General features: G+C 36.3%; 3 protein-coding genes across 3 annotated transcripts; 2 read left to right on the forward strand and 1 right to left on the reverse strand.

Annotated features, from left to right (window-relative positions):
* Positions 1–1,891: 1,891 nt before the first annotated feature.
* Positions 1,892–84,999, forward strand: LOC123678531 (acetylcholinesterase-like). The gene is made up of 5 exons (XM_045615605.1): positions 1,892–2,078; positions 47,865–48,019; positions 72,811–74,418; positions 79,289–79,517; positions 82,065–84,999. Exons 3-5 carry the CDS (start codon positions 72,826–72,828, stop codon positions 82,178–82,180), a joined length of 1,938 nt encoding a protein of 645 aa, XP_045471561.1. The 5' UTR covers positions 1,892–2,078; positions 47,865–48,019; positions 72,811–72,825; the 3' UTR covers positions 82,181–84,999.
* Positions 85,000–90,261: 5,262 nt separating this feature from the next.
* On the reverse strand, positions 90,262–91,902 carry LOC123678724 (jerky protein homolog-like). Its single transcript, XM_045615879.1, has one exon. The coding sequence runs from the start codon at positions 91,900–91,902 to the stop codon at positions 90,262–90,264; it is 1,641 nt and encodes a 546-aa protein (XP_045471835.1).
* Positions 91,903–92,469: 567 nt separating this feature from the next.
* LOC123678533 lies at positions 92,470–104,991 on the forward strand. Its single transcript, XM_045615606.1, has 9 exons — positions 92,470–92,634; positions 92,700–92,873; positions 92,944–93,186; positions 94,909–94,987; positions 95,198–95,562; positions 97,236–97,631; positions 100,530–100,914; positions 101,758–102,213; positions 104,846–104,991. Exons 1-9 carry the CDS (start codon positions 92,477–92,479, stop codon positions 104,936–104,938), a joined length of 2,349 nt encoding a protein of 782 aa, XP_045471562.1. The 5' UTR covers positions 92,470–92,476; the 3' UTR covers positions 104,939–104,991.
* The last annotated feature ends 15,009 nt before the right edge of the window (positions 104,992–120,000 follow it).

A 120,000-nucleotide genomic window follows, 5' to 3' on the forward strand; every position in this document is an offset into this window, starting at 1 on the left:
GCAAATTTCACACTATCGTTCAATATTTCCTCGAGAAATATCTCAAAACATTGGAAAGAGCGCTTAGTACAATGAATAAAAATGGACTGGACTTGAATCCAGGTCTTCCGATTGGTGTTTTCCTCAGGCAACAAGTTGAATTATAAAAAATAAAAGACAGATTCATAGGATGAATTCAATTACGAGTGATATTTTGTTAGGTTTTTTCACTAGAAACTCTCGCGAAAGGTCAATGATATTTTGTGATATTACATTGAGCCATATTAATGAAAAGAAGGATTTGCCTAAAGGGTAAGAGAAAAGCATTTGCTTCTGGTTAAAGGTAGAAATGAAATCCGTATCAATAATGATTACCTATCTTTTACTTGCGAGCAAATACTTCTAGTCAGACGTAAATTGATCCATACGGAAAATATATGTTGAAATGTGGAAATCAGCTGTTCTGATTGTTGAGAGTATTTTTCAGCAGAAATACAGTTCCACTCCTGTCAAAAAATTTCGGTAAGTGTTTAATTTTCCAAGTAATCTATCTTTCCGTGTATTAGTAGAAGTTTGAAAATGAGTTCAAATGAAATTGAATACGAGAAGAACTGTACCGGGTTTTTCACCATAATTTGACCCCCCCTTTAACTATGTTACGGAAAGCGGTACAAAAAAATGTTTTCTACAAAAGTTTTACCAAATCGACTAGTGTTTTTCAAAAAATTTCACAAAATGAAATATATACACAGTGGGCAACATATTGATTACAACTTCATTTTTTCAAATGGAACATCCTGTATAATTTTCTATATTTGACTAGATCTTTTTCCCCTGATTTCGAATATATAACATATGTTTGGTCTATCTCTCTTATTCTGAATACCACAGAGTTTCAAATTTTAAGAACCACCTGGCATGCTCGGTAATCAGTTTTCAAGTGGTAGGCTGCGAGATAATTCAAAAAAGGGCATTTTGACTTATCGCAGCCTACCACTTTATATCGAAATCAGGGGAAAAAGAGCTAGTCAAACATAGAAAAATATACAGGGTGTTCCATTTGAAAAAATGAAGTTGCAATCAATATGTGAATATATGAAAACCAGTCAAATTTGAAAAAAAAACTTTCCTCGATAACTTTCCAGGCCTTGATCCGATAGTTTTTCGAATATTTCCCTCCTGTCAAAAATTCTATGTATATGGAGAACAATTATCGAAAATTACAGCGATAATTGCATTGTAGGAAGCGAAACAGCACTGCGATAATTGTTCTGTTCATAGATGCATAGTTTCTATGCATCTTATACAGTTCGAATCTATAGCAATTCCATTCTAAATCAGTTTGACAAGTAATGTAACAGTTTATTCGGGAAATATTCCCCCGAATTACACTCGTGCATCAAAATGACCGGATAATTTCGCATTCCAGCGTGTTTTCTTTGAAAAACTGCATTCGGTCATTTTCATTTTTGGAGAAAGAGCCCTCCACCTTCGGTGTCGGGCTCTTTGTCCAAAAATGAAAATGAACTCATGCAGTTTTTATGACAACATGCTGTCATGCAAAATTATCGGTAATTTTGATGCACTTGTGCAATTACTTACGATAACATATTTGGATAGCCCGTGAGAAATACTATCAGTGTGATGGGTCACTTTTCAGTATCGCTCAAAGGATAAGCCACAAAATCCTGTGACCCGCTTACGTGATTTTTTTTTTTGCTTAGGCTAAACACAGAAGCGATAAAAATTCAGAAACACAGCACTATATATGCATCTCTTCCATCTTCCTCCGAAATCCATCTGGATCCAATCCTGGAGGATAGCGTCGTATCCAGAAGGAGTGACGTAGAGCCACGGCACGGCGCCGGGACGTTAGCGACGCTTCGAAACACGTATAGTGTTAGTGCAGTGGTAGATTTTGCGGACGAGAGTCTGTGACAATACTCCAACGACAGGCTCTCTCCTGTCTGAGTACCTTTCTCTAATTTACAGTTCATCTGCATTTTGTGTGGTGGGACTCCCAAACTCCCTGCCGCCCAGTTATGACGTAGTGCTTGTGACCGTGGTATCCTACAGGAGGGCGCATCCTTCTTACACTGGTATGTTATGTTTTTTTTTTCTGTGCTGGACGAACCGAAAACAATCGACCTGAAAGTTTTATGGAATTCGGTCAGTTTTCAATCAGATGAAAAGGGGTTGAGTGGTATTGAAGAAAAGATGAGATTGATCGGTCGGTTTCGTTATTTTGGACCTGAACCGAATCAATGTTATTATTCCTTCTCTTTCTCCTCGTTCCGGTATAGAGGCTCCTATTTTTTCATCGATAAGTCCGGATTGATATTTTGGGCTTGCAGTGTGTTGATCGGAAATGGGTCTCTTCCTGTTTTAGTTTATTATTTACACTGAAGGTAAAGTAATTTTAAGCTTCAACTAGTTTTGTTTTCGATAATTCAGTTCAATTATCTTCAGGAATAACCCTTTGGGAAGTGAATATAAAAACCATCAATACTCAATAATAAATTCCCCGTTCTGAGTCAAAGTTTTTAAACTATGGAGCTAAGAAAAGTGTTCTATTCAGTATGATCCCTACTCAACCTTGATATTCACTTAAAATTTAGAAACTTTGAAGTATTGAAATATTGAGTTTGGATGCAGAACATTTACCGATTCTGTACCACACTTCATGCATTCTTTTTACTCATTGCTTGTGAGAGAAGATCTGTACGGTGAACATCTTTCTTAGAGTTTTATATACGGGGTGATTTACGAAGACCATTGGTCTTAAAATATTTCAAAGAAAGTCTCGAAATTTTACAGCTAAGCTTTGTTGGAACAGAGCAGTAGTACACTATTTTTTCGACATAGATTCCATCTGACCAATGAAAAAGCGAGGTCTCATTTGAAAAATGAATTTTGAGGTATTTTTTTCATGTTTGACTTTGACATTGAAATCGTTACACCTTATAGGTTCAATTGAATTTTTGATTAACGTGGGGAAGCATTGGTATATATTCTGATAGAACCTGGAAATTTTGAAATGTTCATGCAAAAATCTAAAAGTAATTGATATTGCAATGAAGCCCTACTTGAGATTATTCAAAGATTTTTTTCAGATTTCAGATAAATATGTGAATGATAAATTGAAGCAATGTAGAATTCAATGAGTAATCTGATTATGAATGAAAAAAGTGGGTGCAATACAAAAAACGAAGTTTTTTGGTATCATTTCCGGTGAAACCGGAAGTCGGAGGAGTCTGAAGTTTTTCCAAGAATTCATCTCCCAACAAAGCTTAACTAAAGGGTGTTTTTTTTAGAGCTATAGAACTTCAAATTGCAATAAAACAACGATGGATTATTCGATTGACATGAATTTTATTTATCCGAAAGTTAATCTTGTGGCATTAGATTTTAAATATGATTTCTGGCATATGACGGCTGGCTCGGATGTAGTCCAATCTGGACGTCCAATTTTCGATGACTTTTTCCAACATTTGTGGCCGTATATCGGCAATAACACGGCGAATGTTGTCTTTCAAATGGTCAAGGGTTTGTGGCTTATCAGCATAGACCAATGTCTTCACATAGCCCCACAGAAAGTAGTCTAGTGGTGTTAAATCACAAGATATTGGAGGCCAATTCACAGGTCCAAAACGTGAAATTTGGCGGTCACCAAACGTGTCTTCCAATAAATCGATTGTGGCACGAGCTGTGTGACATGTTGCGCCGTCTTGTTGGAACCACAGCTCCTGGACATCATGGTTGTTCAATTCAGGAATGAAAAAGTTAGTAATCATGGCTCTATCATCATTGACTGTAACGTTCTGGCCATCATCGTTTTTGAAGAAGTACGGACCAATGATTCCACCAGCCCATAAAGCGCACCAAACAGTCAGTTTTTCTGGATGTAACGGTGTTTCGACATACACTTGAGGATTAGCTTCACTCCAAATGCGGCAGTTTTGTTTGTTGACGTAGCCATTCAACCAGAAGTGCGCTTCATCGCTAAACAAAATAAAATGCACGTAGTGCGCGATACGTATTCCGCACAGAACCATTATTTTCGAAATGAAATTGCACTATTTGCAAGCGTTGTTCAGGCTTGAGTATATTCATGATGAATTGCCAAACCAAACTGAGAATAAATCACTGGACAGCTGTTAAATCGGTCTCCATCTCGAACAGTAATGCCAACTTAAAGTTATATACCTCGAAAAAAAACACCCGTTATAAAGTTTCAAATGTTTTTCTTGAAATATTCCAACCAACGTTCTTCGTGAATCACCCTGTATATATGCACATTGTATTCTATAGAATGATTGTTGAAAATATTAAAAAAAGAATTTGAAAGTAGCTTCAACCATTTTAGGAATCATCCAACTGAAATTGTTTTTGATGAATATTGAATCCATTTTTTCATGAATGTTTTCGAATTAGTATCATAGTTAGTTCAAGAAAGAAACAGATATTATATTGATTTGAAAGCGTTGTTCAATGCACCACTGCATATAATACAGGTTAGATTTCGAATTTGTAAAAGTCAGTTAATTATTCTATCCACTCATAATCGATATATTGTGATCAATAAAGTTTTCCACAAAACCCGGCGCATTCACCATTTAGCACCTCATCAGAGGTAGAATACCTGCAGAATGGTTTCCCATTTTCAGTTTTGAGGAGAAATAATCGGGAAAACGATTGAAAACAATCCGCTTTACTGTTACCCAGATTGTTTATCATTGATGAGAGAGAAATTTTTCAATAGAAAATAAAAGGATTGAAGATGAAGTCTTAGGCTTAAATTAAGAAGAAGAAAAATCGTGAAGACCATACCAAGTTTCTGAAATGTATTATAACACGGTTCCAATTCTTCACATCTCTTACTTGTCCCAACAGTTCAATTTTTTCCCCCAGATTCATTGCCGGCAAAGAAGGTGCTTCACGACGATCCAAAAATGCTTTAGTTCTTTTACTCCAAAATTTTCACTAATTTTCTAATGAAAAACTTCATTGCCTTGCTGAAGCGTGTAAGTATCGTTGAAATGGAGTATTTTTTCACTTGTCAAATGTCAAAAGATGACAGCTTAAATAATGAGAGCTGCCTAGATAGAGGGGTATTCAATATAAAACCTCTTATTGGGCAACCCTTCGTAATGACATATATCAAAAGGGAAAAATTCAAACAGTCCAAGCATGCATTTATTTCTATTTATCAAGAAAATTGTTTCAAAGAAATAATAATTGTTTTTTGTTGAAAGTGTCACATGATACTTTGTGACCGAATTAAGAATATTCAAATGAATTTTTTCGTATGAAGTCAAATAGGATCTTCTCTCCCAAATTATTTCATGTTCCAGAGTTTATTCTGAATCAGCTTCTATTTAGAATATTTCTGTGCGAGTATTTTATTTATTTTCTCATTTTAACATTAATAACAATATAAATCTAACTTTCTGCAATTTCACAAGTGTTTGCAAACAAGTTTTCAAGAAACTTGAACTACTCACAATTCCATCTATTTTAATACTTGAGGATTCATTGTATATTTATGGTAGTGATAAAAATTATCATTTGCAATCTGACATATATGATTATAACACTAGAGATAAATACCAAATCAGGAAAAATTTTATGAGATTGAAAAAAATCTCAAAAGAGTCCAGAGTACTGTGCGATATGGCTATATAATAGATTACCCCTTAGACTTAGCCGAAATCCAAATTTCAAAAACAAATGAAGGACATATTAGTCAGCAATATATTTTATTCTGTAGAGGAGTTCGTTTCGTTTTGGAAAACATAACTTTTTATCTGTCCTTTTTGAGTATACATTTTATTTTTACACTTTGGTATTCTACTATTTATTTATTAGTATAATCTAACTGTTTACTATTCATACAATGCGACTACATTTGCAAACAATTTCTTTTTATTGTTTGTAAATTTCAACACATAAATACTAGTTTATCCTTATACACTCAGTTTATTGTTTTGTCAATGCCTACACTTGATTTGTTGTTTTATCTATACACTTAATTCTTTATTTTATCTATACACTTAATTTATTGTATTATCTATACACTTAATTGTTTTATCTATACACCTATTTCATTACACTTAATTTATTTTTTAATTTTTTTTTTAATTTCATATACACTTAATTTATTGTTTTATCTATATACTTAATTTATCATTTTATATTCATTGTCGATTCATTATTTTATTTCATCCATAAACCTAATTCATAATGTTATCTATACTTTAGATCCATTGATTACGCATTTCACTTACACTGCTTTTGCAACAATACTCCCTATCTAATTCTGTTTTAGTGTTGTATTGAGTTTTTGTACCTTTGTATCTTTCATTTTAGTTATGACCTGTGTAAACAATTCATGAAATTGTAAGAACACCAATAAACTCTCTCATAGTTCCAAAATGATTTCAGTCAACTCAAAATCACTCAATATTTTCAAAATTCCTTTTGGCGAATCTCTTTGCAATTTTTGTTGATTTTTCGTTTTTTTCATAGTTTGTATTTACAGACCTATTATATCAATAACTCTCAATCTATTGATCAAGTACTTAATGAATTTGATGAGTCTACTCAAGCTAACCTCACCTAATATTTATTGTTTGTTTTGGCTTCCACTTGACTTCTGAAGTTATGAATAAAAACAATGAAATATTGTTTTTATCCATGATTTTTAACTTTACCTGATACACTATTGTGCTCTCTAATACGGGCATGATATAATGCCACCCAAACATTCTACTACCAAGAAATATCTTCTGTGATATGATAAAGAAAAAACATAAGTGTAAAAATAATAACCCTTTGTGTAAATTTCGATTGGTACATGGCAATGTAGAAACTCCAACAAAACAATTAATTTGATCATTGCAATCGATTAAACGAAAGAATGAGAGCTGTCCCATCTTACATTATCGGATCCGATAAGTATGGAAGAAATGTTACGTCCAATCCAGTTCAGAATTTCATATTTCTTGACGACATCTCCAACTGAAATTGGGGAAGTTACAGTGATATCAAATCCCGATCAGACCTTTCATACATTTCTTAAAGTGAGTGTAGCAGGCAGGCAATTATCTTGGATCGGCTCAGTGTTTTTGCCGGGTTTCTGTATCTGACAGATCGGGAATACTCGAAAAAACTGTACCTCAAGAAATGGAATTGGACGATGTTGATGATTTCGTCCTTGATGGAAAGCATTATTTTAATCTCCTAGATATCGAATTGAATGGAAATGATTGCTGAAAAAATGAGAAAAGTACTGATGTGAAATCAGGGGCATTTGAGCGCTTGTTCGAATTTCGCATGTAGGTTTCTGCTTTTTAGGATTCATTTGAAGTGAAACTTCCTGGTCTGTGACAATCGATGATAACATCCAGAATTCTGCTGGAAAGCTCTCGAAGCTTATTTTTTTTGTTGTAATGGAATCTTAAATAGTTATTTAATATGACATGAGTATGATTCTGTCAAAAAGTTATGTGGATTTCCGTAAATTAATGGATAAATCTTGATTTCAATTGCTAGCAAAACGAGAACTTCGACTTTGGACACCTGCTGTGAAAAAAAAATCCTTGAAACAAAACGAGCAAGTAACATCAAAAAATTGGGCATTTTAGACAGATTTAGAAATGGTACAATACACGAATCTTATGCCCATAAAACTAGGTATTTTCATCATTTTACCGATGCCCTACTTAACTAAGTTGAAACTAGGAACCCCGCTATCAGGTAATTTTGCCGCTTGCTATGACATTACATTTGATACCGGGCTTTGTAATAACAAAGCCCGTTGTGACTTTAACAAATAATAATTTGTTAAAGTCACAATAGGGAAAAAGTTGGATTAGGGGAAGCGAAAAAGGAATATTATTGAAAAAAAAGGTAAATTAATTAAAAACAGACTTAACTTTCGATTATTTATTTAATTCTTGAATCTAACTTACAGTAAATGTAAACAATGTATTCAAACTGTTTCCCTCGGACTCTAATGCATAAATGACACCGTTTTATAAAATTACGATTCAATTTTCTTAAACTAATTTCCGATATGGTCCGGGCTGCGTCGAATACCCGTTCACGCAATTCTTCCTCGCTTCTTATTGGTTTTGCATACACTTTAGTTTAAGAAAATTGAATCGTAATTTTATAAAACGGTGTCATTTATGCATTAGAGTCCGAGGGAAACAGTTTGAACATTTACTGTAAGTTAGATTTAAGAATTAAAGAAATAATCGAAAGTTAAGTCTGTTTTTAATTAATTTACCTTTTTTTTCCATAATATTCCTTTTTCGCTTCCCCTAATTCATCTTTTTCCCTATTGTGACTTTAACAAATAATAACAAAGCCCGGTATCAAATGTAATGTCATAGCAAGCGGCAAAATTACCTGATAGCGGGGTTCCTAGTTTCAACTTAGTTAAGTAGGGCATCGGTAAAATGATGAAAATACCTAGTTTTATTGGCATAAGATTCGTATATTGTACCATTTCTAAATCTGTCTAAAATGCCCAATTTTTTGATGTTACTTGCTCGTTTTGTTTCAAGGATTTTTTTTTCACAGCAGGTGTCCAAAGTCGAAGTTCTTGTTTTGCTAGCAATTGAAATCAAGATTTATCCATTAATTTACGGAAATCCACATAACTTTTTGACAGAATCATACTCATGTCATCTTAAATAACTATTTAAGATTCCATTACAACAAAAAAAATAAGCTTCGAGAGCTTTCCAGCAGAATTCTGACCCTGACAATGTTAAAAAAGGTGAAAATTCACTAAAAAAACGTAATTTGGTAATAACTCGAAAACCATGCAACTTTTACTGGGGTCATGTTAGGCTGGTCTGGTCCCTCTTTAGCTGACCTACCTCCGGTGTCACTGTGACGTGCCACTTATGGGACACCCTGTAGAATGAAGTGATACTTTATTACTTTACTTTCTTGGAACAATTTTTTTTTGGGAATAAAAGGCATATAGAAATAAAAAATTCATACTTGAAAGGTTTGACTATCACTCTTTTGATATATGCCATTATAAATTATATCGGCACCAAATCAAGAAAGAAGGACAACTGAAAGAGAAATACTTTAGCGGAATCTTTCAAGGTTGGATTACTTCAAAAAGTTTCTTTGAAATATTGATATTGCGAAAAAAGTATCTGGATCTTAGCAAGAATATGCTTCACTTCCTCACTGGATTCCTTACAGGGCATTGTCGCCTCAGGAAACACCTCATGAGAATTGGTCTAACAGAAAACGACGAGTGGAGATTGTGTGGGGAAAAAGAAGAAACTCTGGATCACCTGGTGACGGAATGCCTCGCCATCGCTAGCCAATGCAAAAAATGCTTTGGACAAGATACTTGAAAAATTGAGGAAGTTACCTTCTTGAAGCCATCGCAAGTACTTGAGTTCATTAGTACTCTAGAACTGGAGGGCGAGCTGTAGATAACGAAGACTAATGGCGAGAACAGCTCTGGTACAAAAAATCAAAAGATCGCAATATAATGGAACCCTTCCTAAATCTACTAGATCCTTGGAGGCCACATAATTCATAGAGAAGAGAAATTTCTTTCTTTACCAAGAAACCGCCAACTTCTGACTGTTTGTTGTTGCTGGAGTTCACAATGGAAGCTCTGCTTTCCTGGAGAGACCATAATGAGTCACTATGTAGAAGACTTTTGAAAAGCTATTTTCATGGTGCGTAGAATGAACCAGATAGTTGGACAGCAGGGGGCTATACTCACATACCACGCACAATTTCACTCTATCACGATATATGGCATTATTATATGCGGAAATTCAGGTGATGCCCATAAAGTCTTCCTACAGCAGAAGGCGATGATAGCCATACCTGGGGTACCTCCTGGCACAAGCTATAGGAATCTATTCAAACAATAAGAACATACTTGAGCTTTTGAGAGAAGTAAGTGATGTGAAGAATCAAAACCATGTGTATCGCTCAAGAACAACAGAGAATATTGCTGCTGTAGCCCGTAGTGTTGATGAAAATCTAGGTTTATCGATTCCTCGTCGATTTTGGGAATTAGGCTATGATTCAAAATTTTTATAGCCGGAATTGAAGATATCGATCTGGACGACGTCTATTTTAAAACAATGTCAAATAAGCAACGAAACAATTTTAAAAGAAACATTTTCTGGCCGTTTTATTTCTCGAAGAGGTGATCGCAATTTACCACAGAGAGATCTTGTGATTCAACACCTTTAGACTGTTTTCCTTAGGGCCACATGAAAGATAAGCTCTATGCCAATGCTTAGCAATTGGTTCAAGATCTTAACGAAGTAATTCCTGAAGTTAAATGTATGAATTGATCATGGAAAATTTCATTGAAAGCATATGGTGCTGCAACCGTAGCCTTGGCGGCCATTTGAGCAATATCGTTTTCCATCGATAATGGCGTACCTTCCTCTCTAAAATGAAATGTACATCAACAACAATGAATGAAACATCCATTGATTTCTCTCAAAATATCCTCGTTTTTTTTAATTTCAAAATGAGATTTCTTTTTGGAGAACCATTTACTTCTAATGTTACTGCATTCTAATGTTACAAGTAAAGTAGTAGATTGACTGCCGCTGGCGCCGTTCAACATCTCTCGACTTCAACTAGTACGGCACCCAATTTCCTTGTTTCTGAATCATTCCTATGACTTTCAGGCGTTTTGAAATGGCTTGTTGGGTCACTGCCAATTATCCTGCCGATTATTTTGCGTTTGACAGAAGTCTTGATCGAGTAATGCTTCGAATCGTACATCTTCAAAAACATTCTCTCTTCCATCGCCATGATGGACTTCGACGCCAAAATCACCGTTCTTGAAGCGTCGAAACCATTCCCGGCACGTTCTTCCACTAATAGCGACCTCTTCATAGCTATTTGATAGCATTCGATGAGCCTCAGCCGCAGATTTCTTTATATTGAAACAGAAAATTAAAACCTCCCGCAAAGACAAAAATTCGGCTCGCAAGCTGACATGTTTAATCGGGAATATCTTTATGATGTAGGCACAAATCGACTAATATTTCGATGGCCTTATGTTTACAAATACCTAAGCTTATTGCATCACATCTACGATCGTTTTATGTTGACTACCACTTACCGCTACAGCCATTTATTGCAAAACGGGGGAAGTAAAGTTTTACACCAAATAGTTTAATGGAAATTACTTTGTTTTATTTTATTTACAATACTAAAAGTTGAAATTATCCGGTAACCATTCTTCATACAGTCAGTTGCCTAGTCCTTTCAAATTTCGTTGTTTTTCTCGAAATTGATGATAGCATCTCACAGACAAACGAATCCGTGAAAATGTCTGCAGTTTTGATACAATATAGTACTATCCGTGTAGAATATAATAATAATTTATTAATCCTCTGAGACAAATAAATGTATAGGATAAGTCATACAGATAAAAAGAAAAATTATTCAACTAATCACTATTACATCATTGAGGTAATCATTTACAGTATAATAACATCTATTCACTAATAACTTTTTTACAATTTTCTTGAACTTACTAAAAACAAGAGATCTAATATTGTGAGGCAAATGGTTGTATAGTTTAACACATTGATAAATAGGAGACTTTTCTAACTTTGTTGTTCTGTGCTTGGGAACATACAATGTTCTCTCACTTCTGGTTCCGTAGTTATGAAAACTAGACAATTGTATGAATTTTCCCTCATTCTCCTTCACATATAGTAGACATTTCAAAATGAAAATTGACGATAAGGTCATAATATTGTTTTCTATAAATATGGGTCTACACGACGAACGTGGAGGTATGCTGAATATCAAACGTAAAATACGTTTTTGTATTATGAAAGCCCTTCCAACATCCGAAGAGTTTCCCCACAGTAGAATATTATACGACAGGTGGCTATAGACCATGCTATAATATATATTTATTATCGATTCTAAAGGAAGTAGGGTTTTCACCCTATTTATGGCAAAATAAGAACTGTTCAGTTTTTTGCATACAGAATCAATGTGCATACCCCATTTTAAATTATTATCGAGGTGAATGCCAAGAAATTTAGTACCACTCTTAGATAGAATAGCACTATCCAAATGACGAATCACCAGTTCACGATCACTATGGATAATTGTGAAATGGATACATTCGGTTTTATCGATATTGATCATTAAATTATTCTTATGACACCATTTCACAAAGCTCTGTAGTAGAAGCTCACAGAGAGCCTGAAGTTCCTCGAATGTTGGGGCCGAAACTACTACCGAAGCATCATCAGCGAAGAGACTCAACTTTTGTTGAGTCCCTCCTATCGAAGACGAAAAGCGTCTACACGTTAGCAAATCCAAGAAAATTACTCTTAAATTTACAGGGAGATCATTGATGAAGAGCAAAAATAAAAGAGGCCCAAGGACGGATCCTTGTGGCACTCCTAGATTAAGATCGTGCTCGTCTGATAGACAGCCTTCAACTTTTACAGATATGGATCTACCCTCGAGATAGAAGTTCAAGTTTTGGAAGCTAACTATGAATGGAACTTCCGATATTAACCCACGTATTCTTGAAAATACAATTTTTTTTTATGAACTTTTCGAACTTCCCACATACGAATGAATACTATCTAATAATATGAATGTTACTCTCATTATTATATTGTTTTTGATTGATCTACTCATTCATTTTGCCATCGATCATATAATTAGATAGTATTCATTTGTATGTGTGAAGTTCAAAAAGTTCATTGAAAAAAAATTGTATTTTCAAGAATTCGTGGGTTAAAATCGGAAGTTCCATTCGTAGGTAGCTTCCAACACTTAGACTTCTATATTCTACCCGGATAGTACTATATTGTATCAAAACTGCAGACATTTTCACGGATTCGTTTGTCTGTGAGATGCTATCATCAATTTCGAGATATTCTTAGGAAAATGTCTTGGCACCCCATTGTCAGATTATCGAGATTTGTGAGATACAAATCATCATATGTAAATGACATCAATAGTGATCACAATTGTTATCCCTGAGGATATATGATTTTGATTTTCCCATTTTCCCTCATTACAGCTCGCGGTGCCTGGTTAGGAACATTCTGGCTAACATATTTGATATTATTGGACATCAGATATATGAGGATTCAGTTATTATGGTCTCTCTCAAAAAAAATCTCACAATATGTCGTTTCTCGGTCATGTGAATTATTCTGGCGTCATCTTGTGGGATGAAAAGATGTATGGAGGATCTTGGATTTTGTATCTCATTTCATAGCCAATGTGGAGCAGTGTATAAAAAATTATCGATGGCGGTGCCTAATATACCCAAGGAAGATCATTTCTCAGTCGGGTTCTGGCCGTCGAACATCCAAATTCCATCCCAACCAGAAATGAGAGCTCCCCGATTGATGAGCAAAAACCCCGAAAATTGCAAAAAATCCATTTTCAAAGCTCCATATCTCGAAAACTGTCCATTTTTGAGCTTTGTGGCTATGGATACTTCTGATCAGTTTATCAAGAACTACAACATATCAAAAATTCAGCCAAATTCACGGAAAGCCATTTCCCATATAAAACGTGCGGAGTCCTTTAAAAAAAAATTAAATTTGACATCATTCACGGTTCTGAATTTGAAAATTACAGACATTGTGACTAAATGATATATCGACCTGATCGGAGAATAAGCAATCAATAAAATCAGTACAGGCGGAATTTTTCGAATCAGTTCCAGTCCCGCAAACTCGCAATTTCCATCGTACGGCACTGTAACTACTGCATAGCATCCACCCAACTTTCCGATTTACTAATTGCTTGGGGAGCAATTATGGCCGCATCCCCTTATGATAACGCAGCGGCAATTATCCGATATTTTCCGAAATCTGGTCATTACCGCCCTTGGTTAGTTGAAGTTTAAATCATTTGTGAACATTTCCCGATTAAGGATGACGGTTAATAGGTGGAAAATTTTTTTTTGGTGCCATTCATCGTCGTACAATCTCGTTTGAATATGAAAAGAAGCGACGAACTCGATTGAATTTCTATTTTGGTGGTTCGAAAATTGCATCTGCCATAACAACAGTTTCATAATTTTTTCTCCGATTGACAGCAAATATTAATTTTGCAGCATATTTCTAATTATTGCGATAATAATCTCCTTTTGGTACTATATACTGACTTGGTTAATCATTTTCAAGTATTATAAGCTGAAAATTGAATTGAACTGCAATAAAAGATATAAGAAGTTATTTCGACATCTAAAAAAATCCATTTCGTCCATATACTAAGGACAAAATGACACACTAGTAATAGACATAGTGACATACATAATATTTGAATGCAAAGTTCGCAAATAAACGTTTTGATTATTTTCGAGACAGTAGCAAACGATGTATGAGCCCAGTGAAAACACTGAATGCAACGTAGCAACTGTTCACCAGGTTTGGAACGAAAAGAGCGTCACTGCAATTAATGCAGGGGCAGTCATCGTCATTTAATTTCGTATTTAATTGTTAGCAACAATTGTTTTGCCATACTATGGCTTCATCAGGTTACATTTTTGACTGATAAGAGTACAGGACTTGTAGGACAAAAAACTAGACGTTTACAGCAAAATATTCGATGCGACATCAAAAAAACTATCTGAAGAGATTCAATAATGAGGATGAGTTTTCATCTGTTTGTTTTGGGAATTATACCTAGGGACTCTAAGAGTATTAGTCTTATGCTCTTATTTTTTATATGGAGAATTTCAAATTTGTTGTTAAAGGCCTGGTCTCATTCTTTCAAATTATCGGCATATGTTGAAAACGAACTATTAGATATAACGGGTGTTTTTTTTCGAGGTATATAACTTCAAGTTGGCATTACTGTTCAAGATGGCGACCGATTTAACAGCTGTCGAGTGATTTATTTTCAGTTCGGTTTGGCAATTCATTATGAATAGACTCACACCTGAACAACGCTTGCAAATAGTGCAATTTTATTTCGAAAATAATGGTTCTGTGCGGAATACGTATCGCACACTACGTCCATTTTATTTTGTTTAGCGATGAAGCGCACTTCTGGTTGAATGGCTACGTCAACAAACAAAACTGCCACATTTGGAGTGAAGCTTATCCTCAAGTGTATGTCGAAACACCGTTACTTCTAGAAAAACTGACTGTTTGGTGCGCTTTATGGGCTGGTGGAATCATTGGTCCGTATTTCTTCAAAAACGATGATGGCCAGAACGTTACAGTCAATAGTGATCGGTATAGAGCCATGATTACTAACTTTTTCATTCCTGATTTGAACAACCATGATGTCCAGGAGTTGTGGTTCCAACAAGACGGCGCAACATGTCACACAGCTCGTGCCACAATCGATTTATTGAAAGACACGTTCGGTGACCGCCTAATTTCTCGTTTTGGACCTGTGAATTGGCCTCCAAGATCTTGTGATTTAACACCGCTAGACTTCTTTCTGTGGGGCTATGTAAAGTCATTGGTCTATGCGGATAAGCCACAAACCCTAGACCATTTGGAAGACAACATTCGCCGTGTTATTGCCGATATACGGCCACAAATGTTGGAAAAAGTCATCGAAAATTGGACGTCCAGATTGGACTACATCCAAGTCAGCCGTGGCGGTCATATGCCAGAAATCATATTTAAAATGTAATGCCACAAGATTATCTTGCGGATAAATAAAATTCATGTCAATCGAATAATCCATCGTTGTTTTATTGCATTTTAAAGTTCTATAGCTCTAAAAAAAGCACACTTTATTTGTGAAACAGCTAAGCAGTTACGTTTTCGCCTAGTCTGTAACTCATTAGTAAAAACAATTAATATCCCTAAAAAATTAAAAAACCTAAAAGATCAATGAAGAATAGGCTTTTTAGCTGTGAAATAGCGAAAAACTATTCAAATATGTACCTTGGTTCAAAAGTTATGATCATATTACATTTGAAGCTTTTAGATATCGCTGTTTACTTCGAACACCCTCTGACTCTTGGAACCAGCGTTGACCATCTTTGATTATCAAAAGCACAAATGTCTATAAAAAACATATCGAACGGTAACAATTTTCTCATATATTCAAGTCATTCATTTCAAATATCAGTGTTGTGCAATAAATCACAATAATCTAATCTACTACAAGAAATACGAGGATAATTCGAGTGATAATTTTTTTCGAGTTAAATTAAAAGTTTTGTTTCTCAGTTCCAAAACACTATTACATTAAACATGAAATATGCTGTAATCAATTTAAAAAACAAAGCGCACAAACTCAAATCGCTCATGAACAACTCTAGGGACCTCACGCAAGCCAAATGAATATGTTATTTTTACAATAAATGTTTCGTGTAACCATTCCATAGTTCCGTTTAGATTATGCAGCTAATTTGCTTAAAATCGCAGTTGATGAGGAGTGTTTTTTGTCAGGATGTCAACACATGTCAAATCGTGAATGGTGATGATGAATTGAGATAGAGTTTGGGGACATTTTATGAATAAATCTGCAGAGGAACAGTCTTAACAAAATTTTACATTTCAGAACACCTTGTTATCACGTCGGAGGAAAATCAATTGAATTGTGCAAATTTGATAGTTTCATAGGACCTTGCGAATTTTGTTCAGCATTTTAATACTATGTATATGATATAATATTACCACTTGTTAATGTTAAAAATTATTTGAATACACTGCTCAACAAATGATAGGGATCACTTACTTGTTCTGAATTTATTTCTGAAATATTCGCTCCAAGATTATAAATTTAGTCAGATATCAGAGTATTTTCAGTTGATAAAATGGTTCACTTGAGAAAAGAATGAAAAATGGAAAGTTGGAGAGAAAAAAAGACTTTATTAGGAACACTCAAAATTCTGTGTTTGAATAACATAAAAATTTTATGATGAAACCACAAGAAGGCTGAAGTTTCGGTTAAGCTAGTACCTAGTTGGTCCCCCACGAGCTGGTCTCAAGCATTCTACCCTACGAGGCATACTTTCGATCAAACGATTTATAAAATTTTGGGGAAAATTCGTCCAAATATCCCGTAAAGCGTTAGAAAGGTCCTCCAGGTTATTGATCGGTTGTTCCAAGGTTGAAAATTGTCTAGACATCTCAGACCAGACATGTTCGATGCAATTCATGTCTGGAGAGCGAGCTGGCCAGTCCATCCTATCAATAGCATGAGTTTCTAGCGCTTCATTAACCAGACGACTACAGTGTGGACGGGCATTATCGTCAATTAAAATGAAATTCTCGCCTATGGCAGCCGCAAACGGAACAATTCTGGGTTCAATAATCATATCGTGATATCTCTGGCTGGTCATGGTGGTGTTCTGCAGAACAACCAACTCTGTGCGTTGGTTCAAACAAATGCCTCCCCATACACATATAGAACCTCCGCCAAAAGCTGTTGTGGGTACCATAAACTGTTCCGCATACCTTCGACCTCTTTCCCTCCAAGCAAGAATACGTCCATCGGAGTTGACCAAACGAAATATAGACTCATCCGTAAATGAACATCGGCTCCAATCTTCAAGTGTCCAATTGCGGTGCTCCTCAGCCCATTGCCGTCGATGAACCCGGTGTTCCCTATTCAAACGGGGATGTTGTACCCTCCTACGTGCTCTCAAACCACGAACATGTAGTCGTCGTCTTACAGTCTGGTTCGAAATTAGAACTCCTGTTCCAACTCTCAGTGATCTATTGAGCCGCGACGCCGGGTAAGTGGGATTTCTCCTAGCATTGAGGATCAAAAGACGATCTTGGGCAGCTGTTGTACTGCGCTGCCGACCTCCCCCATGAACATAAGCTACTGAGTCGTTTTGGATGAACCTATTCCAAGCCCGACTCACGACACTTTGCGAGACATTAAACCGCCGGGACACTTCTCGCTGGGACAAACCTTCCTGTATCCACTGTATGATTTGGTCCAGTTACACAGGAGCCAAACATCTTCTCGGCATGACTGATAAGCTGATATTGTTCTCATTTCTTCAATTATTGTCACCTTATGTGTTTGAACGAGAGAAAAAAACAGATTTAATAACAAATACCACATTGCTTTTCACTCCACCTGTAACAGCCTACAGAAAATAATCGATTTTGTGAACAAGAGCCGATGAAGTGAGGAAGACTTTGATATAATCAACTCAAAACATCTTACTTTTTCCTTAGAGAACATATCATATAATGTACAGATATTCACGAGATAACTTGAAAAAAAATACAAATGAAGAGAAGTTCATAGGTGATCCCTAGCAATTGTTGATCAGTGTAGTTTCCGAGAAATTTGAACTCTACTCATTCCGAAACGTGAACTGTCCAAAGCTGACCGCTTCTGGTCGAATGCTTCCTTCAGACTTCCTGGCCGTCAATCCTAGCTTGGCCACCGTTTCCGCCAGCTCACCAAGTTTCTACCACGACCGTTTTCGCTTGACGTTGTCGTAAGTGATCCACTTTTCATCACCAGTCACCAACTGCTTCAAAAATGGGTCGATTTTGTTGAGATTCGGCAGCGATTAGCAAGCATAATTAGAAATTATGAAGTCTGTAATGATTCTCTTCTCGAATGCTTTGAAGGTTAGAAACCCATAGAGTACATACCGATTGTAAGTAACTAACCTTATTTTCAATTTACCCCAGGGCCCAGATGCTTAAGAGATTAGGCCTGCTGAATTTGCAGTGTATAATTCCCTAACATTTTCTAAGGTCCTTTTTACGAAGTTTTTTCACCGTCTAATGAAATGATGTCGTTGAAATCCTGACAAATATAAAATCGTGCCAAAATCCATTAAACGATTACTGATAAGAAGAAGTTGTGCTCTTCCTTGATTAATTACCGTTCCCATTATCTTGATTAACAACAAGCGGGGACCTTGGACTAAATTGGATTTTTCCTGCATCGATTTAGCAGACCGGCTATTTCGTCGCTATCTCTCTGAGGAAAAATCTCCATGAGATTTGAAATGGTATAAGCGATTACTCGTATTGAAGAAATTCGAGGCTGTGAAAATACACCACCGAATATTATCAAATATTTATTGATAATAAAACACACAGCAAAAATTTCAATAATTTTGCTTCATAGAATGGGATGATGATAGACTTCGGAAGTGAAGTATTTTCCTATTAAAAGTTTCATTTTGAATAGCCCTCTATGCAGTCAGCTGTCATCTTTTGACATTTAACAAGTAAAACTACGCCATTGCTAAAAATGGAATGATACACGTTTCAACATCGTATTGAAATTGTTAAAATTCACTACAAAATTTTGCTGCCACAGTTCGAAAAACTAAAGCACGTCGTGAGGCAACTGTGAAACTGGTGGAAGAGTTTGAGCTGTTGGGAGAAGTTAATGATGTGGAGAATCAAAACCGTGTGCGTCGCTCAAGAACAACTGAGAATATGGCTGCTGAAGCCCTTAGTGTTGACCAAAGTCGATCTTGGGAATTAGACATACCACAATTGACACCGTATTTTGCATAAAAACTTAGGTCTCAAGGTTCTTGAAATTCTCAAGAAGACTGCGATACGTATTACACAAGTAACGAATCAATCGTAATTTTGCAAGAAATGTTTCCTGGTTCTGTTATTTCTCCTAGATATAATCACAAGATCTTGTGTGATTTAACACTTTCAAACGGTTTTTTTGGGTCACGTGAAACATAAAGTCTATGCCAAAATTTTGAAAGATTATTCTGAAACATAAGAGTGCATTTGATATGCTTCATACAGAGTGGACAACATATAGATTGCAACTTCATTTTTCAAATGGAACACCCTGAATATTTTCCTATATTTGACTAGCTCTTTTTCCCCTGACTTCGAATATATAACATATATTTGACCTATCTCTCTTATTGTGAGTACCACAGAGTTTAAAATTTTAAGAACCACCTGGTATGCTCAGTAATCAGTTTTCAAGTGGAAAGTTGCGATAACTCAAAATGCCCTTTTTTGAGTTATCCCGTTGTCAACGATATATTACATACGTTTGTCATTGATTGAAAATATTCATCGAATATGCACTACACAGAAGCGGAAAAATTTGAAATATTTTCACTATAATAATAATAATAATTTATTGCCATCAATTTTACATGGTTCGTCAATACAGCAATATTAAAATTGAAAACTGAAAAATTCCTCCACTGAATAAAATTCATTTGCAATCAAGAGCCGATTGATAACCTTCCTGAAAGCTCGCTCTGGTAAATTCTTCATATCGTTGGGTATCTTGTTGTATCTTGTTTATATGTGAAGAACAATAAAAATAAAAAGCTACAAGGAGAGAATATATGGAGTTGCATCCAAATCATCGAATTCCAATTTATAGTGAAAAACTTATGTCATATCGTTGCCAATGAGATAACTCAAAAAAGGGCATTTTGAGTTATCGCAGCCTACCACTTGAAAACTGATTACTGAGCATGCTAGGTGGTTCTTAAAATTTGAAACTCTGTGGTACTCATAATAAGAGAGATAGACCAAATATATGTTATATATTCGAAGTCAGGGGCAAAAGATCTAGTCAAAAATAAAAAAATATACAGGTTGTTCTATTTGAAAAAATGAAGTTGTAATCAATATGTTGCCCACTCTGTATATATTTCGTTTTGTGAAATCATTTTAAAAAGCATTACTCGATTTCGTGAAACTTTTGTAAAACACATTTTTTTATACCTCTTTTAGTAACAAAGTTAAAGGGGGATCAAATTATGGTGAAAAACCTGGTGCATGAATATTTTATACTTTGTTAATTTATTATTTTTGTCTTTGTTCACTATAATTTCCATAAAATTACCTATTGCCAAATGTAGATATCTGGGTGAAGCTACACAAAACAAGCTTTAGGTTATGTGTCTTACCCAGACCACTGTGTATTGAGCTGTTACCTGAATAAATTTGATTTGATTTGAATGCTCCACGATCGATTCAAGACCTTAAAGATGGAATTAGTGAAGTTATCAAGGACATACAGCCTCAAATGTGCGTATTGGTCATGAGAAATTTCATGAAAAGGCTATGGTGCTGCAACCATAGCCATGGCGGCCATTTGGCTGATATCATTTACCAGCGTTAATGGCATACCTTCCTCTTGACAATGAAATAAACATCTATTAATTCTTTCTAGAATATATTCATTTTTCTCAATATTAAAGTGAAACCTTTTATTGGACAACTCCCATATATGAAATATATTCTTGAGGTTGAGAAAAACTATTTATAGGTACATTATATCATATTAAGTATGATTGTCGATCTTTTATAGAGATAATAGAAATTTCCATGGAGATAAAAATAAAGAGTATTATGTTGAATGCGAGGTTGAATGTTAAATGGAGATAATGCGATGAAAGGAAATTAACAATTGATATCCAGTTTAGACTGAATTCACATCAGAAGCTTCAATCAGAAATAATTAGAGTATTATCTAGTTATGAGAATTGTGTAGTTAAGAGTTTACTAGTCTCAAGGTCACGATGACGTGCTTTTTCTACCTACGTTTTTAAGTATGTAGGTATACACAATAAGAATATATAGGTACCTGCATGGAGCTAGATTCAAGAAGGTATGTATTTTAGGAAGTAAAGGAAATTGAAGTGAACAAAACTTGCTTATTTTCGATGAAGAAAATTGCATATCAAATTGTGTCTGATCATTCCTTATAATTCCATCATAGTTCAAGATTTTTTTAATATGATTTACATGTTGAAAGGTGGCAAGATAGAAAGTACACTTGAAGGCATTGCTAATTTTTTTTTGCCTCTAAGTTAGCACAATTATTGGGATCTATAACTACTTCGAACTTTATCTCATATTAAGTTTGTATATCGTCTTATATCTGATTAGCTCATCTCTATCCTTTTTTGGGATTGAAGAAAATATCTGTCATTTTCCTATTCCAAATGGAATTCTGAGACCTTATAATTTAGGTATAGAAACATGTTATATCGTTTGAAAGTAAGTTTCATTTTCTTTCAATACTTTTCATGATATGCAGATCTCACCATTTTAATTTGTCTCGTTGAAGCCTGTGATGTCGACCAACCCTATATGATTAGGGAAGTATTTTATTACACGTAAATGATATATGCGATATTGCTTGAGAAAGGAATAAGAAAGTTGATACATAAATAACCGAGAGGTTTCGACAAGCCGAAAAAAGTAATAATATACAGGGTGTTCTATTTGAAATATCGAAGTATGTTAAGTACTTTTCGATAGAATCGGCAACATTGGAGCATTGAAAACATTTTAGATCGATAGAGCAGTGTTTTCTATCAAAGAAACCAAATTTTTAATGAAATCGGAAATGGATAGCACCATGTTCATAAATTTTTGTATTTAATGATATAGTGATATGGCCGATATTATTTTTTTATTTTATTTTATTAGAAAGAAGAACACAAACAGGTATTCCAACCCAATACAGTATTCACAATTCAAAAAAACAAAAAACTTTATCATCATACAATCTCAGCATTATATAAACCTAACCCATTGTACATATACTTATTTTAATACTTAACCTAGAAACGCGAAAAGAAAACAAAACAGTTCCCCTGCACTCCAGAGAGAAAAAAAAAAAAATGCAGAGAAACACAATATAATAATAAACTAATAGATACACATCATGAACTTATTCTTCAAACAATTTTTCAGTTGAACAAGAGAAATATTGAAAATATCGACATCAAGAGACAATGAATTGAAAGTTGACATAAATCTACATAGTGGCGAATTCTGTGTAACATTTAATCTACGAAAAGGTATAGCAAACAATTCTTTAGATCTTAACTTCTTCTCAGGAACCCGAAATGTTACCTGCTGAAGGAGGCTCGGGACAGAGAGGACACCATTCGATATTTTGTACAACAAACATAAATCATTTAATTTCCTACGATCCTCCAAGCTGATCAAATTAAACCTCTGTTGAGCTTCTGCATAATCATGGTTATCAATTTGAAAGTAATTACGGAAAGCAAGGTGTTTCAAAAATTTATGCTGCACGCTTTCTAATCTCTTTATATAATATTTGTAATGAGGGTTCCAGATTGGAGATGCGAAATTGAGCTTACTCACCACAAAGGCATGATATAAGGTTAAAACTGATCTATTTCTCCTAAATGATCTACCGTGTCGAAGGACAAATCCCAGCATTCTATTCGATGACGAGATGATGTTTTCTATGTGCTCAATAAAATTTAATTTGCTATCCAGCGTTACCCCCAAATCTCGGATACTACTAACTTGCTGCAGCTGATTTTGATCGATAGAATAAAAGAAATTTATGATGTTTCTATTCCGTGTGAAAGTTATTTTGAAACATTTATCTAAATTTAAAAAGAGAAAATTTTTCTTACAAAATTCGCACAGTCTATCCAGATCCTCCTGAAACCGAATACAGTCCTCAACACTATTAATTCTCAGAAATATTTTCAAATCATCTGCATATACTAAAAATTGAGTGTAACGAAAACAGGATGACATATTGTTTAGATATATAATGAAAAAGAGGGGCCCAAGGTGAGAACCTTGGGGCACACCAGATGTACTAAAAAATTGTCTAGATTTTTGACCATTTATGCACACAAATTGGGATCTTTTTAATATGTAGGATTTCGCCCATCTGAACAAGCTACCGCATACACCTACCTCAGCCAGGCGACGCAACAATACTGAATGATTCACCTTGTCAAACGCCTTTTTGAAATCAGTATATACTACGTCGATTTGACTTCGGCATTCAATCCCCTCATAGAGGTCATCAAGAAAGCTTATAAGATTGGTCTCCAGACTACGACCTTTAATAAAGCCATGTTGATTCTCTATTATCAAGTTTTTAACATGATAAGCGATGAATTTATAAACTAAAGACTCAAACATTTTAGGAATTGTCGATAAAATAGTTATGGGTCGGTAATTCTGAACAAAATCCTTTTGGCCACCTTTGTGTATCGGAATAGTCTTTGAGAGTTTCCAACGAGTAGGAAAAACACCACTTCTGAGCGAATTATTGAAAACAAGAGTCAACGGCAACGAAATAGACTCACGGCACCGATTCAGAAACACAGGCGGAATACCATCAGGGCCCGGACCTTTACTACAATTTAAAGACTTCAGGGCTTCTTCTATATTCGCTTTAGAGAGTGAAACACTCGACAAATAATTATTAGTGCAGACGCCCCCCTCAACATCCAGGTTTCCATCACTGTCTGAAAATGGTTCAAAAACGGAACTAAAAAAATCCGCAAATAGATCTGAAATATCCTGTGATGATGAGGCTTCAACGTCACCATATTTCATAACTGAGGGAAGATTACTATGACGTTTTTTATGCGAAATAAATTTGAAAAATTCTTTTGAGTTATTTGAAAGTTCTTGTTCAACAGTGTCTAAATACCGATAAAAATCCCTTGAAATAAGTTTTTTTGAAAGAGTTCTAAAATGCTTGAAACGGTCGTAATCATATTTATCATTATAAATTTTGTATTTTTTATGAACTTTATTTTTTCGATTAATAACTTTTATTGTCTCTTTCGAATAAAATGAAGGAAATTTTTTATTTATTTTTGTTTTGGGTACATACTCAACAATTAATCTATCCAGGATATCGTAAAGAACATGTACACTGGTATCAACATCAGAACCCCCCAAAACCACTTCCCAATTTATTCTTGACAGCTCTAAGTTTATGGCATCATAATTGCCCATTCTAAAATTAAAATGATACCTTGGATGATCCTTTAAATACTCATAATTATTAACATCAAATAAAAACTCAACAGCTGGATGGTGGTCATCCTCATTCACTAGTGGAGTATCACAACGACTTATGTTATTCACTCTATTTTTACTACATAAAATTAAGTCCAATATTCTGTTGTTTTTATTCAAAATATTATTAAACTGCTTAAACTCTAGAAAATTGAAGGTATCGACAATACTTGCAAATTTATTTTCCACTTCAGTAGGATTAAGCACGATTGAAAATGATTGATTTACCCATTTTACAGATGGGCAGTTGAAATCACCACAGATCAGAATTAAATCCTGTACTCCCATTTTGTTCCTATTTGATTCCAGTTTCCTCGCAAACGACAAATAAGCCATATCGTTACCAGGTGCAATATATACACAACAAATATATATTCTACGTTTGTTAACTTTAATCACTATCCAAATATCCTCTGCCTCACTATTGAAATCCGGAACTATACTTGCATTTAGTTCATTGCGCACAATCACAAGCACTCCACCACCGTCTTTTTTTGAAGAATTAGTCAGATCTCTATCTCTCCTAAAAACGTTGTAATTATTGTCCACCAATTCACGATCACATATATCCTTGTTCAGCCACGATTCTGTTACCATAATCAAATCAAAAGCACCACATAAAAAATTGATTTTAAAATTTGACAGTTTGGTGCGCAGTCCACGCACATTCTGATATAGAACGTGTAAAGCCATTTTTGAGATATAAACCATTTATGCTCATTATGTTGTGATAAAGGGATACGGTGACTAGGACAATTTTGCCAAATCAGCCTCGCTCTGAATATGTAGGATTCTAGATGTATCATTCTTCCTCAATAAAACATTACCGTTCTGAGTCCAAACGAATTTGAATCCTTTCTCTCTAGCCATTACCCGAGCTGCCCTGAAAACAATTTTGCTCCTGATAGTGAGGTGTTCATTAACATAAAACTTATTCGATAGTCCATCTAATCTGAAACCATCTTTTCTTTCCAATTGATTGCGCTTTACTTTAACTGCTGACAACATTTCATCGCGTTTTGCTTTAGAAATGAACGTCGCCACAATATTTTTAGGCTTGTTTACAAGTTTTGTCGGAACTCGTGAAACAGATGATATAGCAGAGGGTTCAACCACTACTCCCACAAATTCGCCAACCTTCCTAATAATTTCAATTAAATTTTCATTTTTCTTTTCTGGTATATCTGTGATCTCAACATTATTCAACCTCAGATTCTGCTCAACGTTATCCAATCTATACTGCAAGCTGTTCACTTCCTTCTTTAAAATGTCATTTTCCATTTTAACTTGATTTGCGAGTTTAACGACCTCATGTAGCTTACTTATCCTCTGTTCAAAATCAGTGATTTTACCAGAACAGAATGTTACCGAATTTCGCAATTCTTTGATGTCATCTCTCATAGCTGCAACCTCATTTTTCACAGAAAATAGGAGTCGCGAAGCGCTAAGATCCTCCGGGGCGACGATAACACCGTCATCAGTGTCGTCCCCCACTGATAATCGGGGGTCAGGCGGGGGAGATGCACGAATCGCTGACGAGGAGGCGGTACCATCCTGAGGACGACAATTAACGCACTCCCATCGACCTCCTGGCATATTTGTTATTGTTGATGCAAGGGTTTTTGTCAGGTCCGAACATCTGCCATTCGCATGAAGAAATATGCGACATTTATTACACTGTAAACCCGGAGACTTCTTGTTTAAGGAATTCGTACAAATTACGCAATTGGGCATTTTGAACACTCAAAACACAAGCGACACTAGTAAGTACAGAGTTAGAGCTTCGGAATGATACAAATTTGTGAATAAACACTTATGATTGTATGATAAATTCAACGAAACAACGAGAGCAACAAAAACACGTCTAGCTACCAACGATATTTCACATATGGTTGCATTAACATTGTAACATTGTTTTCAGATTTTTCTTTTTTCCGGAATAATTTTGAATATTTTTACTTCAATGAAGCGCCCTGTATATTTTTTATTTTTATCGTTTGAGGCCATTCCCGTCTGAAAATTCAATAAGGATAAGTTGACGAAATGATAGAAAAATCCTTTCGCAGATGAGAGATCAATAAAACCATTTTTGTAAAAACAGTTTGAAAAATCCTATGCAACAAGACAACCAACGTATTCTCAAAATAAAGCTTCGGCAGACATTTCGGAGAACTCAATCTGGGAAAATAAAAATTATTCGTCTGAAACGACACCGAAGCTTCAATCGAGAATCACACGAAAAACTCATGAAAGTTGAATAAAACTTGTCCTTTATTCATGGAGTGAAACTCGTGGGAAGGCTGTAGGAGATTCGAGTATTGATTATATTTGTATCTATGCCTTAATTACCAGCACTTCCATTAGTGGTCCTATCACAGCCATAAGTTACGTTTAGAGGTTGTAAATGAGATGTTCTGAACAGTAGCGCATCCTATTTTCATGGAAGTGAATAGATTTTACAACATGAACTTTCCGCAGTTACAGACCCATAAAATTCTTCTGAGATGGCAAGGCTTGGTTGCTGTTCTGAAAGATAGAGCCAGACGTTTGAGTTATTATTTGATTCTGGTTGCCAAACCCATTTTGTTTATTTTGCCGGTTCGAACATTAGTGGGTACTGGAAATGATTCATTTTAATTTTCATATGAATCGATGAAACTCGAGATTTTCTTGAAACAATATTTAGTAGTTTCTTCTGATGAAAGGGTGTTCTTTTTAGAGCTATAGAACTTTAAATTGAAATAAAACAACGATGGATTATTCGATTGAGATGAATTTTATTTATCCGCAAGATAATTTTGTGGCATTACATTTAAAATATGATTTCTGGCATATGACCGCCACGGCTGGCTCGGATGTAGTCCAATTTGGACGTCCAATTTTCGATGATTTTTTCCAACATTTGTGGCCGTATATGGGCGAATGTTGTCTTCCAAATGGTCAAGGGTTTGTGACTTATCCGCATAGACCAATGGCTTTACATAGCTGCTCAGAAAGTAGTCTAGCGGTGTTAAATCACAAGATCTTGGAGACCAATTCACAGGTCCAAAACGTGAAATTAAGCGGTCACCAAACGTGTCTTTCAATAAATCAATTGTGGCACGAGGTGTGTGACACGTTGCGCCGTCTTGTTGGAACCACAGCTCCTGGACATCATGTCCAGGTTGTTCAATTCAGGAATGAAAAAGTTAGTAATCATGGCTCTATACCGATCACCATTGACTGTAACGTTCTGGCCATCATCGTTTTTGAAGAAGTACGGACCAATGATTCCACCAGCCCTTAAAGCGCACCAAACAGTCAGTTTTTCTGGATGTAACGGTGTTTCGACATACACTTGAGGATTAGCTTCACTCCAAATGCGGCAGTTTTGTTTGTTGACGTAGCCATTCAACCAGAAGTGCGCTTCATCGCTAAACAAAATAAAATGGACGTAGTGCGCGATACGTATTCCGCACAGAACCATTATTTTCGAAATGAAATTGCACTATTTGCAAGCGTTGTTCAGGCGTGAGTCTATTCATGATGAATTGCCAAACCAAACTGAGAATAAATCATTTGACAGCTGTAAAATCGGTCGCCATCTTGAACAGAAATGCCAACTTAAAGTTATATACCTCGAAAAAAAATACCCTATATATTACTTGTATACATAGACCGGGTGATTTTTCATATTGAATCAGTTAATAATCTCGAGAAGGAAACACCTTACCGAATAATGTTTCAATTGAAAGGTTAACGAACCTATAGGGGTTCCCATTTGGAATTCTAGACAGAGTTGACCCCTTAAGGGCGAATTAAATGGAAGAGGTTTTGGCATAAGTGGACTTCCCATTTAAAAATCAAAACCACTACCCTTTTATTCGAAACATTTTTCCGTGAGAAGTTTCTCTTTTTGTGTGAATCGATGAAAAATCCGTGATTGTGTTCTCCGAAAATCATTTTCTACGAATTATTTAATACTTCATTGCAGGGCCCCCGCAAGGGACATCAACGCCCGCGTGCGGAACATATTTTGGCGCCCCTTAAAGGGGGGAGGTGGAGAAAAGCACTGCTTGATAATCTAAATTTTTTTTGTTTTGTTAAGAATTTAGTGTAGAATGGTTGAAAATCTATCAGCAACCTTCATTGCCTTAAGAACTTTATGGTGTTAGTTGTAACATAATACATTTTAAATGTGATTCGAAACTTAAGCTGTATTCTTCTATAAATTATTCATAAAGGCATAAACATTTAATTAGGATCAATGCAGAAATTGAATGGATGTTTTTCTATATTTGGCTGTTGCAAAATTTTGTATATAATCAATCAATCAATTTTATCGAGTATCTCTTGCTCTATATCTAAGATTGCCAATCCAGAAAATCTTTCTTATGACATGGTAGACTTAAAAAAGTTTTCAATTATTTTTAATTTAGTGAATGATCTCTTACCAGAAGCAACAGACACAGGTAAAGTGAGAAGGATTCTTGAGGCAATACTAAGATTCGGTAGAGAAGAAGTAAGATTATTTTCGAAAATATATTGTAGAATTTCAAGAGGATTTTCGCTTCAGATAATGAAAACAATCTTAGGGCTTTTATCTCGTTGAATAAATCATTTTCTTTCACGTCAGCCTCTTTTTTTCCTGATCAGTTAGCTTTTGTTGAAGAGCATGACAGCATTTTAATAGATATTTATCATTTAATTTAAGAATATCACAAATAAAACAAAAAACGTTATCGTAAACCTACTATTTAAGGAACTTAGTGTTTGATCAATTATTTTCAAAAAGGAATTTATTTTAAAAGCGATTTTTTGATCTTGAGGTGCCTCATCCGTCTGTTCATAATCGAACAATTTTGGTTTATACTTTCGTCTCACAGTATATAATAGAGAAAAACCTTGATCTATCTCAAGAGCAGCCGCTAGTTTTCCAGCTTCCGCAAGTTTTTACTCGAGAAAATTATCATCCCTATAATTTTTGAAATGATCAACTAAATTCTTCAAATAGTTTTGGCACACTTTAATGTCAATCGCTACACTTTGCATCATTTTGCTTACAATATTAATCTGGAATGAAACATCATAAGAAATTATTATACTTCAAATAAATTTAAAAGAATGAATATTTAATAAAAGAGAAATGTCTATGTCTAGTTTCCATGTTAAAAGTATCATTTTCTGCTATTTCTAAAAGGCTATAACATATTTGAATAAAATAAAACATTAGCATCAATTCTACTTGACCATCTAGTATCACTTAGGGGTTTTAGATGTAACTGAGGATCATGCTTTTTTATAACATTCCAATCTTCTTGTGGATGAAGAGAAATATATATAAAGGACTTATACAATATCAAAAGAGTCCACTGTTTCATTTGAAACCTTAGCAGCATCATTTTCAGTTAAATTTAAGCTGTGTGCAGCACAGGGCGCAAAAAATGCCCTAGGATTAGCATCGAGTATGCGTTTTTTTAAACCAATATCTGGCTATTTCATGCCAATTGCGACGTTCGGAAACTTGTATAAATTGCAAAAAAGAAGTTTGGAAAAAAAAATTGTTAAAAAAATTTGAAAGAATCTTTTTCGAAAACCTTTGGTCCCTCGGTTTTTCATGCGGTCTATAAGAGGTTTTGGCGCCCTTTTAGAGTGGCGCCCGCGTGCGGTGCACGCGTTGCACGCGCGGTTGCGGGGGCCCTGCTTCAGCGAAATATCGAACAAATCTCAATATCTTAGTCATTGAAAAACACACGTAAAGGACGAGCTGACAAAATGTGTGAATATGGAAGTTGCGCCAACTTGAGATGGAATTTATGATGTTATGTATGAAATCTCGATTTCCTTCAATCATCCATCTCTTTACATCCTTACTGAATTTAAACTCATTTTTGATTTTGTTAATATCTTCCGGTATAACGGCGTATAATCTTGAAGCTAAATATGAACTACACCTCTGTCCAATTTTTTTTTCTGTTCTATGTGTTTCTTAGTTATTTTCACCTGTTCTAGTTGGATATTTATGTTCTCTTTTTGTGATGGAAATTTTGTTTTGGTGAATAAGAATAAGAATTCTTTGAGCAAAGATTAATCTTAAGTCATGTAGAGTGTTTTTTTTAGAGCTATAGTACTTTGAATTGCAATAAAACAACGATGGATTTTTCGATTGACATGAATTTTATTTATCCGCAAGATAATTTTGTGGCATTACATTTTAAATATGATTTCTGGCATATGACCGCCACGGCTGGCTCGGATGTAGTCCAATCTGGACGTCCACTTTTCGATGACTTTTTCCAACATTTGTGGCCGTATATCGGCAATAACACGGCGAATGTTGTCTTCCAAATGGTCAAAGGTTTGTGGCTTATCCGCATAGACCAATGACTTTACATAGCCCCACATAAAGTAGTCTAACGGTGTTAAATCACAAGATCTTGGAGGCCAATTCACAGGTCCAAAACGTGAAATTAGGCGGTCACCAAACGTGTCTTTCAATAAATCGATTGTGGCACGAGCTGTGTGACATGTTGCGCCGTCTTGTTGGAACCACAGCTCCTGGACATCATGGTTGTTCAATTCAGGAATGAAAAAGTTAGTAATCATGCCTCTATACCGATCACCGTTGACTGTAACGTTCTGGCCATGATCGTTTTTGAAGAAGTACGGACCAATGATTCCACCAGCCCTTAAAGCGCACCAAACAGTCAGTTTTTCTGGATGTAACGGTGTTTCGACATACACTTGAGGATTAGCTGCACTCCAAATGCGGCAGTTTTGTTTGTTGACGTAGCCATTCAACCAGAAGTGCGCTTCATCGCTAAACAAAATAAAATGGACGTAGTGCGCACAGAACCATTATTTTTGAAATGAAATTGCACTATTTACAATCGTTGATCAGGCGTGAGTCTATCCATGATGAATTGCCAAACTAAACTGACGATAAATCATTTGACAGCTGTTGAATCGGTTGCCATCTTGACTAGTAATGCCAACTTAAACTTATATACCTCGAAAAAAAACACCCCATATTTTAGATATCTGGAATATTTTCTCGCTAGAGAATGTGATTCTTTTTCCATACATAACTTTGAGTATACATTTTTGTAGCGTATCAATACTTCTTTTGTGCCGGTCTAGAACACCCCCCTCCTATTATAACATATAAAAAAAATATAAGATATATAAAAAATAATATATTTAATTTTGATTTCGGGAAATGGTGCCGAAAATTTTCGACCTGAACATTTAATCATGCTTCACAAGTGTTAGCGAGCTTGCTCTGACCTACATATATCATGATAGGTACAAATTGTAGCTGTTAACTATTTTTTCATGTACGAATTTATCTCGATCCGATCGAAATGCTACTTTTCACATTATGATATTTCTCCCACAAAGCGCATTACAATAACTGAAATTATGAAGGTACAATATATATTTTCGTATATTGAAAGCGATTATTACGGATGAAATAAACTGCCCTCCTGATAATTTTCGTGCATTTATATGATACAACATTCGCTTTTGTTCCATGCTAAAAGTTAATGCTGGTTGGAGAATTATACGAATGTATTTCAGGGCTTTTGTGTTTCGACCCCATGAAACAGTTCTGTTTAAATTGTAATGGGTGTGACCTCATAATTTTCAGCGGTCGTTCCCCGAACAGCGTGTTATTTTGTCGCGTTGCCTGTAATTTTCGAATTTTGAGTCGGGAATGGTCTCAAACGATAAGGTTCAATTTACTTTGAATTTATTAATGACGAATCCATCCTCAAATTCGATTCTGTCCGTCCGGCCGTTATAAGATAGCCGTTGATAGCTTTTGAACGGAAAGATCAAGAAAACAAGGAATTTTTTGGTAGTTTTGGTAGGTATGAAGAAAAAACATTTTAAAATTATAATCAAATAATTATATATCACTATTATAATTAGGAACTAATTGAGATTAAAAACATGTGTTCCTCTGAAAACATTTGGCATTCAACATTAACAAGTTTCGAATAAAAATCATATGTTGAATGTGTAAACATCGGCTTCCAAATAATTCGAAAGCGAAGGTGTGTTGTTTTTCGTCTTTCTGAAGTACCTAATAATTTTATCCCTATTTCAATGAGAATAATAAATAATATTGTTTATATTGGTTGGGCTTTTCTGTGTAATTTATTATGAAGTCGGCTTATTGGAGGGGATTTGAAGATATTAATTGTAGGTAATTTTGACAAATACAGCGGAGCGGAACAACCTCATTTGCTTTTGAAAATCAAGGATGAAATAAAAGGTGTTTTTTTTTAGAGCTATAGAACTTTAAATTGCAATGAAACAACGACGGATTATTCGATTGAAATGAAATTTTATTTATCCGCAAGATAATTTTGTGGCATTACATTTTAAATATAATTTCTGGCATATGACAGCCACGGCTGGCTCGGATGTAGTCCAATCTGGACGTCCAATTTTCGATGACTTTTTCCAACATTTGTGGCCGTATATCGGCAATAACACGGTGAATGTTGTCTTCCAAATAGTCAAGGTTTTGTGGCTAATTCGCATAGACCAATGACTTCACATAGCCCCACAGAAAGTAGTCTAGCGGTGTTAAATCACAAGATCTTGGAGGCCAATTCTCAGGTCCAAAACATGAAATTAGGCGGTCACCAAACGTGTCATTCAATAAATCGATTGTGGCACGAGCTGTGTGACATGTTGCGCCGTCTTGTTGGAACCACAGCTCCTGGACATCATGGTTGTTCAATTCAGGAATGAAAAAGTTAGTGATCCTGGCTCTATACCGATCACCATTGACTGTAACGTTCTGGCCATCATCGTTTTTGAAGAAGTACGGACCAATGATTCCACCAGCCCATAAAGCGCACCAAACAGTCAGTTCTTCTGGATGTAACGGTGTTTCGACATACACTTGAGGATTAGCTTCACTCCAAATGCGGTAGTTTTGTTTGTTGACGTAGCTATTCAACTGCTCTGATGGACGATGGTCGACGATAAAATGGACGTAGTGCGCGATACGTATTCCGCACAGAACCATTATTTTCGAAATAAAATAGCACCATTTGCAAGCGTTGTTCAGGCGTGAGTCTATTCATGATGAATTGCCAAACCAAACTGAGAATAAATCACTTGACAGCTGTTAAATCGGTCGCCATCTTGAACAATAATGCCCACTTAAAGTTATACACCTCGAAAAAAAACACCCTATACAACATAAAAAATTCGAGCAAATTCACCGGAAACCAATTTCCCTTCGTTGCGGTACGTGGTTCTTTGAAAACGACTTCTTATCCAATAATTTCATTTCATTTCACCCTGAACTTCTAGCAATCCCTTTCCCATAATATACTAAAGTATTTTAGGTAGCATACGCAAGAAGTCCATAATTCATTTCACTAGGTGGTCTGAATAATACAGCCATGGATGGATATTAGAGTAGGGGGGATACAGTTCGATAAGACTATAATTCCAAGTATAACTGGATATTTTTGGGGAAGAAGTAGCACACAAACCTACCAATGGAGACACGTTTCCCTTACGAAAATAAATCAAAACTGATCCCCCCCTCTGTCTGTGACCATGATTAGGGATTAAAAATTGAACAGGGAAGAAGCTCAGAAGTCTCACCCATTTCCCAACATTCCGAGCGAGTAAAGATCACGTGAAATGTTCAGGCCACAGTTCCGCCTTCTCTGACAATTAACTGAGAAATCCACTTTTTATCACGCGATAGTGATAATTTATTTTCTAGCGAAGTGTGCGCCACTGCCATAAGCCCATAAATTACCTCTTTGACGTGACTAAATTCCATATTTGATTCTTATGGAAATTTGTGCTTCTACCCTCCCTCCCCTGCCTTCCTCGGTACACAGATGTTAATTGTTGACTTGACCCCGCAGAAGATTAAAGAAGAAAACTTGGAGGCATGTTCTAAAAATGATAACACTAGGCTTTCCAACGTGAGAAATGTTCATTCCGTGCTGGATGAGTTGTGTTCTTGCCTGAGACTTTCGTGTACATTTCTAGAGCAAGTCAGAACTACCTTAATTCATCATTCTGAATTATTTTAAGAAATACGTTCTTGGTTTTTCATTTCCTATTATGAAACTTATAAAGAAAAATACTGTAAGTTAGATTTTTTCGATAGTATCGTCAAGACATTTTTCAACATACTTGAAAGAGGTCCAAAAAAATTAACCTCGAAGCTTGAAATTCTTCACTCACTGACGCTTATTGCAGCCTTGAAGACACATATATCTCTATACAGGGTATTTCAAATTAAGTCGGCATCATTGCTAACTCCGTTATTATTGATGCTACGATGTCGGTTGAATGGGCAAACTAGTAGCATTTTAGTGGTCTTCTCGGTGCCGAGAACAACAAAAAAATTGACAGTCGCGTTGTCAAAATATTCCATAAAATGATATTTTTTTCAATGGAACACCCTATATTTTTATGCATTTCGATTCGTAATAACATTCTCAACAACAAAGCTCCGAAATTTTGGCATTTAGGTAAAGGAAACTAACATGCAAAATATTCAGTATTTCTTAAGGATTTCAAAAGATAAAAATGTACAGGGTGATCAATTTGAAATAAAACAATTCATAATTATTCCAGAAAAAAAGAAGATCTGACAACAATATAAATAGAAATACCACCATAATATAGAACATATCAAAATACCCTTGTACCCTAAGATCACAAAAAATCATGCGATTCATTTCCGAGATAACTGAGACGTTCCATACTCAACTCTGTATACAGGGTCATTTAAAAAAAGTCTAATAAACATGGGCCCGCGAACGCTATTTTTCGAGATACAGGGTGTTTAAGTTTGATATTTTCATGCTTTTGAACACAAAACAAAAAATATTCAACTTAAATTTGGCATATATTCCAAAGTTTTCATCATGTGATTTGCTAATTCCGAATGGAACAGGGTGAAATTTTTTTCGGAACGGTGTCTGCATTTTTCTTCAGAAATTTTTTTTTGTGGACCACTGGTAGTTCTGAAAAATGTAAAAAAAACTTTGGCTCAGTACTACTTCTACTACAGCAGAACTCCAAATTATTATAAATTAGTAAGCTATGATGAGTAAATTAATTATAAGTTTTGATACCTCTTTAACTAATCTGTAGCGAAGCTTAATAAAGATTGGATAAATTTGGGTAATCATCTCAAAAAAGTAGGGCTACAAGAAAATACCCTGTATCTCGAAAACAAATCGTTTGCGGGCCCAAATTCATAGGATTTTTTCCTCCAATTTAGAAACACACTGTGAAAAATCTTACTTCCATCGAATCTGTTATCACAGAAATATTGGGTATTTTTTTATATTCTTTTCTCAAATTCTGTTGTTATTCCGTTCATTATTCCACATCTTGTAGAACAAAATCGTGCGAGAATATATCAGAAATGCACAGTTTTCATGGTTATATTTTATTATTATATGTTGGTACTCCGAACTTTCCGCCACGGCTTTATCTGTCAATTCATCAATTTGCCTTAAAGAAATCAGTTCTGCCAACCAACATTTTTCAATGCAAAAATCATTAAATGTTATTTATGGAAATATTTCATTAATTTCAATAAAAATGCAATGAATTAGAGAAAATAATGTATAATACTCGTACAGAAGGCTCATTCTACCACTCGTTCATTCAAAAACTCGCCACTTCGTTGCTCGTTATTGAATTTTGAACTCGTGGAAGAATATCAATGCCTTCTGCACTTGTATTATAAATAACTATTTTAGTTTCCTTGGTTTAAAATTAATTTAAAACGTCAAACGGTGCTCGAAACTGTCATTTTACATTTGAATGCAATATTTCATTCTGACCATGTGTAGTTTTGAAATTATGAGAAAAACAACTTGACCTGAACTTTTCAAGTTTTTAGGTCTAATTTGAGGACAGATTCGTCTAAGTAGTTGAACCTTATCGTTGAGACTGTTGCTGGCTCAAAATTGGAAAATTACAGAAATCTGACGGAATTATATGTTCAGGGAAATACCGCTCGAAAAGTAGAAATATAACCGGAAGCACAAATAAATTTTTGTAGAGAATGCCATTATTTCAGTCACCATCAACGTCGTTTGATGTGACCCTTGAACCCTGAAAACTCAGCAGACCGAGAGTGATTGCTCCTATTTGGTAAAAAGGTGAAATAAACCTCATTTGTACGGAGGTTCATCGATCGGTTTGTTCTGTGTTCCCTTCTTTGGCATGCCAACGCTATTCCGGCTTTCCGTTGGCCGCCCTCTGTATCTGCTGCATGAAAATGCAAACAATATTTCTCTCAGGGGTGGCAGAAGGCTCCAAACTAATATTGTGCTATTCTTCACAGGGATGGGGAAATATTGAATTTTATTATTTTCATAGAAGGTTGCGCGATATGTTTACTACCACAATGTCGTACTTCAATGTTGGTTTATTATTTTATATGAAATTTGGTCAAACAATGAATTACAAAGAACGCCACACTTGAAATCATAAAATATGGAATACACATGTGAAAGAACATTTCAGTTCCTATTAAAACGATATTTAACTAAGTTATAAAAATTATATTAAACTAACCTATAACGAAGATATTATTGGTATTTCACAAAAAACTAGACGATTATGTTTTTTTAAAATGATAAGAAATAATTTCTCTCATATTCTGTCTGCTAGACCACAAGTACCGAACATGTTTGGAAACAGCTCATTTTTATTAATCTAAAAATGTAACAAACTACAGGGTGTTACATTCAAACCAATTGCCGCTAGACAATAAGTATTTCTGATAATATTGTTAATTTAACTAATAAAGAATGTTACGCGTTACTTTATGAGCACATGTCCACCCTGTACCAAATGGAATCAACATGTGATACATTTTTGGAATCAACTCAGCTAGAGTAATCGGAAAATTGAGACAAAATGGGGGTGTTCCATTTAAAAAAAAGGACGGTGACGTCATTACTCGAAAGTAATTCACCCTGTATATTATAGATTATTATTATAAAATATGGCAAATTAAAATAAAAAATCGACGTGTTTCAGGATTATTTCTTAAAAAGTTCTGTTTAGCTAAAAATGAATTTGTTCCATACTTTACGGACACAGTAAACATCAAATGTTTATTTCAAATTTTACGATTTCAATTGTGACGTTTCTTGTATTTTATTATTTTATAAAATTCATGATACATTTACTCCAATACCAATTTTTGTTTCAAATCATATTTTCTTCCATTTTCGAGCAGAAAATTGAGCTGAACTTGTTTTTTTCATAGGATATTGTGAAAATGAAAAACGATTCACTCAAACGTTTTTCAGTTTGTGAGTGAACTATTGATTTGTGATTACATTATCGAAAAATATTTAAGAATCACACAATTTTTTTAAGAGATTCGTTGTTGTGTTTTTGTTTGTTTATTTCTTCTTAATTCTGTAACAATCTAATTTTCACAAAAATTAAATGTTTATCTAATTCACGGAGCTTTTTCATTAGACGGAATTTCAAAAAATTTTTTAAATTTGGGTTCTCAAGCTTTTGCTATGTTGCCGATGTTCTTATTCTTATTATGCCTATTCATTTCCTTCGTTATAAGGATTGGTTTTGATAGTTTTCGATTTAATGTTTATCTGATACTCGTTGTTTGTCACAATGAAAATTTCAATGAATCACAATTAAGAATCTCAAAATTTGTTTCATTATACGTGAAATTATATTGGCCGTCTACCAATGACATTTTTCACCGACTTCGGATGTCATGCCATTGCTAAAATAAATGAACTACCTATATTAGCAGAATTTACTTCTAATATCCTTGAATCCTCTCAACAAATAATATTAGTCTAATGTGAACCTTTTCAATCTGAAAATTCCCATTGGGAGTCGAACAATAATTTGAGCGATATTAATTGCGAAAATAACGAATATATTATATTAGAAAGGACAATGAGACCGTCCGGACTTAGCACTTTCGCCATTTTGCAACAGAATTTTATGTTAAGTTTCAAGATTTCATTTATGAGGGTGATTGATGAAGAATTGATTGTGCACTTTCAATTGAAATGTTTTTTCTTGAATAATCTCAATAGTCTCAAGGATTTATCATCAGGAAAATTGCATATAATTCAACAGAATTTCTTTCGGTTCAAAAATACCAACCCAGAATGAATTATTTCTATGGACAATCGTGCTGAAAGTAAAGTATGAATTTTTTGAAAAAAAATTTCTCGTCATTTTTTTTCTCAGAATATTATTATATATTATTTTTTATAACTGGTACAAAAACCAGAATATTTCAGATAAGATATTGAAAATGATTACCAAAATCACAAGTTGTGAATATTATGTTGAATATTTTTTCATGACATAGATTTGAGGAAAAATATTCCTTATAATCACCCAATGATGCATACTCTTAAGTATCATTATCTTATTCTGATAAAAACTTGAATCGAATTCGTTCAATCAGAAAGAGCATTCAAAAAAAACTTGTGAAAGCAGTGGGCTGTGAACAGAAATCTTCTAAATAATATCAATTCCAGATTTCATAAAAAAAAGTAGAAACCAAGAAATACATATTTTCTCATGATTGAAAAAATCTACGTTACGAATGAACTTACTACCTACTTACTACTTACTACTTATAATTGTTTTGAGTACTCACGTATGGGTTTATTCCTTCATGTGAAAGAGCTTTTTGTCATTATAAATTTCGATTCATTTCGATTGATTATTTTCCTAGAACTTTTCATTTTCATTATCACTGTTAACTGTAAATCTATAACAGAACATAATATTAAGGATCATCATTACCTTTTGATAAAATGAATCAAGATATTAAATCTATCTCCTATGAAAAATGTGTATAAAATACCTTAAAAATAACTATCTTTAGAAAATTGATTGATTTACGTGAATCGCATATTTCTTCACGTTAGTCTCATAGACTTAATAATAATTCAGTTCAACAATCATCGATTGGTAGGTGGGGTTTGGAATCTATGATCAAGAGTAACTGAAATAGTGAAAATTCAAAACCGTGGAAAATATCAAAAACTGTGGTTGAATTTTAGTGTTATGTCAAAGAATGACGTAATTATATCAAATCGAAATATAAAATCATGTTTGCAGTAATAGAATTGCCAAATCGCAATAGATTCGAATAAAATGTCTTGAATTGTTGCTGTGTCCAAGCCCTCTTGAAAAAGATTAAGATCTGACTGGGTCTTTCTCGGATTTTCTATTTCGATGAAAATTCTCATCTATCTCGAAAATAACCCCTGAATCCGCCACTGTTGACACTCTCCACTCCATCCACACCCTACCCAGATATTGAAATAACATTAAGAAGACAAATATTTACTTACCAAACTTTAGACGCCTCTTCTATAACTTTGTTGGAGAGGAGGAAAAGAGAAATTGTTATTCGAGATATTTTTCCAATACCTACCAAGTTTTTTTCGTGCTTTCACATTGACGTTTTTCGATGAATGATTATGATTTTATATGGAATAAACACATTTCGGACCACAGTTATCTATCATTGCTGAAGTTTGGAATCAAGCTACAATTTTCTAAGACAATGACCTACGGGCTCGATAATCGTTATTATATTCTAATGTTTCCTGAAATTAAACTTTTGGAAACGAGGTTATGTTAGGTTAGGATTCAATGAACAAGTTTACGATAAACGTTCCTACTATGATCGAGGATCTAAAAATTATATAACTCTTCATTGATGGTGATGGTGACAGAAATTTTTAGATTTTCCATTTCAGAGTCGAAGAATCTTTTCGTTTTTGACCTCAACTGTTTCAACACACAGTTTTACATTTTTACTGTTTTGACATAACTGTATGATGCAGACACAAATCGAGTAATATTTCGATGGCGTTATGTTCACAAATACCGAAGCTTACTGTATGACATCTACGATCTATTTATTTCGATTACCACTTACCGCTAGAGCCATCCATTGCAGAACGGCGAAGGCAAATTTTTACACCTAATATTTCTTCAATTTACGTTCATTTTGGAATCCGCCACTACTTCAAAACCAAAGTTTTGTGCTACCTACTATTAAACTTCGAAAGACCTATGCTAAAACTCTTTGAATGGCCAGAATATCTCTCCCATAGCTACCTTCATATCGAAGAGATGAAGAAACAACAGACCAAAACGCTACCTGCTATTAAACTTTGAAAGAACATAGCTAAAAATTTTTAAATGACCAGAATATTTCCCCCATAGCTACTTTTATACGAAGAGATGATGAAACAACAGGCAAAAAGGAGAGACCTGAAAATTATTGAGTGATCCCGGGGATCACGGGAAGTTCATGGGAACCGTTGCGAACGCCATGTGATACTCTAAACAGAAATATCACTTACCGCTGCAGCCATCTATTGCAAAACGGCTAGAGCAAAGTTTTATAACTAACATTCATCATCAAAACCGAAGTTTTGTGCTACCTGCTATTAAACTTCGAAAGACCATTGCAAAAACTTTTCAAATAGCCAGAATATTTTCCCCATTGCTACCTTCATATCGAAGAGATGATGAAACAACAGACCAAAACGAGAGACCTGAAAATTATTCAGTGATGCCGGGGATCACGGGAAGTTCATGTGAACCGTTGTGAACGTCACGTTATACTCTAAACAGAAATATCACTTACCGCTACAGCCCTCTATTGCAAAACAGCGAAAGCAAAGTTGTACACCTAATATTTCTTCAATTTCCGTTCATTTTGAGATCTGCCATAACGTCAAAACCGAAGTTTCATGCTACCTGTTATTGCACTTCGAAAGAACATTGCTAAAACTCTTCAAATGACCAGAATATTTTCCCCTTTGCTACCTTCATATCGAAGAGACGATGAAACAACAGGCCAAAAGGAGAGACCTGAAAATTATTCAGTGATCCCGGGGATCACGGGAAGTCAATTGAAACCGTTGCGAACGCTATGTGATACAGAAATATCACTTACTGCTATAGCCATCTATTGCAAAATGGCGAAAGAAAAGTTGTACACCAAATAATTCTTCAATTTCCGTCCATTTTGAGATTCGCCATAACGTCAAAACCGAAGTTTTGTGCTACCTGTTATTAACTTCGAAAGACCATTGCTAAAACTCTTCAAATGTCATGAATATTTTCCCCATAGCTAACTTCATATCGAGCAGATGATGAAACAACAGGCCAAAACGAGAGACCTGAAAATTATTCAGTGATCCCGGGGATCACGGGAAGTTCATGGGAACCGTTGCGAACGCCATGTGATACTCTGAACAGAAATATCACTTATACAACAGCCATCTATTGTAAAACGGCTGAACCAAAGTTGTACACCTAATATTCCTTCAATTTCCGTCGTTTTGGAATCCGCCATATCGTCAAAACCAAAATCTTGTGCTACCTCCCATCAAACTTCGAAAGACCATTGCTAAAACTCTTCAAATGGCCAGAATATTTCCCCTATAGCTACTTTCATATAGAAGAGATGATGAAACAACAGGCCAAAATGAGAGACCTGAAATTTATTTAGTGATCCCCAATAATGGGAACAATTGCGAACGCCATGTGATACTCTAAACAGAAATATCAACTACCTCTACAGCCATCATTCATTTTGGGATGCTCCATAATATCAAAACCGAAGTTTTGTGCTACCTGCTATTGAACTTCGAAAGACCATTACTGAAACTCTTCAAATGGCCAGAATATTTCCTCTATAGCTACTTTCATATAGAAGAGATGATGAAACAACAGGCCAAAACGAGAGAACTGAAAATTATTTAGTGATCCCGGGCATCACGGGAAGTTCATTGAAACCGTTGCGAATGCCTCTAAACAGAAATATCACTTACTGCTATAGCCATCTATTGCAAAATGGCGGAAGAAAAGTTGTACACCAAATATTTCTTGAATTTCCGTTCATTTTGAGATCCGCCATAACGTCAAAACCGAAGATTTGTGCTACCTCTTATTAACTTCGAAAGATCATTGCTAAAACTCTTCAAATGTCATGAATATTTCCCCCATATTAACTTCATATCGAACAGATGATGAAACAACAGGCCAAAACGAGAGACCTGAAAATTATTCAGCGATCCCGGGGATCACAGGAAGTTCATTGAAACAGTTGCGAACGCCATGTGATACTGTGAACAGAAATATCACTTACTGCTATAGCCATCTATTGCAAAATAGCGAAAGAAAAGTTGTACACCAAATATTTCTTCAATTTCCGTTCATTTTGAGATCCGCCATAACGTCAAAACCGAAGTTTTGTGCTACCTCCTAATAAACTTCGGAAGACCATTGCTAAAACTCTTTAAATGGCAAGAATATTTCCCCCATAGCTACCTTCATATCGAAGAGATGATGAAACAACAGGTCAAAATGAGAGACCTGAAAATTATTCGGTGATCCCGGGGATCACGGGAAGTTCATGGGAACCGTTGCGAACGCTATGTGATACTCTGAACAGAAGTATTACTTACCGCTACAGCTGTCTTTTGCAAAACGGCGAAGGACCATTGCTAAAACTCTTTAAATGCCCAAAATATTTCCCCCATAGCTACCTTCATATCGAAGAGATGATGAAACAACAGGTCAAAATGAGAGACCTGAAAATTATTCGGTGATCCCGGGGATCACGGGAAGTTCATGGGAACCGTTGCGAACGCTATGTGATACTCTGAACAGAAGTATTACTTACCGCTACAGCTGTCTTTTGCAAAACGGCGAAGGACCATTGCTAAAACTCTTTAAATGCCCAAAATATTTCCCCCATAGCTACCTTCATATCGTAGAGATGATGAAACAACAGGCCAAAACGAGAGAGCTGAAAATTATTCAGTGATCCCAGGGATCACGGGAAGTTCATGGGAACCGTTGCGAACCCCATGTGATACTCTGAACAGAAATATCACTTACCACTACAGCCCTATATTGCAAAACGGCGAAAGTAAAGTTGTACACCTATTATTTCTTCAATTTCCGTTCAGTTTGGCATCCGCCTCAACGTAAAAATGAAAGTTTTGTGATACCTGCTATTAAAATTCGAAGGACCATTGCTAAAACTCTTTAAATGGCCAAAATATTCCCCCCATAACTACCTTCATATCGAAGAGATGATGAAACAACAGGCCAAAACGAGAGACCTGAAAATTATTCAGTGATCCCGGGGATCACGGGAAGTTCATGGGAACCGTTGCGAACGGCATGTGATACTCTAAAGTAAACAGAAATATCACTTACCACTACAGCCCTATATTGCAAAACGGCGAAAGTAAAGTTGTACACCTATTATTTCTTCAATTTCCGTTCAGTTTGGCATCCGCCTCAACGTAAAAATGGAAATTTTGTGATACCTGCTATTAAAATTCGAAAGACCATTGCTAAAACTCTTTAAATGCCCAAAATATTTCCCTTATAGCTAACTTCATATCGAAGAGATGATGAAACAACAAGGCAAAACGAGAGACCTGAAAATTATTCAGTGATCCCGGGGATCACGGGAAGTTCATGGGAACCGTTGCGAACGCCATGTGATACTCTAAACAGAAATATCAATATACCACCTGCATCAAATTTATGGCTCTGGCGAGTAGAATAAAGGTGATTTCGTGCCGTAATGGCTCATAATACCCTTCTGTGGCGGGGTTTTGTGTTGGGCTGCAGCGGGGGATTAATGTTTAATTAGATTCCGCATATTGTTACCAGTTGACGTTATGAATTGCGCCTCGTTCACAGGGATGATTCGAATTGCTATCCGCAAAATGGTGGAAATTATCGCTTCTCTCATTACGTACTAGTAATTTCGCTGCATTGGAAACTATAACAGAGGGGGAGACTCAGATATATAGGGTTTTCACGATGGGAGCTACCAGAGTGCCATTGGATATTATTATCAATTCATATCGAAAACACTCACGCAACAGTAAGTGATTCAATATGTGAATCTGTTTCGAATAAAGGCTAGCAGATACTCTGAACAAACTCAATTTCAGTTCTATTTATTGATTGAATTTTCAGTTTTGTCTGTTAAGTTTTAGTTGTGATTCCACGTAAGAAACCGTTCTGTTGCCGCCAGTGACACTTTTGAATTCTAATCTTTATTTTACTTATTAGGAGTACAGATTTGCTTCCGCAAAATAAAAGGCTGTAGCGGTAAGTGGTAGTCGAAATATATGTAGGCTTGGTTAATCGATCGTCTAGAGGTATGATTCGATTACCTGGCCTTTCGTCTTCTTTCCGTGACTTTGTTGGATTTGTAATAATTAAACTCTTTTGAATTATTTACATACACCGAAAGGTATCAAATGGGATACAGATTATATATATATATATATATTTGAATTATTTACATCTATTTACAAAGCCACAATTATACAGTACAAACTCAGTATTGAGAAGATCCTAATAACGTCCTAATTACAAGTTTCTCACTACGGTACTGAATTTCGTCTTTAACTCTAGTTTTCAGTACTCGAAACGTCTTCGATTATCACGTCTTTGTCGTACTTCAAGTTTTCGGTCGTCTCGTCTTTGATTCGTTCGCAACTCGTCTTAATCTGGTCCGCGAACCGTCTTTACGTCGTACGTCTTAAGTTCACCGACCGAACTTTACTCGTCTTCGACTTAAGTTCACCGACTGAACTTTACTCGTCTTCGACTTAACTTGAACCCCACCCGTCTTTGACTTAACTTGAACTTTACCCGTCTTCGGCTTAATTTGAACTGTACTCTCTACCCATTTGAAACTTACCCTGTCTCGAATATCGACCTCCCTTCTTTCGGCTTGACCACACCCTTAGGGAAAGTAACATCCCCTATTATTATTATTATTTGAACTGGGGTCGTTTTGCTTCGGTGAGCCTTCCGGGAACTGCGACCATGCAGATCTTTTGTTCACTACCCTACTCATTCATAGAAACCCAGGGAGGTCGTCAACGACGTTAATAAAATTGACAACCTCCCTAGGGGCCTTGGCCATTACCTCTCTGGTATCCAGGACCGGCTTGCCCATGTGAATGGTTCTTAGGCCAGCCAGCTCTGGACACTTGCATATCAAGTGTTCAGAAGTTTCTACTTCCGATCCACAGAGCCTGCAAATCTCGTCTGCTGACTTACCCATACGGTACAAATGATGTTTGTACCGACAGTGCCCCGTCAGCAGACCCACCATCACCCGAAGCTCCGCTCGTGACAGCTTCAGGAGTTTTCTGGTGTAAGTAGGTGAAATCTTCACGAATTTCTTTGCCTGAGCAAGTCTAGGAGTGTTAGTCCAGTGGATTGTCCTACTGTTCAACTCCCATAGCTGGACCGCAGCTTTGTATTGGTCTTTTCCTATCCCACAGAAAGGCTCAGGTCCAGCAGGTCTTAACCTAGATGCACTTTTTGCAAGCTCGTCCGCTCTCTCATTTCCTTCAACCCCACAGTGCCCTGGTACCCATAGTAGATTCACCTTATTTCCTCTGGCCAGTTGCTTTATGGTGTTACGGCACTCCCAAGTCAGCAGAGACCCCTGACAGCACGATTCCAGGGATCTCAGCGTGGCTTGGCTGTCCGTGGTGATGTAGATATGCGCCCCTTTGAGGTTCATTTTAAGACACTCCTGGGCGCATATATAAACAGCCATTATCTCGGCTTGTAGAATCGAGGGCTCACTTCCCAGGGCTTTAGAGATCCTCAGTCTAGGTCCATATATAACATCTCCTAGTCCAAAAAGAATTTTGCCGTACCGCCCATAAGATCTTCGCGGATTCCTGGAAATCGAATATTCTCGAAGGACTAGAACACAGATGTGACACATCTGGTACGACCGTATTGTCTTCGAACTTTCTCAACCCCCCAATAAATCTCTTCAAGATTTTCAACTCCATGACATATCTTCGACACCTCGAAGAATTACACATCCTTTTTACATTATATGTACAATAACAATTCGTTCCCTGTAAATTCATTGAAACTGTCATGCCCTCGACACTAGAAGAAACTAATAGGTCTCCAAGCATCCGGTTGACCATCGCAATTATTTACAGGGAACAGTAACTGGATCCTACATATATAGATAGTAAATATTATACATCAATAAGCTTAGGTATTTGTAAACATAACGCCATCGAAATATTAGTCGATTTGTGTGTGCATCATAAAGTTATTCTCGATTAAACATGTCAGATTGCAAGCCAAATTACCGTCATTTGCGGGAGGTTTTGATTGTCTGCTTTCGAATGCTCTCAAATACCTATGGTGAGGCCACTATTAGTGAAAGAACGTGCCGAAAGTTGTTTCAACGATTCAAGGACGGTGATTTTGACGTCGAAGACCAGCTTGGCGGTGAAAGAGAGAAGGTTTTCGAAGATGCTGAATTGGAGGCATTACTTGATCAAGCCTCGTGTCAAACGCAACAAGAATTGACAGGATCATTTAGAGTGAAGCAACAAACCATTTCAAACGTGAACACCTGCTTGCAAGACAAAGGCGGAAGGGATTTCTGCATCGCATTATGACTGGAGACGAAAAATGGATCCATTACGATAATCCCAAGCGCAGAAAATCATGGGAATATCCGTGCCATGCTTCCACATCGACGGCCGAACCGAATATTCACGATTCCAAAGTCATGCTCAGTATTTGGTGGGACCAGCTCGGCGCAGTGTATTATGAATTGTTGAAACGGACTGAAACAATCACAGGTGATCGCAATTAATGCGTTTGAGCCGAGCATTCGACGACAAACGGTCGCAATACATGATAAAGTGATTTTTCAGCATGACAATGCTCAACCCCATTTTGCGAATATGGTCAATACATACATAAAAACATTGAAAAGCTTTACCCCACTCGCCGTATTCTCCCTCGGACTATCACTTGTTTCGATCAATGGCAAACGGCCTAAACGGTATAAAATCTTGATGTCTACATCTGTATTGGGCTGAATTGCGTATAAGAGTCATTTTATTGAATTCAAATTTATTCCCACACCTACAACGTCTTCATGAAAATAATTTTAAGTTTTTATAAATTTCAGGAGAAATTTTAAATTGTTTACCTTGCAATTTCCAAATAACTCCAAACTGAAGTATATTTTTCTTTCAGGTTTATATTTAATGCACACTTTTTCATGATGTCTTGAGACAGCAGACCGAAATTGTTCCAAAATAACTGGCTCATTCCACACAATGGATATTTGAAGGGACATCTTACTGCATTGTTCCCATGGATATGTCTTCAAAAATTGACCAATTCAAAAGGTGAGTAATTGATACATTGATATAACGGAAGTTTTACATTCACGCATACTCAAAACTCACCTTCTACTTACGGACAAAACTGATTGTCCATGATACCAAATTTCATTAAAATCGGATGATTGTTGTACATTTTAAGACTGTTACAAACTCGGTTTGGAAGGTTCGAACTTTTTGAATGCTGCGTCTTCTTGCCATTAATACGAGGCGTCTATTTAAAATAAGGTCTCCATTTATTTTTTTCACATTAAATGACATTTATTTACTAAGTTTTGTACATTGCTGTAAAGCTTGAAATCTAAGCTATTTTCCTACGTAATCGCCATTCACTTCGATGAGCTTCCTCATTCGTATGACAAACTCTTGTATCCCCTCCTCGAACCACTATCCCGCCGCCTCGCGCAAGAACGAAATGACCACTTCATGAACTTCTTCATCGTTCGCAAAATTCATTCCTCCTAGATGTTTTTTAAGAGCAGGAAACATGTGGAAGTCACTAGGGGCAAAATTCTTCCCCTTTCTCTTCAATATGGCGAGAAAGTCTTGGGCACATTGGACACGTTTGACTTTGTGCTCCGGGGTAAGCATTTTCGGGACCCACCTGGCTGACAATTTTCGGTATTGCAGGTTATTCACCAAAATTGAATGAATATAGTCTCCAGTGCACACATCTTGGAGTTTTGCGGCCAACTCGTTGAGAGTCAACCTGCGATCTTTCAGCACAAGCGCCTCAACTTTCCGCACTGTTTCGTCCGAGTGTGACAGCCTGCCGCTGCGCTCCTCGTCGTGAACGTTTAGTCGGCCAGCAAAAAATTCTCTACACCATTTTCGAACGTTTTTTACGTCCATACATTTCTCAACATACACTTCTTCCAATTGACGATGAATTTCTATAGGTGGAGTTTTTTTTAGTGCAAAAACTTAATGACTGAACGTAACTCGCACCTGGCGAGAGCGACAACCGGCACTTCCATTACAAATGGCTGCTAAGTCAAGTCTGAGCGTCCTAATGAGCTCCACCAGGTGTTGATTGGTGGAGGGGGGTCTAACGTATAAAACAGTGTTGCTGGATTTCATCTAGCGCTACTTGCGGCGATACAATGGCCTTGGAGACCTTAATTTAAAAACACGCCTTGTATCTCAGGAAAAGTCCGTTCTATTTTATTGCATCTTAGAATTTTTTACTTTTGTTACTCACATCTCTTGGATGATTTCAAAGTTTGAAAATACTACTTGAATATAGGGTTTCCAATGAGATGTTTCATTTTGGATAGCTCGCTATCTAGCCAGCTGTTCAGCATAAAAACTCAAGCCAGTCGATCACCAGCAACGTCGTATCTTCGCTTATTGGGTCCTTGAAATGCATCGAAATGATACGGATTTTAATCGAAAAAGCATGTTCACTGTTGAGGCCTATTTTCACTCCGGAGTCTACGTTAATAAGCAGAATTGTCGCATTTGAGTCTAGGAAAATACAAAAATGATTGTGGAAAAGTCTTTCTATCCTCTTATCATTTGAAAAGGAAGCTGATGCAACTGTAACGGTGAATGCATTGCGTTGAAGAGCTAGGACTAATGATTTTTTATGGCTGAAATTGGAAGATATTGACATGGAAGACTTTTAGTTTCAACAATACGGCGCTACATGCCACACAAGCAACGAAGCGATTGCAATTTTGCAAGGAAAGTTTTCTGGCCGTGTAATTTCTCGGAGAGGTGATAACAATTGGCCACCCTGATCTTGTTATTTAACTACTTCAAACTTTTTTCTTTATGGCATAGTGAAAATAAGGTCTATTCCAATACTCCATCGATTCAAGACCTTAAAGATGGAATTCGTAAGTTATCGTGGACATATGGTCGTAAATGTGTGAATTGATCATAGAAAATTCTATGAAAAGGATATGGTGCTGCAACCGTGGCTGTGGCTGCCATTTGGCTGATATAGTTTTCCATTTTTTATGGCATACCTTTTCTTTACAATGATATAAATATTTATTGATCTCTCCTCAAAATATACTCTTTTTTCTTATTATCAAAATGAAACCATTTATTGAAAAACCCTTTATAATAATATTTATATTATAATAGTATTTCTCGAGCCAAGTTACGAGGTGCGCCCTCTCCCAGAGGTTTGGTGTTTCGTCTCGAGATCGCTGGTGGACTCTTCAGTTGGGCTATCCAGCGATCTCTGCCCAAGACACACCTCGTGAGAGGTGACCCTGTTGCAACGCAACGGCCCTTCAAATACGCCGAAGTAGTCTGGCGCGAAAACCCATAGCGCTATCTGTGAGCAGACAGAGTCATTACGAGGCGTGTATTTAAAGTAAGGTCTCCATTTATTTTTTTCACATTAAATAACATTTATTTACTAAGTTTTGTACATTGCTGTAAAGCTTGAAATCTAAGCTATTTTTCTACGTAATCGCCATTCACTTCGATGAGCTTCCTCATTCGTACGACAAACTTGTGTATCCCCTCCTCGAACCACGATCCCGCCTCGCGCAAGAACGAAATGACCGCTTCATGAACTTCTTCATCGTTCGCAAATTTCATTCCTCCTAGATGAATGAATAAAGTCTCTACTGCAGACACCTTGGAGTTTTTCGGCCAACTCATTGAGAGTCAACCTGCAATCTTTCAGCACAAGCGCCTCAACTTTCCGCACTGTTTCGTCCGAGTGTGACGGCCTGCCGCAGCGCTCCTCGTCGTGAACGTTCAGACGGCCAGCAGAAAATTCTCTACACCACTTTCGAACGTTTTCACGTCCATACATTTCTCACCATACACTTCTTCCAATTGACGATGAATTTCTATAGGTGGAGTTTTTTTTTAGTGCAAAAACTTAATGACGGAACGTAACTCGCACCTGGCGGGAGCGACAACCGGCACTTCCATTGCAAATGGCTGCTACGTCAAGATTGAGCGTCCTAATGAGCTGCACCAGGTGTCGATTGGTCGAGGGGGGCCTAACGTATTCATCAGTGTTGCCGGATTTCATCTTGCGCTACTTGCGGCGATACAATGGCCTTGGAGACCTTACTTTAAATACACACCTCGTAGAATATAAAAGATAACACGATATGACGATAAACAGAATTACAATGCTAAAAGTCCTGCAACACTATAAATTCCACCACTGCAAAGAATCGAATAAATCCCAGTTCCCACGTACCGTTAAAAATCTTCAACAACGATCGACTGATCGAGAGTTACTTTGCGTGTGCAATGTTACAATCGGGAAGTCGATAATTCCTCGTGCCCCGGAAGGAGTGACATTTCATTTATATTCATGCCGATATGGGCGTCCGTTCGTCCACGTCTGTCGTCGATCTATGCAGATGACTCTGGCGACAACAATAGGGGGACTCCGAGTGACACTTGAATGTAACACAGGAGAATAGGGATAACAGCGTAAATTGATTTCGACCATCGTCGAACATTTCGAGGTTTGTTACGTAGTGAGGATTTTTCAGCAGTTGATAATTGGATGGGCTGGCGAGAGCGTCGATTGTACGGGGTGTGTAAGGTAAGTAAAGGGGCTGTTATTAAGATGTCTAAAACACTGGTGTGTTCACTTATTCTTGAGAAACCTTGAGAGGGATTTCCACCACGTGGTTTTTCGCGTATCAAATTTTGGTACCCATTCTGGCGCTCCTGCGTTGACCAAACTTTGTACGGTGTACGAAGCTCACGTGGCTCCTAAGGCAAAAGTCTAAAGGTTTTGAATCACAAGATCTTTGTCCTGCAAAATTTGCTATTGTATCGTTGCTTGTGTGGCAAGTAGTGCCGTCTTGTTGAAAATAAATGTCGTCGACATCAATATCTTTCGATGGCTCGGAAACGCAATCCATTCAGCATCACAGTTGCATCAGCCTCATTTTCGAATAAGTAAAGTGACACATTGAGGAGAGGCTTTTCAAAAATCATTCTTAGATTTTCCCAGCCCCAAATGCGACAATTCTGCTTATTAACGTCTCCTTGGTGAAAATGGCCTCTCACTGAAGATGATTTTTAAATGAAAATCCGGATCATTTTGAAGCATCTCAAGCAAAGATACGACATTGCTGGGGATTGACCAGCTAGAGTTTTTATGATAATTGAACTTTAAAAGCCCAAGTATTTATGCAAAATACGGTGTAATGTAGTTTCTGCAATGATTAATTCCCTATGAGGATTCGAGAAACCTTGGTTTTTGTCAACGTTACGAGCTACAGCAGCAATATTTTCAGTCGTTCCTCAGCGACGCACATGATTCCGATTCTTCACACCATTAACTGGTCCCAACAGCTCAAATTTTCCATCAGTTGCAGTACAGTCGTCTGAGAAGATGTTTTGTGAACTGTGACTGCAAAATTTCTACCATTTTTGTAGGGAATTTCAACAATTTCAATACTTTCTTGAAGCGTGAGTATCTTTCCATTTCAAGTAATGACCTAGTTTTCACTTGTCAAATGTCCAAATATATTCTGGTCATGGAAATGATAGGTAATGTTTTTCGATATTTGTCTTGAATTTTATCTTAACTTGTTTATTACTGATGTTATAAACATGAAACACAAACATTCTAGGGGCCCTTTTTCAGTAGAATCCATTGGTGTAATCATTTGTGTTTTGATGCAATCAGTTTGATGTTTTAATTTCAGAGCTCTATCATCTTATTAACGGAGATATAAATTTTTTTCGATAACGCCATTTTTCCAATTTTCGCTTATAACTCGAAAACAAAAGAAGGTGGCCAAAAATGAATACTACTCTTGTCAGTTTCTCAGAAAAAGAGAACGGGTATGGAGTATCAGATTTTGTCTATATCGTCTGGTTCAAAAGTTGTAGTGCTAAAAAATCGAAATTTGCCCACTCTGTACAGTAGCGTACGTCGCAAATACCCCAGGGAAAACTTCCCTCACTTTTATCGATGCGTCCGCCTTATTGCGGTTTTCGCAAAATTGAGTCTCTCAAAATAGAGCCCGAAAATATGCCATCCATATTTTTGTAGCTCAAAGAAATTCATAGATCCCCTCACTAGACAACAAATTTGGGACTCCTGATACATTCAAAAAGCACAATTTGTATTGTAACTGCAAAACTAATTGAAATAGGAAACAAATGATTACACCAATGGATTTCATTGAAAAAAGTGCATAAAGAATGTTTTTTCAATGTTTATAGCATCAATAATAAAGGAATTATGAGAACTGTTCATTCCATGCCATTTTCCAATTTTCTCGTATAGCTCGAAAACACTTAAACTTATAAAGTTGCGGTTTTCGCCAAATTGAGTCTCTCAAAATAGAGCCCGAAAATATGCCATCCATATTTTTCCAGTTCAAAGAAATTCCGAGATCCCCTCACTAGACAAACGAGTTTGGGACACCCGATACAGTAGCGTACGTCGCAAATACCCCTCGGAAAACTCCCCTTACTTTTATCGATGCGTCCGCCTTATTAGGATCGAAAAATCTTCTGTCTCTCACAACACGCCCTAATTGGAAAACTTCCCGGAATACGGGAACGCGGAAAATTCGAACCTTGGCCATGGAAAGGTCAAATGAGAATAATTCTGCGGCACACCAATGCCGCCTTGTCATCGCGGCACAACCTGCTGTCGCAACTCGGGTAAGAAACTTAAAAATACGATAAAGATAACGGCTCTGGCGATATCTCACAAGCACAGGACAGTTGAAATACCTAACAGCCACATAGCGTGCTTGACTCGTCCTTGCCGCAGTCGGTTACTAAGGGATGCTACCCCCATTTCACTTTGCCCTTTCGCAGAGACGGATCTTATTGTTTGGATGAGGGGTAGAATTCGACCTGACAGGGCATCTTTCCTTATTAATTATTACTAACAACGCGTGCTTACGATACGGAAATATTGTAGAAGTGATCCTTAAAACCGTACCTATAGATGTGAGTAGATATTATATTTTTTCTTTTAAAAATATATTTCTCTAATTCTGTGGTTATTCCGTTCATTCTTCCACATCTTGTAGAACAAAATCGTGCGAGAATATATCAGAAACGCACAGTTTTCATGGTTATATTTTATTATTCTATGTTGGCACTCCGAACTCTCCGCTACGGCTTTATCGTCAAATTGCCTTGAAGAAATTAGTTCTGCCAACCAACATTTTTCAATGCAAAAATCACTAAATTATATTTATGGAAATATTTCATTAATTTCAATGAAAATGCAATGAATTAGAGAAAATAATGTATAATACACGTACAGAAGGCTCATTCTACCACTCGTTCATTCCAAAACTCGCCACTTCGTGGCTCGTTTTTGAATTTTGAACTCGTGGAAGAATATCAATGCCTTCTGCACTTGTATTATAAATAACTATTCTATAATTATGTGGCAAATCCGTTTATTCTTCCATACCTTGAAGAATAATATCGTGTGGGAATATCTCGGTTTCACACGCATTAAATGGTTATAGTTCATTCTTATACAGGGTGATTCACCGCAATGGCCTATTTTGCGCTAAAAATTTGCATGTTTTCAGATCTCTACAACTTACGGTTATACCGGAAACATACTACTACTTGCTCATTTCAAATGGCACTCCCAGTATATTATTGCATCCTTAAATAGCTTTTTTGATAACAATTTCAGCTATATGCCATATCTTGGGTAAAAACTCAACGGTTCATGAGTTAATGGGATTCTTATGAAAACAATTATGGCGACGAGGACTCACATTTTTCTGAATATTTTTGCAGAAATAGTTTTTTTCGAAAAAACCTTTATCATTTTCGATTCTGCAAATACGTAGTGTTATAAACCTGTTCGCGGTTTGGATGAGAAATGTACAGGGTGTTTATCAGAAGAACTTGAACAACCCAATTTCATCAAAACTCAAGATTTCCAAATTAGATCCTATATTTTTTATTATTTCAGTCGATTCTATGTATAAAAAGAGTAGGGGTTACTTAAGTAAACCTTATACCTTAAATGAATACTTTAAGAGTTATCGAGGAAGAACGTCAAATCAGGAAAACCCCAATTTCCAACTATGTGGAGTAGTCTGTAGTTTCCGGAAAACACAGAAAGAAACTAAAATTAAATGTTTCGATAACTAAATTTGACATTTCAAGAATTGTAATGAATTATTCGTGATGGAAATTTTATTGGTTTCTCAACATTCCTAACGAAAAATTAGACATAATTCATGAAATGTAAAATTTATTCATTTTAACTTCGAATTTTATATTCTTTCTTTGTTTTCTGGGAATCACAGACTAGTCCACACTATTAGGAATTGCGGTTTTTCCTCATTTAAAGTTCTTCCATCATAACTCTTGAAGTATCTATTTTAGGTATAGGGTTTACTTAAGTAACCCCCACTCTTTTGTACGTAGAATCGACTGAAATAATAAAAAATATGGGTTCTAGTTTGAAAATCTTGAGTTTTAATAAATTTGAGTTGTCCAAATTCATGATCTTCTCATAAACACCCTGTATTATTCGTCCAAACAACGAACAGGTTTATAATACTAAGTATTTGCAGATTCGAAAACATTAAAGATTTTTCCGAAGAAAACTTTATCTGCAGAAATATGCAATAAAATTTAAGTCCTTGTCCCCACTATTATTTTTTCATTCCATTAACTCATGAACCGATGAGTTTTTACCAAGGTATCATATATTGCTGAGATTCTCATAAAAAAAACTATCTGATGATGTAAGTTGTAGAGATCTGAAAATAACAAAAAATTATAATTAGTTTTCATCAAACGTCTAATATGCCATCGCGGTGAATCACCCTGTATATTGTTTGGGACTCGGAATTCTCCTCTTTTATAGATTTATCTATTATCTGTCATAGGACCAGGCAGCAACCTAATGGAAAAAATGTCACCGGTTAATTTTTCTGAATTTTTCGTATGTTGTAGAATATGACTTTCCGAACAAGAAAGTCCATGGGTCCAACTCAATCATATGACGAGATACAGAGTGTCGAAGTTGGAAATTGGTATTTCTTTAAAGTTAAATTTCTCGTAGGAAATTTTGAATGAAACACTTTCTCTCGACAAATATTGCTTACCCATACGGTCATAATTTTATTAGACTGGTTTTTAATAAAAATTATTGTTAGATACGTTGTGGGTCGAACATTATTCAAAATGAAATTAGTTTTATTCATAATTCATCTTGTAATTGAAAATGTTGTCCGGGGAATTTTCAAATTTTTGTCATTACTCTTAGTTCGAGTACACTATTATGATGTCAAACAGTTTTGGTATTGCTATAACCAGTTTTTGTTTATTAAAAACCAATCTCAAAGTATTACCTTATAGGTAAGCAATATTTGTCGAGCAAAAGTGTGTCATTCAAGATGTTTTCCTACAAGAAATGTAACTTTAAAGAAATAGTATTTTCCAACTTCGAAATGTTACTTTAAAGAAATACCATTTTCCAACTTCGACACTCTGTATCTCGGAAACTAGTCATAGGATTGGGTAGAACCCATAGACTTTCTTGTTCAGAATGTCATATTCTACAACATACGTAAAATTCAGTAAAATTAACCGGTTACAATTTCTCTATTTGGCTGCTGCATGGTTCTTTGGTACAGTTATTGAAGACAAAATCCTAATTCAGTCCTAACTAGATTATAATTAAGTCGACAATATGGAGAAAAGTGTACGCCACTGACTTTTTTGTATTTTTAAATTCTTTCAATTTGAGCAACTGAAAATTTATGTTTTTATTTTTCTGTATTTTGTTTATATCAAGCTTCGTTTCAGAGAAACAATTCTCTTTAATTCATAATTAATCTGAAGGTTTTTTTTAAATCATCATATTAAAAACAGTAGTTGGATTTCCGGTACCGAATTGTTTATTTTATTGTGTTGGCCAGTTTAATTAATCTTCAGTATACAATGAAACGTTTGGAAAAGAATCTCAAAATTCATTCTCTAAGCATTTTTCTTCGATCGCTGAACTCATGTCATTGCTGAAATAAATAAAGTATACAATTTCTGTCCTGAATATTTTGATAGGAAAAAATTAACGCAAAATAAATAAATTTGCGTGCCGTCCCTGGACGTTACCCAATATCCTCGGCGTCTCTAGTCACGAAAAGGAAATTCCTGAGGAAAACGGACTCTGTTAGAGGTAACGTATGATACACTCAAATAAATAATTCATTTATAAATAATCCTCAACATCAGGCTTTCCGGACTGCCAGAACACAAGGAAGCATTCTCATTTCACAATGAATCAACTTTTAATTCTACCTAACTTCAGTGAGAAAGTTGAATTGATGGTCTAATTGATGCATGTGGAAGCGACTTTGAGTAGCTTTTGTCAGATTGCTTCTTAAAAAAAAAATTGTTGCTGCGTCTCTTTCAATTTCAAAGAGATTCTTCATTTCAAATGTATTGAAAGTTTAATGAAGAAAACGAAAACACTCAATTCTGGGATTAGTAGTTCCTCATTGCGGAAAATCTTCAGTTACCTCGATGGCTTAATGGTTTGAGCGTCGGACTAGTTATTCGGAGGCTGCGGGTTCGAGTCCCGTTCGAGGAGGTACTTTTTCCAGAATTGAAAAATTGACTGAATGCCGTGAAATTGATTTCATTTACACAGCAAAACCTTCCTGGCCGTCAATCCTAGCTTGAACACCGTTTCCGCTGGCTCAACGTGTTTCGACCACGACCGTTTTCACTTGTCACCAGTCACCAACCTCTTAAAAAATGTCATCAAATTATCACCGTGGGGTAGAGGCTGTTGTTTTATAATTCGGAGATGCAACTGAAGATCGAAGTGAATACAGAAGATAATAAAAGTGAGTGTTCTAATATGACCAAAGCATCGGCAAGAAAACTGCAGAAAACGCAGCGCAGGATGGAACGATCGATGCTGGGAATAAGTCTAAGAGACAGAATTCGAAACGAGGAGATTCGCAGAAGGACGGGTGTGGATGATGTTTTGGAGAGAGTGACGAGAGCTAAATGGAGGTGGGCAGGACATGTTGCAAGATCTAACGACGGAAGATGGACGAGGAAAATTCTCGAATGGCGACCAAGAGCAGACAAGCGAAGCCGAGGCCGACCTCCAACGAGATGGACCGATGACTTGAAAAGAATCCACACCAACTGGATGGAAGCCGCACAGAATAGAGAAAGATGGAAATGCCTTGGGGAGGCCTATGTCCAGCAGTGGACGGTTTAGGGCTGAATGATGATGATGATGATGTTCTAACATGGGCAGCAAAGAACTGGAGTTTCTGAAGGAAAATAAGAGGATATGGTGCTGTCCAGCCTGCTCCAACCAAACCAACCCTAGTAATTACTCTTTAGAGTCTCATGGGCAATTGTAACGTTACACATTTTGGCGCCCAACGTGGGGCCAGAAAATTTTGGCAACTGCTCCTCTCATTTCGACCTTTTCAGTTCTAAAATAATAATTTATCTTTGTTTAACTTTTTCTATTTCTTTTGTAACATTTTATAACAAAATGTGTAACGTTAGAATTGCCCATGAGACTCTAAAGACTAATTTCTAGGGGTGGTTTGGCTTATTTGGCAACAAAACTCCTACCCAGGTTTTTACAAATTTAATAAAATTGAAATATACAATGATTGCTCCTTTCCACTCTAAACAAATAATGAAATAAAAACTCAACTTAAATCGGTTTTAAATGAGTAACTCTGCTATTAGGATGGAACCTCTTCTGTAAATTATTTTCAGCCTTCTGAACACTAGATCTTATCAGGAAGCTATAGTTCAATCATGAAATAATATTCTCTGAACTCAAAATCATCTTTTCAATATTGAAGGATTTATAATGAACAACGTCTACATCTGGAATGTCAGTGACAATACTTGCAACCTCAAAATTTGACAAGTGGCAACACAACCAAGATGGCCGATCCAGAATGTCAAAGTTCAAGCGTTTCTATTGGGAACCGGTTATATAAACCTCTCATGTTCATCCTGGGGTCTCCCCGTTCAATTGGACGGTGTAAACATGCCCTAAACCATCGTTCTTTCGAATCGATCCTGAAGAAATGAAACATAAAGACGTCGGGGAATATGACCCCATTAACCTCGGAATTGGGCCAGATGAGGTAGTAAGAGGGGGATCGTAATATTTGATAGGGCGAAATGAGCAATCAACGTCTTCGATCCCGTAAGTCACAAAAATGAAATATGACCTTTTTCGAGGTATGGTGAAGTGGTAATTACAAGATAAAATCTCCGCGGCCCTTTCTTCTGAATATGATCAGAATTCGAATATTCGATCTATGGATTACGGGTGGAATATTCATTACCGAGAATATTTATTAGCCCTCTCTCAATAATAAGAGCACTGCCAATATTATGTCATGATTTATTATTCATGGGCGGGTGACCTATCGATATTGATTAAATTGATTGAATCTATCATTTAGTTATAATATCTGTAATTACCCGCTTCAGAATTCGGAAATTATAGATATTTTGACGAAATGATAGAGCGAAAAGTTTGGAGAACGAGTTCTGAAAAAAAACTCGACATACTCACAGACCCGTCGTTAGCCAAACTGCCGCCCTAGACAGAGACCCAATTCACTGCCCTAACAGAAGTCAACTCTGCAAAATGCTTCTTCTTCTTCTTCTTCCTTATTCTTAAGACCATGTCTTGTCATCTTCTGTTCATCCAGCCGATTGCGATGTTGACGTCCAACTCTCTGCAAAATGCGAAAATAAATATTGGGTAATTGGGAGATAATTTTTGATTGTCTCCTACATTTCTTTCCATTCTCTCTCCAAACTCCCCTCAACTAATCATTTTCTCTTCCCTTACAGCCCTCTTCACAAGTTCTCTTTTTTCTTTATACCTCTTGTAGTTATTGGGTGTTCTATTCTGTAGGTATTTATGGCAACTCTCTTTTTTCTCTCTTATTAGTTTCTCCACGTTTGTGTTCCACCATGATGTACATTTTTTGCTCCTAGTAACTTTTACGCTACCACATACCTCCTTGGATGACTCTTGTAGGGCTGTTTTGAAATTGCCCCATAACTCTTCAACACTCATTTCCATGCCTAACTCTATTTCATTTAGTTTTTGGGTCACTATATCCTTATACTTTTTTGCCACGTTCTCATCCCTCAGTTTGTAACTTCTTATTTTCCAGGTTGTTATCTTCTTCATTGCCTTTTATGTTAGCTATCAACAAAAAGTGATCACTTCCAATATCCGCTCCTCTATATACTCTCACATATTTAATCTCCCTTCTGTTTTTTTTTTACCCAAACACCGAAAGGTATCATTGGGTATCAATTGAATACCTTCCAATTCATTCTCAATCTTCTCGCGAGAAATCACTATTGTTGGATTTGTCATTTGTTGCGTTGAAACAAATTACAGAATCAAACTTTATTTTGATATCATTACGATATAAGTTTTGCAAGGCTTGGTATTCAAATTTAAAATCATTGTATTCGCGTCTCTTGACTATTTTATTAACAGCAGTTTTTGATAATTTGCATTCACTACAGATCCGACCCAAAGAAATTTGGATAAGGGTCAAAATCACCTGAATATCAAGTTTGAATGACATTGTATGATATATCGTTGGATTTAGCGTTAAAAGTCATTTTGAAAAGTGTCATAAAATATGCAGGTCCGTATTGAAAAAAATGAGGTTGAGGGTGGTCTAGAGAGTACGAAACGTTGGATACGAAATCTGATTACGTAAAATTGAGGATATTTTACTGTCGAATAAAAAATTCCTGTAACATTATTTGATAATATTTGAAATAAAGTGGGAAAAAAAGAAAAATCAAAATGACAGAATTTACTTTTCTTATGATATCTCGATAACCGGCCTTGATAATCTCGATTTGTTTGAACTGCTCGATAATGCTTCTATGAATGCAACTTTTTCTCCATTTGACCGACCTTCTAACTCTTATGGTTTAAAAGTGACCAATATAATTCTGTATATAATAATTGGGAGATATGAAAAAATTTAAGGTATTCCTCTCAAAATTTTTGATATAAACATAAGGGAAATATTCTTAAAAAAACACAATTTCAAACCTGAACAAAAAATTTAATTCATTTTAGGATTGATAAGAAAAGATTAACCTTGACCTTTCCCATCATATTAATCGCATTAACGTATCCTCTCATATTCTTGAGTGGTACAAACATTTTTCTAGTTCACTGACTATAACTTTTTCATAATCACCTTTCACCTAAAGGAACGAATCCTTAAGAATACCTAGTGATTCTTATGATTCCTTTTTCATTATTGACAAACGGACTTGTGGAACACTTTGGTATATTTGTTTATAAATGCCATCTCTTCTAACGGGTGTTTTTTTTTTCGAGTTATATAACTTTAAGTTGGCATTACTGTTCGAGATGGCGACCGATTTAACAGCTGTTAAGTGATTTATTCTCAGTGGTTTGGCAATTCATCATGAATAGACTCACACCTGCACAACGCTTGCAAATAGTGCAATTTAATTTCGAAAATAATGGTTCTGTGCGGAATACGTATCGCGCACAACGTCCATTTTATTTTGTTTAGCGATGAAGCGCACTTCTGGTTGAATGGCTACGTCAACAAACAAAACTGCCGCATTTGGAGTGAAGCTAATCCTCAAGTGTATGTCGAAACACCGTTACATCCAGAAAAACTGACTGTTTGGTGCGCTTTATGGGCTGGTGGAATCATTGGTCCGTACTTCTTCAAAAACGATGATGGCCAGAACGTTACAATCAATGGTGATCGGTATATAGCCATGATTACTAACTTTGTTATTCCTGAATTGAACAACCATAATGTCCAGGAGCTGTGGTTCCAACAAGACGGCGCAACATGTCACACAGCTCGTGCCACAATCGATTTATTGAAAGACACGTTTTGACCGCCTAATTTCACGTTTTGCACCTGTGAATTGGCCTCCAAGATCTTGTGATTCAACACCGCTAGACTACTTTCTGTGGGGCTATGTAAAGTCATTAGTCTATGCGGATAAGCCACAAACCCTTGACCATTTGGAAGACAACATTCGCCGTGTTATTGCCGATATACGGTCACAAATGTTGGAAAAAGTAATCGAAGATTGGACTACATCCGAGCCAGCCATGGCGGTCATATGCCAGAAGTCATATTTAAAATGTAATGCCACAAGATTATCTTGCGGATAAATGATATTCATGTCAATCGAATAATCCATCGTTGTTTTATTGCACTTTAAAGTTCTATAGCTCTAAAAAAACACCTTTTACATCTAAAATTTGTTTTTCTAATAAAAGGTTCCAAAGATCAAATATGTCAGCTATCTACGTCTATAACATTGTATTATTCATTCAAATTTTCAACGATCGAAACATCCAATCAAAATCACTTGTCCCACCATCATCCTTGGGCGCTGCAGGACCATCAGAACGGTTATTCCTGCGGGATACATAACGACCGTTGTATGGATTAAAGGTACTCCCCGGGCTTCCGAAATTGCACGATGTGAGATTATTCAAGAGAATCTAACAAGGTTGTTAGCTCAGGCCTCACATCAGCAAAATTAAACTCCATTGCGGTATTTAGTATTTTAATTAGGGGCAATTATACGGACTCCATATTAACCGGTGAAGCGCGAAAGTGCTCCAGTTTCAAATAATAAAGCCTGAAGATTGCATTTGGTGCGGTAGATAAGGCACACGGCCGAAGAGCAGAAGCGTGCCCTTGCCTAATTGCCCCGCCCTATGCTTAACTCTATCAGGATGATCGTATCGGCCACAGAAAAAAATTCGGACGGAATTTTTTGCGTCCACAGAATGAATGTCTTTCTCCAATGAAAAGGTTTTTCAAATCAGCGATTTGATCTTTGGATATTATAATTTTAGGATTTCTTACTTACTGTCCTTGTTGAGGATTGGTGTCCAAACAATGGCGCAGCCAGGATTTTTTTTTTGGGGGGGGGGGGGTGTGTACTGAACCAGTGCTGCCACTCCAACTTGATTATGATCGGTAAATTTCATCCATAGAGTAATAAACATAGATAGAGGAAATATACGCAATTTTCACTTGTCCCCAACATGGTTAGATTACGTTGTCGGATTGTGATATAATTTCAAATTCACAATTTTACTATATCGTTATGAATGTATATTATATTAAATGAATAGTATATTCTTCAACGAGCGGTAATGGAGGTCATAACTCACGCAGATGAAGTTTGCAGCTCGAGCCGCAGGCGAGTTCTGTAATGTATCAAGTGAGTTATGACCATTTCCGCGAGTTGAATACTATACTCTATCTACGACTACAACAATAAATACTAAAATACAAGAATAGGGAATGAACTTTATTGACAAACCTCGAAAGTTACCTATAAACGTCAAAATTATCGAAGTGACATTCCTCCCCTAAATAACAATAATGGAATGTTCCCTTTCAGCCAACCGAATAGAAGCACAGAGCCATCTTTTCCGATTTATTATAGTGAATTATAGAAGTGAGTTATTATAACTCACGATGTTTGTTTATGGATACTATTAATTGCTCAAAAGCAGTTGAATAAGGAATATATAATTCAATAGGAGTATATAAACTCCTTTATATGTTTTTCGGGCAAGTAATTATGTATGGTAACATTAGCTGTTTCTCTTTTGGAAGTGTATATACATATAATATTTCATCTTCACTATCTGAAATAATCGTTTTCAGCAAAATATTCACAATAATTAGATATCAACTTAATTTGAAAACGTCAAAATTATTAAAGTGACATTCCCCCGGACATTCCTCCCCTCAATAACAATAATGGAATGTTCCTTTTCGGCCAATCGAATAGAAGCAGAGAAGTGTAGAAGCACAGATCCATCTTTCCTGATTGATTATATTGAGTTATTATAACTCACGCTGTTTGTTAATAGATACTATTAATTGCTCGAAAGCGGTTGAATAATGAATACATAAATCAATAGGAGTAGAAAAAATATTTACAAAAATTTTCAAGATAGGTGTAGCAGTAAGAAAATCAAGTCATCGTTTACAGGGAATGTTTTTTGGTATATTTTAGTGAACTTAGCACTAAATATAGAGCATAGTCTCTATGGACTTTCCACTCCATGCTAAGAAGCACACTCAACATGAATAATGGAATCAATATAGAGAATTTAAAATTAACGTAATTTCTTAAACGTCAATCACAAAAACTAAAAATGCAAAAATTTTATCTTCTCCTATTGAATTATATATTCATTATTCAACTGATTTTGAGACATTAATAGTATCTATTAACAATATTAACTATATAACAGCGTGAGTTATAATAACTCACAACTATAACTCACTATAATCAATCAGAAAAGATGGATCTTTGCTTCTATATTTCTGTGCTCCTATTCGGTTGGCCGAAAGGGAACATTTCGTTATTGTTATTGAGGGGAGAAATGTCACTTTGATAATTTTGAGGTTTATAGGTATATTTTAGTATTTATTGTTATAGTCGAAGATGAAGTATAGTATTCAACTTGCGGTAATGGTCATAAGTCACTTGATGAATTACAGCACTCGCCTGCGGTTCGTGCAGCAAACTTCATCTGCGTGAGTTATGACCTACATTACCGTTCGTTGAATAATATACTATTACTAGTTGGTAAAAATTCAGACTTCATTTTGTCAATAAACAAAATGACTAATTACAATCTAAAATTTGTATGGCATTGTTATAGGCAACTATTGAGGTTTTTCAATAAAGTTCTATCTCTGTACTCTGTACTGGATTCGGGCTAGCCAAAGCTAGTTCGATTGTGATTGGCGACACTAAGTTTTCATCTCTCTTGTACTCGGGATCGAGCACAGATTATTACTCTCCGTTCCTTCTATCTATATTCTGAGTCTGTATTTGTATTTATTGATAATGTCGTAGATGAAGTATAGTATTCAACTTGCGGTAATGGTCATAAGTCACTTGATGAATTACAGCAAACTTCATCTGCGTGAGTTATGACCTTTATTACCGCTCGTTGAATAATATATTATTTCATATTCCCGATTGAATATGCAAATTTGAATATTTGGAATTCGATATTCTTCCTAATTGTCGAATTTATAGTAAGCAGAATATTTATTATTTTCTGTATCTACCTGCTGAAATCCAAGATTTGGCAGCTTTTGCTCTCCTAGTGTCATCTGTTGTTTCACGTCATTTGGCGATCAATCAAATACAGGTTGATGTTTCAGAAATCTGTTACTAAATCGGAAATTTCGAAGCCAGATGTTTCTATTGCTTCGGAAACTTTTTCGAATAGCATAATTGCGTATTTTTTAGTCCGAGCAATCCCAGCATCCGTTGGCAACTTCGTCTTTTTTTGAGGACTTATTTTTGTTTGACGTGTTCAACAATGATACTCAATACAAAGAAATAATAATTATTTGGTCCTTTGTATCATGGTTATCATTATCATCATTATCTTGGAGGAGCAACCCCCAAGAAATTCTTTCTATATTGGAGTTGCCGATCGAAGCAATAAATAATGCTGGCTTATAAATAATGAACGAATATCCATTAGAGACATAATGTTTTATCTTTCTCATAACTTTATCTGAATTGTTGATATCTTTGGGAGGCGGGGGCTACAGCCCTAAAGTTTAATGTGAATCATTGAGTTGATTGCTTTCTCAGAATCATATAAAATTCAAGGAAACTATTGGAAAAGAAATACTAACATTCCCATGATAACAAATCAGATAGAGTTCTCATTCTGCGTATATTAAAGAAAAAACCATCTGAAGCTTCAATTTTGTAATGATGGCTTCATCAGAACCATAGGAATTTCAAGCAGAATTACGTCAAAAATGAGTTAGGAGCTTTTGAGCACTCGTTCATTTCTACCTCAATTTTTCCCTTGAACACCACATATATCTAATTTCTGTTCTGGATTCTCCGTCACTAGGGAATCAAAGGAAATAAAGAAGCCAACACCAGAAAAGGAGTACAAACTCCGAGACAAATTCCTTTCATGAGACTAGAATCTTTCTGTTGTATATGTGAATGTATACACAAGAAAGAGCTTCACCAAAAGAGAAACACACCGGTGGAATCTTCCTGGGTTGAATCATATGAAAAAATTTCTTCGAAACTTCGATACTGCAAGATCTAAGGAGTATCTCGATCTTAGTAAGAATATGATGCACCTCCTCAGTGAATTTGTTACAAGGCAATTCCACCTCAGGAAGCACCTCATGATAATGAGTCTAGCAGAAAACGACGAGTGCAGATTCTGTGGGAAGGAAGAAGTAACTCCTGATAATCAGGCGAAGGAATGCCTCGTCATCATTAGCCAACGTAAAAAATGCTTTGGACAAGAGACTTGTAGAAGTGAGGAAATAACCTCCTTGAAGCCATAGCAGATAGTTCATTAGAAGTCGCAATAAAATCGACCCATTTTTTAAGCGGGCTGTTGACTGGTGATGAAAAATGGATCACTTACGACAACGTCAAGCGAAAACGGTCGTGGTGGAAACTCGATGAGCCGGCGGAAACGGTAGTTACCCTAGGATTGACGATCAGGAAGGTTTGCTGTGTATTTGGTGGGATGAGCAGGAAATGATCTACTATAAGCTGCTCTCCTACGGCACAACTGTTAACTTGGAACTGTACTGTCAACAATTGGACTCTCTGAAGGAAGCAATCGCTCAGAAGCGGCCAATAGCAGAGTAATTGTGTTCCATCAGGACAACGCCAGGCCACACACATCGATATCGACTCGCCAGAAGCTCCTGGAGCTTCGTTGGAAAGTTCTTATGCATCCACCTCATAGTCCGGACCTGGCACCAAGTGATTATCATCTGTTACTGCCCATGGCGAACAATTTTGCTGGTGAAAAATTCTCTTCAACAGAGGCTTGTGAAAAGCGACTGTCTCAATTTTTGCCAATAAGTACGAGGTCGTCTATGAGAGAGCCATAATGATATTACCTTCAAAATAGCAATATTCGACCTAAATCGGATCATTCTAACTATGGTAATTAAAGTCTTGTTTTTCATGCAAAAATAATGGATTGCTTTGTACATCAGCTTATATTTTGAATATGTTCATAAATTTTCGATTTAACACAATCTAATTTGATCTTTATACAGTTCTGTAGTCTGAAGAAGATGCAATTGGCCCATGAACAATTGCTCGCAAGCTCCTAACTCCAAGTTAGTGCATTTCTCTTTTTTTTCGATATTCTTCTTTCCTCATTTTTCAGTCAATTATTCTCCCCGCTATCAGATCGGATATAAAAGAACAAAAATTATACGGGGTAGATTCCCGAACCGATAAAATCTCTATATTATGTAAAACTGGGCGCATTTCACACACACATAGCGGTGCGGTTCCCCCTTCGCACGTCAACTCGTTAGAATCGGCATCGAAACTTTTTCTCTCGGCCTTTAAGCTTTTGTCTTGCAAAGATCAAAAGCCATCATGCCGCCCCTCTGTGCGAATAATATCGATAGACGTCCCGGAAAATCCGGCGGTTGGAGAGGGTGGTAGTTCACGTCGATTTCGAAAAGTCGAAGCGCTTTTGCTTTTTTGCCGTCAATTATGACGTCGGGCCCGTCATATACGGGAGAGAGAGGAAGGCAGCTAGAGCGGGAATCTCATTAAGTTAAAATCGTTGCAGGGCGCACATAAGCTCTGTTCCTATAGATGGAAGATTGCCGTTATGCGGCGAGGAAGGCCACTGTTTCCAGAGATGAATTCGTTTTTAGAGCTTAACGTGAATCTCGAATCCGAGCTCTGACGGCAATATAGCTTTTTTTTCCAATTCCGCGAAAACGATAATGATGATAAATTTCATTTTCGTATCGTACACACAAAAGCATATTTTATTATGGGGGGAATTTGAGAATTTTAATCTAGGGCCGGAAAAGACTTGATGGATACTGGAGTTAATAAAACGTTGTGAAAGATATTGAGAATAAGTCAATAACAGAGTAATATACATAGGTGTACAACTTTGCTTCCGCCGGTTTTTTTTTCCAAAATTCGAGACTTTATTGTAAAAAACTGGTTATTCATTAATGGTTCAAAGTATTGTCCATCGCTGGCCACTTCTTTCTCACATCTTTCGGGCGGCGTACACTTTGGTTCGACAGTTTTTTTTTCCAAAATCGAGGCTTCATTGAAAAAACCAGGAAAACATTCATGATTCAAAGTATTGTCCATCCCTGGCCACTACTTTCTCCCATCTTTCGGGCAGCGTACACATACCGCGGTGACAAAACTGGTCATTTTTTGAAGCGATCCACGAATCAATCCAATTCTTTACTTTGTTATAAGACCGGAAGTGCTGGTCAGTCAGGCCGTATGCCATTGATCGAAACAAGTGATGGTTTGAGGTAGTAACGTCTGGAGAATACGGCGGGTGGGGTATTACTTCCCATTTCAACGTTTCCAAGTATGTCTTAATCACTTTCGCAACATGGGGTCGAGCATTGTCATGCTGTAAACTCACTTCATCATGTTTCTCGTTGTATTGCGGCCGTTTGTCTTTCAATGCTCGGCTCAAACTCATTAATTACGTTCGATAACAATCACCTGTGATTGTTTCAGTTGGTTTCAACAACTCATAATACACTACGCCGAGCTGGTCCCACCAAATACTGAGCGTGACCTTGAAACCGTGAATATTCGGTTTGGCTGTCGACGTGGAAGCATGGCCGAGATATCCCCATGATTTTCTGCGCTTGAAATTTTTATAATGAACCCATTTTTCGTCTCTAGTCACAATGCAATTCAGAATTCCCTTCTGTCTTTGTCTTTCAAGCAGCTGTTCACAAACTTACAAACGCCGTCCAACATCCTTGGCTTATTGTATGACATCCACTATCTATGTATTTCGATCTATTGCAAAATGGCGGAAGAAAAGTTGTACACCTACTAAAATGGTACAAATTTTCGGGAATTGGACTAGTGACTGTCTGGAATATGAATACCTACCGGGATTCAGTTAATACCAAGCTTTCCAAAGGTTCAATTTTAAATAACCCGGTATCTGAGCAGCTTACACTTATGACTCTGTCATATTTAACATTTTACAAGTAAATCTACGCCATTACTAGAAATTTGAAGCTACACGCTTTAACAGTGTATTGAAATTGTTGAACTTCACTAAAAAATAGTGAGAATTTTGAAGTTAAAATCGTTGCAGGACGCACATAAGCTCTGTTCCTATAGATGGAAGATTGCCGTTATGCGGCGAGGAAGGCCACTGTTTCCAGAGATGAATTCGTTTTTAGAGCTTAACGTGAATCTCGAATCCGAGCTCTGACGGCAATAAAGCTTTTTTTTACAATTCCGCGAAAACGATAATGATGATAAATTTCATTTTCGTATCGTACACACAAAAGCATATTTTTATTATGGGGAGGAGAAGCTGAGAATTTTAATCTAAGTCTTGTTGGGTACTGAAGTTAATAAAACGTTGTGAAAGATATTGAAAACAAGGCTTTATAATCAATAACAGAGTAATATACTGTACTAAACCGGAAATTTGGAAACTATTGAAATTTGTAAATTATTGAAATGAATATTTAGAATGGAGATACTTTAAATTCAGAAGAGTGGGTGAGACTTGTACAATTCGATTTTATCTTGGAAGCAGGATATATTCTTTATCGATTATTGCTTTTCTCAGTTATCGTCTCAAGACGTCTCGGCACCACGTTGGTTAATTCGATGTATTTTTCACGGATAAGAAAAACTAAATTAAATCTTGGCTTATCTAAGTTCATTAAATGCGTTTTGGTCACATATGACACAGCAGAAAATCCGTTAGGCTATAGGCAAAATCGAAGTTGATGGTTCTAGTTGAGACAGCAGAAAAATCTAGCTTGAGCTGAGGTTGAAAGTGGGGTCTGTTGACGAAAAATGAAGAAGGAATGATGAGGCTTAAGTAGGAAGATCAGGATTGTATCACTTAGAGTCTCTTATTGAGAAGGGTTTAGAAAGGTTGAGTTAGGTCAGAAATAGAAAAACAGGGATTTTTTGGAATACAGTATTAAAATTTGTTTTGGTATGATTTAGATTAGCTCGGAAAGCGCGAAACAGGAGGGGAGTTATTAAAAAGGAATTACACGTTCCGAGTGAAAAGTAAAAAAAAAAAATTTTTTTCGATGAAGATAAGTTTATTTGAGTAGTCCCGATTCTCCCAAGTCAAAGTTGGTTATTTTGTTTCTTTTGTTTGAATAATAGATTATTTGAGACATTTTTATTTTAATCATAAAGTTTTGGCTGTTGAGTCAAATATATAAAAATTTCGTGGATATTGTAATTTTGGATATTTTTTTTTCTCTTTATTATATTTAATTTAAATTTCAATCGACTTTTATTAGCCCAGAAAACTAATCCTGTCCTTAGGGAAAGAAAGTCAACTAAAAAGACCTGTCCATAGAAGCGACGGGCAGAACTCACACATAACATCTTTGTGAATTTACAAAGTTATTCATTCTCCGAGACCTCTGGAAAGCCGCTCTTCCAGGGGTTGAAAGAACATCTCAACCGGAGATAAGTGAACATTGGTCAACATTCCCTGAACAACCCGTTCATGAAAATACATGGGCGTACAACTTTGCTTCCGCCGTTTTTTTTCAAAATACGAGGTTTTATTGTAAAAAACTGGTTTAACATTCATGATTCAAAGTATTGTCCATCTGGTCACTACTTACTTCCATCTTTCGGGCAGCGTACCATTTCCGCCTTGATATTGGTCATCTTTTAAAGCGATTCACGAAACGATCCAATTTTTCACTTCTTCATAAGACCGTAAGTGCTGGTCAGCTAGGACATGTGCTATTGATCGAAACATGGTAATTTCTCATATAGTATACTCAGCATTCAACGGGGAATTTTGTCTATTTCATCTGAAATTCAATTGGATATCCTCGTGCTTTCGCCATTTTGTAACATTTAAGTTTGATGGTTTATATCTTGAGTTTTTTTCATCATAAGACTGATGTCATATATGATAGTTCCGCAATTAATCAATTCACAAACAACAATCCCTCCTTCTAAAATTTCAACTGATGGATTACGGATTTCAAATTTCTGAAAGTGTGATTTGCTTATGGTCCCTTTTTTTTAGATGAGTCAATTTCTAGGACACCACCTACAAAATGAGGTCAACTTGCTTATTTGACATAGAATACACTGCATTTTTTGAAAATTCATATGTATTTTTTGATTTACATCAATTTTATATACTTTTCCTATTCATAATTTCTATGATAGAAATGAATAATTGTTGAAGGCCTATTGGAAACTATTTATTTTTTCGAGAGCGCAACGTATAATATTAGATATATTTTATGAAATAGGGTGTCAAGAAAATATTTAATATTTTTTGTAGATGACATAAGGTTCCGCTATACAGTGCATTTAAACAAGACTGTTAAAATTTGATTTATTAAATTGACAAATGACTAACTTAAAAGAGAGTAGATCATAATATGTAAAGACAATGTGAAAAATTCGAAATCCGTAAACCAAAAGATAACATTATAAAGGCCGGGGAGACTTTATGGACGCACGGTAAAGTCTGTTAATTGAAGATCCCACATTATACGTCTGCTCACGATTAATACTATTATTATAAACAAATTGGAGCTGAGGCTAGGCCTATAAGCAGCTCTAAATATGCAAAATTATATCAAAATAAGTTGACAGTGCACCCAGTACAGAAATTATCACATATCACAAATTCTCCGGCACACAGGTTCATCTCAGATTTGGAACGACTGTTCAGGGAATAAATTTTCTTACTAATTTCATTTTTGGGGAAACTCCGATATGTTTTAATAATCAGTGGGAACTTTACTGAGTGTTCGAAATAGGAAATTTTATTGATGACCTGTTCACACGTTAATATCAGGCTGATTCCAAATGGCACACCCTGCATTGAATTTTTTTATTAGGAAACAAATTATATTATCTTCGAAAAATTCTCTACCAAATGAGAAAATTAAGTAACAGTTGTAACTTTCGTAATAAACCAATATGGATATGATATATTTGAATATGTCATAAATGCATAGTCTCATTTTAAACACCTAGCTGAGGCCTCAATGATTTTTCAAAAGGCAGTAGGTAGGTACTTACTTCCGTTCTTAAATTGTTAAAATCTCATTCAAATAAATTTATTCATTTCGCAGTTATGTAGTTCTTCCAAAAATCCTCCAATTCATGAAAAATCAAAATATCTCAAAAAAGTTTCAAGCTTATGAAATTTTTAAAAAACTTGGGTTCATCAATCCATGCTATCTGAAAACATATGTTTGGTCATTAAGACTTTTTGGTACACCCTGTTTGTTTCCAATTAATTTGAGAATGTAGCACTAATGGAGCCTAATGATACTTTGTCGAAAAAGAAAATACATAAGTTCAGCTCCTAACCGTAATAGAGGGTCGTGGACCACCCTGTATATGTGAACCAGTAATCAAACAATTCATGAAAAGTTTGTTTGTTACATTGTTTTTATGTAGGTACTCACTATTAATATATATCTTTAAATTGGCCCACAACTCAAGATATCTAGTATCGATACATTCTATACCTCCATAGTCTAAACACATTTTACTCAATTGGATTTTCGCTCTCATAATCATGACGTAATTTGGTCCCCATTTTATATTACTTCATCATTCGCTATCTGCCAAAAACTAAATCTGAGGCGGCCATTGACCCCATGGGACAGTGCTTACAGAAACTTCATACTTTGACCTTAGTATGCTGTTAGCAAGCTCATTTTTATAACTCCTCAGGCAAAATCTCATATCCTTATTGTTTTCAGATCTCAAATAAAACGATGACGCCACCGTGGGTCGCCTGCTTCTTGGTAATCTTCGCACTTCCCCCGTGCACTCCTCAGCCTCACAGAAACCGTCACCATCTTCCAGAGCCACATGCCGAAGCCTATCACATGGCACGTGACCCCTTCGACCCTCACAGGGACTCGGAGGAGTTTAGAAGAGATGCTCCAGACGACAAAAGAGACTTTTCCCACAAGGACAGCAAGGGAGAAGAGTCGCTCGTGATACAGACCAAAAAGGGCAAGGTGCGAGGCATCACCATGACGGCCGCCACTGGGAAAAAGGTGGACGCTTGGATGGGCATACCCTACGCGCAGAAGCCCATCGGAAACCTTAGGTTTAGACATCCCAGACCGGTGGAGGCTTGGGAAGGTATTTTAAACACGACCAGACAACCAAACTCCTGCGTTCAGATCATCGATACCGTCTTTGGTGACTTTCCAGGTGCTACTATGTGGAACCCTAACACGCCTTTGAGCGAGGATTGCCTGTATATTAATGTGGTAGTGCCTAAACCTCGCCCCACCAAGGCTGCAGTTCTGGTTTGGATATTCGGTGGTGGGTTCTACTCGGGAACAAACACTCTAGACGTGTATGATCATAATATCTTAGTGTCCGAAGAGAACCTTATCCTAGTGTCGATGCAGTATCGCGTGGCTTCTCTAGGTTTCATTTATTTCGGCACTCCTGACGTGCCAGGGAACGCTGGTATGTTCGACCAAATGATGGCGTTGCAATGGGTGAGAGACAATATAGCAGCGTTCGGAGGCAACCCTAATAACATCACCTTATTCGGGGAATCCGCAGGGGCCGTGTCGGTGTCCCTTCATCTTCTATCGCCGTTGTCCAGAAACTTATTTTCACAGGCCATAATGGAATCGGGTAGCGCTACAGCCCCCTGGGCTATAATATCACGAGAAGAGAGCATACTTAGAGGTTTGCGATTGGCTGAAGCTGTTAAGTGCCCTAACGATAGAAACCAGCTAAGCGCTGTGATAGAATGCCTGAAAAAGAGGGACCCTATAGAACTGGTGAACAATGAATGGGGAACTTTAGGAATATGTGAGTTTCCCTTCGTTCCTGTTATAGATGGCGCTTTCCTCGACGAGCATCCCGTTCGAGCCATGAGCAATAAGAACTTTAAAAAGACCAACATCCTGATGGGTTCGAACACAGAGGAAGGTTACTATTTCATTATATATTACCTGACCGAGTTGTTCAGGAAGGAGGAGAATGTCTACGTCAACAGGCAGGAATTCCTTCGAGCTATCACAGAGTTGAATCCATACGTCAATGCGGTCGCGCGTCAGGCTATAGTGTTCGAGTATACGGATTGGTTGAATCCGGACGATCCGGTGAGTAACAGAGACGCATTGGATAAGATGGTGGGAGACTATCACTTCACTTGTAACGTGAACGAGTTCGCACATCGTTATGCCGAGACTGGGAACAACGTCTACATGTATTATTACAAGCACAGGACCATCGCGAATCCTTGGCCCTCGTGGACTGGAGTGATGCATGCCGATGAAATCAACTACGTCTTTGGAGAGCCTTTGAACCCAACGAAGAGTTACACTAATCAAGAGGTAAGATTGCTAATATAGAGTTATATATCGATATCTTATACACAATGAGTTGTACGAATGAAAACGAAGAAAATGCTAATGCTACACATTTACGGATTTAGTTCGGAGTGATTACCTATCACAAAGCATCTAGCATCTATTTGGTTCCGGTTGTAGTTACTGAACGTTGAAGTATGTTCTACTTTACTGCTTATATAGGGTGTTTTTTTTCGAGGTATATAACTTTAAGTTGGCATTTCTGTTAAAGATGGAGACCTATTTAACAGCTGTCAAATGATTTTTTTTCAATTTGGTTTGGCAATTCATCATGAATAGACTCATGCCTGAACAACGCTTGCAAATAGTGTAATTTCATTTCGAAAATAATTGTTCTGTGCGGAATACGTATCGCGAACTACGTCCATTAGAGATGGAGCGCACAAACAAAACTGCCGCATTTGGAGTGAAGCTAATCCTCAAGTGTATGTCGAAACACCGTTACATCCAGAAAAACTGACTGTTAGGTGCGCTTTATGGGCTGGTGGAATGATTGGTCCGTACTTCTTCAAAAACGATGATGGCCAGAACGTTACAGTCAATGGTGATCGGTATAGAGCCATGATTACTAACTTTTTCATTCCTGAATTGAACAACCATGATGTCCAGAAGCTGTGGTTCCAACAAGACGGCGCAACATGTCACACAGCTCGTGCCACAATCGATTTATTGAAAGACACGTTTGGTGACCGCCCAATTCCACGTTTTGGACCTGTGAATTGGCCTCCAAGATCTTGTGATTTAACACCGCTAGACTACTTTCTGTGGGGCTATGTAAAGTCATTGGTCTATGCGGATAAGCCACAAACCCTTGACCATTTGGAAGACAACATTCGCCGTGTTATTGCCGATATACGGCCACAAATGTTGGAAAAAGTCATCGAAAATTGGACGTCCAGATTGGACTACATCCGAGCCAGTCGTGGCAGTCATATGCCAGAAATCATACTTAAAATGTAATGTCACAAGATTATTTTACGGATAAATAAAATTCATGTCGATCGAACAATCCATCGTTGTTTAATTGCAATTTAAAGTTCTATAGCTCTAAAAAAAACACCCTTTAGTATTTATTTGCGTCAGTAGTATATGCTTGAGTATGTGTAGCATCTATCCCTCTCCATCAGCTCGGGAACAGGTTATGGCTAATTTATTAGATTGTTTGTTCCATCTTTCTTGTTTTTTCTCAGTTGATAGTTGAATTGTTATATAGTATTAAATTGGTTATTTTTTTTTTGTTCTGAAAAAATATCTCATGAAGAAGATCCCCAAATGGAAGACGTACCATTAGCATTTGTTATAATGATAGAAGATTATAAGATACTTTCGAATACTTCCTTCATGCCTGCAAAAGACGAAGACTTCATAGAACTAACCTCTAGTTATAACAGAAATACAAAACACCATTAAAAAATAAATAATATATAAAGATCATAATGAAAAAATTATGGAATTGAAAAGAACAGGATATAAAAAATTTGAATTGAATGAGTAGCAACAGAAATTTCATGATCTATTGAACGGAAATGACAATCCAGTAATTCAAAGAGTTACACTGTATAATTTTCCTCAGCATATTCTATCCATTTTCCAAGAGAACTAACCATAGAATGATTAGTGGAGCTGCTATAACTCCAACTCCGCTAGTGTCAAGCAAATAATTTAAATTTCTTTTTGAATCGAAGTATCTGCTGTAAGAGGTCAGTACTTCAAAGTGAACTAAGTGAAGTAGTTTTCCAGGAGAGTTATACTTAATATAGTAGCTTTCGGAAAAATTGCAAGTATCTACTTCGAAATGTAGTTCATTCTTCTCTTCATCTACTCTGTAGCAAATGTCAATAATTCTAACACTAGCAAGCTGGATGACCTTGTATACTCTAAAGATGCACTTAAATCTTAAGCCTTTAGTTAAAAGGTATGGCTAAATGTGCAAAATAGTGGTCCTCGACAGGGAAGACTGGCAAATATATGCTGTTTCTCTCATGAAAATGGAACTTTGTCTATAACAAAAAATCTGTAGAAATGGCAGCTGGAATATACTGCAGCAACTCAGAGTCAGCGAGGCTTATTACGAAATGAAGAAGCGGGCAATTTGGCACACGCTTGTGGGACCTTTAATGAGCATCAAACATGAAACTACCACCCAGGTTTGAATAGTTCGAAGGTCTCTCCAAAGTAAACACCAAAAAACTAGTTCCGCGATTGGACAAACCAAAAACTATGGTACTTGCTTGCGCCTCACGCATTTTAAGTGGACTGATTAATACAGATGATATATAAAGCGCCTTCAAAACATGTCACAAAACTTATCTATTGGATTGAGATCTGTGCTATGAACTAGACAATCCATAGATCAATTCCAAATTCAGAGTCAATTATGTATCCTAGCAGTATGAGACCGTCATTATCTTTCAATTTCCTTCCCATACCGAAAAAATAGTCTTGTATCCATGAAATTACACTGGGATATCATTGATTTGACCGTCGAATAAAAATTAATACGTCTATTGCAAATACACAGATGAAATCTGGTCTGATTATTTTCATGAATACTTCTCTATAATGAGGCTTGCTGACTTGATTGTGATAAATAATTAAAGTTCCAACGATGTACGTTACATAACTGATATTTTTGAAGAGTATGTCATGGCATTTACTCCAAATATTGGTCCAAATGTCCTCCTAATAACTATCACCATACCGATATAGGATAGTACATGTTTACCTTACAGAAATTGGCATTGGCCAGCTTGTAGTTCAGACCTCAATCCTTTAGGAAAAAAGGTTTCAGGCAATGAGAAATCATTCGAATCAATCATGCAACTTGCAAGGTATATGGCGCATTCTAATTTATATTTGGGATAACTCTGATCAAATCGATATTTAGATACTAATTTTGAGAATAAAACGTCATCGTGAAGAGGTCACTCGAAATAGAGATGGAAATAGGCGATACTGATTGGATAAAATTGAATTCGATTATTGCATTGATGATTTTCTTTTCAATTTTTCATCTTGGAAATAAAAGAGTAGGATATATAAATGAAGCAAGCAGTTTCTTTCAACTACCCTTGACGATCTATGGAGAAATGTCTGAGTTCCCACAAAAATTAAATATTTAAAATTATTCAAGCGGTGTGTTAACTTCTTGGAATAGTGTATAAATCATGGTTATGGGTGTTGTGTCAAGAGTTTGGAAACTAAAACACTACAAAACAGAAATAATTGTTGGAATGAATTTGTCATAATTATAATCTGATGAATAATTGACAAAAAAAGGAAGGGACAGATGATTCAATTTTAGTTGTATCAATAAATAAAGTTAATTAATTAATTTAATGGCATTTATTTTTTTGATATGACTTCGAGTTAGATAGTCCATATTTGATCAGTTTTTTCACTACTTTTTCAAAAAATCTGGCCGTATGGCATCAATGGCGGCTTGCATATTGGTTTCCGCAATACTCCAAGAAGTAAGTGGTTTTTCGGCATAAACCAATGACTTAACAGAGCCCCATAAAAAGTAATCGAGAGGCGTTAAGTTGCACAAATGATGGGGTCAGTTAACAGAAACACTTTAGAGAATAAAGTTGTCATCAAATTGATTTTGTAATGAATTGATAGTTAAGCGCTCTGTATGACAAGTTGCGCCGTCTTGTTGGAATCAAATATTTTGCTGATTAATTTTTGGACACAAAAAACTCAGTCGACATCCACCTAATATCCTAATTTCGAAATAAATAAGGATGATGCCATCGCACTAAAAAATCAATTTTAATGAATGTAATGGTGATTTGTCAATGGTTCGAGGATTGTCTTTAACCAGAAATAAACTATGGACATTTGGCTTTAATTCTGACACGTGGGCCAAGGATCCTTTCGTAGTCAAGGGACAAAGGCCAACAAGTTGAAAATGGCGACGTATCGACATTTCGGCGTCTTATTCAACACTTCGCTCTGCAGTAGCAATATTCTCTTCGGTACGAACCTATCTTAGTCTTGTTGATGGTTTTGAATCGTGGAGGGTGGAATTAGTGTGAAAATGATCAATAACTGCACAAATTGCTTGCCCACTAGACGGATTATATTGACCCTAAAATGGCAAAGTGTTCTATGAACTTCGCGAACAGATTTATTTCTCAAAGTAAATTTCCATAAACTGAAAGCATTTTTCCAGCGTTACACAATCAATGATAAATTGTCAAACTTTGATGAACTGAAATGTCAATACGGTTTGACATTCTCAACTGTCAAACCATAGACAACAATTAAGATGTCTAAAAACATGGTGAATGCACTCGTCAAATTTTGAATGCAATGACATTCGACCAAATTGAAAATATTAGTTTTAGTTCGTGGTGGCGCCGCAATGTCATACTTGTCATTTCGATCTTTTTTCCGTTGTTTTTGATTGGGTACATTAATTAAAACCCGATACTGACCAATCTAAAGCGACGTGTAACCGAGTATGATCGTGCAAAGTCGTGAAACAAAACACGAAACGTTTACTGGAATGAATTCAAATATTTGTAATAGAGAGAGTTTATTGGTATTTCAATTACAAGAATTACTTCCATAGATCATAACTATAATGAAAGATATATAATACATATATAGGTCCATAATGGCACAAAACTCGTAAATAATAAATAACAAGAATCTTAATTTGTTGATAGCGCTACCTACAGTTGACAAAACGAAGCTTAACTAATATTCTCAAAATTGGCAAAACAAAAGCTAATCAGTTCATAGACCTGGTTTTTAGACATCTTAACAACAACCGTCGAAACTTCAAATACATCTAAAAGAACACCGGTTATTTTCTTGATTCTAGGTTGATCTTAGTCGTCGAATAATGAGGTACTGGGCGAATTTCGCCAAAACAGGAAACCCCAGCCTGTCTCCTAATGGCGTCTGGACGCCTACCTTCTGGCCACTGCACACCGCCTACGGAAGAGAATATCTAACGCTAGATATCAACTCAACAGCTACAGGTCGCGGTCCGAGATTGAAACAGTGTGCTTTCTGGAAGAAATATCTACCTCAGCTACAACAACTTACAGGTATGCCTCAGATTAAAATTCTATCATCCCCTATCGATTTTGTGTCTCGTAATGCATTCTGATTGAGTTGTAAGTATATAATGTATCGATTTTGTTGACTCATTTTAAGTGACAGAATAAACAATCGATAATTTTTCCATCAATTCTGGACAATGAGAACATGACGGCTCGAAATTAATAATCTAATATGTAAACGTGGTGTCTCAGAAATATTAATGAGTTTTGGTAGACTATATTCATTTTCTTTGGGAAAATTCGATGGCATCTAGTGTGAAATATACAAGGTGTCTCGCTCTCACTTACTGCGCTCTTGGGAATTAAGTCGCTATGGATTGTTCCTCGGGAAAGGATCGTGCGTTGTGAGTATGCAAAATTAATTCGGCAACTATCTCGCGAAAAAAGTTTTCTCCCAACTTAAAATGAATAAAAAAGTTTGAGGACACTATATAAACGAAATCCTGGCGCCCAATGTTATTGAGAACGGAAGCGAACGTGGAACGGATATCGTTCTGTTCGTGATGATCCCGACCTCTCACTTCGGAAGCGTGCAAATGCGTTTAATATGCATAGATCACCGCTACATCTCATTCTGTACAAAGATCTAAATCTGCACCACTATAAAACTCATTTGGTGCAAGAATTGAAACCTCAAGAGGTTAAAATTCATAAACCAGGCAATTAAGAGCTCACAAACCTTTACCAACATCTTCATTTGCCAAAAAGGAACGTATGGTCTGTAATGTGATCGTGAGTAATTATCGGCCATTACTTTTTTGATGATGAAGGAGGACGGGCACTTACTGTGAATTTCCTGGCTATAACCAAAAAACAAGTTTCCAGTAGGATGGAGCAACTTCACAAACGTCCAATGTGTATCTACCATAAGTTGGTGAAATTTTCTAAGAATCTCCAGGAGAGGTGACATTCATCGAACTCAAATAATAAATTCCAAAGAAGTGTTTCTTCAGAATCAATTAATATATTTTCGACAAGCGGCTTATATTTTTAATCACTTTTTTACATAAAAACTTGCTTTTGGGACACCTGGTATCAAAATATAAGACTGAAAAGTATCAAGTTTTCACCATATCATGTTTTGAATTGAAACATTCTACATTATGTTCTTCTTCTTTTGGTGCCTATCAATTCTGGATGTTGGCTAACATGATGGCGACACAGACCTCATCAACTGCTGCCCGAAATAGCCCTGTGGTTGTTGAGCTGAACCAAACTCTCAAATTCTTCAACCACGATATTCTTCGTCGTCCAATGCTTCTCTTTCCCTGAATTTTTCCCTATAGTATCAGTTGTAGAAGTCGATACCTCTCCGGATTTCTCATAACGTGACCCAGGTATTCAAGTTTTCGTGTTTTTACTTGGTACAAGATCTCCTTCTCCTTGTTTAATCTGCGGAGAACTTCTGCATTCGTGATATAGTCAACCCATGAGATCTTCAAAATACGACGGTACAACCACATCTCAAACACCTCTAATTTCTTGCAGGACGCTTCTGTTAATGTCCATGCTTCGACACCATACAAAAGCACCGGAAGGACATAGCACCTCAGTAGTCTTATTTTGGTCTTCATAGCTAAGGTACTCGTAAAAAGCTCTTTCATTTTGAAGAAGGCACTTCGGGCTTTCTAGATTCTACATTTCACCTCAATGGAGTAATCCCAATCTTCATTAACGTTCATTCCTACATTACATTATGTTACCAGAAAAAAAAGAAGAATGAAGGAAATATACCCTTCCTTTTGTTTTTGTTTCATTGCAAGTTATTCCAAGATGTTTTGAAAAGGAGTTAAGTACAAAGCAGAACCATAAAGGGCCCAAAGAATCTGGTTGCAGGTTGAGGAACCTGGGCAGCAACTTCAATACTCGCAAAAATTCATTGTGTTCAGTCTCTCATCAGAAACAAGTTTATTCCTCAATATGACCTGGTATTGGTTGGCTACTCTCTGCTCAGAAACTTGGAGTTTGGGATAGTTTCTTCTGCAAACAGCTTTTTTCGGTAGCCTATTTTATCCTCTTCCATTTTTGTCGCTTTATAGTATATGCGCATGATTGTTTCATTAATAGAACTTGTCCATTTCATGCACCTTCTTCGAAGAGTCTTGCCTGCTTGAGTGAGTGCTGATTCAGGATCCTACGCAGCACCTTCAGCAGTCGAAGAAGCTCGTGTTATTCTTCTTCTAGAACGTTGAATTGTAACATTTAGTTCAGCAGATGCTCGTCCCCTTAGCATCTTGCCACCGACGTCCCGCATGCTGTCATATCATGAACTAAATTCTTAATCCGCAGAACTACAGTAGAAAAATTCTTGTGGTGTTTTCCACACTACTTCATCCTTAACCATTTTACAGATTTCAGCTTTTTGGGTCAAGAAGCACTTGAAATCTGCAGTGGGCAGTAGTCGATTCAGCTCCCCTGATAGGTGAATCCCTGATTTCATACCGCTACCCTTCTTAATATTATTATATGTGTAACACTTCTGATGTCGCGGAATGTAATTCCAGTAAATCTCATTTCCAAAATATTTTTCAGATGAACTCCAGAATACACCATCCAAGAAAAACTGCACAGAAACCAGTGATGCTGTAACCAGGAGAGCTTCCTTCGGCACAATCATGTTGATCCTGCTGTTTAGTGGTATCATCTGACAGCTGAACATTAACTGAGGTAGTGGAACCTTTTCAAGTACCAAGATCATTTAGTCTGGTTCTTAGACAGAAAAACCGCCTTCAAGAATTCACTGGAAGATGCGAACTTAGGCTTTTTATCACGTAGAGGAGAAAAGAGTCGCTGAAAGTATAAGCTTATGACAATTTTCAAAACAGTTACATTGAACTGGACTTTAGATAATATATATAATCGAAAACCTCATTATCGGTTCGACCTATATATGTAGCGAATTGCTGTAACTCTTTACTTTTATATTTTCTACTAACTACAAACACTAACTAATCTATACTGTGATCTGATTATGAAGAAATGCATATCATTATGTGGCTATATGGCTAATTACTAGTTAACAGAATCTATATAAATATCAGATGATGTTTTCTCTTCCCAGAAGAGTGAGATGAAATTTCGGCTTCAAACCTCCTAGGAGGTAAAGATGAAATGTGAATATTTCGACATTGTCTTAATCCTATGAATTTGTGAAAATATGGAGAAATTAAGGTACCTATATCAAGAAATTTTCTCCGAGTTACATCCCCACTCTACATTGAACGATTTTCATTCTATAGATATTCATCATTGCTGTGAAATTATAAAATATCAACGACCAATCGTTTCAGTTCAAATCTGTAACTTTTCATATATTGTGTACAAGTTTTCAATTAATAATTTCAGTAATACCGTGCAAGAATCTCATTAATAATTTGCTATGAGGAATCTCAACTGAATGTAAGCTTGAACGAGCATGTTTTTCTCGGGGAGAAAATCAATATCACATTTTCTGATTGTTATAAATCTAATGGAATCTAACCTTAGGTTTTTCTATCAAATTGTTCATTTCTATTTTATTTCTCATGATATTTTATAGTCAATTATGATAGATATTACTTTCGAGTAAAGAGTAGAAACTTTCTTGACATAGGTTATAGTCAAACTATCTGCACATCATTTCAGAACACTGAAACTTCTGCCATGTGTAACTCAATATTTAAAAGTTCATGATGACAAATGATTGCTATTTATATTGTTTTTTTTTTTGAGCGCTCGTTTTTTTAAAAATGATATTATTTGATATCAAAACCGAGAAATAATGACACTGTAATTTTAAAAAATGTATTCTCAATTCTACATATTGTTATTAGACGTGGAAATCCTGGCCTATATCATCGACTGAAAATACTATACTTTTGGTTCATATTGTGTTCGTGAAAATTTGTTCTCTGAATTCAATATTTCAAAGTGCTCCGTTTTTCGATCAAATCAAGGATTTCAATATTAAACAGTTCAATTTGGAACCATAATTCATATCAATAGTTGCTTCACCCCAGGGAAAGTGAGATAAAACGTAAAAATGAAAACAAACAATTTCTACAACTCAATGAAAATTAATTTGAGTCGGTATTTCAATTAGAATCTATTGAATTGAAATTTTCTTTAGTCAAACCTAATGATGTGTTCTTATTTAATTCCTACCTGATTTCTTTTTTAGTTTAATTATATTTTTATTGTGTTTTATCCGAGCTTTCACTGGGGATCAAATTATCTCCTGAATAGCCTAGTTCTAACTTACGCTGTTCAAACGTTTTCAGTAGAATTTCTTCCATCTGAAAGTTTCATAAAAACGACCTGTATATTATTTTGAACGCACGAATCACATGGCACTAAAACTTAGATATTTATGTGAAGAATTTCTCAAGAATCGAATACTTTTACATTCGATTTGTTAGGTACCTGTACTTGTTAGTTTCCTGTAGTAGTTTAAGTGTTAGTTCATTTAATGAAGAAAGTTGAAATACTTATTTATATGTATAGTTAAAATGTTATTATGAAGATACTCAACTGGTCAGTGTAACGAAAAAATAAATGTCAATAGACGGCGTAGTTGGACAGAAAACAGGGAATACCTTCTCATGAATCTAAGCTAATATAACTTTCATCCAATAAGATAAAGACAGTGAATTAACAAAATAATTTATTGTCATTTAAAATATATATTTTGAATTAAAACAACACAAGGATGTAGGTATCGCTTGACAGTTTTCTGTTCAATTGATTCGTACATTAAGCTATAGATCAGCATATAAGGTTTTTCGAAATGATAAATACAGTATTAATAATCAATGCAATTCGTTAGTTACCTACTGCTTCATGTTTCCTATGAAAATTATCTAGAGAATATTTTTTCAAGAATAGATTTAAGCCGATCATGATATAATAACTGATGTGCTTCCTACGCTATGAAGCTTCACGTTTAAATAAAGCATTTTCTTTGTTAACCGAATAGTATGACCAGTTGGGAATCGTTATATTGTTATATTTACACGAAAGTGGATGCAACTGCGGAAATGTTTGGAACGTATTTGATGTTATAATGTCTTCAGTCGACCAGTAAATTTGTATAGGAAGTAAGATCTGCACTTGGTAGATTCTAGGTATTGCATAGCCAATTTCCAAAAAAAAGAGTAATTTCTAACATAGGCATAAAAGGTGTTAAAAGCTTCGGATTCCTGAATTCACGCTTCATTTCAAAAACTGGCTCTAGATGAGAATTTGTCAAAGTATCCATCTATTTTATTCTCAAGAGAAATATCGTAAGAAAGATGTCGCGATAGCTTGCGTATATCTAAATAATGTTTATATCTTGAATTAATCATCTGAATTTTTGGACAGCTCTTCCTGAACAATTATGATATTTCTAAATGAAATGACTAAAATTCCCGAATATACAGGGTAGAACTTTTGAGGGGCACTACAGGGATATCGAAAACCATTAGAGATACAGGGTGGCTTATATTACACAAAAGTTGCGTTATTCAAGGATTAGTGTGTTGGTGTTAACATATCCTAAATATCCCCAATGGTTCTCGAGATATCTCGAAAAAACTAAAAATCGAGATTTTCTTTTTTTCTGTATAACTCATTCGTTTCTGGAGATAACTTCACGACATTCGGTTTGCAGCCTTATCTAACAGAGATTCTTGAGGTGTCGTCAGATTTTTTCTGTTTTCCATTGTTTCAGAGCAGCAATAGTCAATTTTTTTTCTTATGGACACCATATTGGTTCTACTTATGAGGTGAAACTACGATTTCAACAATGTATCACACTCTACAAAAATATCGAGTCTAGCTCCGCAAATTTGAACTTCCTTTCTTATTTTGGTACGCCAGAATTGTTAATTAACTTGTTACTTCGTTCAGTTATGGAACCATCACTTAATTTTTGTAAAAACTTTAATCCTGTTTGATAAGTAATGTCCTATTAATAACATAATCCTGCTGATACCAACACTCTGCATAAAGAGCAACTGGCAAAGTCTGTAGAACTTATGCTAAATTATTCAAAAAAACTTAAGTGATGGTTTCACATAACAACTGTCAACAAAGTTATTTTATAATTCTGGCTTCAGCCTACTACTACAACAAAAAAATAAAAAGGAAGCCTAGATAATCATGGAAATGCACTGACAGAAAACTCTCCAAATGAAATGGTTATGAAAATACATTGTTATATCAACATGATGAATGATTTACATAGTAGGCTGGAGCCAGAATGTTCAAATGACTTTGTTGAAAGTTGTGATGTGAAACCATCACTTGAGTTTTTTTGAATTATGTATAACAATGTCCAGAGACAATGCCATTTCTACGCTACGTAGAGTGTTGCTATCATCATGATTATGTTATTATTAGGACGTTACTTATCGAACAGGATTGAAGTTTTTACAAAATTAAGTGATGGTTTCACATAATAACTGAACGAAGTAACAAGTTATTTGACTATTCTGACACCAGCCAACTACTTCAACAAAAAAATAAAAGAAAGTTCAAATTTGCAAAGCTGGATTCGATATTTTTGTAGAGTGTAATGAATTGTTGAATTCGTAATTTCTTCCTTTAATACCTCATAAGGAGAACCAATATGGCGTCCATAAGAAAAAATTTGACTATCGCGTCTCTGAAACAATGGAAAACAGAAAAAACCTGACGACACCATTACATATTTATTATTCCACTAAAATTAGAATAATAATATTAACAGTTCTCTGCCAATCGGGTAAAAAACCATGAATATTGCTATTATTAGAATCTCTATATTGGATATTGGCTACAAATTAAATTTCCAGAAACAAATGAGTTATGCAGAAAAAAAGAAAATCTCGATTTTAGTTTCTCCAAGATATCTTGAAAACCATTGAAAATATTTTGGATCTGTCAACAACGACACACTAATCCCTAAATAACGCATTTTTTTTGTAATTTAAGCCACCCTGTATCTCTAACGGTTTTCGATATCCCTATAGTACCATCTAAATAGTTCTGACCCTGTATAAAATGAAGTTAATGATGCAGTGAGCATTTTTTTCAAATTACGAGTGTAACACTTTTCTCTTCTTCATCAGTAGCCAGTTCTTGAAAACATTACCAACCAAAATACACTAAACGTTAGTTCAATCTGTTAAATGAACTTATTTTGGTTTAGAAAATAGTCATATTTGTTGTCGTGAAATGTACTACTGAGGCTTTTTAGTATGGAGAATTGGCTTCACTAGAGCATAATCGGCCTCAAACCTATGATTTCGTCATTTTGATATAACGCTTCGAAAATTTAAAAATTGATTATAAGACTAGAGGAACAGGTTGAAGTCCAGATCCGCATAGAAAAAGTTTTGAAGGTCCACGTAGATAAGGATTCGGGATTGAATGTAAAAATAATATCCACTTACTTTCTGAGAGTGGTTTAGTGTTCCAAAGCAACAAAAGGACATATCATTTAGTATAGTCAATTTATACTCGTATTTAACCTACATATCTTTGTTCAATATTGTACCTTCGAGCTCAGTTATTTCTTGGTGTTACGGAAGCAATATGAGATCTGAGAATGGATTTGATATTCTGTATCATATTGTGAATGACAGGCTTAGTTTTCCGCATCGGAAAGTCATAAAATTATGTCAATGTTTGTTCGTACCTTCTTCGTAGGGTATATTGAGTCTGATATTTGATTTCTCATCGACTTTTCATGTAATTAATTGGTAATTTCATGAGTGAGGTGAATATTGATTCAATATAGTTGCTATTAATTTTTTTTTCAAAAAAATCAATGAAATTTGGATAGACTGTTGTTATAGAAACTCATCATCAATGAAAGGACATCACAGTTAGGTTATTAGCTTTCTGTTTATCCGGCTGAATTTTTGGTATGTTGTAGTTCTTGATTGGCTGATTAAAAAAGGTCATAGCCACAAATTTCCAAAATGGACAGTTTTCGAGATATGGAGCTTTGAAAATAGATTTTCTCTATTTTAGTATCGTAATGAGTTCATTACATTACTAAAAATAGTGCCGTAATGTAATCATTACAGCATTGTTTTCAGTTATATTGTTCGTTTTGTAGTTGTCAACACAGACTATCCTACCAAATTCCAAGACACGTCAATTGTCAATATAATATAATTTGGACATTGTGAGATGAATCCGCGATTTCTCTTTATACTGGTGGTGTTAAATGGATTTCTTCAGATACAATTCACGAATTTAATGCGTAATCATAGATTATTTCAAAATTCGAAACGTACGATTCAAATTCAAATTCCACAATCTGTCAATTTTCGTAACAGTCACACCAACTTCCAAGACACAATACAAAAGTCACTACGATGTAAAATCTGAATTTTTCATTGAATTTCGACAATATTCTACAAAACTTGACTGAAATAGAGAAAATATCGTCTAATACTCGTTGCAGAAGGCAATTCTATTTCCAACACGAATGCGAAATGAGTGTTGGAATATGAGCCCATTCTGCAACTTGTTTTAGAATATACTATCTTATCTCATTTTATAGTTGGTGTCGAGCAGTGTATGAAGAAGTATAGATTGTGGTGCCTAATATATCTAAGGAAGACCATCTCTCAATCGGGTTCTGGCATCCATATTCTATCCCAACCAATGAAAGCTCTCCGATTTATGATCAAATACCGCAAAAAATAAAAAAAAGCTCCATTACTCGAAAACTGTCCATTTTTGAGCTTTGTGGCTGAAGACAATTTTGATCAGCTCATCAAAAACTACAACTTACCTAAAATTCAGCCAAATTCTAGGAGAGCCATTTCCCTAACTAAATGTGCGGGGTTCTCTCTTCATTTAGTGATCGAATCGAAATTATTTGGAAGTAAATTCTCTGTTTCCCACATTAATTGCTTACTTATTGATTGCAGCTTCAGAATTTGTTGAAAAAATCACCATTAACAGTCCTCATATTGCTTACAAATGAACAAAATTCAAACTGAGCGCTTTATCTAATTCTTCCCAATTCGAGTTAGAACCAAAGAGATATTAGAATTAAATGAGTTTGATACTCAAAGAGCCTAATTATTAGTACAGCGAAATTTTACGAGAATTTGTCCAAAAGCAATTAATTGCTCTTATGAAGTTACAAATTATTTTTTAGGCTATCTTTACTCCATAATGAGAGATGTATGTAGAACGGTTGGTTTTTATGGTTCAATCGATATCAAAATTCTACAAGATTAACTCGAGTATTAATGAATAAATAGTAAGATTTCGAAAGCATATCTATCTGCTCTCTGCCCAGTACCCTAAAGTATTGAAAAGCTTTTTTTTTTCAAGTCTTACGGTAACATATCCAGTCAAAAATTGATAACTTATAGAACTCCTTTAGGCCAACGGCTTGACTTTATGTATATCCATTATAAGAAACGAAAAGAAATAAAATAAAATATTGCTTGTATATGGCATTTCATTTCATCTTTCACTCAAATCTTCAAAACCACCAGAATAATTGTATTCTATAAAAAATGAAACTAAAGGATTTACTAATGATTGATTGAAATTTAAAAGACGAGTATATCTTAGGTCAGGAGGAATCAATGGATTCGATGTTACTTTAATTTTTGGTTCCAAAGCAAAAAGTCTAAATGTGTTAACTCACAAGATCTTGGTGGCCAATTGTGATCACCTCTTCGAAAATAACACGGTCAGGAGACTTTTCTTGCAAATTGCGATTTTTTCGTTGTTTGTGTGGACGTAGCGCCGTCTTGTTGAAACTAAACGTTGTCCTCATCAATATCTTCCAATTCCATCATGCAAAATATGATTTAATATCGTTTGTGGGATGCCAAATTCACAAAATCAACGAGGATTGCATTTGAAACGTTGCAGGCGCAGTTTTTCTTGAGCGACGCACACGGTTGCGATTCGTCACATTACAATTTTGTTCCAATAGCTCATATGTTTCCACCAGTTCGCTATTGATGACCGAGAAGGTGTTTCATGGCGACCCAAAAGTTATTTAGTTTTACGAACTGTGACTGCAAAACCATATATCGGTCAGAATAAAATCAGAAGATCAAATTTTCTCAGAAATAAAAAAAAAATTCAAAAATGATTATTATTTCCTGAGAAAGCAATGACATACCATTTTTTTCTCAAAAATAGTCAATATGGAGCGTGTACCTACTGAAGTCACTGTCAAAAATATAATATCGTAAGATTAAATTCGAGAGAAATTGAAGAAGAAAATTTGAAAAATACATAATTAATATTTTATGAGAATGTAGTGACTTACCATTTTTTCTTCATTTCCCTGAATCTCAAAAGTTGGAAAGATCGTGAAGTTCGTTAATATGATGGTTTTTATTTGAATGGGTCCTAGAATTGTCCTCTCATATATAAGCATGTTTCTTATGGAACACCCTGTATATCATAAGATCTGCTAATGAAAAGACAGGGTGTAAAATATAATATGAATTTCTGAATATTATTACGTACTAAAAACCAACTAACCTATCGTTCTAATTTCAAAAAAATGTACAGTAGAACTCCAATTATCCGAAGTAATGGGGACCGGGGCCCATTCGGATAATCAAATATTCGGATAATCGGATTTTTTTTAAAAAAATTGCCATTGGAGAGAATAAAAGCTACGTTTTGATATTGCACTATTTTTTTATTATTGAATTAAATGAAAGAAACATGAAATTTTCACATGTTTTAAATATAAATAAAATGTACTTATGTACAAGTTTAGAAATAAAAATCATTGTTTTTTAAACATCTCCGTCAATGTAAGCTGTTTTGCGGTCTTCAACCGTTTTCGGGCAGCCAGGTCACGCATTCGCTTGACGGTGAGCAGTTGCAAGTGGTCACACTCGGGCTGACGCTCCATCCACTTCAAAGCAGTCTCGAGACCGGCAAATGCTTCACTAGCTGATGGTCCAGCGTCTACTTCAACATCAGCAGAAAGTTCTTCTTCCACTTCCACTTCAACATCTTCTCTCACACTTACAACAATTTCATCGTCATTGAGAATTTGAAAACCAGGGTCAGACGTGTCACAAGCCATCCACTCTCCTACATCTTCAGCACTTACTTCTGTACAGCCAGGAATTTTAACAATCATTTTTCTTATTTCCTCTAGTGACAACGCATCTTCATCATCATCATCCTCTCCATATTCTTGTTTCTCATATTCTTCAGATTCTTTTTTTTTGTTCTTCTCAGACGGTAGGCCTTTCAGTTTATTCCACGCACGTCTTAGCGTCACTGGCGTAACCAAACTCCAAGCTTCCGCTACAATGTAACAGCAGTCCTTTAAATTTATTTTGCTATGATTTGCCAAAACCAATTCTTCATCTTCAGCACCTTCGATCAGCAGTTTTCTCAGCAGTTGCCTTCTGTAATGGCGCTTCATTGTTTCAATAACAGACTGGTCCATGGGTTGCAGCAAACTTGTAACATTGGGAGGCAAAAACGTCGTTTTAAACTGCCCATTCTCTCTTTCCAACAGTTCTGCTGTAGGATGAGTGGGTGCGTTATCAACAATTAAAAGCACCTTACTGCCTTCTTTTCCCACCGATTTTTGGTGCTTTTTCACTTCAGGAATAAACACTTCATCATACCATTCGGTAAACAAAGCTGCAGTCATCCAGGCCTTGGGTTGACTTTTGTAGAAGAGTGGAAGTATTTTTACGTTTTTAAATGCTCTTGGATTTCTTGATTTTCCTATCAAAAAAAGTGGCAGTTTATGATTTCCAGTGGAGTTGGCACAGTTAAGCACTGTAACACGTTCTTTACTGACCTTATGTCCAGGGGCACTAGATTCCCTTTTAGAAGCCAAAGTGGTTTTTGGTAATGCTTTCCAAACAAGGCCAGTTTCATCGGCATTATAAACAAACTCTGGATCATAGGATTCTGATGCAGTTTTAAATTTTTCAATAAAATTTTCAGCTGCTGCAGAGTCTGCTGAAAGCTTCTCACCAGCCAAATCTAACTCGCGTACACCATGCCTGAATTTAAAATTCCTTAGCCAGCCGTTACTAGCCTTAAAAGATGAATAACCAAGCTTTTCCGCTAAGATTTTGGCTTTTTCACAAAGGATTGGACCTGAAATCGGATTTCCCATAGAACGTTGCTGCAAAAACCATTTAAACACAGCATCTTCCAAATTTTTGTTGGTTGCTGTCTTCATTGTTTTCCTGGAGGAACTTCCATCTCCATTTTCAAGCACCGAAACAAAGTTTAAAAGTGTTGACTTACTGTTTTTAATGTCAGAAATTGTTGCTTGTCCAACACCATAAATCTCAGACAACTTCTTACCCGTTACACCTTTATCGAGTTGCTCTATAATTTTCAGTTTGTCCGCTAACGATAGCACAACACGTTTTCTTTTCGAAGCCATGGTATAAAAACAATACAGTATTGTACACGCACAAACAAAAGTAAGCCGTAGCGAAAGAGTAGCGTCCTCGAGCAAGGTCAATAGCACACTGGCTAATCAAAACAAACAATGACAGGTGCGCCGTGACTGCAATGTGCCGGAACTTGTCTTAACTTGTTAAGACAAGTCAAGTCAAGACTTGACGCGCAAACACTGGCTTCGCGGCTTTTTTGTGATTCGGATAATCGGCGATTCGGATAGTCGGAGTTCGGATAATTGGAGTTCTACTGTATTCCAATAATTGTATTCGCCATATTATCGATTTCAAATAAAATATTATGCTGTATACCCATCAGAATAGGATTTCCATAAATTTTTCAGAAATTTTAATCATGAAAACTGTGTTTGACAGAGTGAACTGTGTTTCTGTGTTTATAGAAGAGGTTTATAAAACATCATAGAATATATTAACAATTCAGTGATTATTTTTTGAAGGTCAGAAACATCATAGAAGACGATATTTTTTATGCATTACTGCTATGTTTCTCGAAAATAAACTTCAAAACTGGTATCAATTGTTGTTGAAAGTGTAACAATGGATACTAATGCTTTGATTAGTTATCTTGATTCACACAATACAGAGTATGAAGAATGGTACAAAATTAATAAAGAAAAGTACTTGCGTGTAGCTTGTTCCCTTTTCAAATCTCTATCAAAATGCAATACTAGTATACTAGAATCGACTAAATTTCAGTACGTAACTATCGTGATTTCTCCAGTATGTAGGTAATTATATTTTCTAACTATTATATTTACAGTTCATTATTAAGAGTTTTGAGAACATTTTTGAATAAAAGTGAGATTTTTGAAGAATGGACCAATGTGAGGAGTATGATCGATTTTTTGCTTCTGAATTTAGTCAATAAAAATGGAATAGAAGAAAATAATATCACATCAGAATTACTCAATATATTAGTTGATATATTGGATAGGTAAAGTAGATCTCTGCAGTATTCTGAAAACTAAAATGTTTTTTTAACAATGACCTAAAATATTTTTCAGGACTAAGTCGATTCACTCCAAAAACTTCTTGGATAAAAAACGTATTCTTGATACAATGTCGTCTTTGTTGAAGGAAGATACCCAAATTACTGATTTGGTATTGAGAATTTTGAATACTATTTTGAAAATGGAAGGAACGTTCAAGTACGATATCAATCATTTAGTTAAAAGTATAATGAATATTCTGTTTTCTGAAGAAGATGTGAAAAATTTATGTTTTTTGTCAAAACTGGTACTCGAAAGGTAAGCTACTTTCGGTTTTTACAGTTTTGGGAATTAGACCCAACCAACGACAATACAGTGAAGAAGTAGTAGACTGTATTTTTCAAAATCGTGAGCTATGAGTTTCGTTGAATTTATACTAACTGACAAAGAAACTGCAACACCTAGAAGGAGCTGTTAGAATTTCAATTTTTTTTTTCGGTAAAACATAGATAGTATAGCGAGGATCAAATGATTAAAATTTGGAGAAAAAAACGGAAGGTTTACATTTTTTTTTAATGAATTCGTCAATAACGTGTTTGTCCATCGCGATTATCTATGTATACACTCCCAACACGTCTCGGCATTGATACAATAAGATGGTTTATTTCTTTTTGAAGGATACTATCCCAAGCTACCTGTTCTTCATGTCTCAGAGCCGCCAAAGTCCGTGGGGGTTGGGGTAAATTTCCAAGCCTTCTACTCATGATGTCCCTCACATGCTCTTGGTGAAAGATCGGGGGAACCATGGCAAAAGATTCGAAGGGTCGCTTCGAAAAAATTTAAACTAACTCTGGCAACATGAGGTAGGGCATTATCTTGCTGAAATATTGGATTCTCGAGCCGGTTAAGGTAAGGGAGAACATATAGCTCCACTATTTCTTGAAGGTAACGTAGCGCTTTCATGTTACCTAGAATAAAGACTAAAGGTGACCTACTTGCATGTGCAATAGCACCTCATACCATAACGCCTACTGCCCGGTGTACATGACGCTCAACATAAAACTGAGGTTCACGTCTTTCTCCTTGACGTCGTCTAACTCTTCTTCGGCGATAATGTGCACCCAAGGGGAATCGAGATTCATCAGAAAAGATGACCTGATGCCATTCCACATTCCAATGTTGACGTTTTCTGCACCACTACAATCGTTGCCGGCAATGCTCAACCGTTAGAGGTAACACAAGATAGGGTCTATAATGCTGCAGTCCAAAAGACCTTATCCTGAGGTAAACCGTTCAGACAGTTCCAGGATGGCTTTGTTCTCCTAAACATTCATCATCCAAAGATCGAGTTGTCGCAAATCGGTCTCTAATGGTCATAAGTCTTAAACGTTATCTTAAACTTCATTTGTGCCCCTTCGACGTCCGGTGCCTACTCTTTTTCGATTTTGGGCATTATCAAACCACGCTCGACAACATCTCATAACAGTAGTTGGATTTCTGTTCGTACGGTTAGCGATTTCTTGAAATTACAACCTCGCCTCCTGTAGACCAATAATTCGACCTCTTTCAAATTCACTTAGCTGTCGATAAATTTCGCGTACACGTGCTCTAGGTATTTTAATAACCACGTAACATAGATTTTGGATCTCCTCGAACAGCTGGTTTGTGGTGAAATTTAAAAAACTGGCAAAAAAACGACTACAATATTTAAGTAACGAAAATTGTTTACATGAAAAATCCTTCACGATTTTTTCTCCAAATTCAATAATTTACTCCTTGCTATACTATCTCTGTTTTACCACAATAAAATTTAAATTTAAACAGCCCCTTCTGGGTGTTGCAGTTCATTTGTCAGTTAGTATATTTATTTGTTAAGAACCAAAACATTAATGAGCGTATTGAATGGGGATGCACAGATAAGCCGGGTGAATTTCAAATAGTTGCCAAATCATCAATTTTGAAGATATCCTTTTGAAATAAATGTTTAATCACAATCGAAATAGAATTTTTATCGATTTCATGGAACTTTTTTGTTTTAAGGGTATCCATAATAGATGAAAAAACAATTCACCGAATTTTACGATGGATCTTTACAGAGAGTGTATCTTATATCATGAAGGTAGGAATATATTCAAACTTACGAGTAGCTTTCAGTGGCGATGCTTAACATAATAAGGCTAAAATAATTAAAATAACATCAGAATTATAATTTCGATTTACTATGGCCCCCGAAAAAAATCTGGTCCCCCTGTTTTTGAAAGCTGACGTCGCCACTGTGTAGCTACCTCTCATTTTCAACTGTATTACTACCCGATGACATTTTTTCCAGAAAAGTATCTCCTTAGAAAAGAAGGAGAGTATCCTAACCTTGATATTGGATTTGAGTTCGGCAGATAATTCGCTCATTAAAGAGAGATATTCTTCATACACAAATGAGTTCAGAGGATTGTGGTTGCAATTCATGAAAATATCTGATACTTTGTGGTTGCTCTGTAAAAGCAAACATCCAATGGCTTGTATAGCTCAAGAAATTTTCAACTTGACGGTGTTACAATTCTTGATAGATGAGGAAATGTTGAATTGCAAAGAAGACGATGTAATTAAAGATATGAGGCTGTTTCACATCGATAGTAACCAAGACCTCCCTGAAAAGTACTTTTTTTTCATTTGCCACATGCAGGGGAAATATTGTAGGTATGTTGGGGATTTGGATTTTAGAGTTCATTTCAAATACACTGCTCAACAATTGATAGGGATCACTTACTTGTTCTAAATTTATTTCTGAAATATTCGCTCCAAGATTATAAATTTAGTCAGATATCAGAGTATTTTCAGTTGATAATATGGTTCACTTGAGAAAAGAATGAAAAAATGGAAAGTTGGAGAGAAAAAAAGACTTTATTAGGAACACTCAAAATTCTGTGTTTGTATTAACATAAAAATTTTATGATGAAACCACAAGAAGGCTGAAGTTTCGGTTAAGCTAGTACCTAGTTGGTTCCCCACGAGCTCGTCTCAAGCATTCTACCCTACGAGGCATACTTTCGATCAAACGATTTATAAAATTTTGGGGCAAATTCGTCCAAATATCCCGTAAAGCGTTAGAAAGGTCCTCCAGGTTATTGACCGGTTGTTTCAAGGTTGACAATTGTCTAGACATCTCAGACCAGACATGTTCGATGGAGAGCGAGCTGGCCAGTCCATCCTATCAATAGCATGAGTTTCTAGCGCTTCATTAACCAGACGACTACGGTGTGGACGGGCATTATCGTCAATTAAAATGAAATTCTCGCCCACGGCAGCCGCAAATGGAACAATTATGGGTTCAATAATCATATCGTGATATATCTGGCTGGTCATGGTGGTGTTCTGCAGAACAACCAACTCTGTGCGTTGGTTCAAACAAATACCTCCCCATACACATATAGCACCTCCGCCAAAAGCTGTTGTGGGTACCATAAACTGTTCTGCATACCTTCGACCTCTTTCCCTCCAAGCAAGAATACGTCCATCGGAGTTGACCAAACGGAATCTAGACTCATCCGTAAATAAACATCGGCTCCAATCTTCAAGTGTCCAATTGCGGTGCTCCTCAGCCCATTGCCGAAGATGAACCCGGTGTTCCCTATTCAAACGGGGATGTTGTACCCTCCTACGTGCTCTGAAACCACGAACATGTAGTCGTCGTTTACAGTCTGGTTCGAAATTAGAACTCCTGTTGCAACTCTCAGTGATCTATTGAGCCGCGACGCCGAGTAAGTGGGATTTCTCCTAGCATTGAGGATCAAAAGACGATCTTGGGCAGCTGTTGTACTGCGCTGCCGACCTCCCCCATGAACAGAAGCTACTGAGTCGTTTTGGACGAACCTATTCCAAGCCCGACTCACGACACCTTGCGAAACATTCAACCGCCGGGACACTTCTCGCTGGGACAAACCTTCCTGTATCCACCGTATGATTTGGTCCAGTTGCACAGGAGCCAAACGTCTTCTCGGCATGACTGATAAGCTGATATTGTTCTCATTCCTTCAATTATTGTCAACTTATGTGTTTGAACGAGAGAAAAAAACAGATTTAATAACAAATACCACATTGGTTTCACTCCACCTGTAACAGCCTACGGATAATAATCGATTTTGTGAACAAGAGCCGATGGAGTGAGGAAGACTTTGATATAATCAACTCAAAACATCTTACTTTTTCCTTAGAGAACATATAATGTACAGATATTCACGAGATAACTTGAAAAAATACAAATGAAGAGAAGTTCATAAGTGATCCCTAGCAATTGTTGATCACTGTATGATGAATATTCAGATGAGCTCATTGCTTTTCATGGATTTTCCCCAACATAATTTTTATTACAGAATAATCTGGTCTCCTGAAATAGTCCTCGATGGTATGGACGATTGGTTCTACAATAAAAATGCAGAAATAGACCTTCCAGTATTGAAATCAATGCTTTTTCTTTATCCTAGATTGGCTACTCCTCTGATCAAAACAGAATATATAGCTTTGGGCTGCGACCTACTCAGATTTTTGCCGATAAATTATTATCTCCCAAAAATATTAACATTTTGTCAGATCCAGTTAGTGTGGATCTTAAAAATGGGACCAAAAGCTTTGAAAAAAGAAACTTTGAAGTACTGGATTAATGAAGCACAATTCCATAAAATTCTGAAGAATGCGATCACAGTTTGCAAAGCGGAAAATATGCTGTTGAATTTGATCATTGGAGATTTTGACATGGAAACAGGAAGGATGTAAGTACTTAATTGGCGAAAAAAATTCGAAATATATAATGATTAATATTACATAGGCAAAGAAATTTGCTTTTGCCGTTTTTTTTCGAAATTCGAGGCTTTATTGTGAAAAACTAGTTATATTTATATTTATGATTCAGAATATTGTCCATCGCTGGCCATTACTTTCTTCCATCTTTCGCGCGGCGTACGAATCCCGCGTTGAAAAAACTGATCCACGAATCGATTCAATTTTTTCCTTCTTCATAAGACCGGAAGTGCTGGTCAACAAGGGCGTGTGCAATTGATCGAATCAAGTGAAAGTCCCCCAGGACCGTCGCTAGTGTGAAGGCAGGGTAGGCGGTCGTCGCCTAGGGCAGCAAAATTCAAGGGCGGCATTTCAGATTGATCAACAAAAATCACATTTGTAGAAATTCAAAGTACCAAATGAAATTTAATTCAGTCAGCAACAACAGGAAGGAATACCGATAAATTCAAATAACATCAAAAACCATTAAAGGTCCGCATTATTCATTATACTGAATACTCATAAATATCCAGATGTGGCGTGATCCCCCCATAGTGCTGTTTAAGAGTTATTGACACTAAAAAAACACATGCACTCATCAGACTTGTCGTCATTCCCTTTACATTGCCGAATTTCATGGCCACTTGGGGTTCTGGATTATTTTCTTTTCAATTCCCTAATCAGAATGTTGATACCTCAGAAGAGAATGCAAAATATAAGATTCCATTTCATCACTTTGAACTGATACTTCTCAAGAAATATAAGAAGTTCTATTATTTCATACGACATTCCATCATTTTATAATATTCTTCATTTTTTATATCGAATTAACTAGTGTTGGCTGCGGTTGCTTTCGAATTAGATAATGGTTCATCAGCATCATCCGATTGTTTTTCTCGATAATCTTAAACAAACAAAAATTTTCAAGCTTTTTCTGAAATCGAAACTGAGCTAGGAACCTGAAACTGCAGGGTCCACTCTAGAGGGGCGGCAAATAATGGGAAGAATTTTTTTAATTAAACGAATTTCACTGATGATTTTTTTTTTCAAATTTACTAATCTTTAACTTCTTTGTGTCGTGAATACATATTCATCATATCAAAGAAAAAAAAACGAAGGATCTAAAACCTGAACTCAATTCATATATTTTATCATTTATTCATTAGAATTCAGTTGAGCAGGTTTATTGTTTATTACATTCCACTTATCCTAAATCATCTATTGGATAAAAAATTGAATCCATGAAAAATAGAACGGTAGAAACGCTTGAGCAGGCGCTGGACCTCGGTTATCCAATATTAATGTTTAGCATTCTGCAGAGTAAGCTTCTGTTAGAGCGGCAAAATGGGTCTCTGTCTAGGGCGGCATAATGAGTCTCTGCCTAGGGCGGCAAAATGGGTCTCTGTCTAGGGCGGCAGTTTGGCTAGCGACTGCCCTGGACAGTCCAAGAAAGCAACGTCTAGAGAATACGGCGGGTAGGGTGGGACTTCCCATTTCCATTTTGGCATTATTATGCTGTAAAATCACTTTATCATGTCTCTCGTTGTATTGCCGCCGTTTGTCTTTCAATGCTCGGCTCGAACGCATTAATAGCATTCGGTAATGATCTCCTGTGATTGTTTCAGTCGGTTTCAACAACTCATGATACATTACGCCGAGCTGGTCCCACCAAACACTGAGCATGACCTTGGAACCGTGAATATTCGGTTTGACCGTCGACGTGGAAGCATGGCCGGCATATCCCCATGATTATCTTCGCTTTGAATTACTGTAATGAACCCAATTTCGTCTCCAGTCACAATGCGATGCAGCAATCCTTTCTGTCTTCGCCTTGCAAGCAGCTGTTCACAAGCAAAAAACGCCGTTCAACATCCCTCGGCCTCAACTCGTACAGCACCCAATTTTCTTATTTCTGAATCATTCCCTTGACTTTCAGGCGTTTTGAAATGGCTTGTTGCATCACTCCTAATGATCTTGCAAATTCTTGTTGCGTTCGACACGAATCTCAATAAAGTGATGCCTCCAATTCTGCATCTTCGAAAACCTTCTCTTTTCCACTGCCATGCTGGTCTTCGACGTCAAAATCGCCATTCTTGAAACGTTGAAACCACTTTCGGCACGTTCTTTCATTAATAGCGACCTCACCATTGGTATTTTAGAGCGATCGATGAGTCTCGGCCGCAGATTTCTGTATATTACGTCTTAAAATTAAAACCTCCCGTAAATGACGAAAATTTGACTCGTAAGCTGTTTAATCCAGATAACTTTATGATGCAGATACAAATCGACAAATATTTCGTTGGCGTTATGTTCACAAACACCTAAGCTTATTGTATGACATCTACGATCTATTTATTTCGACTACCACTTACCACTTACTTCTACAGCCATCAAGAAATTGGACACTTTTGCCTTCTCTATTGTATTATTAAATTCAGTTGAAGAATTTGAAGCCCAGAGCGAGGCTGATCTATCTCCACATCTTTACCAATTTTGACTACACCCCAACTCATGTATTTGTGGAGATTCGATTCTGCCTAAGACCGTTTCCTGACTTGTCGATACAGTATCGCCAAACGTGGCAACAGGGAGGGTCGTACACGAAGCTTAAGAGCCTCCCCGAGATCAAGAAGTATTATAGAATTAAGCTGACTGACTTACTTCTCTGATTTCTGGGTACGGTATCAGTGCAATGTCAGTAAGTTCTATGTATGACCCCCCTGTTGCCACGTTTCCGAGTAAATCAGGAAACTCTCGTTAAATGAACGAGTCAGGAAAGGACCTATGTCTTTTGCATATCGAAGAATAATGTGAAGACCACCACATATACCCTGATGTTGAAATTCTGAATCAGTTGCAATCAATGTGTCAGTCATTTTCATTTATTCCAGTGCTTCCAAGTTCCTGAGAAAAATGGACAACCAAAATTTGTCCAAGGAAATCGCAAGAATGCTTCCATTCGTTTCAAAAGAACCTAGCGTTTTCAGTTGCCTCCTTCTGGCAAAACCTGGAATCCCGGAGAGAATTGAAGAAAGACTACTACTTCTTCAACTGTTATCGATTATTATTCCTTCATTGTCCGATGATATGGTTCTACTAGCAGCCTGTATGTACAGTAACGATTTACTTGAAAATATGAAAAGAGAACCCAAGTGTCTCTTGGCCTTTACCGCATACACATCGACCATCAAGTTTTTACTCTATGCTTCATATAGGACTGAGGAGGATGTTTCTAAGGAGATACTATTTCTTTTCAGGAATTTAATGAGCATACAGGTAAATATTTTTTCCTACAACTGCTATGAAAAGTAGCGTATTCTTCATAGCTTACTCAATTTCAAAACTATGTATTGCTCATGCTGTGGGAAATATTATTTCTCACGGCAATTTGCCCGCACCTCGCTTGGTAGACCAATGAAATTGGGCTTTTGAGTCGTTTCTATGGAAACGCATTAAATTAGCACATACTGTCAACGAAGGCCATTTTGATTTGAATCAAGTTCATCTGAAACGTCATACATTTAGTTGAAGGTTAGTCATCAAACAATATGGATTGTTCATCATGAACGTGTGGAAATTGAGAAAACTCCAAAAAATATGACGTGCAGATTATAGTCGACAAAATCGTACGTCTGAGCATACAAGTGTAAGACAGTGAAAAAATTCGAAAATACTGGATCTTCTACTGATGTCTCAAGGCTCAAACGTCATAGATATGCACGCTCGACCGAAAATATTATTACTATAAGTAAATGTATTGATATAGATAAAATTGTATTCATTCCTCGGCGCGTAAAACATTTAGACTCTCTCACAGCACGCTTTGGAACATTTTGTTTGCTTTTCCAACCTTATAGAGTTCAGTTGACTCAAGATCTGAAGCCAGCTGACGATAGGTTTCTTCAGTAACAACTTTTCTTCAGCCACGAAGCACATTGTCTACTCATAAATGAATATACTGAATGAAACCCACATTGGTAGATAAGTTGATGTATCTAAGAAAGCAGAGCTAATAGAGAAAAACGGATCTAGAGTCACAAATATAGTTAATATCAGCTCTAAATGTTTTATTTGCCCTGTGCCCTTCATATCATACATTTCACATGTGATCTTTTCTAGGTGAAATACCAATTGGAAACAGACTGCGTTGTAGAAACAGATCCAATGCTTTTCTTGAGAGGCTCTACACGTCAGACCAACAGAGTACTGACCATATTCCCGATTATATTCAGTTCGAAAGTCCAGCCACTGGTGAAATTCAAGAAAGAAACTCAGCTCACTCTGTTTTACCAGATTTTGGATTACGTGCAAGATGTCGTCACACAAGAGAACGCACTGAAATGTCTTCATCTGATGATCAAGAACTATGATTGGCTGTCTTTTTGCGGAGGAATTGGTGGAATCGTTAGAATTTGGTGCTGCGAGCAATTCGATAGCGGAAAGTCTCGGTTTTATATGATTTTGATCGTTTTATGGCTGAAGAAATTGATGAAATGCCCGATGTTCTTAAGACCCAGGATACCCTTCACTGAGATTCAGAATTTCTTCATGAGAAGTGGAGATATGCAACAAATTGTGAGTTTGGATTGGGTTTCTTCAAGTTAACCTCATTATTACTTATTCCTTATTCCTATTGCTTACTTTTAATTGTTCGTGTGAAAAATGATGGAACTACCAAAATAAGAGATATTTGTGTAAACGTCTAGAAAATTGAGCAGTTCTAGCTAAACCAAGCATTGTCACATTGCATAGTGGGGATACTTAATGGAATGATCCAACAAAAAAAGATTCTTCTAGTGTTTCTCTTTCGATTTTTCACTTCTCCTGAAACTCTTTCTTATAGATACATTTGCTAGAAAAGTAGCTCAAATAGAGTTACACAAGTTTGACTTGAATGCTTGAGATTTACTTGAGTTCGACACGAAATTAAGTCAAGCTCAAGTCAAGAGAAGGTGCGAAAAATACCTAAATTAATTAAAAAAACAAGAAAATACATTATTTCAAACTTATTTTTAATCAACTCCATCTTGTCACCTCAAAACTCTTCGTGAAAAGTTCTTACTTCAGAACTTCTTAAAAATTAAGTGAATGCTGATAACAATAAATCTGACACTAGAGCGCCCTGCTAATAAAAATTACGCGTACAATAAAAGGAACCGCATATTTTTAACTTTAAGAATAAAGGAGCTGCCGTCCAAAAACTATTTTGACAATTTTGGATCTAACGTTTTATGTGGCTACTACCACAAATACTACTTTATCCAAAAAGTTTTACCAATTTTTCGTGGCTCCTCATCAAATGTTGAATTACTAGCTCCACAATTGGAATTTTATACCGTTGTTCTTTATTTTTACATAATTTGCACTTTGCAATTTTCATTGTTTTGGAATCGGCTGCCGCAAAATCAAAAAAATCTGTATTTTTTATACTTGTTGGATTGCCTCGTCTACAGATTTTTCCTTATAGTTTATGATAAAAGGGGGGGTGGGGGTTGGTTGGAAATCTTCAAAATCAGACTCACTTTTTTTTAGTACGTATTCCGAGAAGCATGAGCTACATGAAAAAAGTTCAGGTTCAGACATTTCGAGTTCAGGCACAACGCACAACACATGAAATGTGAACTCTAACTACTTTGCGGAATGGCAGAGTACAGTTTCAGACACGTTGCGCAATATGATATTCAAATTTAAAACTGTTTGAAGAAGTTCGATTTCAAGGCAAACCTCAAGATACATAAATCAAGGCAGTCAAACTTTTTTCACATAAAAAGTTTGATTTTTAAGTCAAGTCAAGTTTGTGAGTAAAATCGAATTCATTTGACTTTAATGTATATCTAAGCACAAAATTCTCTCACTGGCCCGAAACCTTTTTGTGGTATAGATGTAGGATCCTGTTATTGTTCCCTGTAAATAATTGAGATGGTCAACCGGATGCTTGGAGACCTATTAGTTTTCTTCAAGTGTCGAGGGCATGACAATTTCAATGAATTTACAGGGAACGAATTGTTATTGTACATATAATGTAAAAAGGATGTGTAATTCTTCGGGGTGTCGAAGATGTGTCATATCGGTTGTAAAACTTAAGAGATTTACTGGGGTTGGGAAAGTTCTAGAACAAGACGGTTGTACCAGATGTGTTACATCTGTGTATCAGGTACTAGTCCTTCGAGAATATTCGATTTCCAGGAATCCGCGAAGATCTTTGTGGGCGGTACGGCAAAATTCTTATTGGACTAGGGGATGGTACTTTCCCTAAGGGTGTGGTCAAGCCGAAAGAAGGGAGGTCGATATTCGAGACAGGGTAAGTTCCAATCGGCAGGGAGACAGTTCAAATTAAGCCGAAGACGGGTACAGTTCAACTTAAGCCGAAGACGAGTCAAGTTCGGTCGGTCAACTTAAGATGTAAGACGAAAAAAAGGTTCGCGGACTAAATTAAGACAAGTTAGAGACGAGACGACTGAAAACTTGAAGTACGACGAAGACGTGATAAACGAAGACGTTTCGAATAATCAACAAACGAGTTAATGACGAAATTCAGTACCGTAGTGAGAAACTTGTAATTAAGACGTAATTAAGATCTTCTCAATACTGAATTCGTACTGTATAATTGTGGCTTCGTAAATAGATGTAAATAATTCAAAAGAGTTTAATTATTACAAACCCGAACAAAGTCACGGAGAAAAAGACGAAAGGCCAGGTAATCGAATCATACCTCTAGACCTAGACGATCGATTAACCAAGCCTACATATAGGTAGATATATGTACCTCTACCACAGAAAGATTCTGGGCCACTGAGGGGAGATTGTGCAACTTTTCTAGCAAGTGTGTTGGCCTCTTCATTTCCTTAAATTCCCAAGTGCTTCCTGAAGCGGAAATACCCTCTAAGGAATCCAGAGGTGTAGAATATTCTTATATAGATCCAGATACTTCTTAGCTTTTGCAGTATCAAAGTTTCGAAGAAACATTTTGGAATGAACCAACCCAGGAAGATTCCACCTGTGTGTTCCTCTTTCGGTTTTTTCCTTCTCCTGAAACTCTTTCTTGTAGGTACCTTAACCTAAAACACAGAAAGGTTCTACGCTAGAGAACTTGTGCTCCTTTTCTGACAAGTATGTTGGCATCTTCATTCCCTTTAATTCTCGAGTGACCGGGAATCCAGACTAAATAGATATTTACTTAGCAAATTGATTCATTTTTATTTTACAGAACTACTGTTCTAAGGTCCTCAAAATTCTTCAGCGAAAGGACTATGTGAAGACTATTAGTGAGAATAGCATTGCAACTTCGAATAGAAGATAATAACCTAGGGAATGATATATGAGTTCATTATAAAAAAGCACAAAAAACTGCGAATAAATCCTAATTGATAATTTGCATTTTCATTCATGATCGCTTTCCTTGGAAATAGCTCCTGTTCAATCCAATCTGTATGAGTTCAGGAGTCTGTCTAGGAACCTGTAGAAAACTGGATATTTTCGGAATGAATCACTGAGATGGCGCGCTCAGTGAAAATTATGTTTGTCCAATTAAGAAACCTTTTCTGCTTTGGAATGATAATTACTCATTAGTTAGTTTATTATTCTGAACTTGCGCTTTACTTTTGCGAGCTTGATCCAAGAAATATCAATCATTTTCTCAAAATGTATGTAAGCTTTAATCCTGGAGCCAATAGTGGTCCTAATTTTTTTCTCCATCCCTTTGACTATTTTACTAAAAAATTTCTTATTCGATCGATCTGCAACCTGAAAAAAAATGATGAAATCACTAACGTAAAGTCAGGACCTTTTGAACGCTCATTCTTTGTTCTCAGTGCATTTCTATTTCGATATTCTGCTCTCTGCTTAAATTCTATGAATTAGAACAAGCGCGCTAATGATTCTGACTTCACATAAGCGCTTTTTCTTATCATTTGTTCTAATAGTTTAATGGATTTTCCGCGATTCATAGAGGACCTACATCTTTCAGTTCATGGTTCAAAATGAAAATTTCGTCGTTCCTAAATCTACAACGCAAAATTAAAGTAAATAGTAAACGATAGATTTAGTTCAATGACGTACCCCATTGTCATAAGATGTTAATGTCACCATCAACTTAGACAATAATGAACTGGATAGGGATGGTCTGAATTTTGGCTATCATCCAATATGGCTAATTCACAAAGCATTAACCATGTATAAACGATTACGATCTTGTTTTCCGGAAATTATTCAGCACTTCACCGAGTTCCAGATGAGAGCTATTTCAAGATAGCAACAAGCAATCATATTCTGAATTATGATATCCACAGAGAGTAAAAATAGAAATTATATATTCATAACATTCATCCATCATTTTGATGCGAGAAAAACGTTTGGCTGGTCGATCAAGGTAAGTTTCCAGAAATGCGGCATATTATCCATGAAATTATCTATACATAAAATACTACCGGGTGTTTATGTACCTAGATCCTATCAATTCCTGAAAATAATAACTTAAGGGATAAAAAAAAATATAAAAAACAAAAGAACATCTTTTAAAGTTTTTGTCAGTCTATCTGTTATTATGTACACGCTAAACGCTAATCCCCGAAACTACCAAATTAATTTTGTTACGATTCCCTCGTTTAAAGGGTTTATTTCAATAAGAAGTTTTATTTAAAATAGCCCACTATCTGGATGCCTTTCAACCTTGTCATATTTGAAGCTGTCGTCTTTCAAAATTGAACAAATGAATAGGAATAGTAGTTTTTCAATCTCAAGTCAAGTCAAGTATTTATTTATCAAGTACTTGAATCGTATCAAGCTACTTGATTTTTAGCAGTTTTATTGTGTAGTGTCACATCAATAAAGAAATGATGAAATGAGAAGCAAAAAAGAAAAAACAAAACTATCAACTTTTTTGAAATAGAAACATAAATTAAATCACTATAAATCATAACAAAATAAAAAATGAAGTTTTTCAACCCATTGAAGCCCATAATTCCCCAGTGGAGATTTTTGTCTGAAATTTGGTATGATGAATCGATAAGACTTAAAACATGATATTTTTTCATAAAAATATTGAACAAACATGCAGGAGAGTAGCGTTGGAGTGGCAACTTTAGTAACCAATGGGATGAGTCATATAGACATTAGTCCAAGTCCAATAACACTAGGATATCATACATATTTCTTTATTGTTATTCAATAGTTTAGTATTTCATATTATATTTTATTGAAAAATATCATTTTACGTTATGAAAACCTTGAAACACTAAACAGGGTGGACAGGAACCCCGCACTTTTTGCATAAATAAATTAATCAGTTCAATCTTTTCTTATTTCTTCGAGAGCTGATGTGAATTCCAGAGACAATCGAACTCCTGGTGTCAATGAAGGAATTTGTTTTTGGACCTGATTCTGTGTCGCTTACAAGTCAAAAATTGATCAGAAAGATCTACCCCAACCATATTACTGTTTTAGCGAGCAATGGGACCTGGTACTTTGACAAGAATGACTTTTTTTCAGTTCTGGAATATCGATTAGATTTTGACATAGGGTATACATTATCACAATTAGTGAGAACAGTAACAACATTGTTGTCATTCCAACTGCGAAGATAATTCCAGTAGTAGTTAATTCCAGAAGATTTTGTTGCCGTTTAACCTCTGGATTCACTCTTCCACGTTTTTTTTTTCATAATATGACTTTTTCATGAAAATTAAAAGAAATAATTATTTATTTTACTAGGCAGCAAAGTAGTAGATTGATTAACGCGGCTGATAGTTCATAACCTCTCTACACTCGGCTAGAAATTCAGCCAAGGCAGTCAATCTACTACTGCTGAGTTGCTGAGTGTATATAATCTTTTTTCAATGGTTTATAATGATATATGTAGGATGTTTTATTAGCAAATTATTACAATTCCCAGAATCTTCTTATTTTTCCTGAAGTGATAAATTAAAACGAAATCTGATAGAAATCGCAATTGTTGGTATGGTTGGGTGATATTGAAATGTATATGTATAATATACATGTATAATAGGTAATAATAATAGTTTGACAACTTATGAAATTTCAAACAGTTTTGCGGGGAAATATCGGATATTTTGATATTATGGAAAGTGATAGCTACTTAGAAGTACCTCCTCCAGATATAAGGGAGGTGGTAAAAATATTGATTGTCAAAAAATGACGAATTTTTTTATTCACATTGAGAATAATCATTTTGCTGCCGAGGCAGCATACTGATTGATATGTGCCTGCAAAATTAATATTTGATGTCAATCGGAGAAAAATAAATAAAATTAGAATATTTTGGAGTCATTGATGATTTATAATGATTCACCTAATGCTTCATGATATTCGCAAGGAAGAAAAGGATTCAGAATAGATCCTCGCATACTGATTAACTGATTACTCACAAGATTGATGTAGATGGTCTTACTCACTCATCTCAGATTGTAATTTCACATGGAGAGTCTTTATCCTGGCGTCATTTGGAGTATTTGCTTGATGATAAAGCGGCGCCAGAAGCAACAATGAATACACATCAGGAACTGAAACTACTATTTATAACACTTCAAAATGTTTTACAGAATTTGGTCGAAGAGTACGAGTACAAAAACACCTAGATTTCATGATTTTTCAAAGGTTTCATGTGATCAATGTTACAATATTTTATATAGGTATATCTGTGGTATCCGAGGATGCAATGAGCGGATGAATTAACAAACGCTTAAAGGTTACTGTTGGTGGCTTACCTTATTTTATTTTTCGATACTTATTCTTCTTGAGTTTTTGTTGATTTTTATGATGCTATCAGCACGAATCTCCTCGAGAGGCTTGAAATTCTTATGGCCATTTGCCTAAAAATTTTCTTCGTCTAAGAAATAAGGAAGTCATCAATGTTTAAATTTTTAATCAATATTTAAATAAAATAATGGTGCAACTGGCCATTATTCCTTATTATTATTATCTCTGAAATATAGGGAATTGAGATTTTGGGTGTTTATATAAAATAACACCAAACTCAAGCTCTTTGCAAATTTTGAGATGATCACATCATCAGAACCACAGAAAATTAAAGGAGAATTTTCGAAAGCAAATAACCGTAACTACAAAATTTCGCAGTGCATCAGTAGAAGAATATCTTCTTTCGGCAATAACTCCAGAACGCCTGAACCTATCGTTTTGCGACCTTCGGGTTTTTTCATGCAAATTTGATGGAACTTCTGTTTCTGTTAAGAAAATCCTATCATTACATTTGAAATTTCGGAGTAAAATGAACAAAACAATGAACTTCTGACTTAGTGCCCCTATCGAAAGCAGCAAAAACAAATTTATCATGAGTATATTTCGTCCTCAATCAATAAGATCTTATCTCTTAGACGAGATCTAATTTGCTCAAAAATGTTGAGGCAAACTGAAGTTACAGGCATTTCAATCAGTCAGATTTATCCCTTTCCCCTACCCTTATTTGATGTCGTAAAATCGAAAGTGACAATTCAAAAAGATAGTGAGTTTTCCAAGGATTGCAGTGATGATTTTTTTGTTCAACTTTATATGAAACATTTCCGAGTGAAATTCATTTTTCTACTCGACGATAGGGTAGAGGTATGAACTTCAAAACAATTTCCAGTGTGTTTTCTTGTACACTTTAGAGGTAAAAATTTTTACCGCAAGTCTCTACGATGAGTGGATCCTGAGATATAGCCGCTTACCTCTCTTATTTGCCCACCCTGTACATATATTCAAAACAAAAAGTTATCAAGAAATTTCTTTTCAATTCCAAATTGAAAATATTGATTTTCTACTATGTGGTTTACTTTTTAAATAAATTATGTGGAAATGGTTGTAAGAGGAAAAAACTATAATTTCGTTTTGAACTGAGCAGTCACGTAGTGGAATTCCCTCTTGAGCTTCTTACTTACTTTCGTGTTGATAGCATGATTAGAACTACAGAAAACTCAAGCAGAATAGCAATAAATTATCTTATAATTCCGTAACCACATATTCAACTGAATTGCGATCAAGCAAGTAATATAAAATAACACATTGAGCTACATGCAAAATTTCGCGAAATTAGAATTATTAGAACAGAAAATTCCGCATAATCTCGAAAAAAATTAAGAGAAAAGCCCCGACATGAATACAGGAGATTTTGTTCACTCGTTCATTAATGCGCCAATCGAAGAGACTACATATATAGTTTACTGTATGGTACAATTGGCAGATGAATGAACGAGCGCCCAAAAGCTCCCGACCTCACCTCAGTGCTCTCCTCATTTGTCTACAGGGCCTGCATTATGGGTATCGCGCTATTATACCTACATTCATTGCTTTTTTGAAGAATAATGAAATATTCGTTATATTAAAAAGAATTGATTTGAGAGAGTCCTTCTTCGCTCAACTTAAAATATTCAATGTTGCAGGTTTGAAGGAGGCTCTCTCAGTTTCGAATTGGAGAAATACCTCCATTTCCTCAAAATGAGTCACATAATTTCAATTCCTCAATTTTCCGTTCCACTCAAATTTTCGTAATATCCTGAATACGAGGAGAGCGTAAAATTGTTCACCTCTGTTATGACGATGTGGCACATGTGCCATGTGCGAAGCTCTTCCAAGTGCTATTTATGTATCTCCATCGTAAAAAATAGATTTATTTATAATAAACTTATTCTATTTATAAACCAACCTTGGTATTTTACATTCCATGCTGAGTTGCCACGTGTCTTGTAATCATCCATAAAAACAAAATATAACAGTTAGTTGCTGGTCTGCGGTCGTCTTCACCTAGACAGTGTTGTCGAAAATATCCGATTATCCTAGGTTTTGTTGTGGTTGCATTACAAGCAGGAAAAATGTGTGGATTCAGCAAATTGACGAAAAACAGTAGAACCATCATATATTTCCCATTTTATGATTTCGCGTAGTTCAATTGTGCAAAAAAGATTTGTATTCGATAATCAGTTAATATTCAAAATACGATATGAATTCATTTAATTTTTAAACAAGGAAAATCAATTACATTTTGTCCAACTAACGTTCACAAGAAAATATATAGATACAACCCTCTATACAACCCATCCAAATACAGACCCAGTCCACCCATCAAAGTCAATGTATATGGAGCTTTTAATGTTCTATGGTTTTCATTTCAGCCTTATCACAATTAACAATAATACAACCACACTGTGCCCGTAAAGTAATTTTAAAATTTTAAAATAATAATCTAATATACTTTCGAGTAATGACGTCATCGTCATTTTTTTGAATGGAACCATTTTGTCTCGATTTTCCGATTACTCTAGCTGAGCTGATTCCAGAAATGTATCACAATATGTTGATTCCAATTGGTACAGGGTGGACAAAAATACAATAGTTTTGTGTGTGCTCATAAAGTAAAGCGTAACATTCTTTATCAGTTAAATTAACAATATTATCAAAAATACTTATTGTCTAGCGGCAATTGGTTTGAATGTAACACCCAGTAGTTTGTTACATTTTTAGATTAATAAAAATGAGCTGTTTCCAAACATGTTTGGTACTTGTGGTCTAGCAGACAGAATATGAAAGAAATTATTTCTTATCAATTTAAAAAAAACATAGTCGTCTAGTTTTTTGTGAAATATCATTATTTGTTCAGTAATTCATTTGTGTTCAATGACAGTTTATTACTACAATATTTCTGGTATTCGTGAATGTTTCAATTATTGCTTAGATTTAATTTATTATTTTTGTCCACCCTGTACCAATTGGAACCAACATGTGATACATTTTTGGAATCAGCTCAGCTAGAGTAATCGGAAAATTGAGACAAAATGTGTGTTCCATTTGAAAAAAAAATGACGGTGTCGTCATTACACGAAAGTAATTCACCCTGTATATTAGATTATTATTTTAAAATACGGTAAATTGAAATAAAAAATCGACCTGTTTCAGGATTATTTCTTGAAATGGTCTGTTCAGCTGAAAATGAATTTGTTCCATACTTTACGGACACGGTGTAAAATTATCTTCAAAATATGACATAAAGTACTTCCATTTTCATTTGCTCTGCTCCCAGATCGAAAAATACATTATTTTTTTAGAAGTAATGGTCGTATAAGATAAAGCATGGTTCATTTTATGATTGAGTAAAATCAGTCTTTTATTTTCGATATGACTATAGCACTTTTGGATCATCGTGAAGCACCTTCTCGGCCGGCCATAGTAACTCTGGTTGAAAAATTGGAGCTGTTGGGACAGGTTAGTGATGTGAAGGATCAAAATTTTGTGCGTCGCTCAAGTACAGATCATTTCAAGAAATAATCCTGAAACACGTCGATATTTGGTTTTAATTTACCGTATTTTAAAATAATAATCTAATATTAAGGGTGAATTACTTTCGAGTAATGACGTCACCGTCATTTTTTTTCAAATGGAACATCCCCATTTTGTCTCAATTTTCCGATTACTCTAGCTGAGCTTATTCCAAAAATGTGTGGCGGCTTCTCATAAATCTCCACATAGCAACAATATATACACAGCATTCGGTAGCCTAGACGTTAAGAGGTAGACTCACGCACCGAGATACGACAAAGGTCCCGGGTTCGATTCCCGGCGGCTCCCGATAATAATAAATTCCCCAAGCGTCTGTGACACGGCACACACAATTATACCAAAGTCACACTGATGAGTCCGGTGTGTGTGCCAGGGACGAAACGCATAAGTAGGTATACGTGAAATCCTACATTGGTGACCCCGACGTGATGGCGGAAAACTGCGGCGTTGGAGCGCAGAGGCGACTCACTGCCCCGCTCAACGTTACGGCTACTGGGGTGTCCATCGGACACTAGAGCCGATGGCACGCCGAGCCTCGTGTTTCCGTCGTCACAGCATGCAAGCTCGACGTGATGGGAATGGCCATCTTAACGATGTGTCCTGGAAAGCAGAAGTTCGATGCATAGCTCCCATTTATCTGCAATTTCCAACGAAACTCTAGACGCCCATTCCCATGACGTGCAATACGTGCTCCTTGGTCTGCCGCGGTATGCCGGACGTGAATAGGCGGCATTCCCCGTCCGTACGATGCCGCGAGGTGCAGCTCTGATTAGGCGGCAATCACCCGGCTGCACCGATGACCTCGTAACACGCATAAGTTTCGTTCCTCCGTCACTGGGGAGGGAGTCATGTGGCGGCTTCTCATAAAGCTCCACATAGCAACAATATATACACAGCATTCGGTAGCCTAGACGTTAAGAGGTAGACTCACGCACCGAGATACGACAAAGGTCCCGGGTTCGAATCCCGGCGGCTCCCGGTAATAATAAATTCCCCAAGCGTCTGTGACACGGCACACACAATTATACCAAAGTCACACTGATGAGTCCGGTGTGTGTGCCAGGGACGAAACGCATAAGTAGGTATACGTGAAATCCTACAAATGTATCACATGTTGATTCAAATTGGTACAGGGTGGCCAAAAATACAATATGATAATAATAATAATATTATTACATTCACGGATACCAAAAATATTGTAGTACTTAACTGTCATTGAACACCAATAAATAATTTATTCTGTCTGCTAGACCACAAGTACCAAACATGTTTGGAAACAGCTCATTTTTATTAATCTAAAAATGTAACAAACTACAGGGTTTTACATTCAAACCAATTGCCGCTAGACAATAAGTATTTTTGATAATATTGTTAATTTCACTGATAAAGAATGTTACGCGTTACTTTAGGAGCACACACAAAACTATTGCATTTCTCTCCACCCTGTACCAATTGGAATCAACATGTGATACATTTCTGGAATTAGCTCAGCCAGAGTAATCGGAAAATTGAGACAAAATGGGGGTGTTTCATTAAAAAAAAATGACTGTGACGTCATTACTCGAAAGTAATTCAACCTGTATATTAAATGATTATTTTAAAATACGGTAAATTAGAATAAAAATTGACGTGTTTCAGGATTATTTTTTAAAATGGTCTGTTTAGCTAAAAATGAATTTGTTCCATACTTTACGGACACAGTGTATAAAAGAAAAAATCCAGAACAAAAATTTTCAAATATTTGTCCTCAATTTCTTATTTATTCGAGATAATAGGGCATAAATTTACAATTTCGCCAGTTCCGGAACTATTGAATTATTAAATTTAACCAATTTGATACTTTGAATTTTTCATCAGTGAGCCCAATAGTTTGAGAATCATTTCGGCTGAAAAATAATAAATTATAATAATTCACTCATAATGATAAAGCCCTATGCGTTAGAATAACCTAGCAAAAGAAAGCATGATAAAAATATGAAATCTTGTGACCACAAAACCGTAGGAAATGGTAAAAATAGAAGTTCATTGCTATTTTAATTCCACAGATACGATCTAGTTCTTCAAATATATAAATATTATCATTCTCATATTGTTTTTAAAATTGAATAATCCTATTTTCCAGTTGTCCTTCCTATCGTTACCAAATTTTGTAGTTTAATTCCATGGTTACTATGAAATTCATATAAAACTGAATGTTCGCCTATCTGCTAGTCCAAAAATAGATTTATAACTAGCCTTATCACACAGTACACGTGCAATTTCAGTACAAACCAGTACCACCATGGTGCATTGAAAAATCCCACGTAATAGGTATATTTATAGATATCAAAGCATCCTGTTTCGAATTTCATTCGATAATGATCGATAGCATGACCATCAATTAATGTTTTTGTGATTAAACAACGCAGAAATTGGTTTAGATTGGGACTTATTGATAGAATATTTATTTTGAATAATGCAACGGTAAATAAACACTATAGACTCCAATATTCTTTCGAGAATTCACGTGGTCAATGGTCACAAACACATTGTGTTGATTAAAAATAGTTTATTTTGTTTGAATTGAATTGAACAATTATTTATTGTTATATAGTCATTCATTTCGTCAATCCTGTGAATTGGATATTAATTTTGCAGGACCAATCAACAAGTGGTTGATGAAATGTCTCCTCTGTATTTCCTTTCATTTTTAAATTGAACCTGAAACACTATTGAAACCGTAAAAACAAAAATGTAAAAATCCCAAAATATCTAGGGAACCAGAAAATATAGAAATTATAATCTCTGTAGGAGTATAAGGATGACAGGATGAATAAACTTTATTATTATCTGCTCCAGAGTAACCTGTTAACTTTGATATCAGTGGTATCACTATTTTTTCAAGATATCCTAAAAAAAATAATCAGGGGAAACTCATGAGTATTCAGAAAGAAGTCAACATACCAAAGGCAGTGTTAGGAGGGGTCTATACTGTTTCAGCGATCATTTCAAAAATAAGTGAGCTATATTTTACGCTATTGAAGAATAAATACATTTCGCCGATGAATTAACGTATCACTAAAAATAAGACAGAAGTTTGAGATACATTTTCGTCAAAACTACTTTTCCGATTTAGAATTTTTTTTGAATGACAGTTAATTTTCTCCTGAACGTTAGTGTGTAAACCGTGTGCGCATAAAAACCTCTGTTTTACAAATACCGGGTGTCGCAATTATAGCCTGTGTTTTTCATAAAATTTGTAACACTTTAGCCTTATCATTTTTCAACATTTTCTTTTTCGATTCAATTCTTATATCATGACAGGATTCTATTGAATTCAATTCATAATATCACCAAGGGAGTAGCAGGGTGTATCTAGACATCTAGACTTAGTAGCAGGCTATAGAAAAACAAAGAGTACCATTAATTGTCGAATGCAAATGTGTCAGTGTAGTATTTTTTGCAAATTCTATTATTAACGAATTTGCAACAAAAATCTTACACACGAAAAAACAGTAAGATTGTTTGAGGAAGGTTGAAGTTGCCGAAAAATTGGTAAAAGATTTCATGTTAGTTACACAATCATTTTATTCCTTTGACTGGTCGCACAGAACTTGTGATCATGAATGGATCATTACCAGGATATGGCCAGCCCAGAGCCCGGATTTAAATTCCATAGAGAATCTCTGGGATATTCTTGGGGGTAGATTACAAAAGGAACGTAGCTTCGATACTTTGGAGACTGGTTGCAATTTATGAAGACCTGGACCAAAATGGCATGAAGTCTCTCATTTTAGGTATGGGCCGTCGTAGCCAAGAAGTTATTCATGCCAGAGATGAAAATATTCGCTACTGACACTTTCGTTCAACGCGTTTCTTTTTATTTTGTTTCGTTTTCTCGGTGTTAAATTTTTATCTTCATTTTCCATGAAATCATGATATGCTATTGTGGCGGCTTCTCATAAAGCTCCACATAGCAACAATATATACACAGCATTCGGTAGCCTAGACGTTAAGAGGTAGACTCACGCACCGAGATACGACAAAGGTCCCGGGTTCGAATCCCGGCGGCTCCCGATAATAATAAATTCCCCAAGCGTCTGTGACACGGCACACACAATTATACCAAAGTCACACTGATGAGTCCGGTGTGTGTGCCAGGGACGAAACGCATAAGTAGGCATATGTGAAATCCTACATTGGTGACCCCGACGTGATGGCGGAAAACTGCGGCGTTGGAGCGCAGAGGCGACTCACTGCCCCGCTCAACGTTACGGCTACTGGGGTGTCCATCGGACACTAGAGCCGATGGCACGCCGAGCCTCGTGCTTCCGTCGTCACAGCATGCAAGCCCGACGTGATGGGAATGGCCATCTTAACGATGTGTCCTGGAAAGCAGAAGGTCGATGCATAGCTCCCATTTATCTGCAATTTCCAAACGGAACCTAGACGCCCATTCCCATGACGTGCAATACGTGCTCCTTGGTCTGCCGCGGTATGCCGGACGTGAATAGGCGGCATTCCCCGTCCGTACGATGCCGCGAGGTGCAGCTCTGATTAGGCGGCAATCACCCGGCTGCACCGATGACCTCGTAACACGCATAAGTTTCGTTCCTCCGTCACTGGGGAGGGAGTCATGTGGCGGCTTCTCATAAAGCTCCACATAGCAACAATATATACACAGCATTCGGTAGCCTAGACGTTAAGAGGTAGACTCACGCACCGAGATACGACAAAGGTCCCGGGTTCGAATCCCGGCGGCTCCCGATAATAATAAATTCCCCAAGCGTCTGTGACACGGCACACACAATTATACCAAAGTCACACTGATGAGTCCGGTGTGTGTGCCAGGGACGAAACGCATAAGTAGGCATATGTGAAATCCTACATTGGTGACCCCGACGTGATGGCGGAAAACTACGGCGTTGGAGCGCAGAGGCGACTCACTGCCCCGCTCAACGTTACGGCTACTGGGGTGTCCATCGGACACTAGAGCCGATGGCACGCCGAGCCTCGTGCTTCCGTCGTCACAGCATGCAAGCCCGACGTGATGGGAATGGCCATCTTAACGATGTGTCCTGGAAAGCAGAAGGTCGATGCATAGCTCCCATTTATCTGCAATTTCCAACGAAACTCTAGACGCCCATTCCCATGACGTGCAATACGTGCTCCTTGGTCTGCCGCGGTATGCCGGACGTGAATAGGCGGCATTCCCCGTCCGTACGATGCCGCGAGGTGCAGCTCTGATTAGGCGGCAATCACCCGGCTGCACCGATGACCTCGTAACACGCATAAGTTTCGTTCCTCCGTCACTGGGGAGGGAGTCATGTGGCGGCTTCTCATAAATCTCCACATAGCAACAATATATACACAGCATTCGGTAGCCTAGACGTTAAGAGGTAGACTCACGCACCGAGATACGACAAAGGTCCCGGGTTCGATTCCCGGCGGCTCCCGATAATAATAAATTCCCCAAGCGTCTGTGACACGGCACACACAATTATACCAAAGTCACACTGATGAGTCCGGTGTGTGTGCCAGGGACGAAACGCATAAGTAGGTATACGTGAAATCCTACACTATAAAATGGTGCTTCTTGAGTAATAAGAAAGATAATAAAGGGAATCAGAAATGAAAATGTTGAAAAAAGATAAGGCTAAAGTGTATGTATTTCCAACTTGATAATGTAACTGTTACACTCTCCTAAGGCTGAAAAGGTGATGTTTATGAAATTAATAATAAAGACGTAAAGAAGTATTTTGAATACTTGCGTGTGGTGAAAAGAGCGGTACATCAGATAAGCATTTGAAGAGTGGGATCTAAAAGACTCTGAGGAGAGAGGAGTAGTTAAACTTTGGCGGATCACGAAAATGCAACGTGGTATGAACTCGTCGTAAGCCTACTAGTAAAAGTTTGGAAGGGTTTTTCAATAAGAGGTTTCATTCTGACACTAAAAAGACTATAATTTAAGAGAAATCAACGAATGTTCATTTCATTGAAGAGAAAGTTGTCCAATCAACAATGGAAAACGATATAAGCCAAATGGCCGCCATAGCTACGGTTGCAGCGCAATATCCTTTTCATAAAATTTTTCCCAGCCAATTCGCACATTTGCGGCTTTATGTCTTCGATAACTTCACGAATTCCATCTTTAGGATCTTGAATCGTTGGTGGAGCTTTGGCATTGATCTTATCTTTTTCGTGACCCGAAAGAAAAAAGTTTAAAGGTTTTAGATTGGATTTAATTGAGGAGGTTCCGTTTCACTGCGACCTTATGGTCTATTGTGCCCCCATCATAGCTATTCTCTTCATAACGTGATCTACAGCTCGCCTTAAAGTTCCAGAGTTTTATTGAACTCCATTTGGGATGGCTTAAGGGAAGCTAATTCCTCACTTCTATAAGTTTCGTGTCCAAGGCAGATTTTGGGTTGGCTAGCGATGGCTAGCATTCCGTCAGCAGGTGATAATAATCTGCACTTGTCATTTTGTGTTAGATCCATTCTCGTGATGTATTTCCTAAGGCGACAATGCCCTGTGAGAAATCCAGCGAGAAGGTGTAGCATATTTTTACTAAGATCCAGATACTTCTTGAATCTCGCAGAGTCAAAGTTTCGAAGAAACTTTTTGGAGTTTTCCAAACCAGGAAGATTCCGCCAGAGTGTTTCTCTTTCAGTTTCTTCCTTCTCCTAAAATTCTTTCTTGTAGGTACATTTGTCTACGCCACAGAAAGGTGCCTGGCCAATGGAAGTAGTTTGTGCTTTTTTTCTGGCAAGTGTATTCAAGGTGTTGAATCAGGAGATATCAGTGGCCACTTGTGATCACCTCTTCGAGAAATAACACGACAAAAAAAGTTTTCTCGCAAAATTGCGTTTGTTTCGTTGCTTGTGTGGCACCAAATCCCTTTTTGTAGAAAATAAACATAGTCCACAAAAACATCTTCTCATTCCGATGTTGTATCGTTTGTGGAATGCCTAATTCCCAAAATGTACGAGGAAGCGACAAACCTTGGATTTCGTTAATACTGCTGGCTACATCAGCAATATTCGGAGTTGTTCATGAACGACGCACACGGTTTCGATTCTTTACATCACTTACTTGTCCTAACACCTCAAATTATTCCACCAGTTTCACTACTGTCGGCCGAGAAGGTGCTGTACGACGTCCCCAAAAGTGCGAACTGTGATTGCATACATTTCACCATTTTTATATTGCATTTTATCAATTTCAATGGATTGTTGGAGCGTGAATCGTTCCATTTTTAGTTATGGTGTAGTTTTTACTTGTCAAAAGATGACACTGGTGAAAGCTTCAAAAGTGACATCTGTCAGATAGCGGAATATTCAAAACGAACCGCTTATTGGAAAACCCTTTGTGTATTAAAATATGGGTGCATATTTCTGAAGAACAGTCTTATTTCTAGTTAATCAGAACTTTCTTTCTCTCTAAGATGAAGATAAGCCCCAGATTCGTTATCCCAGAGAAAAACATCCTAACAAAACTATAAACAAACGAATTCGTCGGGTTTAAATCCGGAAATAATCCTGCGATATCCAATCCAAATATTCGAGTCAGCGTTCGAAAACATTCGTTATATACGCTATCCTAATTAATAAGAAATATCACGGATTCTCCAAATGTTACATAGCGCATGTAAATAGATAATTGGTCAAAGTCCAGCAACGATTCATCAAAACGTGCAGGTTAAATGAATCATGACATGGAATTAAATTTGCAAAATGCACCCGGTCGGCACCTTTCAACTTTCCGCAAGTTTCCCGACTTAGGTGCGTGTCAGCCCTCCTGAGCGATTTCTTCGATTTCACGGAAAAATAAAAATACATGTTACGTCACTGGCGGACAAAACAAGGCCATTAGGTGATTCCATTGCGCCTTGGAAGGAGACAGCCAAAGGTGTGTCCGCATGCGAGAGTGTGCGACAACGAATAACGCGGATTGCTTCGTTGCACGACTGTGCGGGAAATCCTGGAGCTCAATACTGATTCGATATTTATGTTTTTATCATTCTGTTGGTGGAGTATGGAAACTTTTCTTGTATATTTGTTCGGAATACTCTTTTTAGTCGGCATAGTCGGCAGTCAC

This window comes from Harmonia axyridis, chromosome 4 (genome assembly GCF_914767665.1).
Source record: "Harmonia axyridis chromosome 4, icHarAxyr1.1, whole genome shotgun sequence".
NCBI classification, from domain to species: Eukaryota; Metazoa; Arthropoda; class Insecta; order Coleoptera; family Coccinellidae; genus Harmonia; species Harmonia axyridis.

Coding starts and splice junctions, on each gene's coding strand:
- LOC123678531 (XM_045615605.1), top strand. CDS start 72,826: ATGACGCCACCGTGGGTCGCCTGCTTCTTGGTAATCTTCGCACTTCCC. Junction 74,419..79,288: donor AGAGTTACACTAATCAAGAG/GTAAGATTGCTA, acceptor TCTTGATTCTAG/GTTGATCTTAGTCGTCGAAT. Junction 79,518..82,064: donor TCAGCTACAACAACTTACAG/GTATGCCTCAGA, acceptor AATATTTTTCAG/ATGAACTCCAGAATACACCA.
- LOC123678724 (XM_045615879.1), bottom strand. CDS start 91,902: ATGGCTTCGAAAAGAAAACGTGTTGTGCTATCGTTAGCGGACAAACTG.
- LOC123678533 (XM_045615606.1), top strand. CDS start 92,477: ATGGATACTAATGCTTTGATTAGTTATCTTGATTCACACAATACAGAG. Junction 93,187..94,908: donor TCAAAACTGGTACTCGAAAG/GTAAGCTACTTT, acceptor TTTTGTTTTAAG/GGTATCCATAATAGATGAAA. Junction 94,988..95,197: donor GTGTATCTTATATCATGAAG/GTAGGAATATAT, acceptor CATTTTTTCCAG/AAAAGTATCTCCTTAGAAAA.